This window comes from Sturnira hondurensis, unplaced genomic scaffold, assembly GCF_014824575.4.
Source record: "Sturnira hondurensis isolate 20B ecotype Veracruz unplaced genomic scaffold, ASM1482457v3 Scaffold0001221, whole genome shotgun sequence".
Taxonomy (NCBI): Eukaryota; Metazoa; Chordata; class Mammalia; order Chiroptera; family Phyllostomidae; genus Sturnira; species Sturnira hondurensis.
Window position 1 is genome coordinate 1,667,811 of NW_028073852.1, and position 136,531 is coordinate 1,804,341.

Genomic DNA, 136,531 nt, shown 5'->3' on the forward strand with positions numbered 1-136,531 from the left:
CTCCGGGTCGCACAGGCAAAGGCTCGCAGCAGCCATCCTGAGTCACGCACCCGGTGGTCCCCATGAGCGCACGGGCTGACGCTCTGGGGACTGCTTCACACAAGAGCAGTGACGCGCGTGAAAGCAGAGCGTGACAGAAGACCCGAAGCCTGAGGAGGTGGCAGTGACTGTGGGTGCGGACCGCGTGCAGCCTGGCGCCTGGCACTCTGAGCCACCTGTGGTGAGTGGGGGGTAGCACGTGAAGTTGATGTGTAGGTGTAACCCTTAAAGGAACCAACGAAAAAATGGAACAGCCAACACTGGAGACAAATAGGGACGCGCAAATTCTGAGTTGGGAAGGGCTGGAGGTCCTGGCCAGGTGGCCCAGTGGGTTGGAGCACCGTCCTGATGCTGAGGTTGGGCGTTCCATCCCCGGTCAGGGCACGTGCAGAAAGCAACCAATGAGTGCAGCAATGAGTGGGACAGCAAGTCGATGTTCCTCTCTCTAAAATCAATAAATAGCCCTGGCTGGTGTGGGTCAGTGGACTGAGTGCTGGCCTGCGAACCAAAGGGTCGCTGGTTCAATTCCCAGTCAGGGCACATGTCTGGTTTTCAGGGTAAGGCCCCAGTACGGGGCATGAGAGGCAACTACAAATGGATGTTTTTCTCCTCTTTCTCCCTTCTTCTCAGTCTAAAAAGAAAGAAAGAAAATCTTAAAAAAATAAAATCAATCAATAAAAAATTGTAAAATGCAGGGCTGTAAACAAAAACGAACCAATGAGAAAGACAAACAGCAAGAGGTCGGTTCCAAAAAAGCACGCCAGTAACCTCACTGCCTACCTTCTGAAGCGAGAAAAAGCAAGCTGTGCTCAGGGCTAGCAGAAGGAGACAAAGATTCCAGGAGAAGTCAATGAAATAATAGGTAAAAATTAAAAAACCCAAAGGTGGTTCTTCCAAGAGATCAACAGTGTTGGCAAATCTTAAGTGACATTGACCAAGAATGAAAAGACTCAAAATAGCCAAAATCGGGAAAGAAAGGGGTTGTCACAGCTGCCCTCTGAGGACACACAGGCTTCCAGCAGGCTCCTAGGAACAGTGGCGCGGCCGCCAGCCGGCCCACCTAGACGGACGGCAGGTCCCCACACGCAGGCCCCGGGACGGGCTCCAGTGTAACTCAGAGCAAGCCCCAGAGCCGCGAGGCTGCGATGAGCACGGGCGGGCAGCGGGGGCTGCCGGCTGTCCGTGAGGCGGGCCCACAGCAACCCATAAACACTAACACGAGAACAGAGTCCTCTGTGTGCTCCCACCTGTGTGAAGGTGCAAGTACGTGTAAGGAGAAAAACCATGGAGGCAGCCCCCCACGGCACCGTGCCAGTCACCAGGAACTTGCAGCAGCCACAGCCCCGGCAGGCAGGCACCCCCAGGAAAGTGTCACCAGAGGGCCGAGGGGGGTTCACACAACAACGGGCCATCGTCAAAATGACGCAACGACCCTCAACATCCACACACCCAGCAGCTTCGAAACAGGGAGTCCAGGGTGCAGAAACGGAAGGAAATCACAGAGAAACAGGCCACCCCGTTGCTTTTGGAGCTGTGTCCTCGTCACACCCACCTGACACCCCTGGTTCTAGCCACGGCCAGGGAGACAGGCAAGGAAAGGGGCAGGGGGCGTCCTTGGCTGGGGCTGGGGCGGGTGGGACGGCGGGGAGAGTCTTGTGCTGACCAAACCTACAACAAGACCCCGGAACAATAATTGGGTTTAGGGAAGGGGGGTGTGAGGTCAACATTTGAAGGTCACTCGTACTCCTCCGTGGGAGCACCGAGCACGGGGAAGGGGAATTTAGAGCCCCATTTACAATGGCATCGAACGTGGGGAGCGCTTGGGGCTCCCCCTGACGGTACGTCACTGTAAGGAATTAAGGGTGTGAATGACGAGAGCCTGTCCCAGTGGACGGAGGAGCCCTTTCTAAGACACTGTCCTACCCATGTCATTGACAGCCTCAACGTGACCCTAGTCAAAATACCAGGAGACTTACTTCTTCTGGTGAAAACTGACAAGCTGTTTCTAAAATTTACATGGACACCCAAAGGACCAAGCACAGCGTCCCCCCCTGGAAAAGGGAACACAGTGGGGCTTTCGCCACCTGCTCTCCATGAACATCACCCAGGACAGCGGGGCGCCGGCCCCCGGGACACCGCGGGGAGTCTGGTAGCTGGCCCGGGGGTGCGGGGAGCAGACGTCAGCTCCGAGGACGAAGCAGAATATTTTTGACAGACGACGCTGAGCGACTGGATGGCCGGACGCCAGAAACCCAGGGGGGCCTCGCCTAGCCCTCACTCACGGCTGAACCTACCCAGGAACGGGAGGCCTGACACTAGAGACCTTCCAGAGAACGACACCGGACAGAAGTCTTCGTGACTTTGGGTTTGGCAAATGTTTGACATAAAACATGTAAGTTGAACTCATAAAAACTAAAACCTTCCACTCTTCAAGTCACTGTTCTGAAAGCGAGGAGGCGTGCGCAGGACCCAGGCCCGAGGAAGGACGCACAGCTCTGGCGTGGGAAGGGGGCAGCCCCCACCCGGCCGCAGCCCGGGGAGACCCCGCCCAACTTGTGACCCCCCCACACACAGTGGTGGCGTAGATTTGCGTTATTTAGGCGGCCGAGTTTTGGGGGACAGTTTTGACAGCGCTACAAATCCAGTGCATTTTATTGTGTAACTCAATAACCAGGAAAACCACCCAAGGGACAAGTGGGCAGGTCTGAACTGACGCTTCGCCCCAAATTCACCCCTGGGGGTCGCAGGTAAGCCCCTGAAGAGGTGTTTCCTGTCATCACATCTTCCCAATGGGGGCTGCAGTGAGACCACGCCCGCTGGAAGGCTGAGGCTGGGGGACGCCCAGGCAGGCTGGGAGGTGGGGGCCTGCAAGTGACCCCACTGGGCAGGAGTGAAAGGCACAACTGACCGCGGAGGAAAGCAGTTTGGCCACTTTTTAAAAAAGATTTTATTTATTTTAGAGAGAGGGCAAGGTAGGGAGAAAGAGGAGAAACATCAGTGTGCGGTTGCCTCTCATTTGTCCCCAACTTGGGACCTGGCCCACAACCCAGGCACGTGCCGACTGGGAATCGAACTGGCGACCCTTTGGTTTGCAGGCCGGTGCTCAGCCCACTAAGCAGCACCAGCCGGGGTGGTTTGGATGCTTTTAAACACCGACCCCCCGCCCCCACCTGCAGGACCGGACGAATCAGCTTGGTGTTTGTGCGACGTGAAATGCGCTCACTTGTTCTGAGCCATGAACACTGTCGAGGCCTCCCTGCCGTGCGAGCCCGACTGAGAACGGTGCTCCTGGTGGCTGCCAGGGCCGGTGGCCTGAGGCGGGCCCACCCGGGGAGGACTACTCGGTGGTAAGAGGACAAGGTGTCACTGCCTTGCCCTCAAGGGGTCCACACAGACCAGCGGCTGTCCAGGGACGAGGGTGCTGGGGCACACCTGGCCCACCGTGTGCCTCTCTGACCCTTGTCACATTAGGGATGGGGGGCTGGGACGGGAAGTGAGGTGGGGACAGACGGGTTGCTTTGAGCCTGCACAGTTCGGCTGTCTCCCACACCGCCGGGAAAGGCCGGGAGGCCGGGGCCTATGGAGGGTGGACTGTCACAGAGGATGGACTGTCCGCCTCCATGTCACAGCCCTCAGGCACACCCTTCCCACCCTGGGTGCCAGAGGGACTTGCAGATGCCCCTTTTATTACCGATAATTGCACTTAAAACGAAAAGGTTTCCCTGGTCCTGGGAATTGTCCCAAGTTCCCCAGAAAGCGGTCTGCAGTGGCTGTCCAGCTCCGCCATCGGTCAGGGAAGCAGTAGAGCCACCCCGGGTGGGACTTTGGGTGAGGCCCCACCCCACGCACCACCTCCCTGCATCACAGGCGGGAGGCTGATCAGGCGCGCATTCCAGCGACAGGCATGGAGAGCAGGTCTCCCGAGAAAACATTCGGAATCCAGGGGACCCTCAGGGCAGGACCCAACCTGCGGGCCGGCAGAATGCTCCCGCCGAGCCCCCAGAGCAGGAGGGAGACCCGGAGGGCGAGTCAGCTCTGCGTGACTCAGGAGAGCACGGGGCCGACCAGTCAGGACCAGCTGATGAGAAACCGCTGCCCCACCGTCAGCAAGACAGGGATGTCCAGGGTCTGGAAACAAGAAAGGACCGCTGGCCACCAAACCAACCATCACCAGCAGAGGTGGGACCCTGAGCGCTGGGCCCTGGGGAGGCTTATGGGGCGGGGGGTTCAGTGGGGCGGGGGGACTCATGCTCTCGGCACTGGCCACCTTAATCAAGCTTTCTAAGGAGTCGCCATCAACGTGGACACAGGCAAAAGCCCCTTCCCAACCCCCACAAGGACCCATCCTCCCCGCCCCTTGTGACGCCACCGTGGGGGACACTGTGCTCCGAGGACCCTCCGTACTCCCCGCCCCGTCTGTGGGTCTGCGGGCTCTTGCCTGGGTGTCGGGGCTGTAGGTGAAGTTGGAGACCGGGGTGCCATTGGAAAGGACCTGCTGGGGGGCCGAGGCCACCCCCAGGACCACCACCCTCCTCAGCAGCAGGTTGGCCCCCTCGCTGTCCACGTGCACCAGCTCGTTCATGACGGTGTTCTGTCCCCGGGCGTGGCAGAGAGAACGGGCTGTCAGCAGACGGCCCAGGCGGGGGCCCCCAGACAGTACTGGGGAGGGACCAGGGGGCCCTGTGACCCTGGTCCAAGAAAGACTCTGGTGTCCTGGCACCCCCATGGGCACAGATGGCCCACTCCTGGGCTGACCCCCCCAGGGGACAGGTGGCCCTCTCGGGACCCCAGGCCTGGCTCCCGACTCACATTCCTGGCCAGGAAGGTGACCTGGGTGTAGGCCCCACGCTCCAGCACCCCCAGGCTCTCCCCGTCGTCCCAGAAGAGCTCCCCTCGGGCCTCCCCGCCCGAGGTCAGGGCCACGGCCAGCGCCATGGGCTGCTTTCGGGACTCCGTGGTTGTGAGGCCAGGGCCCTGGAAACAAGGGACACGTGTCACTGTGCCAGCCTGGCGGCAGCCTCCACACCAACAGGGGACACTGCACAGGGACAGCCTTGTGCCCAGGAAACCAGGGCCGGCAGCACAGCCTGCAGCCGGGGGGCCCGGACTCCGAGGGGGCTGGCCTGTCCAGGGCAGAGCCCTGGAGGGCGTGGGCGGCCCACAGCTGTTGGCAGGCGGGCTGACTCCTGACGTGGGTCGGCCCAGCAGGCCCCGCCCCTCCGCCTGACAGGCCACGGTCAGCCCTGTGGGTCTGGACACAGGGCTCCAGGGTCCGGCTTGGGTACCTGCAGGGGGATGATGTGCCCGGCCCGGAGGTGGAGGTTGATGGTGTCCAGGGGGGCCGGCAGCGTCACCCACTGCCCCTCGCTGTGGATGGCTGATGACAGGTGTCCTGCAGGTGCAGGCGGAAGGCTCCCCAGGGCCTCCAGTGACTCCTGGATGGGGACGGCACGTCACCAAGGGTCCTAGGCAGCGCCAAGCTGCTGTGACCTCAGGGGCACAGACTGGGCCACTTAGTGGGAACAGGGCCTGAGAGGCCCAAATGCTGGGCCCTGGGGTGGGGATGGGTCAGAGGGCGCTGGCAGAGTCAGGTTGTTGGCGGTGGCGGCAGCAGCAGGGAGGCCCCTGGCAAGTCACTGCTCTGGCCTCAGTTTGCTCACCTGGAACATGGGTTCCTGTGAGGACGGGAGGCGGGGGGGAGGGGGAGACGGTGCGAGGGAGCAGGGTGCCCCTCTCACCACCTGACCCTACTCACAGGCCGGGAGGGAGGGACCCCTTTGTCGTCTCAGTCCCAGCCCCTGGGTCAGGGACCCAGGACTCACCGCCTGCAGCCGGTACCAGGTGTCGGCAGGGAAGTAGCCGGTCACTTCGACCTTTCCGGGCTCGAGCACAGGCGTGACCAGCAGGGCCCCTCCCCACAGGAGCTGGCGGTCCACGGTCCAGGTGCGGGGGTCCTCAGGAAACCTTCACACAGGGCGGGCGGGGTGCGGAGGCCCGAGGTCAGTGTGCTCGCCAGGCGAGGCCTGAGCTGGAGGCAGGGCTGCTTCCTGGCCGACTGGCCCACGTCGGGGCCGGGAAGGAGCCTTCCGCTTGGCATGGGACACGCCAAGGCGGGGCGCCACCCGCATCCCCCGTCTGCAAACTGTTCTCACGGCTGCTCGGACCTAGGGTGCGCGATGCTTTGTCACTTCCGCGGTGACGTCCTCTCCAATTAGTCTGCCTCTACGGTCTGTGTTCGCAGCCGTTTTACGGCTTCTTTACATTCAGGGAAACGCAGTTCTTCTGAATCCACCCCCCCTCCCCCTCCTCCCACACGTGCTGCTCAGGAAGCGACTCCTGCTGGGGACACCCGTGCCTGTCTCCGGGGCCTTTGCTGCAGCTGTGCCCGTCAGTACCTCCTCAGTGGGCCCACCTGGAGCTCAGGGCTGCGCGCGGCGAGGAGAGCAACCTGAAGGTTCCCATGGCTGACTAACGGCCCTGCCCTGGGAACCTGGGAGGGAGGCCGTGCTGCGCCTCTCACAGGCGACAGAGTGCTGCTTCAGGGCTCCTTCCCTCGACCGCCCCAAGCAGACTCGATGACAGTAGCTCTTTTGATTTGAGACGCCATTCCACGTACGTTCTCCGCTCAGCGCTTTGCCTCTGGCGTTCCTGGACTTAGCGCGCCCCCAGCCCTGAACTGCAGCCTAATGGGACAGGGGGTACAGAGGGCACCCCAGCAGGCAGAGCCCAGGTTCTGGCCTCAACTCTCTCCTGCAACCTGCTCTCACTCAGTTCCCAGGACGCCCTGCAGCAGGACAAGCCGGCCCTGTGTCCCTGGGCCGGGTGTCACCTCCCTCCCCCAGGGCATCTGTGGGCCACCACCCCGACCTGGGGTACTCACTCCAGAAACAGTGGCCGGGCCACAGTGTCGCCCCTGGTGTGGGCGCCGTGGAACAGCGTGTAGAGGTGGGGCAGCAGCGTGTAGCGCAGCGTGAGCGCCTTCCTCATGGCCCGCTGCGCCGGCTCGCTGAACCTGTACGGCTCCTGGGGCTGCGTGGAGGCGGAAGGGAGGAGGGAGCACGGGCCCGTGGGACTCCAGGCACCTCCCCCCACCGGTTCCACACCTCTGGGCCGGGTAGCCCCTCCCCCCGTGTGTGGGCCCCCCAACAGGACCCCCACCGCCTGCCTACCAGGCTTTGCAGATCGTTGTGGTTGCGCATGAAGGGGTAGAAGGCCCCCAGTTGGGTCCAGCGCACACACAGCTCCTCCGAGGTGCTGCCGCGGAAGCCGCAGACGTCGGCCCCCACCAGGGGCACCCCCAGCAGGTTGAACAGCAGGATCTCTGCAGGGTGGAGTCCGACGGGGCCAGTTCGGGGCGCTGCGCTGAGCGCTGGCCGGCAGGGCAGCCCCCAGCTGGCCTGGCACACAGTCGGACCGGAGCGGGCAGGACGACAACCTGTGCCTGCCCCTCGGCTGCTCCCTAACTCCCGGCTGGGGGCCGGCCGAGCAAGCCAGCCTGTTCCCATTGGCTGGTGTCGCCCCTAAAAGACGACATTCCGGCCCTAGCCCTGCTGTGGTCTTATTTGGAAACAGGGCCCTTAAAGACGGGGTCAGTTAAGGTGAGGCCCTGAGGCCCTAAACCACTGTGATCTGCAACCTTACAAGGACCCAAGGACACATGAGGAGGGAGCCATGTGGTGACAGAGGCCCGGAGGTCAGAGCCACACAGCTGTAGGAAGAGGCAGGCGGGACTCCGCCTGGGACCCCCAGGCCGCCCTGCTGCAGTATGAATCCAGCCTCCAGGACTGGGCGGGGCATCTGCTGTTTCAGCCCCAGAGTGTGGCCCTTGCCCGGGGCAGAGGTGCAGGGCCTGCGGTCTCCTGCAGCTCAGGATGTGGTGGCCAAAGGGACACAGTGGGAGGAGGGAATGTGACAGCCTGCTGGGGCACGGTGGGGTTGAGGACACAGGGAAAGGGTGCGCTGCCAGTCCGCGCCCCCCCTCCCCCCCGGAATCAGGCGGTGCTGCTGCCACTGCGCGTCCCTGAGCCTTCTGAGCCCCACATCCAGCACTCAGCTCCAGACACACCCCCAAGGGGGCCCATGTCCCCACCCAACAGGCTCTCACCTGGCACAGACAGGGACAGCTGCTCCCAGCTGCTCTCCACGTCCCCCGTCCAGTGGCCGGCATGCTGGCCGTGGCCGGCGAAGGTTGAGCGGGAAATGACGAAGGGGCGCATCCCCCGAGCTTTCACCAGGGCCCTGGGCAGGGTGGGAACAGAGAGCTGTGCGGAGGGCGGAGGTCACGGTGCCCAGCCACGCAGCGGGCACGGAGCTGGGAGGGAGAGGGAGGCGCGGCCCCTGCCAATGTCTGACCCTGGGGCAGCCTGGGGTCCCTCCCTGCCTCCCGTCCCGCACCCCCCGCCGACGCCCCACGCATGGGCCTCACCGGCTGGAGGCCTGGGCCTCCATCAGGCCGTACAGGTTGTGCAGGTTGTAGTGAGTGGACAGCGACTGGCGGCCGGAGGCACAGATGGTGGCTGCCCGGAGCGTCCCGCCAACCACCCCTGGGGGCGAGGGGCACTGTTTCCAGGGAGCCCGCGCCCGGCAGGCTGGTGCCCCCAGAGCCTGGGAGCGTGCTCGAACTTGGGGCACATCCCTGCACAAACCCCACCTTCCCAAGGACGGGAACGGGGTGGACACAGAGGCTGCCCCTGAGGACCCCTTGGGGCCGTCACACCCCGATGACGGGGCCGGGGGCGGCCGGCAGGGGGCACACCTGGCACGTAGGGTGGGTTCTCCAGGTCGTTGTCCGGGCAGCCGTCCACGGAGCCCTTCACGAAGTTGGATGGCTCATTCATGTCCTGCACGAGAGGCCCCGGAGGTGGGCATCTACCCAGAACAGAGGGCGGGGCCGGCCCCACGGCTTAGGGACCCCCAGGGCGGGACCACACTCACAATCCACATGCCGTCGAAGGGCACCTGGGCGTGGAACTCAGCCACCATGTCCTGCCACCAGTCAAGGGTCTCGGGGTTGGTGAAGTCGGGGAAGGCGGTGGGCCCTGGCCACACCTGGATGACAGACCAGAGGGGTGAAGCCCAGGGTCCCCCCGTGGAAGGACTCAGGTGGAACTTCTTGTCAGGAGCCACCATTCCCCCAGGTGGGACCTCGTCCTGCTCCGCCCCCCGGACAGCACCCTCTTGCTGAATGGTGTCCTGTTCCATTGGAATGGAGAGGGTGTGGGAAGTCCTGGCCACACCCTCTCCCGAACCCCCTCGCTCTACCTGCCCGATCAGCGGCTGCCCGGTCTCATTGGTGATGAAAACCCCCCTTCGCAGACCCTCGTCATAGGGCCGGTAGCTCCCAGCGGGGCCAGAGCTGCTGATGGCGGGGTCCTGGGGGTCAGAGAGACCAGTGGGAGAAGGAAGTGCCCAGAGCTGTGGCCCCAGTCACTAGGAAGAGGGGACATGCTCTCGGTGGACCGTTAGCAGGGTGCCACGGCAGGATGGAGCCGTCCGTGCGCCCACCGAGTGTGGACATGCCCCTGGCTGCCTGAGGCGGAGCATGGGCTCTGGGCATGGTGCGTCTTTGTGCCGGGCCTCTGCGTCCTGCCACCTTCCCCCGAGACAGCTGACTGGGGAGGCGGGGCCAGGAGACTCGAACCCTGCACACAGCTCCGCCTGCCTCTCTGATGCTGGTGGAGTCCACTGAGCACCCCCCCAAGCAGCCTGCACCTTGACCCTGACCCGTAGGAGCCTGAGCAGCAGGCAGATGTTCCCAGGGACCCTGAGTGGGACGTCATGGGCAGCAGGGCGGCACCACCGAGAGCTGGAGCCACCAGCCCGGGCAGCTCTTACTCCCGAGCCACATCTTCAAGGGCAGGACACTCACCACAATCATCACGTACCGCCGGCCGCCCTGGTGGAACTCCTGCACCATGGCTGGGAAGTCCCCGAAGCTGTCCTTGCTAAAGGTGAAGTCCCTCCTGGCGTCCATGTAGTCCAGGTCGTTCCACTGGACGTCCTGCAGGGCGGCGGCTGCATAGGGCGCTGGGGGCCTGGGGAGCGGCCCGGCAGCCGTGCCTCCCTGCCCCCGCCCCACCCACCGCCCCGTGGGCCCCCGCCCCCTGCACTCACCAGCGGGAAGCCAGCTCTGGTCATGTTCTCCACCACCTGGCGGGTGACAGCGGTGGAGGAGTAGCCCCAGCGGCAGAGGTGGAAGCCCAGGGCCCAGTAGGGTGGCATGAACGGGTGGCCTGTGTGACAGACGAGGTGGCTGGGTGAGCAAATGGGGTTGGGGTGAGAGGGAGCGCACAGGGCCAGGGGCGGGCCCACCTGCGACATCCAGGTACTGCCGCACCACGCTCTCGGGCTCCGGGCCCAGGAAGACGTACATGTCCAGGATCCCACCTGTTGACCTCCAGCTGAGGGCCGGGCTCGGCTGCAGGACCACGTCTGCGAGGGACAGCCCTGGGCTCAGCGACATATACCCATCCGCCCCCGGGGCCCTCACGGGTGGCCAGGCCAGACCCCCTCTGGAGAGGGGCCCCTGCTGCCCATGACCCTCCCACAGGCTGCCCCAGACCAGTCTGCCTCGGGCACAGGGGCCCCCGAGGACCTGTGGGACCACCCTGAGCGGCTGCACCTCAGCACTCCCCTTTCCGGCCTCGGCCTGCCCCCCGGAGCCCACACCCTGCTGGACACATTCCTTAGGAGAGCACATGAGGCCTGGCCCCGCCCAGGGAAACCCTTGGCCTGGGCACTCAGAACCAGCGGGGTTGGGGCGTGGGGGCGTGGCTGCTCGCTCACCCATGGCGTTGCTGTTCAGGAGGAAGACCCCATGAGCCAGCCCGCCGGTCTCCAGCACCAGGTAGAAAGGGTGGGACCCGTACAGGTTCGCATTGGGCTGGGGTGCAGAGGACAAGGCTCTTGGCTCCCTTGCCCTGCAGCTCCCCCAGCCCCGGCCCCACCCTGGGCCCCCTTACAGTGGGCGCAAGGTCCCGGTTCCAGAGCGTGATCTTGGTCCAGTTGGTGCTGAGCATGAGGGGGCCGAGGTGCTCGGCCAGGCCGGTGATGTGCGGGGACGGCAGCGAGGTGGACAGCTGCAGGAACTGGTCAGCGAAGAACAGGGGCGCCACCGCCGTGTCCAGCCTGCCGGGAGGGACCGGATGGCATCACCACAGAGGCCAGACGAACCCAACACAGACCCTCCCGGAGGGACCCCAGGCCCTGGTGTCCCCTGAGGACGCCAGTGTGGCCTGCCCAGCTGTAGCTGGGATGGCCTCGAGATAGCAGCAGCCATGTGAGGCCCCACAACCCAGGCACCTGACGCGGTGCGGTGAGCACCTAGGGTATACCCGAGATGGGGTGCTGCCCTGCCGAGCCCACACTGTCCCAGGTGAGCCCCCAGGTGAGGACTGCCCCAGGAGCCCCAGCTGCGGGCCGGTGCTGCCCCAGACCTTCCCTGACCTGGGAGTGGTGGCCCTGAACTCCAGCAGGGAGGCCTGAGCGGGAGGGGCGGGCCTGGACAAGGCCAGGGGCAAGGCTGCCCCACCCCCTAACCCCCCACTCGGGGTGTGAGCACTCACAGAACCCGGCCGTCCAGCTTCCGCCGCACCACCACCCCGAAGGGCTCCTCGGAGAACTCCACGCTGTACAGCGTGGACGGCGCCCGGCTGCGGACACGCGGGGTCTCCATGGGTACCTCATAGCGCCTGCTGGCGGGGTCTTTGATCTAGACAAGGGCAGTGGCGTCACAAGGCTGTTGCTGGGCCGGCAGCTGTCTCTGCACCTGCCCACTCCATCCTTCACCGCCCCCCCCCCAGAAGCAGGAGCCTGCTTCCTCACCTCCAGAGCCGGCGGCACCCCTGCTGCGGGGCAGGTCAAGTGCAGGGTGCCCTGGAACCCACGGTTCAGAGGCAAGTTTCTTTAGGGTAAGTGTGTCTCAGAGGTTGCATGGGACTATCACCAAAATCATGAACTCAGTCCCTGACTATCTGGCTTGTTCACCACACATCCTATATTTCCGCCCGCCGAACCTGGCGACGCCATTCGGCCCATCACAGGCGAATGGGAGAGCAGGGGGCCCCAGCTCTCATCCAGTACGCAGTGACGGTACAGTGAACGGTGGTGTTTTAGGCGCCATTGAGACAACAGCGTCCTCTGAACAGGGCCTGGGCCCTCCGCTGTGCCAGCACATGTGTTTGGGCGGCAGTGCCTCTGCTGGGCGCCAGGCTGCGTGCCAGGGGCTGAGATGCGGCCCACCCCCGGCCTGGAACGTCCCCGTGCCCCCCACTGTCCTGGCGGCCACTGCTCCCTGAGGGTGGGTGCTGTGTCTGCTCACGCCAGGACCCCCTGTGGTGGTGGAACACACTCTGCGCAGTGACCAGTCCCCCGTGGACCTCCGTTCCGTCCCCACATGGGCCCCGCCCCCGCCCTGCCCGGCCTGCCCACCGTGAAGTGGAGACGGCTCTCGGTCTCCAGCAGCACATCCAGCCGCAAGCTCAGGATGTCCTTGGGGAAGAAGGTCGGGGTGGTGCGGGCCAGGCTGGCCGTGTAGCCTGTGTCCGTGGTGGTCAGGTTCCCCAGCCTGTAGCTCGGGTAGCTGGGGGGGAAGAAGCACCAGGGCGGCCCCATCTGGGAGCCCTGGGGCTGCCCCACAGGCACGTAGCAGCAGCCCCGGGCCTCGCACTGCTCCTGGGTGATGGCCTTGTCAGGGGCACAGTCGAAGCGGCTGTTGAGGGGCACACTGCACTGTGGGGGTGCTGCTTCCAGGCGGGGGTGGGGCCCTGGGCCGCTGGCTCCCTGCTGCTGAGCTCCATGATTCTCCTTGGGTTCTGGAGAGAAGCCACGCGGCTCTTGGGGTGTCACCGCCAAATCGTGGAGCAGGACACGTCCCAGGAGGATGGCAGTGGCCAAAGAGAGGAGGGCGCAGGCCCCCAGCAGGGGGCGGGAGCAGGGTGGCCGCCTCCGGTCCATGGTCTCGGCAGTGCCTGTGGGGACTGGTGCCCCTGGCCTGTGAGGAGAGGAACCAGGCTCAACAGGGGAGGGAGGAGCAGCCGGGCCTCGGGGTCCTCCGAGAAGCTTCCAGACTGACCCCAGCATGTGGCGGCCAGAGGTCCGGCCTGCCGAGGGGGCGGGGCAGGACGGGCCAGCGCTGTTCAGACAGATGTAGGAGAGGCGGGAAAGGGGAGAAAAGTCCCAAACAGGGTTGCAGGACACTGGGGACTGTGACAAAGGAAGGTCTGTAAACATGGCTTGCTGGCACGAGAAGACCCGCACGGCAGAAACAGTGGAACGAACCGGTCCCCACAGCAGACAGCAGCCTGCTCCTGCATCAGCTCCAAGGTTATTAAGTTGTGACTAATGGGGTGTCCTTAAGGGCGCCCGCCACCCCCCTCTGCCCACCTCCCGCTGACCTGCACAGAGTTACCGCCTGGACAGAAGTCTCTGGCACTGCAGCTGAGTGCAACACCCAGGGATGGCCCGGGCCCGGGAGAAAGGCCCGGCCCCCGGAGCCCCTGCCAGCCAGAGGTCAGGCTCAGGGGACCCCGGCTTGGCTGGGGGAGCCTGTCACAGCAGGTGCACCAGAACCTCACTCTTTTTGCTCATCTGTGTGTTCTAAACATTTTGTAAGAACCAGTGCTGGTCCAGCTCCTCCGAAGAGCAGAGACATCAGTGTGGGACCAAACGGTCAGGGACTCTGGGAGGGGAGTCCCTTCTGTCTATCTGAGAAAATGGGCAATTGCTGGGGAGGCTGGGGGTCATCGCACCCCATGCAGGACCGACCCCACAGGAGGGTGGGACGGTGGCTCGGCCAGAGTGTCCCGGCCTGAGTGTCCCGGACTGCCGTGCAGGCTGAGCAAAGTTGGGCAGGGCCACTGGGTCCGGGGGGTCCTGGGGCTCCGGGACATGGCTAGCTCTATTGTCATGGGCCAGAAGTCACCTGTCTCAGGACAGCGGTGGGTTTCAAAGTGCAGCTGCCCAGCGGGCATCATCCCTTCCCTTCTGTTCTGACACCCCACACAGACGGCAGTCCTACACGCCTGGTGGTCACTGCACTCCTGACCAACCAGCTGGAAATTCAAGGGTCACAACCCCCAACCTCCTCAGGCTCACTACCGGCTAGGACAAGTCGCAGAGTCCGGGTGTGCTATAAAGGGTACAACTCAGGAACCCCCAGATGGCGAGGTATGGGGGAGGGGTGCGGAGCCAGAAGAGGGGCTGCCACCCTCCCCCCATCAAACCAGGCTCCCCAGCCTGCAAGCTCTCTGAACCCCAAGTAGTTCGGGGTTTTGTTCTGCAGGCCCGATTGGTTCATCACTGGCCCTCTCAGCTCCCTAGAAGTTGGGGGTGAAAGTTCCCACCCTGAGCCCAGCTTGTCTTTCTGGGGACCAGCCCCAAACTACCCATCATCTCATTAGCATATAAGACACCCATCACTCCCAAGATACCAGGGGTTCGGGAGAGTGGGACAAAGACTAAATATTTACTTTTTTCTATCACAAGGAATCCCAGCCCCACCTGACCCTTCCAGACACATCTGAGAGCTGAGATCAAGACAACTCAGAAACTAGGGGACTCAGGGTGTCAGCAGGGTCCTCAGTCAGGGGCTCTTGGGCAACGCCCTCCCTCCCCACCCAGAGTTCAGAAGCTACAGTGCGGAGCCCAGGCGAGACTAGCGCCACAGCCCTCCCGCGGCTTCCATCGTACAGCTGGGGAAGAGTCCCAGCCAGCCCTGTGTGTGTGTGTGTGTGGGGGGGGGGTGCTGGGGCGGGCGATGTAGAGAAAAAGGGGAAGAATCGAAGGTCAGGTGGTCCAGCGGCGCTGCTCTCCAGAGAAGAGAGAAGTGGCCCAGACTGTTCCCCGGCCAGGGTGGCGGTGTAGATCAGCCGGTTCAAAGCCCAGTTCCACCACTGGAGGGGCAAGCAAGGGTCCGCCCGTGCCTGTTTCCTCCCCGTGAAATGGGCCAGTGCAATTTTCCTGGCCTGGCACCGCGGGACTGAATGAGGACCGCGCGGCTTCCGGGGTCCCAGTCGTTACTGTGGCCCCCGCCACCCGTGGACCCTAGCACGGCGTGCCCAGCTTATCCAATGGGAAATCGCTGATGACCCGTCCATCGATCCATCGACCCCTCCCCCTTACGGGCCTCACGACTGCCCCGACCCGACAAGGAGGGTGCAGCGGACCGCCCTGACCCCGCGCTGGGACCGCGCTCAGCCCCGGGCCCGTTACCCGCGGCCCGCTCACCTCCGCGCACGCGCGCCCGGTCCGGGACACTCACCTCCGCGCACGCGCGCTCAGCTCCAGGCGCCGCACTCCTTTGCGCACGCGTGCCGGGTCCACCGCGGCGACGGGGTGGGGCGGTCAGGTGTGGGCGGGTGCTGGCCAAGGCCCGGGCAGCGAATCACGTGTCCAGACTCTGCGCAGGCGCTCTGGATGTGGATGCGCTCCTTTGGCCGTGCGCCCCCTAGTGGAGGGGTGAGCCGGGCCGCCTGGGCTCTCCTCGCCCTCCTACTGTGCACCGGGAATGTGGGAGGGGTGAGCAGCGCGCCCCTGGCTCCGCATGGCAGCTCTTGACAGCAGCGCTCCGATGCATTTCGGGTCGGGGGAGGGGCGACACCCACCCGCGAGCACGCCCTCGCGGCTGTCAGGTTTCCTGGGAGCTGGTCAGGTGGCCCAGGGGCTCCCCTCCTGCCAGTCTGGCCTGAGAGGCGGGCACAGGTGCTGGGCACCGAAATGGCAGAGAGAGAACTGTTGGAAACAACTTTAATTACGCAACTTGAACTTAGTAACGTACTCAGCAAAGGAAAACGTTACTCATAAAGTCGACTATGGTGAAAACGTTAGATGACATTCACCAGGAGTTTTTCATACAGTGAGGAAATGCTTCTGTTTAGAGGAGCCAGCTTCTCAGAGGGAAACTCCAAGCTGAACCCAGTGTGACCTCATCCCGCGGAGCGGTCACCAGCAAGGCGCCGGCATGCACCTGGGGAGACTTACGGGGGACCCAGCTTCTTCATGGTTTTGTCTGTATTGTTTTAGAATAAACACATCCTCGTCCATATTCAAAAACTTTTTTATTTTCTTGGTGAAAGTTGAAAGTGAAATTATTTTGTAGAATGTGTTCACTTTACACAACAGAGAAGCCACAGGCACCAACAGTTAGCTGCTCAGGAACTGGGTGTGGGACAGGGACACTCGGGTGACGCTGAAGGCAGACCGGGCACGGGTCCCAGTGTGTACCCACTGTGCTCGGGCTCATTGCAGTCACCAGGTCTCCGTAAATAGCTTCGGGGCAGTCACTGCCCTTCAACTTTGTCCCCTGAGCTGAGAATGGGGATTTAACCCAGGCTGGGAGCGGGGGACAGGAGAAGGGACCCGAGTTCTCTGGGAGATGGGAGCGGGCAAGCTGCAGATGACAAGGTGGGTTTTGCGGTGCACCCTAGGGCCCGAGGGCCCCACACTCCAGCTTTCCGGGGGGGGGCCCTCTCTGCTCACCCACTGGACAGAGCAGGCGCCCGCCCAGGTGAAGAGGAAGCCCAGCGCCCTTGTGGGTGCCCCACATGCAGAGGCAGGAGCCCCCCAGACCCAGGGCCCACTCGGGGGAGCACGTGCAGCCTGGGGACAGGGTGTTCGCCCGCAAGCGCTGCCTTTGCGAAGAGAAGACTGGACTAGGTGCAGGTGCGACTGGGAACATTGGGATTGGACTTGGTTTAAACTGGTGGGTGTCTGGAAACAATTCCTGAAGTGCTGGCCTATGTGTTTCTTGTAGTTGGTGTCATTCTCTGAGGGCAGACACGGCTTTCATGACACAAACAGATCCTACACCCCTGGTGACACACGAAATCACTGCCTCTCCCCTGGGGGCCAGCCTGGGAGGCGCAGGCCAGGCTGCCTCCTAGAGGGAGGGCCTGGGGGCGTCCAGCTTGCTGGCCACCGCCTGTCTGAGCTGGAGCAGGGCCTTCCGGAACTGGGGGTGCTCCTCCTGCACCAGGTCGAGGACGGTGCCGATGGCGGCCAGCCGGTTGTCCAGGCGCCTGCGCTCCTCCAGCAGTGACTGCTTGGAGCGGAACAGAAACACATACCTGCCTTCCCTCACGGCCTGCAGGTGCTTGAGGCGTGTCTGCAGCGCCACGAGCTCGGAGAGTTTCTGGGATGGGACAAGAGACCCCGTGTCAGGCTGGGAAAGTTGAGAGAGGACACCCACCAGCCCCCCCCCCCAACAAACCCAGATTCGAAAAAGTGACACAGAGCAGAGCCACACAGGACAAGGCTGGGGTAGAGCCTTCCTCCATCGTCTGAGGGGCAGGTGACTGGCCATGTGGCAGGTCTGCGGCCGGACACTTCCCTCTGCCATCTCCCCGTCCCGGCTTACCGGCCCCAAAGTCCCCAGTCCTGCCTGGCCCTCTTCCGCCCACCCTGCCCAGTCTCACGGACAATCCCGCTGGGACGACTCTGAAATCTGTGTGCACTCAGAGTGCCGCCCACTGGCCCCACAGTGGGTGGTGGCCCTGTACTGCACCTGCCACCCTCCGTTCCTCCCTCAACCTTAGAGCCCATGGCCCTGCTGACTCGCCCCCCCCCCCCAAGCCTGGCACCCGCCCAGAGAGAAAATGCCAAAGTCACCATCGTGGTCCCCCGAAGGGGCCTCGCCTCCCTGCCGTCCAGCCTTCGGCCCCTGGTGGCTCGGGCAACCTCAGGCTCCAGCTTGGCCCACTGTTCCCTCTGCCTGGGGTGGCCGGCTCCCCACCTCCTTCGGCCTGACTCCAATGTCCTGTCCTCTGAGCCCCCTGCCAAAAAGTGCGATTCCACCCCACTCTGTTTCTGTTTATTTTTCTCCACTGCATTCGCCACCTCTGACACCTGATGGCTTTTCTCTGTTTACCGCCTGTCCTCCTGCCCGCAGAATGCGACCTTGGGGAGAACGGTTGCTGTCTGCTCTGTCCCGCTCGGCAGCCCTGGCTCCCAGGGCTGTGCCTGGACCATGGCCAGAGCCTGATGTGTGGGGGACAGATGGAGGGTCACCGAGCACTTGGCAGTGCCATCACCAGGCGGACTCAGCTGGTCAGCAGGAGGCCCGGCCTGCTGCTCTGCGGGGAGACCTCGCAGCCTGTGCTTTTGTGGCCCTGGGCGGGGGGGTGGGTGGGCCTGAGGCCTGTCTACCTGTCGCTTGAGGGTGGCTAGCTGCTCCAGGTTGGCTTCGAGCTCCTCGATCTGCGTCTGCATGGCAGACAGCTGTGTCTGCTTCTCCACCAGAGAGGCGCTCATGCGCTTTTGGGTTTCTTCCAGCTCCAGGACATTGTTGCTGCACACTTCAGTGGCCTAGGGGACAGATGGGGTCCTCCTGGGGCCCTGTGTCCTGGCTGGCCACCAGGCAGAGGGGAGCTGGGCCCTGGTGAGCCTTCCCTGCACCACGTGGGAAGACCCCATAGAGGGCAAAGACAGCCCGGCCCCTCGGGGTCTGAGACCCAGGCGGCATGGGGGGTGAGCTCCCGCTAAGCCCACACTGCAGACCACTCATGCCAACCGGAGGGAGGGGGACAGGTGGACGCCAGCCTGTGGACGGGCCGTCCTCGGCAGGCTCCCTACTTTGTGAAGGTCCCTGATCTTCCGCTGCAGCTCTGCCTGCTTGTGGTGGAAGTCTGTCCGGGTGAGCAGCTTCTTGTCCCTCTTGCTCTGCCCCTCGGCCTGGGTGGTGATGGTCTCCCGGCGGGTGACGGCCAGCTCCATGTCTCGGATCATCCTTTCCTGTCGCTTCAGCAGCTGCCCGTGCTTGACCTGCGCACACGAGGTTGAAGGGGGCAGGTGGGAGGCTGGCCGCCGCCCCACACCCGCCGGGACCAGCAAGGAGATGCCCCCAGAGGACAAGGGGTCTGGAGGCCCGGTCCGCTGGACAGCGTCATGCTACGGTCCGCGTGGAGAACGAAAGGGGGACAGGGCGACACCGAGAGCCGGTCGGAGCCCGGGGAGGTCAGGCCACACGAGGACCGCACGCAGCTCAGGGCTGGACCAGAAGGAGGACGTTAGCCCGACCCCAGCGGAGCCTGGTTGGTCTGTAGTTTGGGTCATCGGACCGTTCCAGGGAACCTTGTCCGTTGGGACAGACACCCCGTGGTTGGTGGGACCTGAGGCTGGGGACGGGCCAATGAAGGGTCCCGAGGGAGCTTCCCAGAGTGGCAGAAGGGTCTCGATCTCGGTGACGGTCACGCGCCCACACATGAGCATCAAGCCTTGTTGTGCATTTAAAACAAGCACATGTCCGTGTGTGTCCGTGTGTGTCCGTGTGTACGCCAGGCCTCGGCACAGTCGGCTTAGAACCAAAAACCGGCGAACAGGCGAGAGCTCCTGAGTTCAGAACGGTGGGGCAGCCCTGGCCCACCCCAGTGTGACGTGGACCACAGAGCAACGAGCCTCATGGTCATCCAAGGGAGCAGAGCGCGTGGGAGAGGTCAAGGCCCACGTGGGAGCTGCTGCGGTCACTGGGTCACTGTGGCGGGCGAATCAGTGGGAGAAGCCCCGGTTATTGACCCGTGCTGCTGGAAAGACCCCCACCCCCCACCCCACTGCTCGGAAAGGGGGATGGAGCTCGGCCAGAGCAAACTCCCAGTGGGCTTAGGGTCTGAGCCTGTGCCCGCAATGGAAACGAGCTTGCGACGAACTTGTGTAGCTTTGTCCGGCGGGAAACCCGCCGAGGGAGACCCATCTGTCCTCCGCCAGGAGTGCCCACCACTCGCTGACGGGAGGGGACCCCGCGCAAACGGCAAGGACCAACGTGGCAGACACACCCTGGAACAGGTACTGATGACGGGGTTTGTACCCAGAAGGAGTGCTGAGGAGACGCCGGAAACCGCTCAGAAATGAGAAACCAGCCCACTGGGAAAAACTGCCTGGGGAGCCAGCAACGCAAGTGCACGTGACCCTGAGAAACCTCTCTCCTCAAAGCGGACTGGCAAATGTTACAAAGGCCACTCTGTCCGGTGTGGCTCTGTGGGCTGGCGTTGTCCCGCAAACCGAAGGGTCTCCGGTTCGATTCCCGCTCAGGTCACGTGCCTGGGTTTCGGGCCAGGTTCCTGGGGGGGGATCACTCGAGAGGCAGCCCATCACTGAGGTTTCTCTCCCTCTCTCTCCCTCCCTTCTCCTCTCTCTAAAAACAAATAAACAAACCAAACCCCCCCCCAAAAAAAGGTAAGACCCATAAACCAATGAGCACGTTAGGTGGAGCTGCAGAAACCAGGTCAACACTCAGAAGCAGCTGTCTCTGCAAACGGACAACGAGCAACCAGAAGTCAGGAATTTGTTATATTTCATTTACAACAGCAGCAGAAAGCACGAAAAACTTAGGTATAAACCTAATAAAACATGGGTAGGACCCAGATGCCCAAAGTGAAAAGCGCCGGCAAGGGAGACCCTGGTTCTGAGGGAAGGAGCCAGGGACTCCGGGCGTCTCTGCAAGCCGCCCCATCGCACGCAGCGTGCACGCCAATCCACAGCCCGACCCCCAGACCCTCGTGGGAAGACTGCGGGGGGGGGGGACCCGAGGAGCGATCTGGACTAGGAGCAGCGACACTGGCGGAATGGCCTGAGGGCCGGGCTGCAGAAGTCCGTCCAGAGGGAGGCCTGGGCGTTTTGGGCGGGGGTGCGAGGGCGCGCCCTGCGGCAGGCTCAGAGGACCGTCTCTTTGGTGGGGACCGGAACAATGGGACATCCGGATGCAAAACGCCAGCCTCGGTCCCCAGCTCCCACCATGTATGAGAACCGTCCTAAAGGAGGTCGTGGACCTGCGTGGGGAACCTGAAAGTGGGAATCGTCTAGAAGGACACGCAAGAGGACGTTTCTGTGACCCTGGGCGGAGCGCACGACCGACCACCGCGGCTCAGGAACGGGCAGACCCCGGAAGTGGACTTGGGCAGCGCGCGGGGCCTCAGAACCAGATGGCGACGGAGAAAAGCCAGACGCAGGGGCTTCGCGCCGTGGGGGCCTTTTACGTGACATTCTGGAAAAGTCACAACCACAGGGACGGGGACACACGGACGGTTATCGGGGCCAGGGAGCAGGGCGAGCGGACTACAAGCGGCCTGAGGGAATCTGAGCAGGGGGGAAACAGCTGCGCATCTTCGTCAAATCTCACGGCACTGTAGCCGCAAAGGGTGGCCATTTGCTCAATTAAATACCCCAATTAAAGATATCAGTGGAGCCCTGGCCGGCGTGGCTCAGGGATTGCGTGCAGGCCTGACAGCCAAAGCGTCGCCAGTTCGAGTCCCAGTCAGGGCCCATGCCTGGGCTGGGGGCCAGGTGCCCAGTAGGAGGTATGTGAGAAGCAACTGCGCACTGATGTTTTTCTCCCTCTCTTTCTCCTTCCCTTCCCCTCTCTCTAAAAATAAATACATAAAATCTTTCAAAAAAATTAAAACGTTAGTCGACTGAAGACACCCTCGACTATGGAGGCTGAAGGGACACAGGGATTCTCAAGTACGTTTTGGGAAACATAATCTGTCAGACTAGTCAGTCAGAAAGTTACTCGTTCTTTGACCCCGGAACCCCACTTTCGGGGCGCTGGGCCCAGAAAGCGAACAAAGGAAAACCAGGCCCCTTGTCTGCAGTTTCAAGTCCTGAGGTTTCAGCTACTCGTGCTCAACTGGGCGCCGACACCGTTACACGGAAAATTCGTGAAAGAAACAGTTCATCGGCTTTAAACGGGCCTGTTCCGAACAGCCTGATGACATCTCCAGCCTGCCACTCCGTCCCGTCAGGTGGGGACGCCCCTTTATCCCGTGTCCACGCCGGGGACGCTCCCCACCCGCCCGCCCGCCTGGCAGTCACTTCAACAGCTGCCTGGGTCACCAGATCAACCGTGGAGTCCCAGTGCTGGTGCTCTAGCTGCCCCCGTGCCGCCTAATCCCCAGGGCCCCCACCTGCGACAGCAGTGACGCTGGCGATGGAGGTGCCTGGAGAAAAGCTGGAGGGTGCGTTCCCGGAGTGAAAGGCTCGGGCGTCTGGGGAAAGCACAGCACAGAGGCGGGTGGGTGCTGGGCCGGCATGGCCCGGACACAGGGGCGACTGGAAGGACATTGTCGTGACGTTGTTTGTAGTGACGGAGCAGCGAACTGGAACAATCCGGCCTTCCACCGGCCCGGGATTGTCGCAACAAGTTACGTGTGGGCAGTACATTCTGCACCGGTTAATGAGCGGGTGGTGCCCACACGGATCTTTAACAGGAGTTGTTGACGTTCAGGTACAGACACCCTTTTTGTTAAGGAGAAAGCAAACAGCAGTAGGAGGAGGGCGGCGGCAGCCCGTCTGTGCGTCCGTCCGAGCGTCCGTCCGAGCGTCCGTCCGAGCTGTGCTGGAGCGTCAGACCTGCTACGGCCACAGATGCGGCTTCTGCGGTTTGAGAAGCCAATTAAGTGGGGTGTTTTTGTTCTTTTTCTGAGGCATCCAGAGCATCTGGTCAGAGCCCCTCCGAGCTCCCCGGCCAGAGGGCTGATTATTCAAAACAGCTGGCGAGGCCGAGGCCCCATCTACCTCCCTGAGCTGCTCCTAGCTGTGTCCTTCAAGCCCCGGACCCTGGGCTCAGTGACAGCTTGTGACGTCATCGCTGGCATGACCTTAACGTCACGAAACCCAGCAAAAGGGGATTGGGTAGAGCGACCCTGTGGGCGTGCCCCCGGGGGCACGGAGGGCGTGCTCTTTGAACCCCTGTGTCAAGCGGGACTCTTTCTGGTCCAATGTGGGGTGCACCCCCTGGTGGGCTGTGAGGCCCGGGGCCACACCCGTGTTTCAGACACCCTAGCCCATGGCTGGCCCCCAGGAAGGACGAGACGGCGGCTCGCGACATGCGCGCGTTGGCTGTGTGAGTCCGTGTTGCTCTGTCATCAGTTGGGTGTGGGGAGGACAGACGCCGAGGTGAGGCGGCGCCCCCAGGCCCCCCCACCGCCCCACCCACCTGCATCCTGTGGATCTCGGCCTTCATGGCGCGGACCTCCGTCTGGCCCGTCTCCGAACTCACCGAGGCGCGCATCTCTTTGGCCAGCTGGATCTTCTTCTCCCAGACCATGATCTGGTGTCTTGGGAAGGAGACGAGGTCACGTGAGGGCCCGAGGGTCTCCGGAGCTTTCTTTCCTCCTGCAGCTGCCTGAGCTCCGGCTCTGAGGCCTCCCCCCGCCCCCCAGGAGCCCCGCTGCGGGGCTGGAGGTCAGGCCTGGGGGGAGGTGGGCGCAGCGCTGCGTCCCAGGGCCGGCTGGGCAGGAGGGCCCATGTCTGTGATTGCGTGCAGTCACTTTGGGAGACTCTCCCCTTAACCCTAACCCTAACCCTCGAGGGGCCGTTGGCACATTTCTCTACCCAGGCACAGCGAAGGGTGTGCCTGGTAAATAAGAACCAAGTTCCCCCTTTCTGGCCCCGATGTCCTCTCTCCAGTTCCTGCCGGCCCACCCAAGCCAGGCTGAGGGGCCGTGCCTCCCTGGGGACCAGAGAGGGGCCAGAGCTGTGGAGGCTTCCCTGCCTGAAGATGGGGGCCGCGTTTATCGCCCTGCTGCTCCCTGCCCTCCTCCTCCTCTCCTTTCCCTGCCCCTGGAGCCACTGTCCCAGGCATGGTGCTACCGGTGGCATCTCCAGTCTACACCACCCGAGGCGGGGTGGGGGGCAGGTGGGGCTCCCAGGCTGGCCTAGGCAGGGGCAGAGGACGGGGAGGGGGAGGGGGCCGAGGGGGCTGAGCCCGGCAAGAGGGGTCTGGGCCCAGATTAGCTGCCAGCTGGCCTCTCCGGCCTGAACGCGGCGGCCCAGCCGCCACAGCCGCGGTGCGCCTGACCGTGAGTGGTGCCGTGAGTGGAAAACACACAGCTGGCTTCCCAGGGTGGGCACAGGACAGAGTGTGAAATCCAAGCCCCAGTGGGCACACAGCCAGCCCCCTGCTCACGGGGCGTCCATGGCTGTGCGTGAGCCACGACCCGAGAGTCTGGGGCTTCCAGAGACCGTATGACTCCAAAAGCCGAGGGTAGGTGCTGCCCAACGCTTCCCACAAAAGCTTTGCCAGCCTGGAAATAGACAAACCTGTGGCCTACAGAGACAGAGAAACACAGAGAGACAGAGACAGAGAGACAGACAGACACAGAGACAGACACACAGAGAGACAGACAGAGAGAGTGGAACGGACAACTTCAGGAGGGGCCAAGGACAGCGAACCCAATGACAGAAGTTGACAGAAGAGGCAGCAGAAGCCCTGGGCAGGCTACTGAAATGTCAGCACGGGTTGCTTTATCTTCCGGCATCACAGAAACAATGTAATTTTTTAAAAAAACTTCATCTCCATGAAACCTGCTCTATTGTCAGCAATACCAGTCCTGGCCAGCTGTGTCTGGGGTCATCCGGCCCGGGGAGGGGGTTCTGTGGGCCCTGCAGGGGTGGGGCGGGCGGGCCGGGCACCGGCCTGGCACTCACTCAGCCTCCACCAGGCTGTTGAGGGTGGACGCCTTCTCCTCCGTCAGCTGGTCCAGCCGCTCCTGCATCTCGATGGTCTCCCGCTCCGAGGCCTGCGGGGGGCAGGGGGAACAGCTGTGCAGTGGACGCGGGGGCGCACACCTGGGTGCCCACAGCCGGGACCTTGGGGGCGGCGGGGACGGACCCTGAGCGCCTGCACGAACTCGCTCTCGGCCACCAGGTGGTCCTGCTGCAGGTCGGCCGCGCTGCTCCGGTTCTTGCTCAGCAGCACGTTGAGCTTCCGCAGGTCGTTGTCCAGGTCCTTCAGGTGCCGCTCGATGTCCTTCTGCTCCTTCTTCTCCTGGTCGATCTTGTCTGCGGCAAACAGCGGGGACCAGGGAGCAGCAGGCGGGGGGCAGGTCCCGAGGACTGGTGAGCAGGCCCGTGTCTCCCCACGGCTCGCCTCCCACCCCACTGTCCTCTGGGCACCCCCTCCCCAATCTCAGACACCAGAGGGGGCCAAAGGGACCAGGACGCCTCAGCAGGTGGGTCCTCAGGTGGATGGCACCCAGGAGGGACGCCTGCCCACCCGGACACCATGGCACGTGGCAGACCCCCAGGATTTAGACACAGCCTGGGGTGAGACAAGGACTGGGGGGCCAGTGGGACAGTTTTCTAAGCTCAGCCACAGAGGAGGAAAGATTTTCTTCCCGAAGCCCCAAGCTGGGGGCCTGAGGTCCCGCCGTCCCCCTGGGCAGGAGACCAGCCCGGGGACGGCACCCCTCCAGGGACTGTCTCTGGCAGCGCCCCGAAGGCCCGCACTCAACGAAGTCAGTGTGTTTCCCCAATCGCGCGCGCGCCACCACCCCTGCAAACCGCCTGCCACTTAGGGCGCCACGGGCTGGGCCACGGCCACGCTCTCAACCCAAGCCGTGAGCGCCACCGGTCTGCTTCCGAGGCTTTGTAGAAACCGGCGGTGCCCGCTGGGCGGTGCCCCCTGCCCCGGACAGGACCTTCTCCCGGCCGAGGAGACACCAGGCGCCGCGCGCAAGGCCCTCACTCTCAATGCGGAGCTTCTTCTGCTCCAGGATGTGGACCTCCTTCCGCAACAGGTGCAGGGAGTCCAGCTGCTGCTCGCGCTCCTGCGTGGCCTTGACCATGTCCTGCTGCAGCCGCAGCCAGCTGGCCTGGGCCTGCGTGACCTCTGTGCCCTGCTCGTCCAGCTGCCTGTGCAGCCGCTTCATCTCCAGCTCCAGGGGTCCCAGCTCTTCCCCCTGAGGGGAAATTCGCCGAAAGGCGAAGTGAGCCTCCGTGCTGGCCGAGGCCTGCTTTCTGGGTGGGCTGGACCCCAGGCACCCTGCGCCCCTACCAGGGCCCCGTCCACTGGCTCCTGACCCGCTGCGGGAGACACTGCTGGCGGGGTCCCACTGTGCCACAGCCTCGTGGGGCCAGGGGCAGTGTGGGCGGGGCCTTGCTCAGCCGAGGGGACTTGGCAAATTGCCTTTTCCCAGCAGACTGTCCCACTCAGGACTTCCTTCCCTGGGAACCCACTGGTTCCAAGGGAACCAGTGGAGAGAGCGCTTGGGGGCTCGGGGCCGACCTGAGAGCTCACCCCTCGCCCTTCGCTGGGGCTCGAGGCCCAAGTTGGGGTCCTCGGGTCAGAGCACCTGGGAAACCTACGGGACTTCCCGCCTCAAGCCTAGACGGGACAGAGCCACACCTGTCCACTCAGGGGCAAGCGGCCTGGACCCCCGACACCTGAAAGAGTCACTCTCTGGCCCCGGACAGGGAAGGCCGCCGACTCTGACTTAGAGCCGGCCACACCGGGGCTGTCCCCCCACGGGAAGGGTGGAGAAGGAGGGGCGTATTCCCCACGGGTTCCTTTCTAACCGTGAGATGTTCCTGAAACGGCTAGGTGCGCCCAGCAGCCCCCCGGGGCGCCGGCCCCCAGCCCTACCCCCAGCTCGGAGACCATCTGCTCCAGCTCCTTGCTGAGAGTGTTGATCAGGCCTTGCTTCCGCTCGATCAGGATCGTGCGCCGGCCGATCTCGCTCTGGCTGTTGCTGATGAGGTCGTTCACTCTCTTCACCTCCCCGTCCAGCTCAGCCAGCGCCGCCCGGTGCGCCTGCAGCCTGCAGGCGGTGTTCGTGCTGTCCAGCGTGGCCTGGGCGATGTCGCCATCGATTTTGGAAAGATGTGTCACCTGCATGAGCAGGAAACACGTCTGAGCGCGGGGTCTCCCCGGAGGCTCCTCACGCCGTCGCCATTGTCATCGTTGTTCTTCACTAGGACGGCAGGAATCGCTGATCTCCTGGCCCCTGACGTCCACTCACAGCAAAGAAAGTAACGTTATTGCTTCTTCTTAAAGGGACAGTAACACTCATGGCACGGAAGGGTGCAAACGCAGGTGAGGAAATTGCCTCTGGCCCTGCCGAGGGGTGGACCACGCCACCGCCTGGAACCTGTCCGTCCTTCCCGTCCTTCTGCATACAGCAGGGTCATGCTCTGCACAGAGGTTTCTAAGCCCCTTTTTTCTGACCTCACAGATTAAAAAAATGTATTGGTTTTAGAGAGAGTGAGGCCAAGAGAGAGACACACTGGTGTGTGAGAGAAACATCTGTCGGTTACCTCCTGTCTGCGCCCCTACCAAGGACTGAACCTGCAATGTGCGCATCGGCCCTGACGGGGAATCGAACCCACAGCCCCTGGTGTGCAGGATGACGCTCCAACCAACGGAGCCGCCTGACCAGGGCATGAGCCACTCTCTGATTCGATAAGTCTCGCCTTGGATTCTCGCCCCATCATTTTGGACGGCCGTGCCAGGCCCTGGCTGTGGTGTTCGTTAACGGAGTCTGGGGTGGGAGTCACGGCCGGGGCGGGCACGCCTCCATCCCCTCGCCAGTGTTGGGGAGGGCCCCGCTCCCACTGTCGGTGGTCAGCCTGCTTGGATGGAGGAAACCAAGGGGCCTGGCCTCTGGGGACCAGCAGGCCGTCACCCATGTGCCCTCTCTAAATAACGCCGTGGCAGACACTCGGCTTCTCATTTGTGGTCATGGGGCAAATGTCCCTTCCTTTTACCAAAGAGCTGGACACAGTCCTGCAACACAGGGCCCTACGGTGGGGTCCTGTCCAGCACCCAGCTGACCCGGGGATGCTCGTTGCCTCGGGTTAAAGGGCGGGGCTGCGGCCAAGGAAGAGGGGCCCGAGGGCATCACAGGCCCAGCCCACCTGCCTCCTCCGTGGGCTCTCAGAAGACAGGTGCACTTGGGTCCCCACCTGTGACACGGGGTTTATCACAAAGGCGTTTGTGCGAGTCAGGCACGGAGGCTGCTCACGTGGGAATGGGTCCTTTTCCATAGCAGTGGCTCGGCCCTGACCCTGCCAGGCAGCCTCTTGGCCTTTGCTGCCCACACGGGGTCTCAGCTCCCTTCCAGTCCCCCCCAGGATCTCCTCAACTCCCAGCCCCTCCCCTCCTGGCCACCTGGGCTCCTCCCCCAAGCCCTGAAGAGTTCTGTCCACAGGCACTGTCTGACCGGCCACCATGGGTGACTGTCCAAGACACTCAACATTTCTTGGGTTCAGAGCCAGGCCCTGCCTGCCTGGAGCAGAAGCTGCTAGCATCTGCAGTCACCAGCGCCCTGCAGGGCCACCCCTGGGCCCTCCTGTCCTCTGAGCTTGGCCTACGCCACCCGTCCCTTCCTTTGCCAAGCTCATCTGAGATCACCAGGCCACCCTGGGGTCTTCACAGGGCCTACCTCCCCGCCCTGCCCTGGCACTTAGCACTCAGCCACCAGCCAGAACTCCCCGGGCACGCTTCTCCACTCCCAGGCCATTCTCCCTGCTGAGTCACCCCAGCCTCCGGGACATCAGTACAGCTCTTGAATGCACTGCCCAGACCCCACCACTGACCCGTGCCCACGTTCCCTCCGGACCCCCAGCCCCAGGTAATTCAGTCCACCCACAGCCTCGGCCCCAGACTCGCTCCACCAGGCCCGCCACCAGCCCCCAGGGGTTTCTGAGCAGGCTCTTTACCGCCCTCTTCTGGACATTGATGGTAGTACATGTATGAGCTTCGTGGGCAGCTGGAGGACAGGGTAAGGCTGGGGGGTCTGGGGACTGGCTTCAGAGGTGCCGCAGCCAGGCCAGACAGGCGGCTTCACATCCACCACACTCTTCAGCCCCTGCAGTGCACCCCAGGGCCCCCACATTTGCTCCCAGCTGCTGGTCTGGCCCCAATTCCCAGAGAATGGCCTGGCAGGACTCCCACCAGGACGTCCCAAGGAGATCCAGCTTTTCACAGGCTTGGTTCCAGTCCCATGTCCCCCGTCCTTGGCACAGCCAGAACAGCTGCCCCCCTCCCAGGTGTCTGGGGGTGGTGAAGAGGCTACAGGCAGCCACCAGGTAGCCAGGGGCCCAGCCCCTTCGCCACAGGACAGGCAAGCCCCACCAGCTGGGCTGCGGGCTGCCACAACAGTGACCTCCAGGGGGCGCTGCCTCAGGCCTCCCCAGACATCGTGCTCCAATTCTGTGAATGGTTAGAGCGGACCCTCTGACACCTGTGGGGGTCTCCTGCCCAGGAGGAGAGTGCCAATGAGGCCCAGGGTCCCGCAAGGGCCGAGTGCCGAATGCCTGGGGCCTCCACCTAGGCTCTGCTACCTGCCACCCCGCGAAAGGCCGGGGCTGGAGGCACATGGGCGGAACCTTCCGGAGGGGCCAAAAAGCACAGGTGTGTGCTCCTGGTTCACACTATGGCCGCTCTGCAGACCCATGGAGGGGACCCGCCTGTCCCCCTGAGACCCAGCTGGGTTGCCCTGCCGCGCCCCCACCAGGACCCTGTCTGTGGGGGGATGAGGTCCGCAGAGGCGGGGCCTCGGACAGGGTCACAGCACGGGAACAGGTGAAGGAGAAACAATTCGCTCAAAGAACTGCTTTTCCAAGAACACGGGGACCTGGGACCACAGTGCAGAGTGAGGCAAGGCCCCGCGGGATGGAGAGAGAGACAGCCCACGGCAGGGGTGGGGGGTCCCCCAGGCCAGCAAGGCCGCACCCCTGTCAGGAACCCCAGGTCGACCTCGAGGAGGCAGAGGCTCGGAGGTTCTGAGGTCCATTTAACACGCTCCTGTCCTCGGACCGGGGTGCAGGCCACAGAGCTGCCTCCTCGGATGGTGGACAAGGGCTCGGAGGGAGCCGGCCCCTGCCCAGTGTCTCAGTGTCCGGCGCCTAGCGACAGCCCGCCGCGTCTCCCAGGGCGCCGTGCTGAGACGCAGCGGTGTGGACGCGAAAGCGTGGTTTTCAAAGGACAGGTATGGAGAATGCCACGAGAAAGACGGCCGATGACGTGAAATAAAAGAGCACAGACGGAGAGAAAAGTTCGAGCCTGCACTTTCTCTGCGTTTCTGTGCGCGTTTCAGGAGCACGAGTGAAAGTGGATTGGAGTGGACGTGACGGGCGCACGCGGGAGCCCTGCGTGCGCGTCCGTGTTCACGAATGGCCACAAGTGTGTGCGTGTGCGGGTGTGTGCACGCGCGTGTCCGTGTGTCTTTGCATGCGCGTATCTGGTTGCAGGTGGACGAGCGTGTGTATTTAGAGACACCCCAGAGGGAAACCTGCTGACATTCTAGAAGGACGCTCCTGGGAGAGCTGTCTCCTTTTCCTCCTGCTGCCTTACTGCCTTTCCAGGTTTGCTCCAATAAAAACGCTCTTCGCGGCGACAGAAAGTGGAACGCGAGGCGACACGCCGAGGCCCCGCCCCCCACGCAGTCTGCGCCGCGTGCGCCCCTTGGGTTGCCGGGGGGGTCGCCATCCGTCAGGGCGGCAGGGGCGGGACACCTACCAGGTTGGTCTTCTCCTTCTGCAGCTTCAGGATGAGCTGGTGGAAGTACTTGGTCATCTTGTTGGAGGTCACCTGCTCCTGCAGCTTCTCCAGGATGCAGGTGTCCAGCTTCCTGCGTAGGTCCAGCTCCTGCCGGATGGCCTGGCGGGCCGCCTGCAGCTCGCCCATGGCCGCCGCGTGCTCCGCCTGGGCCCGGCCCAACGCGTCCTCCGTGTCCTGCAGCACCAGCCGGTAGGTGTTGACCTGGCCCTGCAGCGCCTCCTGCCTGGTCAGGCACTGCGCGGTCAGCTTCTGCGTCAGGGCCGCCCCCGTCTGCGCCCGGTACAGGAGGCCCGCCAGCCGCTCGTTCTTCTCCTCTTCCCGCACGATGGACTTCTTGTAGGCTTCCACCTCGCTGTCCAGGGACTTCAGCTGGTGCCCGCACTCGCTGCCCAAACGAGAGCAAAGCCAGAGTGTAGGTCAGGCCAGGACCTGGGGCTCGTGGCCGTCCCCACCCAGGGGGGGGCGGGGGAGGGTTTGCCTGGCAGCTGGGCCTCGACTGCTGCTTGCCCACACCGCGGTAGAACTGCGACCCACTTCGAACCCGCACCTAAAATGAGTTTAGGATTGCGTAGCGGGGGAGGGAGGGGAGGAAGCTGGCACGCAGAGGCCCGTCTCCTGTCGTCATGTCACACCTGCCATCCTGCCAGGCAAGTGCTGCGGCAGTTTGCTTTCCAAGGTTTTATTTCTTTATTTATTTCTAGAGAGAGGGGGAGGGAGGGAGAAAGAGAGGGAGAGAAACATCAATGAGTGGTTGCCTCTCCAGCGCCCCCTACTGGGGACCTGGCCCGCAACCCAGGCCTGTGCCCTCACTGGGAATGGAACTTGGGGACCCTTTGCTCTGTCAGCCAGCGCTCAGTCCACTCAGCCACACCAGCCAGGGCTGTCCCAGTTTTAAAGATGTGAACACTGAAGGGACAGCGGCTCACCCCACCCCTCGGTGGCCGTCACCTCAAATTCTACAGCTCCCCCCTCAGCAGCTGGCCGTGGAAATATCTGGGACTAATGTCGAGTTAAGGAGGACAGGTCCCACGTGGCAGAATTTGGCTCTTGGCCGGGGAGGCTTTTTCCCTTCCCACCTGCCTCGCTCCACGGCCCTTGAGGGTCCAACACCAACAGTGTCACTGTCACAAAAGGGGAGAGACAGCAGCATTTTAAAATCCTGCACCTGGTTTTTCAAATGTCCTGTGATGTGATCACTTATCCTTGATAAAAATAATTTTTTAAAAACACACTTTAAAAACATTTCCTTGAGCCCTGGCTGGTGTGGCTCAGTGGACCAGGCACTGGCCTGGGAACCGGAAGGTGGCAGGTTCGATTCCCGGTCAGGGTACAGGCCTGGGTTGCAGGTCAGGTCCCCAGTAGGGGACACATGAGAGGCCACCACACACTGATGTTTCTCCCCGACTCTTTCTCCTTCCCTTCTCCTCTCTCTAAAAATAAATAAATAAAATATTTTAAAAAAGAAAAGAAAAACTTCCTTGATTGTTAGCTACCGACAGAAAACCGTTGAAACAAGAACTGGTGGGTGCAGGACCGTGTCCCGCGCACCAGGCCATCTGAGGATGAAGAGGAGACCTGACTCTGAGCCCAGGTGGGACTCGGCACACCACTGGAGCAGTCCCAGTCCCGTCGCTGTGGCCCTGTGTCGGGGGACACGTTTCCAGTGGGTGCTCTCTCCAGGAACAGCCGGGAGACAAGGCTGGGCGGGGCGTGGGTGGGAGTGGGGGACACTTCAGGGTGGGTCCTGGAGCCACCAAGGATTGGACAACAGGTGGGGGGCACAGAGGAGCCACCTGCAGGCTGTAGTCTGTTCCCTGGTTGGTGACTCTTTCTCGGGTCTCCGTCTTCTGGCAGGCTCTGGGCCGGCGCCAGCAGTGGGGACCAAGTGGGAGCCACCCAGGTGAGTGGCCCACTGCCAGGGTGTCACGTCTGGGTCCCCATCGCCTGGCTGGCTTGGGGAATTAAGGCAGCACTGTGCCCAGAGCCCCCTGTCTCCAACACCTGGCCCCAAAACAGGCCCATCCTGGCTAGAAGTAACAGAGCAGGGGCCTCTTCCTCCCCCAGGGCGGGGAGATTAAACAGGATTCTGGCTGGAACGCAGCCCCGCACTGAACAATCGGGCGGGATGGGGTTTCCGCACACAGGTGGCTAGGCCTCGAATCAAAGGGACACCTTATCTCCTGCAGATAAACACCTCTTTCTCTTCCTCCTCCTGTCTCCTTAATCCTCCAGGAAATCTGAGCAGGAAAGCCCGCTGCTCAGGGGCCAGGGGAAGTTGAAAGGACTCAAGAAATGCTGAAATCTTGGTGACAATGACAGAGCTTTCAGGGCGGAAGTGGGGCTGCAGGTGTCTCCTTTGTCCCGGGGGGCCTGCTCACCTGGGAGCAGGTGGGCCCAGCACGGCTCGATGACAGCTGGGCCCCTCGCCGTGGGCCCCCAGGGGGTGCCTCCAGAGGCCCCGTGCGCGCCGTACCTGAGCGCCTCCCGAGCAGTCTGGTACGCGTCTTCCCGACACTTCATGCCCAGCAGGCAGGCGCTCCACTGCTGCAGGATCCGCCTCTTCTCCACGCCGATGGCGGCGATCTCCGCGCAGGCCTGCGGCCGGGAGGGGACGCTGTGCCCACGCGCCAGGCTCGAAGCCCGGAGCCGCCAGCACCCTCTGCCTTCCTGTCACCCGGCCCCCTTTTCTTTCAGTCCAGCAAGAGGACAAACACGAAATGAGATTTGGCCACCCCGGCTCCTTGGACCCCTGCCCGAGCCATTCCTCGGGGCCAGGCCCGTGGGCTCAACGCCGGGGAAAGAGGAGGGGCCAAGCTGGGTGGACAGCCGCTGCCGGCCAGACCCCAGACTGGGGGTGGGCCTCGGAGCCCAGGCCCAGGCTGGGCTGGGAAGACCTTGGCTGAAGCCGTTCTTCAGGTCGTTTCAACACCCACCTCAGTTTCTCAAAAATTTGTGGCCCTGGCTGGGTAGCTCAGTGGGTCGGAGCATCGTCCCGATGCACCAGGGTTGTGGGTTCAATCCCCGGCCAGGGCACACACAAGAACCAACCAATGAACGCACCGAGAAATAGAACAACCAAAATCGAAGTTTGTCTCTCTCTCTCTCTTCCCCCCACCCTCCGGCTCTCTCTCTCTAAAATGGAGAAATAAAAAAGTTTTTAAAAAGTGTGTTGATTCTACACAGTAAGCAAAATGACACCGCCTATGAGCCCCCGTGGAGTTTACCACCTCGGATGCCCAGCGCTGTCTCCCCCGTGTGCGTCCTTGTGTGTGACCATGTTCTCTGTGTTGGCTCGTGATTCCGTGTTAGCCACCAGCATATGGTGAGTGGGTTTCCACGCCAGCCAATGTTTGCTGTCGACCTAGAACGACCTGGGGGCTGGGGGAGCTGACCCCTGGCACAGGTGACGTCTGTCACCCTGCCTTGTTGGTGACACCCCAGCCCACCGACCCCGAGGCTGCGTTCTCGTGGGACAGCTGTTCCCTCCCAGCGTCTGCTTCCCGGGTCACGCTGAGGAAGCCCTCTCCGGCACAGGAGTTTAGAAACAGTTTTCTTTTCTTTTCCCTGCTACATTTTCCCCCATTTAAATTCTTGATCCCATCTGGAATTTATTTTAGTGTCTGGTATGAGGAAAAAGTCTAATTCCCCCCCCCCCCAAATGATTAACCACATGGCCTGACACCGGGGGTGTGTAACCCGCTCCTTCTCCATAATTTCCGACCCACGGCATTTTCAGAGACCCGGGATGCTGGCCCCAGGGCGATGCTGGGGTCCTGGTGTGCCCAGCACTGTCCAGCTGTGGCAAGTCCCAGGTCTCAAGAAGCCCCACCACGGGGCTGACACTGGGCCAGTTGGTCACCCTTTGCGAACCTTCCCTTCCAAAGCAAGTCTTGGCTGGTCTTCTGAAGTTATTTTCCAGATAAACTACAGAATTGCTTTGTTAGACAAAAGCCGTGTTTTCTGGGATTCTGACAGGAACACATCTGGACTAAGTTTATCTCCAGGCTGGGAGGGAGGCAGCGGTCTGCCCCCCCCAGGCCTTTCCCTGCCTCAGTGACAGTGGCCTGTCCCTCCCTGTGTCCCTGCAGCTTCAGTCTCTAGTGTGGGCCCCGGAATTGGGTCTGCTCCCCCTCCAAGCGGAGCAGAGATGGGGGCTCTGCCCAGGCCTGAGCTTGTTGGGCAGGCTCCCGCCCACCCCGAGGAGCGGCACCGTGGCCCGGGCGCCGGTGGAGGGGCCACCCGGCGGGCACAGCATAAAGCGCCAGTTCCCGGGAGGAACAGCTGCACAGCCTCGTTCAGCCGGTACCTGCGCTGTCCCCGCAGGGCCAGCCTGATGCTCTGAGATGCTGATGAGGACTCAGAGCTCGGTCGCTCGTTCAACAGGCGCCTGGGCCGCGGGTGCTTCTGCGGCGGGGCGTGCAGGGGTCGCTCTCACCTCGCTCACGGCCTTCCGGAGCAGCTGGGTGTCCTCGGCCTGGGTGATGTGCTGCGCCTCGAACAGGGCCACTTGCTCTTCCAGCTGGTGGGCCCGGGCAGTGAGCCGGTCCACATGCAGGTCCTGGGGAACGAGACCACGCGCAGGCCTTTCAGGGCCCGACCCGGACCCGAGGGGCTGACCCCAAGACTAGGCCCGGCCTCGCCGGGTGGCGTGGTTCCCGAGAGGGGCACCGCGGGGTGCCCCCTGAGGAGCTGGAGGGCCGGGGCCTGCAGTACCTGCTGCTTCTTTTCCAGCTCGGCCCGCGCCCGCTCCACTTGCGACTTCTTCACCACTTGCCTCATCACGAGGATGTCGCCCTGCACGTCCCGGTCCACGTTCTGCATGTAGAAGACGTTCAGAGCCAGCTGCTCCATCTCGGCGTGCAGGGCCGCCACTGCGGAGACAGCGGCGTTAGGGCCCCTGCCCTGCTCCTCCCCCACCGCCGGTGCCTCTGCCGGGACGTCCCACGGCTCTGCGGAGAGTGCGCAGGGCAGGCAGATATTTCAGTGGCTCCCGCCACTTCAACCCCAGTGTCACTCCTGTGAATGAATCGATTCAGGCGTGACCCTCGTGTGGCAGAAAGGAAACCTTCAGGCGGGCCTGGCCAAAGCAGGCGAGCCTTTTTAAAGCGAGTCTTTGCCCCTGAACACTCGTGTCTCTTGAATTCCTGGGAATGTTTTTCTGAGGTCCTTGGCCAATGCCCCAAATCTTCTGGGATTCTTCTCTTAGGAATACTACGTTCCCAGATCTGCCAACCTTCTGTCTTTCTCAAAACAACCATCGCTTGGGGTGTTTGCCCTGAACTTTGGGGGGAATTCCCCTCGAACCAGCTTTTCTGTTTCTGTGTTCAGTTTTCACAGCACTGATCTGAATACTTAACGCCTTCTCTTGGCTGACGATCATTTTTAAATTCCAAGCATCCTTTTCTCAGGCACTTCGGTCTCATTTGACAGATGAGGTGCCCAGAGCACCGGCCAGGGCCCTGCTCCGTTTCGGGGGCCGGGTCTGCCCGGGCGGTGGCTGCTGTCTGACAAGCCGGCCTCCCCTCCGGTGTGCTGGCCGCCCCAATGACTCACACTCTGACAGGAAGGTTTCGGTGACTGCTGGGCTCCACCTCCCTCCCAGGTGAGGCCAGCAGCCATGGACCTTGTTCAGTGGCAAAGCTCCCTGTTGACCAAAGGGATGCAGTGGTCACGCTGGTGGGCAGGGCCGGGGAGGGAGGACCGATGCGGTTAGCCGGGACCGGTGCTGGGTTGGCACAGCCTCTGCTTCTGCTGCCTGGCCGCCTCCGGAAAGGGCACAAAGTCGGCGGAGATGCTTAGATCTTTCCAGAAGCCCACCCACACTTGGAGCCCCCGCGGAGGGGCACTGGGGAGCCCTCCGGGAGGTGTGCATCCTGGAGGGCCGACACAGCTGGTTCCTGCTTTAGCGCAAAAGTCGTGTTCTTCCCTTCCGGGCATTTTCGGCCACGGCGGGGGCGAGCGGTGCTGGATGAGTGAGCCCCGCCGGCCGCGCTCGGGCCCCCGGGGCTTCCTTCCGGCCACCGCTGGGACCGATGCGCCATTCATTCCTCTTCCCAGTTCTTTTAGGTCCTTTCCTCCGTTACGATAGAAACACTGTTGCTAAAGCTGGAATGTTTAAATGTAGAAAGGCACCAAGACTAACACTGTGCAGCGGGTGGAAGAAGTCGCTGTTCCCAGTGACCCTGCACGGCCCCTGCGCCGAGCAGGGGGCCGTCACTGCAGCAGTGACCGGGCGTGCGAGGGGCCCTAGGCCTGCTGTCTCATCCACTCTGAAGCTGCCCGGCTTCCCTACCTCAGTGGCTGCCTCTGCGCCCACGGGCCAGCGGCCGGTTCAGTCCCTTGCGCCCCATGGGCTCCACCTACCCACCGGCACCTGCCCACGCCGTGGCCCCACGCTTCCCGGCCTTCTGCGCACGCCCACCTTGGAGCTCAGCGGCCCAACCGCCTCTCCGGCTTTTCACTGTGCGCGCCCGGATGTGCAGGCTCCCCAGGGGGCAGCTTCCTGAGTGGGTGCCGATTCAGACATTCACGCAACCCCTTTCCAAAACGCTGGGCGCTCTCAGGGGCGCGACGGCACCTGGGGTCACACCGGGAGGGGGGCAACCCTCAGGGACGTGATAGGCTCGGCGCTTACACTTCCTGTGCTCCTCGTTGGTGGCCTCGCAGGCCCTGGCGTAGCGCGCACGCGCCTGCTTCAGCTCCTCCTCCTGCTGCTGGCGGGCGCAGGCCAGGATGGAGTGGCGGTCGTGGCTCTTTTCCAGCTGCATCTGCAGGCGAGCCAGGTGCTGCTGGACCCCGTAGAGGTCCACTCCCAGCTCCTGCCGCTGGGCTCGGCTCCGCTTGGTGGCCATGCCCTGCGGTGGAGAGAGGGACGGGGTCAGGGGCACGTGGGCGCTGGGCGGCGGCAGGCGGGGTGGCGTGCACGCACCAGATCTCGAACCTCCAGCGTCAGCTTCTCTATCTGGCGGTGGAGGTGACTCTTCAGGGCGGCCTGGAACCTCAGCATCAGGGGCTGGAACACGACCAGAGCAGCTGGGTCAGTCTCCCAGCCCCTCCCCGCCGCGGCCTCTGGTGTCCACCCTGGGGTGCGGGGGTGGGGCAGGAGGGACCTCAGCACGAGGTGCTTGCTACGCCTGGCCCGGATTCTTCCTCCGGACGCCAGAGGTCCCCTCACAGGCACTACAGACCTGAGTGTGTGTTTTGGCAAAAGGATAGGGCAGACTGGGCCGGGGTCCTGGGGTGGCGCAGGGTCGGAGGGGGTGCTGGTACCTATGAACTCTCCGCTCCTTTCAGGGGGCAGCCCCTCCCTCCTGCAGATGGGTTCTTCCACTCAGGCTTGGTCTTCCCTGCCTGCCCAGGATGCCCCCGCTGCGGGGAATGACAGTCCCTGAGTGCCAGCGGTGCGGCGGCTGAGAAAGGCCACTTTGGGGTGTATGGGCCTGAGAGGGGGATGTGCTCTCCAAAGCAGCAGGCCAGGACCCCGCGGGATAACTGTTCCGTGACGCGGGGGCCCAGCGTTGGGGTGATGGGGGAGGCCCGAGCATCTCTAAGTCGCTCCTCACCGACGCCAAACTTGGCAAGGTCTCCTTACGTGGTTGGGGTCCAAGACCACCAGCGGGGACGTGTCTTCTTCCCCAGCGGCCTCTTCACTCCCCTCGGACTCCATCCGCTGCACACGCCCTTCCCCGGAGGAGCTGAGCTGCTGGGTCCTGTCCAGGAAGGAGGTCGGGGACCCTTCCCCGGGGCGGGCATCGGGCTCCTCTGGAGGGGACAGCAAGCGACATGGAGGAGGTGACAGAGTCAGCTGTAAGACAGAGCTGATTCCCGTCCTCGGGTGTGTGAGGGGACTTCGCCAAAAGGGGCCCAGTGGCCGGGATTGAGAGTTCTGTTTGCAGTGTCTTCCTCTCCTGAAGCTGTTCACCGCAGTGTGACGTGCTCCGTAGAGAGGGTCACATAAATAGGGGACAGGAAGCTGGCTTCTCACCGATGGGGCCCCGGGCCCCGAAGGGGCTGGGAGGTGGCTGCTGCTGAGGGCAGGGGCCATGGTACCTGGCTCGAGTCCGAGGGTCCCCTCCGGGGGCAGGGGCAGAGACGGCTCGTCCAGGGATGAGGCGCTGCTCCACTGGCTCAGCCTCAGGGGGTGCCGGGCCCTCGGCACGGGGCCCTCCCGCCGGAGCTCCTCACCGGATGTTCTCTAGAACGAGAACAGGCAGTCCTGCGTCTGGGCGTGCTCAGTCGGACCGGGGACGGACCGGGGTCAACTCGCCACGGCGCCCACAGTTTGACAGGACTGTTAAAGGAAGGGGAAACCGTGTGGAGACAAAGGTTGCTGGGCTTGCCCTGACCGGTGTGGCTCAGTTGGTTGGAGCACCATCCTGCAAAACGAAAGGCTGCTGGTTCGATTCCCCATCACGGTACATGCCCGTGTTGCGGGTTGTTTCTGGTTGGGGTGCATAGGAGAGGCAACTGATGGGTGTTTTCATCCCTTCCCTTCTCTCTAAAAATAAATAAATAGAATCTTTTTTAAAAAGAGTATTTGGCTTTTGCAAATGGTCAGAATGGCCCTTATCTACCCAGCCCCGGCAGCCCCAACCTGGGATCCAGGCATGCTCTCTCTGGCTGCCTCCATCTGTGAGCTCGGAGGGACAGGGTGCTGGGCGAGGCTCCTTCCCAGCAGAGCCCCGGGCACGGCGGCGGCTCTGAGCATCAGGAAGCCTCGGCCCCGCCCTGCTCTCCCAAAAGGGCTCTTTCTCTTCTCTCAAACCATTCACATCGGGAACACTTTGATGACAAAATGTTTTCCCTCGATAAAACCTCCTGGCTCCATTCCAGCTTTACAAGGGACTCGCGATCCTATCGTTGGCAATAAGCCTTGCTGATGATCACCTGGTGAATGCAGCACCGACCAGGACTCTGCACAGCCACCCTGGGGAGCAGACACCTGTCGCCGAAGTGGCCCCACGGGAGCGAAAGACCTCGCCTGTGTTCACACCGCCAGCCCAGGGCACGCTCCAGAGCGGCTGTTCAAGCCCCAGCACCTGCACTTTGTAGCTGTACTTCCTCAGATGACGCTGGAAAGGACGCCTGAGGCACCCAGAGGCTCAGTGACATCCGTGGGGACCCAGAGTGAAATGTCCACCTCTGGGGTGTCCAGAAAGGGTCCCTGTCCCCAAACGAGGCATCTCTGCACACCGCTGGACACAGTGGCTTATACTTCTGCAACTTTTTTTTTTTTAGAGAGAGGAAGGGAGGGAGAAAGAGAGAAACATCCGTGTATGGGTGCCTCTCCAGCGCCCCCTACTGGGAACCTGGCCTACAACCCAGGCATGTGCCCTGACTGGGAATCGAACCCTTTGGTTCCTAGGCTGGTGCTCAATCCACTGAGCCACACCAGCCAGGGCCACAATTCCTCCCTCCTCTAGGGAACTGGGACCAGCAGGGAGAGAAGACATAGGGCTCCCTCTTAGGGGCTGTTTCTGCTTTTCTGGTTGGTCACATTTGAAAACCGTTTCCCAGTGAATTTTCGAGAAACTAGCACCAAGGATGGACACTGGGTTTACGGCTCCACAGGCCACCCTACACTTCAAATCTCCTGGCTGTCTTAGAAGTGAAGACGCTTTGCTTTGCAGTCCAATTCTTAGAAGTGGTCTCCATCGTGTATGTGCTGTTTATAATAACAAAGCTTAATGAGGGCCCACCAAATATCCAGTCACGACTTTCTTCAAAGGTGTGAACTCGGGTTTCACGGGGCAGGGAGCTGCCACTGCTTCGTGGTTCCGGAGGGCAGCCGGGGAGCAGGGTGCCCGTCGGCCATCGCAGCTGCGCGGCACAGGGCAGGGCGGGCCCTGCGCTCCCCCCTCTCCACCTGTGCATGAGGATGGTACCGTGCCCACTCCACGGGGCTGCTGTCAGCCTCACCGAGACAGCACACGCCAAGGACACAGCAGTGTCCGCCGAGGTCGGTGTCAGAGGTGGGGTGCACCTCTCCCCACCCCTCCCCGCCCCTTGCTCCCCTCTCAGGGCTCACCCCACAGGGGATCCCGCCTGAAGCGGGTAAGGATGAGGGGTGCAGAGGTTATCCTTTGGGGTGCGGGCACCACCGGGACCCCTCTGCCTCTCAGACACGACTGCAGCGCTCCTTGGCCACACCTGACAGGTGGTCCCCACACTGGAGGGCACCGGTGAAGGGCACCCGCCCCCGGGTCACGGAGCATCTCGCTGGACTGGTGGCTCGGAGAGCACAAACTCGGACACCTCCCCATGGGGGGCGCCCACCCCTGGTGTCTAGACGCCTGCCAGGCCATTTCTAACAGGGGTCCCAATGGGGATCTGAAGTGCACCCCGAGTTCCCCACACGGGGTAACAAACCGCACGGGCAGCAACGGGCGGCAGCTACTCACTGGAGTGCTGGGAGCACCCCCGCCTTCTCTGGGCTGTGATGGCCGGAGGGGCTCCTGGTCCTCAAGACTGGCTACCCCCTGCGCCCTTTCAGGCGGGGACATGTAATCGTATTCCTCTGTGGCCACGTCCCCGGGACTGCTGTCTGAAGAGCTGACTCTGCCCTCAGGGGACACGGCCTCCCCTTCAGTCTCCATCTCCTCTTCCATCTCCACTTCCTCCGCGGTTTCCACTTCCTCAGCGGTTGCCACTTCCTCTTCGGGTGTGACTTCCCCTTCGGGTGTGCCTTCTCCACCAGGCGTGACTTCCCCTTTGGGTGTGACTTCACCAGGTGTGACTCCTCCACCAGGCGTGACTTCCCCATCGCGTTCGACTTCCCCTTCGGGTGCAACCTCGCCGATGGCTGTGACCTCCCTCTCTGGGGGTTCTATAGCGTCAACAGCATCTTCCTTTTCCCGGTCACCGTCCTTCTCTGCCATGGGCGCCTACAGCCGCGTGACAGGGAAAAAATCAGGAAACAAAGTTACATGGGGTCTGGTGAGGTTTGGTTCTTTCTTTGTTTTTATTTCATTATATCTTACTGATTATGCTGTTCTATTTGTCGTCCCCCCCCCCAGGTTTTACAGCAGAGTAATCACACTTGGAAGAAGCCCCGCCCACACACTCTGCCTGTGCTCCCAGGCAATTTCTCCCTCATCTTTGCTGCTCTCTTGTCCCTGCCGCTCTCTTCTGTTGGTAACCAGTCTGCACCTAAACGCCTCCAGTTCCCGGTAAACACTCGCCCAGAACAACTCGCCCCGCGGGGAACTTTACCCTGTCGCCTCCAGTGTCCTGGTCCTCTGCTCCGGGAGTCGGGTCTCCCTCCAGGTGGGACCTGGTGGCAGAAAGACCGTGGAATCGCTTCACGCACTAGTGGACTCTTTGCCCTGGCCTTCCTCACCTCCCGGACGTCTGCATGTCCAGGGGGTGACTTGGGGGTGACCCTGTTTGTCACCAGCCCCACGACACTGGACGGTGCCAGGCAGGTGGTGGGAGGGCAACCCAAGGCGGCTCCGTGTGGTGAAAGCAAGCCAAACGCAACTATTGAAACATTACGCGCGAGGAGGTCGCGCCAGGAAAGCCACCTGGAATGCACGTGTGTCCGCGAGGAAACAGGCGGAAGACAACGGAGGGGGCGCGGCGGCGAAAGGGCAACTGCTCGGAACTCTGGGTTGGGTGGGTCCAGAATATCCTGACTTACAGGCTTAAAACTATTTTTCCTAATTCACGAGCTCATTATCTTTTTAAAGTCAAACTAAAGCAGAAATGGGTGGCAGGGTGATAAAAGTCCCCCGAGACTTGTCCTCTCCTTCTCAGGTACCGGGCGGCCCCAGTGAGGGACGTGAGCGCACGCCCTCCGCTAGGTCCTCCCGGGAGATCACACACTCCCCGGCCGAGGCCCCACCCCCGCCCCCGCGCGGGCCGTCCGGACTCTTCATTTACTCGGACTCGGACAGCCTTCGCGGCGGTGCTCCTGCACCAGGCCCACTTTCTTTCTTTGACTTTTTTTTTAACGGAACGATGCAGCCACGTCTCAGGTTAAGGGCCAATTCTTTGAAGGAGCGTCTATGCTTCCAAACGAAGCCTAAGAGACCCGCCTGGTGGCAGGACCTTCCCGGACGCCCTGCGCTCCGGTCGCTCGCCCCCCCACCCGGGGACCCCCCCTAACCTGGGAGCCCAGGGAGGGGACGGGGTGGCCCTTCCAAGGGGGAAGGGAGGCTGGGCTGGGCTCCCGCTCCCGGCGGCCCCCGGAGGGCCGCCCACCCCGAAGAGCCGCCTGCGCGCGGCTCCGGCTCAGTAGCAGAGGCTGCCCCTCAACTCCGTAGCGTGGGGTTGCTATGGTTACTGCTCGGCGTCCGGGTTTTCGCGAGTGGAGCCTCTGCGGCCAGGGGAGAAAGAGCGGGTGCGGGAGAGGACAAAGGGCGGTGAGGAGGGAGAAGGGCGCGCAGGGGGCGAGAGGGGCGGGATGGCCGGGCGGGGTGGCGGGCCCGGCGCAGCGAGCGGAGATGGACGGGACAACGGGGGGAAGAGAGGGGCCAGAGGGAAGGGCCGCGCCGGGGGCTGCGGGGCGCTATGGAAAGGGGGGGCCGTGGACTGCTCCGAGAACCCAGACTCTGGGCCCCGCTTACCCGCCGGCCCCGGCGCCCGGCTCCGCCATCTCCCGTTACCAGGCGACGCAGTCAACATCCGGCCCGCGGAGACCCCGCGCGCGCCGCAGGCGGCCGGGGCGCGCGGCCCCGGGGCGGTTTCCGCGCGCTGGAGACACCGGCTCCCTGATGAGTGGACGTGTCCAAGCGTCAGCGTGGGCCCTGCTTCGCTGCTCGCAGTCCGAGAGCTACCCCCGGGGCTGGGATTCCGTCAAGCGATAACCGCGTCAACGTGCGTCCAGCCCCGAAACCCCGATGCCCAGGGCACCGCGCGGGGGAGCTCAGCGCCCCAGGGTGGCAGGTGGAGGTGGAGACGCCCCGGAGCCGGCTGCACCTTCGGTGGGCCGGGGACCGCAGCCTGGTGCCTGCCCACCCTTCTCCAGACCTGGGCGTCTCAGCGCCCTCTCCGAAGTGCTCCTGCGAGGGGTCCTCGGAGAACAGGGGGTACCCAGAGGCCTGCTGCCGGGTGTCGCCCTCTCCCTTACCCCCCCCCCCCATAGAAAACAAATAAAAACACTCAGACGGCCGGACCGCGAGGGCAAGAACGCACGTGTGATGTCCCAGGGACTCCGCCTTCACTCTGGGGGGCTCCGGGTTGGCGTAGGGGGCGGAGTCCCGCGCCTGAGACTTGGGCAGGCGGCGAGGCCTGCAATCCTGGGGCCTGGGGCTTGGGGCTGGGGGGCTCAGGCAACCGGGGCCGTGTCGGATTCCGCCCCAGATCTGGCTGGGGTCCGTCCGGCGAGGGCCCGGTTGGGCCGAGGGCGGGGACCGGGCTGCGCCGTAGGCGGGCCGGGGGCCGGGCCTTGCCGCGCGTCCCCGCCCCGCCGCGCCTCACTGGCGGCGGCAGCAGTGGTGGCGGTGGCGGCGGCGGCTCCGGGAGCCGGCGCGAATCCGGCCCCCGCTGTGGGATCCGGGTGGGTATTGGGGCCCGGCCCAGGGCCACGGGGGCGGGGTCCCAAGGGCCCGCGGGGGACGGGGTGGCGCCACCCCGGCGGGGGCCGGGTGGGCGCGCGGAGCGCGTGGGCCTGCAGCCGCGGGCCCGGGAGGGACCAGGATCTGGCCACAGCCTGGAGAGCGCAGGGCTGGAGCGGGGACCGGGCGGCGCGCAGGCGCTCGCATCGCGCGAGGCGCTTTCTGGTGGCCCCCTCCGTGGCGATGGGGGCGTCCGGGCAGAGTGGGCCTAATTTGGGGACACTCGGTTCCCGCCTGCTTGGAGCGGTGGACCGGAGAACTTGCGGTCTTTGTCTGGCTGGATGGTCCGAGCACGCGAGAGAGAAGTTGCGGGGGCCGCTGTTTGCCGACGAAGGCCCCCCCCCGAAGTGTGCTGCCCACCCCGCAGCGCGCACGCTCCCGGCATTCCCGGCCCCGGTGGGGCGGTCTGGCCACCAACCTCAAGTCAGGAAACGCACTCCTCTTAGGCCCAGGCTCTTCCCCCCTTGTTCTTTACTCAAAAAAAAGGCAAGAAAAAAAAATAAAAACAAGGAGAAAGCGAAAAACAAGCAATTTAAGATTGCCAAATGGGACCTCGAGACCTGGCCACAGCCAGGGAGGGGTCTGGAAATCCTGTTGTCCCCACACTGGGAAGTTAGCGTCCTGCGCCGAGTTCGGTCCAGTTCAGGTTCTGTTCAGAAACAGAGGAGGCCCGGCCTGCTCTCCTTCCTGGGGCAGCGTTTGTGTGGTAGGAGGCGGGGGCGCGCCCGGTGGCTGGTCCCTGGGGCTTTCTTCACCTCCGGGAGGCACTGAGCTCCTGCGTGGACAGGACGGGGGGGCTGGTTCTCAAGGCCACCCCCCCCCCCCGGGCGCGTTATTAGAGGGCCGGACAGAAGGCCCGGATTGGAGAATTCCACGTCAAGGCTGTCACCCTCGAGCAGGGAGGTTTTGAAAAATCTGCTGGTTTCAGGACAGTCCTTCTCCCTGGCGACCTGGAGGCTGAGTGCAAAGCCCTGCAAAGCTCCCGCAGAGGAAGGGTTCGTTCGTGGGCGGGAGGCCTTCTCTCTGTCCCTGTAAAGTGTGCCCACGGCGCGCGTGGGCCGAGAGCCGTCCCTGTGTTCTCTCCAGCACGCACGGCCTTCCGGGGTCTGTGGGGGGCAGAGCCTCCAGGGAGCTTTCGTCCGTGGAGTGTTGGACCCCCTGGACGGTGATGGTGGTGGCGTGAGCGGCTTCTGATACTCAGGCGTGAGTTCACTTAACCCGTGAAACAAACCCGTGACCTTGGGATGGATGCTGTCCCCTCTTTACAGATGGGGACCCGAGGCTTAGAGAGGTGACCGCCCCAAGCTCATGCAGCTGGGACTGGGGGCCATGGGCACAGGACAGCCCAGTTCCAAAAGCAACCCCACCACTTCACACCGCCTCCCCTCTGTGATGGGTCCCCATGGCTCACACCTGCACTCTCCCGGTCCCCTTGTACAGACCAGACAGCCTGGTTCACTCTGCCAGGCGACTCATTAAAAAGCAAGGGAGCGGGGTCTAATCCCGCATCACCATTAGTGGCCAGGCATTTGAGGAGACAGCCAGGGGGTTGCACAACCTGTGTCCCCAGGCTGGCCGCTCTGCCTGGGTTCTGGGCAGCTTGGGGCAGGGGTCACAGGGAGGCCTCCAGAGCCCGCCACTGGTTCAATGCCAGCCCCAGTGCCTCCAGGCCTCAGTGTCCCCGTCTGTAAGACGGAAATAATACCACCAACCGCACAGGCCTTCTTCGGTGCTTATCTAGAGTGTCTAGTGCCTGACAAGCGCTAAGGGCTTGTTACTATTTATTATTATTATTATTAATAACGACCATGGGCAGAAATATTTTGGTTTTGTTGTGTGGTGCTTTGTATGTGTCAGGTGGAAAATCGTCATAAGCAGAAGCAAGATTTGCCGTTTAGGTGTGTTTATGCTCATTTTCGTAATTGGGCAGGGAAGCGGGGGGTGGGGGGGGGTGGGGCTGGGTCCCTGCTGGCTGCTCCAGGGAACGGGGCCACCAGGTTGCCTGGCAACACAAACCTGAAGGAGAGATTCCGCCTTGTCTCCGCCGCACGCCCCCCCCCCCCGCCCCAGCTGAGAGACCCAGATTTCTTCACAAGCTTGAATCCTCTTCGGTGAGATGAGTTACTTAGTTTTAGTGGAGTGTTAGGAGGGTGGCGGCTTGAGGGGAAACAATCACAGCGGCAGAGATGGGCTCGGTGGGTGTGCCTAGTGTCGTTCGTCGCTCTGTCGCATGTCCTACGCTGTCCTGTCGTCCAGCGGGCCCTTAGTGTCACCGCGGCCCTCGGATAACACTGTGGCATGCGATGCTGTTTCATCGGGACGCTGAGTGGATGTTCTCGGAGCCCACCACTCGTGTCCACATCAATTAGCTTCCGGTGAGAAGAGTCTCTCCACTGGCCACTCCGCTGTGAGTCGCCGAAGCTGGCTGTAACGTTTAGTGGGGGCTCCCTGAGTCCCGAGTCTGGACGAGCCCAGCGCACAGGAAAGAAGGTGCTCGTCCGCCCCGCCCTCCTCCCCCCACATTTGGGGAAATGGGGTAGGACATCTTTTCCTGTTCCCTTCGGTGGCGGTTTCTTAACGCGACTGGCCACCTGCGTGTCCTTCGGTCACCGGGTCCTGCACCTCTAATCAGTCTGCTCCGAAGAGCTGCCTGATGGCCGGTGTCTGATCTAAATGGAGCCGTCCTCGAGGGAGGAGAGAGGCCGGGCTGCCGGAAGGCCGGGTTCAGCATCCGACCACAGGGGCTCACACGGCCAGGGAAAGGGAGGGGGAGACCCCAAATCCGCCTTCCCCTTCACGCGGCCGCCCTCCTCCGGCTGCGCCGCCTGCACGCTGGTCCGCACCGAGTGCCCCTGAGCTCAGTGGCCCGATGATGGGTCGTCACACCCGGGCATCTGGAATCCGGGCACAGGGCGTGGTTAGGTGTCATCTGATGCCCCTGCCTTTCCATTTCTGTCACTAAAATGCTTTCCTAGGCAACATCCAGCGTGCTGCTTTCTGGGGGGCTGTCCTGCCCCCCCACCCCCGTCAGGTTTCCATTTTTCTGTGCGCTAGCTCCTCCTTTGCCTCGGACGGCGAGAACCTCTCTGCGACAGAGAAGCCAGGCTCGGGGTCCGCTTTGCGGTCGGGTGTTGGTTTCCTGGCTGGTTCTCCTTGCCTGTGGGGCTGAGTCCTGCCTTGGGCCCGGTGCTGACTCTTCTTTAAGGCTGGTTCCGGCTCCCAGGCCCTACTTTCTTGGCTCTTTGGGGGGAAATAGTATTCCAGGCGAAGCGACACCCACGTCCGGTCTGCAGGTCTCCCCTCGCCGCCCTTTCTTTAACTGTCTTGTCCGGTTTCTGCCTCTTGCAGGCCCCTTGCCCACGTCAGTGCGGCCAAAGCTCTGCGCTAGGGTTCAGGCCATCGACTCTGTTGCTTCGTTTAAACGCAGGTTGTCTCGCCCTCCGTTCCCCGAGGAGGCCGGTCCCACCCTGGCCCACGGCGGCCCTGCCTTTTCCACCTGACCCCACAGCAGCCTGTCCACAGTCACCCCAACTCCTGACATCAAACACAGCTGAGAGGAGGGGCCGTCTCAGCCCACGGGTGTAGAGGAGACCCAAAGGCCCCCAGCCGCTCGCTCCCAGACGGGGTTCCAGAACCGGGCTGGCTGTGGGGTTTCCATCACCGCACCCTGGAACACGAGGCCGGGGCTCCCTAGAGAGGGCAGTGCCCATGCTCGTGGGCCTGCTCCTGGGAAGGGGGCTGGGCCCCACCAGGGCGTCAGGAAGGAAAAGGTCGTGTTGGTGTGTGTCCTTGTCCCTGGTCTCCGTCGCTTGGGCTTTGGGGCCAGAGCGGACGAACCGGTTTCTGCCGGCCCTGTGCCTGGAGCTCAGTGGAACAGTCTGGCAGGGACAAGCCCGGGGTCACCCCCTGCAGACTGTGTCCCGTGACACGTCTGGTTCCATGCGTGTCCGGTGCCCCACCCCGCTGCCTTCCTGCCTCTGTGGCGAGCAGCTGCCATGACGTGTGCGGGCTGTGTTCCCTCAGTGCGTGGGGACGGCTGGCCCCGTGACGTGCCAGGGCCACGTCCGCACCGCTGACCACTGCATTGAAGCACTTGAGCCCGAGGCGGCCCGAGGCAGGGGCAGCACAGGGCAGTGAATGGAGAAGCTGGGGCTCCAGGCGCTTCCAGGCGGGCATGTCTGTGGCGTTTTCAGGCAGGCTCGGGTCTCCCATGCACCCCAGCCCCCAGCACTGGGCCAGCCCCTCTCCAGTTGCTCAGAGGGCTCCGATGGCCAATGTGGGGGGTGACCGAAGGGCTAACCTTGCTGAGGTGGCATTGGCTCTTGACAGTGACCTTGGTGTGTTGTGGGCTGCGGAAAAATTGCCCCCAGAGTTGTCTGCGTCCTTACCCTGGGAACCTGGGACTGTGTTAGGGCACATGGCAAAGGGCTGAGGTTGCCAATCAGCTGACCTGGGGCTGGGGGCGCGTCCTAGAGTCCCCAGAGCTGGTGTCACCACCACACAGTGTCCGTGAGGGGACCAGGGGTCCCGAGTCAATGTTGCAGTGACGTGGTGTGAGCTGGGCTGGGCTGTTGTTGATGGCGCTGAGGGGGGAGGTGTGTGGGCGATTCTGGAAGCCGGACGGGGACGCAGATGTCCCCTGGGAGCCACGGGAAGGAACCAGCTCCGGTGACACCCCCCCACCGGGTTTCAGCACGGTGGGACCCAGTTGGAGGTGAGGCCCCCAGAACAGCGACACGGTAATGTCTGTGTTGAGTTCCTGGGGATTGGTCGTGGCGGCCGCAGGAGGCTGCTCGGTGTGGACGGAAGCGCCTTCCGGAAGCAGCGACACGGGACTGGTGTCTTTTCTGAAGGGTGTCGTTTTGAAATCCAGGCTTTCTTCGTCTCTGGCTTTTCAGGGACTTTGTCTCCCCAGCCAGCAGGGCTCTCTTTCCTCCGGTGTAAATCAGCAAATCCTGGGGAGCGGGTTTTGGGCAACCAGCGTCTGAACCTCGTGGCTGAGTCACCAACGCCTCAGCTGCCTCTGGCCCACGTCAGTGGTCGCGGGGCCCGAGACGTGGCGGGTCACGTGGTTCACAGCAGGCCCTACGCTCTTGCTCTTCCTGTCCTGAACAGGGCTTCGAAGGACGCAATCTGCTCCCCTCCCCAGCGCCTCCCTTCCCCTCCCCCCCCCCGGGGCTTCTGCAGCTCCTGCCCTCTTCCCTCCCCAGGCAGCGGCCCACCTCCAGGCCTCTCTCCCCCCAGACTGAGACCCGCGCCTTCCGCTGTCTGACTGACTTACCTGCACATGGCCGAAAATCCGTGCTTCCGAAAGTCGCTCTGGTTCTTGAGGGCCAGAAGGGGAAAGAGTGTGCCGGTAGCCGGGGAGTTTCTGCAGAGCTTCCGTTTTAGTGCGAGAGGAAGCCAGGCCACCCCTTCCTTCCCGACTCTGCAACAGCCCGTTTCGAAAAACTACAGCCGCTTCCAGCAGCACAAAGGTGAACTTGTGACCCCACTGCCGGCGGATGGTTCAAAACCAGCACGGGCATTTCCACTGCGCAGCTTTTAAGTCGTCACCTGTCTGTCTCGTGCGCCCACGCTGGTGCCCAGACTCTGTGCCGGCTGCCCGCTTGGCATCGTCGTCCTTTCCACCAACAAAAACAGCCCTGGGACTTGATCGAGGACGGCATGCTGGCCGACGCCTCGTCAAAGGGACTTTCAGGGCCGGCTCGGACTCAGGAGCTTATTGCCTCAAATCGGCACCGCTGTGGGATGTGACCGCGTTAAAGTTAAATGCTAAGAAACCATTTGGGGGGTGAGTTTCTATCCTGGTGGGAGACCGAGAGGGGGGCCCTGTGTCTGCCTTCAGACTGGCGGAGCAGGTGCATTACGCTGGCACCAAAGGCCTCGAGCGTCTCGGCTGCTGTTTTTGATTTCAGTGAAGTCTGCGTGCTTACGGGAGGGGGGAGGAGCCTCTCTCCGCTCCCTCTCGGCCATTGGCCGCTTCTGCGTCTTAGGGTCTCAGCTGATGGCATTTGAAGACTGTGCAGATGGGCCCTGCCCGCAACTCTGTTCGTGTGACAGGAGGACAGGCCTCTTGGGTCACAGGGATCTCGCTCCTGCCCAGAAACAGGGATCCGCCCCTGACTAGACAAGCCCAGGGCAGACCAGCGGAGCCGGGCTGCAGGAGCCGGAGGCCAGGGGGTCCTCCCGGGGCCTTGCTGCAGGCAGTTTCTGGCCTCACTTGCAACCCCTCGTCCTGGGTGGTGCTGGGATGCAGCTGGGACTTCCTGCTGCTCCCAGTGACAGGGACCACTGGGCAGGGACAGATTCTGCAGCCCGGATCCACCCAGCAGCTGCCCCCAATCCTGTTTAACATCCGGCTGGTGACAAACAGGGCAGGAAGTGTCTCCTGAGCAGCCTGATAGCAGCCTGGCCCCAGGAGGAGGGGGTGGGGGGAACTACCTCCCATCCCAGCCCCGCCCCCACCTGCCTTCCTCTTGGGGGGTGGTGGTGGGGGGTCCCAGCCTTGGCTGGGGATGGAGTCTCGACCTTCAGCTGACAGCTGTCCCAGGGCTGGGCCCTGCCAGGCCTCTGAGAGGCTCCAGGGTCCCTGGGGGGTGTCCTGAGCTGGGGATGAGCTGGGGCCTCAGGCTCCCCTGGGAGGAGCACTCTGAGACTGTGTTCTGTGTCTCTTCTCCAACAGTGTTGGGGGGCGCGCTCAGATTTAGCCTCAGCGGCCGGAAGGTCGAGCTGCCAAGGTTAGGACGCTGCCACTTGCACTGTGGGAACTGAGTGGAACTTCACACCCAGCACGGAGTCCACACCACTTCTTGAGGGCCCCCAGTGCCCCCACCATGGCCTGGACACGAAGCGGTGGTTGTGGGCCGGGGGTGGTGGGAAGAGCGCTCACGGTGGAGGCAGGTCGTTGCGGCCCCACGAGGTCAAGTGGACGAGAGGCTGTTGTCCCTTCTGGCCCTGGTGTCTGTGAGAAAGCCTGGCAGGACGGCTGAGCGTGAGCGCCCTGGACCATGGGCCTGGCTTCTGCATCATCTGAAGCCAGCTCTTTAAATTTAAAAAATCTTTAATCTTCACCGGAGGACATGTTTATTGATTTGAGAGAGGAAGGGGGAGAGGGAGAGAAAAACATCGATCAATTGTATGCGGGGATGAAATCCACAGCCCAGGCAGGTGCCCAGACCTGGAATCGAACCTGCCATCTTTTGGTGTGGGGGACCACACTCCAACCAACTGAGCCACCGGCCAGGGCAGGAAGCCATCTCCTTGAACAGTGTGGAAATAAGGTGGGGAGGGGATTCCAGAGGAAATGGTTTTGGGGGTGCGTCCGGGTTCAGGGAGGTGCATCTGCAGAGCTCCCTCAGGGTGCATCCTAATGAGGAGCCTGGGGCTGGTGGGTGCCCCCCGAAACTGCCAGTGGGCTCCTGCTCCCCGCCTCCGTGGGATCAGAGGCCCCTGTGAGTGTCCGAGGCCAGGGGCGTGCCTGGGCAGAAGGGTTAGACGGCCTCGCTTCCTACTTCTCGATGAAACACGCCTGCGACAAGCTGTTCTCATCGGAGTGTGTCGGCAGTGTGAACTCACACGGTGACATGTGTGTCTGTCACGTGTGCAGTGTGGGAGAAGTGGAGAGGGTGTGCCCAGAGCTCGGGCCAGCCCACGCCGGTCTCTGGGTCACAAGTGAGAGCCCCCGTCTTTCAAAATTTCCGTTAAGTATTTCGTAACAAGCCTCCAGTGTTACCGGCCTGTGACGGATGTCCCCATGTCTGTCCACCAGACAGCAGGGCAGAGGTACAGCCAGCCACGAGTCCTGCGGCGGGGGGGGGGGGGGGGGGGGGGGTGTCAGCGCTGCACTCAGCAGGGGTCGCCTTCTGCGGAAAACATGACCTTTGCATCAGGGTTTTGGAAGTATCGAAAGTACTTCATCACCAATTGAAATGATAAGAAATTATCATTTTCTTGGCTTGGGAAGGATGATATAACATATAAAAGCAATAAAAAACAAATCATTAGGGAAAAGTTAGCGTCATTTTCACTCCACAGAAGTTTGAGGTGTATCCGACAGAGGACAGGATGAGCAGGCCACCAGGGAGCCAGGAAAGCGCCGGCGGGCCGCCCCCAGGAGCGCAGAGGAGCGAGGCCCGTGCTGTGCTTGTTGGTGTCAGCCGGCGGTGTCAGCTGGCGGTGCCCACCGACACACGGGTCCCGGGGGAATTCGAGCGTCCGATTCACACAGGGCTGTGTGCTCGTGGGAGTCCATCGTCAGATAGACTGGCAAAGATTCAAGCCATTGGATTTTGCCATTTCGGTGCCCGGACTGGCAAAGATTCAAGCCTCTGGCGATGCTGGCACCTTGTGAAAACCCTGTGGGTACTGCGTCAGGGGCCCGTTGCCCACCTGAGACAATGGCTCAGAATTCCGGACGGGGCCCCGAGGGAAGGGCAGGGTGCAGGAGGAGGTTTGCCTGTTAATATGTGGAGGTTGTTCGGTGAACAGCCACTGTTCGGGGACCGAATGGCGAGCCGGTTGAAGGACGGTGTGTCCCCATCTCCCACATCCCGCTGTGAGGACGGAGGGTCTGCATTTTGAATTTTTACCTTGCAGCTAACACAGGGTGTTTGTTTTCTGTGGCTGCCAGAGCCCAGTGCTTTGGACGGGCAGCTTAGATAACAGATGTATTGTCTGGGGGCCGCAAGTCCAAGGTCGCAGTGCGGGCAGGGCCGGTTCCCACTGAGGCTTCTAGCCGGGACCTGCTGCTCAGCCTGCAGGCGTCCGACTCTGTATCTTGTGTGTAGATGTCTGTCTCCGAATTTCCTCTTTTGAAAGGAGGCCAGTCTCGTGGGATGAGGACCCACCTCAGACCCTAACTCTAACTCGATCCCCTCCAGGAAGACTGGTCCCCAATAAGGTCACACTCAGGTCCTGGGGGTTAGCACTTCCACACGGGAATTTGGGGGGCAGGACACACTTCGACCTCTGACACCTGGGTATGATCTCACCTGAGGGTACAGTTATTGATTTGAGAGAGAAACATTGATCAGCTGCCTCCTGTATGCACCCCGACAGGGGATCGCACCCGCAGCCTCGGTTTGTGCCCTGACCAGGAATCGAACCTGCAGCCATGTGGTGGGCAGGAAGGCGCTCCACATGACAGAGCCACCGGCCAGGGCTGGTCGACACGTTTCTGAGATGAGCAAAAGCAGGCGCGACATAATCCCAGTGAGTGGTGTCTTTCGTTGTTTGTTTTTTAAGAAAGGCACAGAAGGCCGCAGAAAACACACAGGTATTTTCAGACTGTGGGATTGCAGGGTATGCGGTCTTTTTTTATACTTCTGAGCACATCTCATAATTTTTTGGAAAAAGCCTTTAAAAAGTAGGTCAAGGAACCTCTACTTCTAAAGAGACCAGAGGCGGGGGCCCAGCCTCAGCTGGGACGGCAGAGGCTCCCAAACGAACAAGCACATTTAAAAAATAGACACACCCTGTCCGAAGAGCAGTATCTGTGGCCACCGTTTCGTGGACGTGCCCCGACCCCTCCACAGGCGCACTGTCACCCAGGACCCACCCCGCCAGGGGCTGCAGTGCCCGGGGTGGGAGGCGTCTGGACTGCATGCACCGGAGGCTTTGCTGTCACGCGACAGATGTCTCGGTCCCAGGGTTTTCTATCACCGAGGGACCTCAGGTGCCCCGAGCCTGTCGCCTGATGTGCCAAACTGCGCGTTTGGGGGGGTGATTCCCAGAGCCACAGCGAGGGTGGCCTCTGACGCTGTGTGGGAACCGCCCTACCGCAGCGGCTGTGTCCAGGAACCGCCCTCACACCTTCCGGCACATCCTTCTCATTACCCTCGGTGGTGGCAAAGCATCTCCGCTGAAGGACGTGCAGTTGGGGGAACCAGCGGAGACGTGTTTGCAGCCCGCGGAGGTTAAACTTGCAAGGCCGTGGGAGGCTGCCAGGGGGTGGGCCCCGCCACCCCGGCCTCGCCCGCCACGGGCCACGGGCCACGGGCCACGGGTCACGGAGCAGGTAGAGCATGGCTGCTCCGAACTGAGGTGTCTTACACCCCAAACTTCAGAGACTTGAAGGATGTGAAATAGCTCATCAGACATTTTTTAAAATACTTTATTTATTTCTAGAGAGGGGAATCGAGGGAGATGGGGGGGAGAAACATGGGTCTCACGCCTCCAGCTGGGGGCCTGGCTTGCAACCCGGGCACGTGCCCCTGACCAGGAATCGAACTGGTGACATGTCTTTGGGTGGCAGACAGGCGCTCCATCCACTGAGCCGCACCAGCTGGGGCCGGAAGTTGTTAGGAACTGCCGACATGACTCTCTGGGGTACAAGGGGTCAAGCACAAACAGTATCCGTGCCCCTGGTTTCTTTTTGGTTTTTACAAGTGTGGCCGGCAGGACACGGGAAGCTGCTCGCATGGCCCGCGTGGCACTTGTGCGGGGCAGCGCCGACCTGGAAAGGGGGGTTCGGCCTGGAAAAGGGGGTGCGTGGCTCCTTAGCCCGCCTTGCAATTCTGGACGAATGCTTGGACTTTAAAACTATGCCCGACAATGGGATTATCACCAGCATGAGGACGTAGCTGTTCTAGACAATTCATTGGAAAGGGGGCGATTTTTAAAAAGTTTCAGCAGGTGGCTGGCTGCCCTCTGTGTCGGCCCTGCTGGAGGTGGTCAGGGTGTGGGACCGTGCCGGCTCACACGGTGCCGGGTGGGCCGGGGCCACGGCAGGGTGGTGTGGCGGATGGCCGCCGGGCTCAGGGTGGTGACCTCACTGCGAGGTGTGTGGGCGTCGAACCCCTGCATCCTCCGCCTCACACTCCCGGGCCGGCGGGGGCCAAGCCTACTTGAATGGAATAGAGGAGGAAACCGGAGGAGGGAGGGCCGGCCTCGGCCTGGCGAGGTTATGTGGAGCCAGCCCAAGTGCCCAGGAAGTGGTTAAGCCAGGGGCCAGCTGCTTTGTCCCCAGGGGACATATTTGGCTGTCCCGCTGCTGTTAGCCGGTGGCATCTAGTGGGTGGAGGCCAGGGAAGCTGCTCGATACTCTACAAGGCCCAGGATGCCCCGTCCCTAAGGGGGACCCAGTCCACAGCGTCCACAGGGCCTGGGCTGAGACCCTGCTCTGGGGCCTGTGCCGGAGGGGCCCGCTCACAGCCGACCAGAGCCCGTTTGGGGCCGATGGGTGTGGGGCAGGACACAGCCCCAGGGACACCAGCCAAGTCCGTGACCTTGGGCCTGACGCATCTCCCCTGTCCCCCTTCCCAGGCAGGTGAGGACCAGCCCCACCTGGGCCCCCGCGTGTGGAGGATGGGAACATCCCCCCGGCAATGTCCCTGGGCCGCCTCCTCCGCCGGGCCTCCTCCAAAGCCTCGGACCTCCTGACCCTCACCCCGGGTGGTGGCGGCGGGCCCCCCTCCGTCCTGGATGGCGAGATCATCTACTCCAAGAACAATGTCTGCGTGCACCCGCCGGAGGGGCTGCAGGGGCTGGGGGAGCACCACCCAGGTGAGCCCAGGGGAGGGGAGGGCAGGGCCTGGGGGGCAGAGACTGGGGACACAGGTCTGAGGGAGGGAGGGCCCAGGTTCCCAGGCCTGGACAAGGAAGGGACTGGGGTCCCAAGCAGGAGAGGGGGGTACCGAGGACACAGGCCCGAGGTGAGCTCTCTAACCACCAAGCCCCAGCTTCAGAGGCCCTGGCCTCATCCCCCTTTGCCTCGCCTTGACCCTGAGGCCCCCTGACCAGTGGCGCGACCAACTCTCTGGGGGCTTCTGAAGGTGCTACATGTTCTGGGTATAAAACAGGAGGAGGAGCGAGGCCCTGGGAGAGTTTGGGGTTTAGGCCCTGCTGTGGGGGAAGGTGGGGGACAGAGGGCCACCGAGGTCTGGGGCCCGATCCCCTGTCCCAAAGCCTTGTGGTCCGTATGTGGCAACCCTTGGCCTCCCAGCTGCGCCCCTCGTGCACGGCTGGGTGACCGCCCCAAGCTCTTCTAGAATGGGAGCCACGCGTGGGGCCAGAGCCCTGAGGGATGTGGGGGCCCCAGTCCTGCCCCAGACGACTGTTCAGAACAGAGACCAGGAGGCCAGGGGGCCTGTGCCATAGGCCCGGGAATCAGGACATCCCCAAATGGCAGGCACAGGCACTGCCACGGGATGCCACCGTCCCCCCAGACTGAGTGGTCAGGAGCTCAGGACGCCCACCCGCTGGCTGCAGGCTTCAGAAACCACCCCGTGTCAGCCACCCGGGGTGTGGCATGGGAAGACGAGTGCTTCTCCCGAAAGGCTGCGTTACAGAGAAAAGGTGCCGAGAGGGCCGCTGCGACCGGAAGGGACCCGCACGCCGGGCACCTGTCCCACACTCATTCTTGGGGAAAGGAGTCTGCAGCCTGTGTCCCCCCTAACGATGCTGTGATGCTGGGAGCCTGTTCCCGGGCGCTGACCGACCCTGGGCAGTGGACAGGGCGGGGCTGCTGCGTTCCGAAAAGCCCCCCGCCAGGCCGAGGCTCCTGCCAGTGCTCGGTGTGGGTGCTCAGCCGAGGCAACTGCTCCCACGCTTCCCCAGCCCAGCCGTCCCAGCCGGCTTCACTTGGGGCCGGGCAGTGTCTGAAGCCCCCTGTGTGCGTGGTCCTCCCTGACCCCTGTCCTCTCCCCCACAGGCTACCTCTGCTTGTACATGGAGAAGGATGAGCTGCTGGGGGCCACCCTCATCCTCGCATGGGTCCCCAACTCTCGGATCCAGAGGCAGGACGAGGAGGCACTGCGCTACATCACCCCCGAGAGCTCCCCCGTGCGCAGGGCGCCCCGTTCGCGGGGCCGGCGCACCCACAGCTCGGGCGCCCCCCACCAGGCCTCCCCCACGGAGCCAAGGCCCGCCCTGATCCCCAGAGACGAGGACATCCTGGGGGTGGCCCAGAGCCTCCAGGACGCTGTGCACGTCAGCCCTTCGCCCGAAGACGGGGAGAAGCTGACCCAGGGCCTGGGGACGGACGACCCGCTGCCCCCCGGGACCTTGTCCAGGGTCCATTCCCAGGACGGCACAGAGGAGGGGCGGGAGCCGCGGCCCGAGGCCGGCGAGGAGGAGGGCTCCCTGGAGCTGTCAGCCGAGGGTGTGAGCAGGGACAGCTCCTTCGACTCGGACTCTGATGCCTTCTCCTCCCCCTTTTGCCTGTCGCCCGTCAGCGCCGCCCTGGCGGAGAGCAGCAGTTCCGTGTTCCTGGAGAGCGAGGGCAGGTGAGTTCCTGCTTCGGGTCCTGGGCTCCTGGACCCGGCATGTTGGGGACCGTCACGGGTGTCACCGGCTCTGCTCGCTGAGTGCTGAGGACGGCCTGCGTCCCATCCCACCCCTGCTGCAGGTGCCAGCTGTCCCCAAGGCAGGGCCGTGGCAGCGGGGTCCTGTCACTCTGTGCCACCCGAGGGTATCGTGTCTGCTGTGGGCCTGATGGGGGGGGGGGTGGCTGTCCCAGGGTCCTCAGCGCCTCCCAGAGCTGGCTGTGCTTGGGCAGGTGAACAGCAAGCTGATGCTACCCCAGCTCAGCCAGGGCCACCTCTGGCCTCTGCAGCCTTCCCCATGGCCCGGCTGTGGTCCTCACTGTCCTTAGATTCTGAGGCAAGCGGTGGTGACGGTGACAGTAAGCACTGGTGTAGAGCCGTCGGGAGGGTAGAGATGGTCCGAGTGTGGTGTGGGCCCCAGGTGTGTGCTCATGGCCACCTCAAACCCTGTGTGGCCGGCCCCGACATCGCCCCCTGTGGGCAACAGATGGAAGTAAGGCCCGGGGAGGTCACCCAGCCAAAACACCGGCCAGGCAGGAATCACGCCCCGCAGGGTGTGTGCCAGCCGAGGTGCCCATGAGGTCCCCGGGGACCCCTGTGAGCCCAGCAGCCAAGGGGCAGGGTGTAGGGATGTGGAATGCTTTGCCAGCTTCCGCGGGAAGGAATTAGAGGTGGATTCTTTTTGATGTCAAACCCTCAATAAATGGCTGTCCGACCACACCCAAGGGTGAACTGATAGCACTCGTTCCCGTACTGGAGCGCCCACAGAAAAGGGGTGGTCGGCAGTCCGGATGCTGGGCACCTGACAAGGTCCCTGGAGCTGCCTGGCGCTTCCCACCTGAGAACCAGGCTGCAAACCACAAGCCAGCCCCGCGGGCCCCAGGGCTCCCCCTGGTGGTGCCACATTGCCAGCACAGCGATACCCGTGGGTGCCCAGCACCCCCAGGGTCCTGGCCGAGGCACAGGCTCCCACCCTCTTGTCTTCACCAAACCCCACAGAGGTGGTGGGCCTGGCTGCCAGACCGGTGGCCGAGGACTTAGTGGCAGAACCAGAACCAGCGCCTGGCCTGCTCCGCTCCCTTCAGCAGCCCGCACGCCTGAGGGGCTTGGATTTGGGCGTGAGGGACCTGGTGGGCGTGAGGCCGGGCAAGCTCCTTACCTTCTTGGAGCCTGTTTCCTCGTTTGTAAGATGGAGTGGCAATCTCTGTGTTGTGGACGCACCGGGAGAATCCGCCCCCGGGCCCCGCTTCCTCTCGTCCCTGGTGGTTCTCCACCTCAGCCGCCCGAGAGCCCCCAGGGACCCTCTGTGCGGTCTGGTGCCCGGGCAGTTCCGTCCACAGTGGTTCTCACGGGGGCTGCTCTGCCCCCAGGGTACATGTGGCAGTGTCAGTGGACATTTTGGTCACCCCTGAGGGTGGCTTCTTACTGGAGGCTAGGGCTGTGCAACCCCCACCCCCGAGCTGAGGACACCCCCAGGGCAGAGTGGTCTGGCCGGTTTCCTGGTGCCCAGGCGCAGACCCTTCCTGGACGGAAACGCAGGCAGCACAGACTGGCTAACGGTTTCGAACTGCAGTTCACAGCAGTTGGTGCACTCACAGCGCTACCCCCTCTAGCTAGTTCCAGAACTTTCTCCTCACCCCAAAAGGGCCCCTCCCGCCTCCCTCCGTGGCCCCTGGACACCGCCTGTGCGCTTCTGCCCCCGGGGCCTCTGGCTCTGGATGCTGTTACACGTGGGGTCACACAGTATGCGGCCTTTGCGTCTGATTCCTTCTATTCGGCGCCACACCCTCAAGGGCCGTCCACCACGCAGCGTGGGCCAGGGCTCCATTTCTCTGGCTGGCTAGTGTTCCAGGAGGTTCTGGCCGGCAGCTGGGTTGGAGAGTCCGGCTCTGCGCTGCAGGCTGACTCCTGAGCTGCCGCTGGGCGCGCTTCTTCCCCTAGCTCCTAGTCCCTGCTGCAGCGATGCTTTGGGATCCCAACTTTCCCCTAGCAGCCTGCCTCAGGGGTCGCCTGTCTGCACCCAGCTGTGCGGCAGCTTGGGTTCGTCTCGGGTCTCAGGTCCCGGGCCCCGGGCGTGCTCACGCTCCGAGGCTGCCAGGCACAGGCCCCCTCCCGTGCAGCCCGGGAGCCCCACGCAGCTGCTCTTCCCGCCAGGTCTGCACGCAGGTCCCGACCCCGCCCCTGCACGTGGCTAAAGCCTCCCGAACGCGCAGACTCGGGCTCCACAAGGGGCAGGGCCTGGAACCTGCATTTTCTCCATGGAGATTTTCAGCGCGAGCCAGATCTGGTCCTCACGGCCCACGGTGGTCCCATTTCCTTCTCTGCTGCCTCTCACCCACTTCACCGCCCACGGGGTGATGGGACTGGGGATCCCGGACTCAGGGGCTGGTGATGCGGGGCACCGCAGGGCAGACATTCCCAGCCCCCACTCTTCACGGGGCCACCCTGGGCAGCTTCAAACACTGATGCCCAGACTGAACCCAGACCAGTGGAGCCAGGACCGCGGCGGTGGGACCCAGGGAAGGGCAGTGACTGAGCTCTCCAGGGGCTCGCAGTGCGCAGGCCGGGTGGAGAGCCCCCACTATGAGGGGCGCCAGCTGGAGGGAGGCACGCCCTCTCTTCTGGCAGAGAGGGTGTCTGGGCTGAGGTCCCGGAGTGCAGGCCTCTGGCTGGGCCGGTACCCCCTTCAGGGGCATTGGCCTTGAGGATGTGCGTGCGCCCAAAACTGCTCCAGGGAACCCCGTCTCCTAGTTGAACTGGGAATTGGGTCCCCGGGTAGGGGATGAAGTCAGGCTAGCTCATGGGATCCCTCTAGTGGCAGCGCTGGAGAACTACACGTGGAGGCTGGGCATGTGGCTAGGAATGGGTTGCGGGGCAGGCGGGCCGAGTGTTCGAAGAGGAACCTGTCTGTCCCTGCGCCACCTGTGGGGTGTAGCCCGCAGGGCCTGGTCTCCAGATGGCGCGGCTACCGTGATGGCCAGACATCCTCCACCCGATGTGGAGGCTCAGAGCCTTCTGGGGACGCCCCTCCTCCCATTGGGGTCCGAGTTCTGCCAGCAGGGTTAGCTTCTGCCGTGGCTCCTAACCCCCAGCCTCTGGGGCCAGAGGTCAAGGCTGTGGGTTGGGGGTGCGCGTGAGCACCAGGCAAGACTAGTGGCCGGCTGGTCATTCGTGTCTGTCCTGAGAGGCGCCTGGTCCGGTCTCACGGGCCGGCTGGGTGAGGCGGTAACAGAACAGGACCCCCTGGTTCTCCGAGCCGAGCCCCCGGCAGCGCCCCCACGTGCACTGTGCTCCGACCCACTGAGTCAAAGGGTCTCTCTCGCAAGGCGTCCTGAGAAGATAGAGGGTGCGGGCGTCCAACGCGCTTGCAGGAAGACGTTCGCGGTGTCCGTTCCAACCAAGGGAGGAAAAGATCTCCGCGTCCACCGCAGAGGAGGAGACGCGGGCACGACCACCCACCTCTCAGACCGAGGCTTTCGCCGGGGCCCTGTGCCCTGAGCCTCACGCTCCCTTCCATCTGGGTGTGCACGGGCACCCGCCTTCCTGGGGAGGGGCCACGGGCTGACTTCCCAAGGAGCCTGTGACCCCCCGCCCCGAAGGTTCGTAACCTCGGCGGTGCTGCCAGTGGAAGAGTGTGTGGTGTTTACAGACTGTGTGGCCGCAGAGAAGTTCATCTGGATCGAAAACAGAGCAGGGAGCGAATTACACAAACGGTCTGATTGAAACCTGCGGAGAGGCCCAGGGTGCGGGCCAGGCTGTCCCCGCAGCCCCGCCCAGCACAGCTTGGCGCCCGGTGGTGATAGCCCAGGTCCTGGCCTTCCTGTGTGGCCGCCGGCTTCCTGCCGCCGGGAGCCCTAACCAGTGTGACCCAGACACCGAACTGCAAATTTTACAGAATATTGGTGGAGACAGGTGTAAACAGTACAGGGGACCACCGTGTTGGATAGCACAGGCTGAGAGGACGATAGGCCAATAGGTTAGGATTGTGTGATTTTGAGTAATTTTTTTCTTTTCTCAATTTCAGAAATGTTATGCTGTCATTACACGAATCCACATTTTTTAACCCAAATAGCCAATGTTAATCCCTGCACAATGCACTCTGCCCCCCCCGCCCCCGCCCCAGCTGGTTTGCATACTTGTTAATGAGATACCTCCGGGGGGGGGGGGGCAACGTGAGATCCTTCCAAGGAAACTGGTGCTGATGACCCGCCACCCTCCATCCCCAGAGCATGTCCTCCTTGTCCCCACTCCCAGGGGAAACGTGAGCTTCGTTTCCTTTCTCATAGGATCTTCTCATCGCTCTGGCCTCCCTCTGGCCGCGCTTTCTCCTGGCGGTGAAGGGTGGTGGCGTGCAGGTTACAGAGGCCACCTCCCACGCAGGGGCCTCTGTGGCTTCCTTGGGGCAGGGCCCAGCCCAATCCAGTGCCCGTCCCCGAGAGCCAGGTGCAGCTGCAGGGGCCCACGGCCTACCTGCCTCGGGTCCTGCTCAGATGCCCACCTGCCTACCCAGTCTCCCCTTTCAGCCCTTCCCATGGGCCCCCGGAGTTCCAGCCTTACCCCCTCTGCTGGGGAGGCCCCAACCAGCCTTCGGGGACCCCTCCCAGGACTGCTATTTGCATCTGAACTCCGTGCAGAGCTCCTGCTGCCCCCTGTGCGCCTCCCCCGGGCACCTTTTAAAATTCTGTCCTGCATGGTTGCCCATCGGTGAGACTAACCGCCGTCACTCTGTAGGGAGGGACTCTGTCCAGGGTGGTGCCCCCAGGCCACAGGTGCCATCCAGGCCTGGGAATGTGGCTGTCATGACCGAGAGACAGGATTTCAAATTTCATTCATCTTCAATGAATTTAAATTTTAACAGCCACACGTAGGAGAAGCCTTCTGTGGGGAGGGTGGACAGTGCAGGCCCGATGGACCGGGCCTGGGAGGCAGGTGGTGGTGTCGTTACGCCCAGCACAGAGCAGGCTTCGAAGGGAAGGGAAAGGACCAGCGAACAGGTGCCCCCAAGCCCAAGGTGGCACGTCTCTAGGGCTGGCGGAGGGCTCAGGTTACCGTGCAGCCCCAGGCAGGAGCCAGTGTGGAGGGACAGGGACAGTCCCTGCCGCAGGGTCCAGCTGGCCCCACTCCGGGCATGTGAGGTGGAGGGAAGGGTGTCTGAGCACTTTTTCTCGTAGCAGGCCGGTCTCTGTGACCCCGGGTGTCCGTCCCCAAGGCTGAGTAATCAGGACATGTCGTCCTCACGGTGTGACAGCCCTGCCCTTCCTGCGGGTGGGAACAGAAATGAGATGCCCTGGGAGGAGGGAAACCCTGGCCGCTTAGAAGGATTCAGAACCCGTGAGCTCCGTGCACCAGGCACGAGCAGCTGAAAGTGTCATTGCCGGGCAGCTGCCCCAAGGGACCCCCGGGGGGCGTCAGCCAGGTCACCCAGAGCCCGTAGGGGCGGTGCCGGCGGGACACTGCCCGACGCCCAGTCGATTCCGGTGTCTGCTCCTTTTCTGTGCAGCCACCTCAGGGTGGCGGGCGGGGAGTGGATCCATGCTCCAGAGGTGGGGCTCGGGGTGCAGGGGCGGCGGCTGCCACCCCGGGGGAGGGGGTGATTGTCTGTGTGACCAGCTGAGAGCAGGTCGCTGAGGCCTGAGCAGGTCCCGGAGAGACAGGCGGTGGAGTGGCCAGAAACTGGTGAGCGATGGGGTGCCTGGAGTAGGGGTGGGGTGCGTCTCTCACCCTCCCGGTTTCCCGAAGGTGCCTCAGAGCGTCAGAGTCTCCGAGGCCAGCCGCCCCCGCCCTCCTGGGCTCCCAGCGGCAGCCTGCCAGCCTGGGAGCTGGCAGCTTCCAAAGGTCTGTTGTTTGGGTTTGTTTGTATGTCTGCACCCGAGAGCCGAGACTTATTTCTGTGCCGCAGCTCGCCTCCGACGCCCCGCAATCTGCTCCGAGCCGCCTGCAGACGCACGCAGCTCGTGCGTGTCTCTGTAGCGCTAGGCAGGATCCCCTCGCGGCATTTCTCCCTCCCTGCCAGACCCCCCAAACCCCGTCACGGCGGCAGTCACCAGCTGGTCCTCGGAGTGGCCGGAATCAGGGGTCCTGAGGAAAGGTGGCCAGCTGGTCCGAGCCCTGTGGACTGGCCCGCAGCCTCGGACAGGTTGTTCTTGCCCAGGAGTCTCCCGGCCAGGCTCGGAAGCCAGGTGGTGGGCAGAGCCAGGCTGGCCCTCCGCTGCCCTCTGTCGGCGCTGGGAGCTCGTTAGCAGGCGGCTGTGGCCCCCGGCTCCAGGAGTCCAGAGAGGCTGCTGGAGAATCCGGGCCGGGTCTCACAGTGCCCGGTCCTTTGGTGTAAGGTCTCGGGGTGGCTGCTGGGCTCATGGGCGCTGTCTGGGGCGGGGAAGGGGCTGGGCTGTGGGCCCCGCAGGCCCGGGAGCCTGGCTCCGTGGCCAGATGCTCCTGTGTGAGCCTGAGCCCCACCCGTGGCCCGAAGGGCCTGACCTTGGCAAGGTGCTCACCCTCCTGAGCCTGCGTTTCTTCGCCTGTGAAATGGGATTGTTGTCAGGGTTCAGTGAGGACACGCTAGGAGGAAATGGTGCAGAACCGGTGGCTCCGTGTTGGTTCACGCTGTGCAAACCCACAGAACCCACGGTACCGTGTACCCCACCGTGTACCCAGGTGTGCGCCGCAGACCTCGGTCACCGGCAGTGGTGTGTTGATGCTGGCTCATCAGTTTTCACAAACGCACTAGGGCGTGTGGGTGGGGGCTCTCTAGGGACTCTCTGTACCTTCCGCTCAAGTTTTCTGTGAACCTGAAACTGCTCTAAAAAATACAGTCGTAAGAAAGGTAGCCTTAGCTTCTGAGCTGTGGGGTGACAGAGGCCGGGACCCTGCCTGCCCCGATCCGAGCCTGCACCGTGCACAGGAAGGCCCCGTGGGCCTTGCCTCCTGGCCACGCCTGTGCAAACTCCGTCTCTAAATAACGAGGGAGCCACAGGAAGTTGCCAGAGACGCGCAGGGAGGTTCTGGGCACCTTCCTGCCACCGCTGCCACTGAGCGTCCTGTGTGAAAGCCGCAGGGCTCGCCCCTTCCGCCGGCTTCCATTGGTCCGTATGGCTGGCACCTGCCCAGTCAAGCAAGGTGGGTCAGAAGTGTTTGGAAACAAAATTGCTTATGTTGTTGCTGGGCCTGGGCCCACTCTGCACGAAGTAGTACGTTTTGTTCTGTTCTCGTTGCCCAAACAACGCGATACAGCGTGTACTGACATGGTATTTACGTTAGTAAAAGGTAGTACAAGCTATCTAGAGCTGATTTAAAGAACCCAGGAGGGGCCCTGGCTGGGTCGCTCGGTTGGAGCATCATCTTGCTGTAGCAAGATTGCAGGTTCGAGCCTCAGGCAGGCCACATTCAGAAACCAACCAACCCACCAACCACTGAGTGGGTAAATAAGTGGGAGAACAAATGGGCGTTTCTCTCTCTCTCAAAACAATGGATAAAAAAAACTTTTACAAACCAACAGGAGGATGTGTGGAGGTTGTCTGCTGATACTGTTCCATGGGTTTGGTATCTGGGGGGTCCCCAGACTGACCCCAGCATGAACCCCGGCGCGCTCGTGCCCACTGGGGCCTCGTCGGATCATTGTCACCGTCCAGCTCCTGCCCGGTCCGTCACCACACGGACAGGCTCCCACAGGCTCCTGCTTAGTCACATGGAAGTCCTTGTCCCGTCCCTCACTCCTGGCACCCCTCCTGCGTTCTCCGTCTGTGTAGGAATTTTCTAGAAATGGCCTTGGACACTGGGTAACCTTTGAGACTGGCTCTTCCCGGTGTGCACACACCAGTGTGTTGGGCCACCCGGCCGCCCACGGGGGTCACAGGTCCCCTCCAGGCCGGGGCTTATGGACGAGGCCGCCAGGGACATTCCTGCGCAGGTTTTTGTGGGAACATGGCTTTGTTCCCACAAAACCATGGGTGGGTTGCGCGGCGTGGCGTGGGGTCGTGCAGGTGGCGATTGCGTCCTTAGTGAGAAAAGAAACGGCCAGCCTGTTTTCCGGAGCAGCCCCGCCTCCTCCTGTCCCCAGCACTGCAGAGCGGCCCGTCCTCTCCTGGCGTCGCCAGCGTTGGGCGGGGTTACTTTTTTTTCTCTTGGCGTGTTCGCTGGTCGCCCGCTCATGCCCTTTGGCGAGACGTCCCTGAGTCTCTCACCCATTTCCCGACGGGCTTTCCTTTGGGGCTGATGCATTTTCGAGGGTTCTTCCCGTGTTCCGGACGCTGCTCGTGTGGCACATCAGCGGTTTTCCAGGTGTTTCTCCTGGGCTGTAGCTCCTCACAGGGTCCCCCGCAGGTGGGGAGGTTTTGATCTCAGTGGCGTCCGCGTCTCAGTTTCTCCTCGTGTGGATCTGGCTTTTGGTGTCAAGTGTTGGGAACTCCTGGCCCAGCCCTGGACCCCAAAGATGGCCTCCCGCGTTTTCTCCTGGAAGTTTGCCCAGACACGTCCAGCCGCTCTGCCCGGCACCCTGTTTGGAGAAACTGCCCTCCTTTGAAGAGTGTCTGTATCTTTGACGAAAGTCATTTTGGCATACCTGTGTGGGTCTAGGAGCCACACTTCACTTATTTATTTTTGGAGAGAGGGGAAGGGAGGGGGAGGAGAGAAACACGGATCAGTTGCCTCCCGCCCGCCCCCAACCAGGAACCGGCCCACAACCCAGGCCCATGCTCTGACTGGGAATCGAACTGGCGACCTTTCACTTTGCCGGGTGCTGCCCAACCCACTCAGCCATCCCGGTCAGGCAGCCACATTTTTAAATGCTAAAAAAAAATGGAGGCATGCAAAATTAACTTTAATAATCCCATATTCCTGAAATATCACCGTTCCACCATGCGGTCAACATTTAAAAAGTTGTTGATGAGAGGGCTTTATGTTCTGGTTTGAACTAAGTCTCGGGGCACTTTCCCGAGGACTCAGTGCCGGGTACCGGTGTCGGGCCCACGGGCGGTGTGGTCCCCGGCTCAGCCGGCTCACATCTGTGCAGGTCGGTGTCCGGCTTTTTCCTGACATTCTCTCTCACCCTTTTCTCTTGGTCCCCCCTCTTCCTTCATCCTCAATGGGTGGCGGGTGGCGGGCAGGAGGATGCAGGGAGAGAGTTCTGTTGTGCTGACCCCTCCCTGGCTCTGAACCTGAACTTCCGACGTCACCGGCCAAGGGTGACAAAGAAGCGAGGTACCAAGGGGACGCCTGGCAGGTCTTCCTGAAACCGAGCTGCTGGTTGTGGGTGGAGCTCCAAGGCCCCCGGCGCCTTGCAGCAGGACACGGTGCAGCGGTCAGCCCTCTGCAACGGCCAGAGGGACGTCCGCCTTTCCCAGAGGCACGCTCCCTGGGGACAGTGCACCGTCTGTGGGGGAGGGGTGGGAGGGCTGGTCCAGGACCGGCAGAGGAGGCTGTTGTCACTGGCAAACCACGACGACGCCTCTGGGGACCCGTGACGCAACCCTCGCTGACTGTTGCAGGGGCCGAGGGACGGTCTCCGGCTGTGCCGCCCCAATGGCACTGAGCCCCGGGGAGCAGGCAGCCCCCACTCCGGGGGCCCCCACTCTTGCATCAGCGGCCCTGGCAGAGGGCCACGTGGCCGCCCTTCCGAGAGCCCAGAGCGTGAGGTCACAGGCAGTGAGACGGGGCAAACGCCCTGCCTTGGGAGACCCCCACCTGGCTGTTGCAATGCAACCCAAAACCTGATGAAATCGCCCCGGGGTGGGGGTGCAGCTGACCTCTGTCTTTGATGCAGCCGTTCCCCGTTCCCCATCTGTCTTAGTGTCCCTTCCCAGCTGAGCAGGGAGCACGGGCACTTCCGCCTGGGTTTTTCCTTGGGTCCAACGGGCCCACAACGGGCAGGGGCACAGGGCTCCCGGCGGCCCCTCCCCCGACACAAGAGCAGCTTCCTGGCTTCAGGGGGCCTGGTTCCCAGGACGATCCAGAGTGGGTGAAGATTGTCCACATGGGTTGACCGCACGGGTCATTCTTGACCTTCGCCCTTTGACAGCCAGGCTTCTGGGAGCAGGCTCGGACTCTGGGGCCAGCAGGTGGCCCGGAGCAAGTCCCTGGCCTTTCTGACAGCAGGTGGTGACACGGAGCGTCCCTGAGTGTGGGGCCTCGGGGCGTGGGCCCTGGTCACTTTTCCCACCTCTGCTGGCTTCTGGTCCCCTCAAGTCGTCCCCTCGTTGCCCCACTTTCCTTCTGTGAGGGGGGCCAGGGACCGTCCAGAGGAGTGGCCCCTGAGAGAGCCCGGCAGCCTAAGACCCATGGCTTGTCGCCGGGCACCGTCCTCGACCCGGCTCAGCCTGAGCCCCCAGGAAAGGAGACATCGAGGCTTCGATGGATGTCCGCCCCCCGTGACAGTGTGTTTGCCGGCTTCCAAAACGGGGCGCAGGCCCTCTCGACAAGGTGGCCCTTTCCTGAGGGGCTTGGGGGCAGAAAGGGCTACAGGAGGGCGGCCCCTGCCAGGGCTGGGGTCACAGGGGGTAAGGGGTGGGAGTGGACTTGCTCTGAAAGGAGGCAGCATGGCTCTCGTGGGCCCTGGGGAAGGAGACCCAGCCCCGTGGGGGTGGGGGGGGGACGGGGACGAGGACCTGGGAGGGAGATGTGTCCCTCACGCAGGAGCCCGGGGCGGCTGGTCAGGGCAGCTCTGTGCAGGGCGAAGGCATCAGGATCTGTCTGCTTCTGTAAATATTTAAACACGGGGACGGTTATTTTTGGTGGCTGCGGTCTCTCCTCGAGCCTGGCAGGCTGCCGGGCAGGGTGTCGGGTGACAGATGGCTCACTTCACGCGGCGGCGCTCCGCGTGGCCACCATTCCTGCAGCCACAGCGCGATGGGGGTGGGCCACAGTCCCCCCTTTCGGGACAGCGCGGTCAGACAGAGGCTTCTGGGCTGTCACCTTCAGGGCAACACCAACGTGACAAGCGTGGGCCTCGCATCTCAGCCCCCCGTCAGAAATCTGACGGGAGTTGAGAGTGACAGCTTCCAAACCGCACGCCGTGGAGCGCGGGGCCAGAGCCGGCGGCGCCCCAGGGAGGTCTCCGCGCCGCGGCAGCCCCACCTGGTGTGAAAGGACGCATTGTGTGTCCCCAGCACAGGAAGCCAGCAGAGAGGCGTCTCTGTCAGGTCCACCGGCAGGGGTGCGGTGGTGTGCGCCTCACGGGCAGGCGTGGCGCTGGACCGCCGTGGTGGGTGCAGGGCTCTGGGGGCCGCCGGGGCCCCCCTCTCTGGGGAGTGACAGCCACCCTCCTCGAGGGCCGGAGTCCCGTGTCTGGGCACCACGGTGCGGCCATGCCCCCCACGAAGGACTCGGCTGCAGCCCCGCCGCTGAGCTCCATTTCCTGGAGGTGGCATTTGGCGAGGAGGGAGCCCCATGTGCCCAGCAGATGGCAGGCTTCCCCCAGATCAGCCTGGGTGTTCACGGGCCTGCGCTGGCCACGGCACCTCCTGCCATCTCTCCTCTGGGGGTCCCCCAGTTGCTAAGGGCCAAGGGTGACCCAAAGAAGGAAGTCCCCTGGTCCTGCGTGGCCCACCTGCTCCCTCCCCTCCCGCTCCCTGCTGCCAAGCAGATTGCAGACTGGCCAGCGCTCCGCGTGGGGCCACCTCTCAAGGCCGGCCGGCCACGTGCTGTGGGTCTGGGGGCAGGCTCAGACGCCAGCCAGGCTCTCCAGGCTGCAGGGCCCCCGGCCTCTCCGTCCCTGTGTCCCATCACTCTTGTTAGCTGACCACCACCTCCTCTCCAGGGTTCCGGTGGAGAGTGGCCAGCACGCACAACCCCAGCCACCTCGTCCCAGCCACGGCCTCCCAGAAACCCGACAGGTCCTCTCTAGGCTCCGCCTCTGGCCTCCAAGCAGAGGTGCCCTGCAGGCGAGAGACCCAGGATGGGGTGGGGTCGGCCTGGGTGGCTCGGGCCAGCACGGCAGCCTGGTTCCTGCCCTTGCCACACCCCGACGTGGACATGCTGCCCCCTTGCACCACCCAGCTGAGTCTCCACGGCGGCTTTGTCTAGAATGCCCTTTGCCGCATCCCCTACTTTCATCAAAGATCATCATTATTGTCACTATATGGCGAATCCGTGGTCGGCGGAGATGTGTTAGAGGGAAGGAGCGGCCGCCCAGTAGGACCGAAGGTGGGGATGGAAATGACAGGTGCACACTGTGGCCGCAGCAGCCGAGGGAGGGGGCGCCGTGTGTCAGTGGGTGGGTGACAGACAGACGACACGCACCCTCGCCCGGTCCTGAGAAGGGAGCCGTCCCGACAGCCGCTACACCCTGCGGGGGCCCACAGAACACGGCGCTCGGGCCACCCCGTGTGACCCCACTGATGCGAGGTCCCTGGAGCCATCGAGTCACAGAAAGTGGGGAGGGGACGAGCATTTGGCAGGGACCGAGTTTCAGGCGGACGATGACAGAGTTCTGCAGAGGCTGTGGTGACAGCTGTCCAGCAGTGTGAATGGGCTCGGTGCCACCGCGCTTTTAAAAGGGCTGAAGTGATCAGTGTTCACTGTTTTTGCCACGACACGAAAGAGAGAGAGGAGGAAGAGGAGGTGGAGGCGCCAGGGCAGCCGGGACTGTGAGAAGCCGCCTGGGGTTCCCTTCCGGCCTGGACACCCGATCGTTAGGTCCTGGAAGTCTGGGCACGCCGTCCCCACTCCAGCCCCGTGCCCCGGGGAAGCTCGCCCGTGCGGCCCCTGCCCTCCACCCGAGCTGCGAGGAAAGGCGCGTGCGGCTGGCTGTGGTGCCCCGGCCAGGGCTGACCGTGTCCTCTCACTGGCTGGGGCACGGGGCCTCCCTGTAAGATGGATGGGCCCCTGCTCTCCCATCGGAATCGGAGCCAGGCCCTGAAATCTCCTTCTTCGGAGAGACCCTGACGTGGAGGGAGCCCTCAGGGCCCCGTCGAGGTCGGAGCCCGGGCCTCTGCAGAGAAATAGGCTCTCCGTTGTCTTCTGGGAGTTGGGACATGCGGCTGCACCCCTCCAGGTGAGGGTGCTGGGCCTGTCACTGAGGGCAGGGCACCCCCGAGCCCCTGGCCAGCCCAGGAGGGTGGGGATGGACCAGGGCACCTTGACCCACCATCTGCCGCCAGCCCTGGGGTCAGGAAGGGGTGTCAGGGAGGGGCTGGCTGGGTGCACCCCTGCCTTGCCAACACAGAGGGACCCCTCTGCACCCCCAGAAATCTTTGTCAGTGACATTGTGGGATGAGATTGGCCAGGGCCAGTGTCTCCTTGTAGCAAGCATACCCACTGGCTTTTCTGTGTTAATGAAGGTTCTAGAGCCTTCCCGGGGTGCGGCAGGGCAAGCGAAGGCCACCTGGCTTGTAAGACCTGGACGAGTGGCCTGTTTCCTCATTCCCTCCCATCCCCCCGCCGGCCCACCCCCCAGCCACCCTGTGTGGCTGAGCTCAGGGCCCCAAAACACTCTCCGTGGTGCCTTGGAGCAGAGCAGAGGGGCTGGGGTACATGTGGGGGCTGATGTCAGGCCAGAGCCCCACTGCCCTGGGGCTGCCCATGCGCGGTCTCGAGAGCGGGGACCCAGAGGCAGAGTCCAGGGGCCCAGAAGGAGCTCACGCTCACATGACCTTTGAGTTTGGAGGGTGCTGGGGCATAGATCAGCCCGAAAATGGCTCTGAAAGCCCTGCGACCCTGAGGTCACAGGGTCGCCCAGAGAAGACTTCAGGCCACCTGGGGCCCACCCCCGGGGTCATCGGTCTGTTCCCCGGGATGGCCCAGCCGGAGCCCAGTCCCTGGTGACTCAGCACCTGCCACCGCAGGGCCATCGGGGCCTGTGGGGACTTGTCCGTGCCCCGGTGAGGCAAGCAGCCCCGCCCACGCAGGCGAAGCGAAGCCGGAGGAACAGTTCTGAACTCTGCCGAGGCCCTCGCCGGCACCCGGGGTGGGTGGGGGCGGTGCAGCCGGGCAGCCCTTCCTAGGGCTCCCTTGAGGCCAGCGAAGGCCGAGCTCCCTGCGGCCACAGCCGGGCAACGTGTGCATCCCGCACCTCTCTGTCACTCAGATGAGGCTCGAAGATCAGGCTTGAGGCCGAGGCGGCGTCCGTCCGGCTCCATCTGTTCACAAAACCTTGGTGGCCTGTCACAGGTGACGCAGCGGCGCCCCCATGGAAGGCACCAAAGCCCGCTTCTCCTTGGGCTCGAAGCGGTTTTTTATCGGGAAAGCAGGGCCCCTCACAAGGGTCTGTGTGGCCCCCCACACTTGGGGTGCCTGTGGGGCCACCCAGCATCCTGTCTGTGGGCCGGGCTTGCTCCCTCATCGCTCACCCTGAGCAGGGACCCCGAGTGGCCGGTCTCGTGCTGGACAATGAGAAACGTCCCCACTCCCCACCGGTATTTCTTTTTTCTGACTTAAAAAATGTCCCTTAGGGAAACCTGTTTCTCTCTCACGGAGTGAAAGCCTTTTCCTGGGCGGGGTGGGGGGGGCTGAGAGCGCTGGGTCCCTGGGGCGGGGAGGCGGGCAGTGCGGATGTGGGCCGCGCGTCCAGCCCGGCCAGGCCCCGAGAGACATGGCTGTGTGGGACAGGCCAGGACAGACCTCACGGTGCCCCATCGGAACGGAGCTTCTATTCTGAGAGGCTGTAGCTGACAAAGCAAGTGGGGGAGGGGGGCAGGGGGCGCCGCTGAGGTTTGCTCGGGGCTGACTGAGGAGAGGACCCACGTCCTACTCCCAGAACCTTCCAGAAAAACGCCCCTCACTCCCAGAATTAGCGATTTGCGCTTTCCCCGCTCTGTGGCACGTTTGATTTGTTGAGCTGCTGATGTGTGCTGACCGAATTCTCTGGAACCTGACAATTTAAAGGCACCAGGAGGAGCCCGGTGGGCTGAGCAGGGTGCAGACGGGCTGAGTGGGTGTGACTTCTGGCCGCTGGGCAGACCCGTGGCCGGCAGCTCCGTCTGGGCAGCCCACCGCACCCCCGGGGTCCGTGCCTGATGGAGCCGAGCACGTGGGGTCTTAGCACACAACTGTCCCCAGTGGGCCAGGAGGAAGCATTTTCGGTTCGGGCAAAGAGGCCACAGCCGTCGCCGAAGCTGGGGGTGTGGCCCCTGGGCAAGAGGGACTTCTGGAGGTGGCGCTGTTTTGTGTTGTGACTTTGGAGAGAACATGAAAGGCTGGACAGATGCCCGCTTGCCGAAGAGCTGGGCTGGCAGCCAGGCCGGCGCCTCCGGGTGGGTGTTAGGGCAAACACGCAGAGCAAGTACACACAGTGGTCTGTGCGCATGCACAGGACGCCCCCTCCACCCAGTCCCAGTGCCAGGGCTGGGACCCCAGGGGACAGGCTTGTCCTTTCACAACTGAACACGGGCCTGGACAGACAGAGGTGGAGGGCCACACACATGAGCACATGTCAAACGACACGTGCAACACACATGTGCATCCGTGCACACAGTCACACGCCATCATGTCAGAAAGCACACACATGCGTGTGTGAGCATACCACACACCACAACATGCACATACATGCATACCCCTCACACAAACACCACGGCATGCAACATGCATGCACACACATTCACACACATGCCACGTGCACACACACACGAGTCAGGTGAGGGTTAGCGCCCTCGCCCTCCCCCCCGAGTGTCTAACTTCCCCTTTGCAGCTGTTCCATGTAAGTCGCCGTCGGAGCTGTCAGGCTGCCTGACCCCTGCAGNGTGGAGGGCCACACACATGAGCACATGTCAAACGACACATGCAACACACATGTGCATCCGTGCACACAGTCACACACCATCATGTCAGAAAGCACACACACATGCGTGTGTGAGCATACCACACACCACAACATGCACATACATGCATACCCTCACATAAACACCACGGCATGCAACATGCATGCACACACATTCACACACATGCCACGTGCACACACACACGAGTCAGGTGAGGGTTAGCGCCCTCGCCCTCCCCCCCGAGTGTCTAACTTCCCCTTTGCAGCTGTTCCATGTAAGTCGCCGTCGGAGCTGTCAGGCTGCCTGACCCCTGCAGGTGAACGCCGTTCCCCTCTGATCACACGCAGGCATGTCTTCTAAGACCCTCGGGGGGTCCCGAGCCCACTCGCCTCCCACGCTCTCTGGGAAGGACAGGCCCTGCCTGCCTGCAGCCCGCCACTGTGGAAGGGGCCCCTGCTCTCTCTACTCAAGACCCCCTTGCTCTCACCGGATGCCCTTTGCCCAAGAACCAGCAGCACCCAGGGCTCTCCGAGAGGGGTGAGGCTGCAGTCACAAAGCCGGGAGCGGCCTTGCTTCCTGGGGCCCCTCCCCACGCCCCAGCCTCCTTCTCCGAGAGAGTAACCAATCCTCAATCCTCCTCACCAGGCGCCTGTTTATTCTGTTTTAAAAATAGCCATCTTCAAAGAAGCACTCCCCCCGCCAAAAGCTGTGCGGGGGCACTTCCCCCTGGGGGCCGGGTCGGGGCCACGGCCGGCCACACATTGCCCCTGCTACCTGCTCCTGGCTGCAGGTCCCAGTCTGCCTGGGCAGTGAGGCTGGCCGCCGCCCTGGCCGACGCTGGTCCTGGCCTTCTGTTGCCCGTGACGGAGGACCCTGGGCCCCACCTCCTGTTCGGGGCCCCGCACGGACACAGGATACATCCCAGATGGCTCTGCTCCCAGGCTGCTGCAGGCAGGGCGCTGGGGAACTCAGCGGCAGGGACCATAGGGTGAGAGGGGACAGCTGGCCTCCCGTCCAGCTCCTTCCAGAGGCCAGGACAAATGCAGCCCAAGCTGAGGCTGGACGGCCCAGGCCTCGCCCCTGCCCAGCCTGCTCAGGAAGGGCCTCAGACCTGGGTCTGGCTGCAGGCTTCTCCCTCAACCAGCCCTTCCTGTTGACCTAATGGTGACGTCCCCACTGAAGACACAGGACGCAGGGCTCAGTGGGGCCTCCTGCTGGGCCCGGGTTGTCAGGCCTTTCCTGGCAAGTGGGAGACCCAGCAGGGGCCTGGTGCCCTAGATTAAATAAACCCACTCATGCGCCGCGATGGCTCCACCCTTGAACGAGGAGCCAGGAGCTGGGCGTCTCAGAGCCGGGTGGACACACCCCTCCCTGTTCTTCCTTCAAGGCCCTCGGTCGCCACCCTGGGCCTCTGCTTTCTGAGGTGGCTTTTGTGCCCTCCCACCTGTCTTTTCTGATGAGGGCCCTGTGGGGCAGACTTCCCTGGGACGCCCTTCAGGCAGGGGCGGAGTGCCTGAAAGCGGGGTCTGTGAAACCGCCATGGTGAGGTCAAACCCCGGAGCTCGGGGTGGACGCCCGGGCCCAGAGTGGCCTCGCTCTCGGAGGACGGTCTGAGATGTCCTTGCCTCTACAAAGGAAACCTGCGACACGGAGCTGGTGCCCCGTGAGTCCGAGAAATGCGAGGTCCGGGCCAGGACGCAGACGGAGTGACGGCACTGGCCACAGTGGGGGGATGGAGACCCACGACCCGCCTCCCGAGCCTGGGGCCGCGCTGGCTCCGCAGGTACTCACCAGTGGCTTGCGTTTCCCGGTTACCTCTTCGCCTGACGGACAGCAGGCACCAGGGCCATCAGCACAGCCTCGGGGCCCCGTCGGAACATTTCAAAGGGGAAACCAGCCATTCCAGGCAGCGAAGACCTTCATGGGGAAACATTCTTTTCTGTAACCTTTTTGCTTTCCTTTTACATTAAGCTTCACCGAGCACGTTCGGCAGCGGCTGGTGCAGGGAGGGGCTCCTAACTTGGTCCCCCTTGACCTCTCGGGCCTTGATTGGCAGTTTCTTGTGGAAGTTGTGCCTTTGAGTTAGGGGAGCAGGACCAATGCCCGAGGACAGCTGTGTGTCCCCAAGGGCCCGAGCAGAAGGGGGAAACTGTGCAATTAGAGAGGGCTTCACACAGAAAGTTAATTAGCTACTGAAGAGCGTTTAGCACCGTTTAGGGCAGGAGAGGCACGTCTGAGAGCTGACAGGGTCAATGCGCAGCAGCTGCTGATGGGGGGCCGTCCTGGTGGCCACGTGGCCCCTCCCGTCTGACTCAGCACTGCGGCCTCGGGGTGTGGGGTGGACGTTCCCCGGTGGGGTCAGGGGAGGGACCCGAGCACGGCCCACAAGAGGGACTGGCCCATGTCCCCAGGAGCTGTCCCCTCTGAGAGTGGGGGCCAGCCACTCCAGGACCGGTGCATGGAGTCCCCGAGGTGTGACTGGCCTCAGAGTGTCCTGTCCGCCCTGCCTCCCACGCACTCCCCGTGTTCCCGTCTTAGAAATCAGTTAGACTTGTCTTCATACATGTCTGCAGTGGGATGAAGAGTGTCCCCAAAGCCACGCCTCCCCAGAACCTCAGAGTGGGATCTCACTGGGAAGGGTCTCTGCAGATGTGACTGAGGATGACGATAAGGTCACCCTGGAGGAGGACGGTCACCCTGGAGGAGGGCGGGCCCCCAATCCAGCGAGTGGCCCTACGAGGGACAGAAAAGGATGAATGGCATGGAGAAGGCCACCCGACAAGGAGGCTGATCCCAGCGTGACAGAGTGACCTGTCTGCAAGCTCAGGAACGCCCAGGGTGCTGGCGGCCACCAGATGCTGGAAGGGGCAGGAAGGGCCCTCCCCTGGACCTTCAGAGGAGCACGGCCCCGTGGACACCGTGGTTTTGGACTCCGGGCCTCCAGAGCCGTGACAGAATAAATTCTGTGCTTTTAAGCCCCTGGTTTGTGGCGATTTGTCACAGCAGCCTCAAGCCACAGGGGTGGGCGGCCCCGTGTGGGTTCAGGGGGGAGCAGGAGGAAGCTGGGGGCCCCGGGAAGGCGAGGCGGGGCCTAGGGACGGACCCTGCTTTCCTGCCTTGTGACGAAGGACTGGGGTGTGGCCGCCGGGCCTCCTGGTTTCGTTTCCCGTTGGAAACTGGTTTGCTCAGGTAACGTTTTGTTTATAGAAGGCAGGGTTTTGCTTCCCCTGGTTTGTGTTTGTTTGTTTTTGCCTGTGATGTTTTTAACGATGGACAGGTTGTTTTCCTTTTTAATGATCAAAGCAACAGCTACTCACCAGGAAAATTTTGGAAAGTAGAGAAAAGACGAGAGACGAAGGGGGTGACCCGAGACCGGGGCCCGACACCCAACTGGCCGTCATGAACCCCAGGGCCCGTTTCTGACACCTCGGTTCTGTGACAGAGTTGTAGACATGCTGTTCCGTTTCTTGATTTTCTTAAAAACACAATTTTAGATTTTTTACCTTGGATGTATGCAGAAACGCATGTCAGACGTACAAGCCCCTCAGCATGACAGCAACACGGGGCCCAGTGCATGGCTTGGCTTTGCGGCTGGGGGCTGACCGGGCCACGGCACCCCCTCCCCTGCAGCCCCCGCACCCCCCACCCCGGCTCGGCCCCGGGATCCGGTCTCCGGAAGACGTTGCTCTGTGGAATGCCGAGTGCATCACTTCCTGACTCTGCTCCCAGGTTGCCCACACATGTGCGCCCTTCCCGACAGCCCGCCCGTCAGTTTTGTGCGGCTGTGAGCATCAGAAGCACGTCACCCTCCTTTGCCACCCTCTGTGACGCAGCCACTGGTGTCTAGGGCTCTGGGGCCTGCTTCTCCGGACGGCCACGCAGCGCCCCGCGGGGCAACGCCTCTGTGGGCCGCCCATGTCTTGTCTCTCGCCCTCAGGTTCGTTCTCGGGGTCTTTGTTCGTGAGCAGGGCCGCTGTGATGGTCCTTCGGTGCGGACCCCTCGGGGGGCGCGTCAGGGTGGGTGGGAGCCCAGCTGCAGGACACACGCCGACTGTTTTCCATGGGCGTCGGGCCAGCTTCCACTCCCACCTCCGGAGCGCGTGGGCCCCGTCCTATCTCCCATCCTCACCCAGCCATAAATCCTTCCCAAGCTGGTGTGTCTGCGGAGTGGCCATCAGTGTTAAGGCCGGCACGACACAGATCTCATGCGGACAAACTCACAGATGTGCACAAAGGCACAAACACGGGTGTGCCGAAGTTCGAGGCACAAATGCGTGCGTGCACAGAGGTCCATGCACACCCTCGAGTACATGCGGCAGCCCTTAAAATGAGGGGTGGCCAACCGGACATATGGACCAGACAGAGGCCTGGACACGGTCCCCAAGCAGACCCAGCCGCGACACACCAGTGCATGCGCTGCTGTGTGGGACTTCTGCGCTGACGCTGGGGCATGACCAGGGGGCTGGACAGTTGTATAAACTTGCATGGGCTGGACAGTTGTATAAACCTGCCTTGTATAAACGTGGCTGAGCATGTGGGTGTGTGACGGGCGAATCCCAACTGCAGTGAGCTGGTGGGGAGGGCAGAGACCCCACAGTTCACTCCGCCTTGGGCTGGAGGGGCTGCCCCGTCCCCACCCCACCCCCCAATCCCTGACACAGCAGCTAGAGACCCACGTCCATTTGCATTTCTCCCCCAACTCTGTGACTGTGTTGATTCGCTCTGCTTCTCCTGCCAACAGTCTGCGTCCTCAGCCCATTAACCTCCTGGGGTCTCTGATTTCTTAGAGGAGCAACGAAAGAGAGAAAGGTGCGAGCCCCCCTCGGAGGGCCCCCAGAGCCCCTCCAGTGCCCCGCCCCCTCTGGGGCCATGTTCAAGGACCCCCCCCCCCCCCGAGGCAGAAGATGCGCCCTCCCCCGGGATCTGCCACTCTTGGGGCTCCAGAGTCTCCATCCCTGGGGCCGCCCCGAGGCCGCACAGCCGCCTGGCCGTCTGGGGGTCCCGGAGCTCCAGCGCGGCTGGTGGGCAGAAGAGCCTTTCCAAGCCCATCCTCCCCAGGCTGGTGACTGGCCATCGTGCTACGGCAATGTCCTCACTAAGCCCAGGGTGTGAGTCCCGTGTCACTCACGGCTCCCCCGCCAGCCTGCAGGGACGGAGGGTGACAGGCAAGCACAGGTTCAGCCAGTCCCAGGAGGGCACTCTGGATGTCCTGGATGACAGGTTCGGAGTGGCCGTTCGGACCAGCCTGTCTGCCGCAGGGGCTCCCGAGGCAGTTCACGGACCCGACTGGCCGAGCACGGGACTGTGCCCCGGAGCGCCACCACACCCAGAGCTCAGAGTCCGCAGGGTCCTGGCTTCCAGCCCCGCCCTTCCTCCCTCCACCCTGCTTCTCTGCCGTCCCCTCACTCCCTCACTCCCCCGAGTCCTCGTTAGGACCATGCGTCAAGTGGTGCTCTATCTCTAAGGTGCTTCTGTGACCATAGCTTCTCCTCTGGACAGACCTCTGGTCCCTCGGCCCCCTGCCCGCCCCTGGGAGCCTCTTCTCATTTTCTCGTCCCTCGGGGAAGGGACGTTCCAGCCTGTCCGTGGGAGTTCGTGGGCCCCGTGGGTAGTCAGAGCCCTCGCTAGGAGGCTGAGAGAGAAACCGAATTTGGGCAGCGAGCCCGAAAAGCAGTTGATGAAATTTAATAGGTGCCTGAGGGGAACACCTAAATTTAGTCAAATTATTATTAGCATTCATCCCATTTTTTGAATTGCCTCGGGGAACGTCACCGGGAAAATTGGGAAACCACCAGCCCGGGTGGTGACAATTCTGTTTCTGCAGAACCAAGGGACATGTCAGGGACCCCAGGGGTCCCGGCAACCACGCGCCTGCCACCAGTGATGGCCACACAGGAGCCGGAGGGGGCCAGGAGGGGCTGGCACCCACAGCAGGGTCAGGCAGACCTGAGGGTGTCCTGTGTTTAGTGGTAAGAAACTCGCAGGGAACCACAGGGGATCTGGGCCTTGTCCGCCGGTCGGTGCCGGTCGGTGCCGGTCCCCACCGGTCCCCGCCGAGCCAGCTCCTAGTTGCTTTAGTTACCTAGCTTGGCCTCACCCTTTGCTGGTCCTGTGGACACGGTGGGCTTTCTGATGGCTGTGGGGTTCCCGAAAGCGTGTGTGGAGGAGGAGGACAGAGGCCCTTCCTGTTCCTGGTAGCCCCATGGGACGGGGGCCCATCAGACACTGGGGTGACCATTCGGTGCTGATGGTCCACGCCAGTGTTCCTGCAGAAAAAACACGCAGGGGCAGCATGGCGCCTTTTCCGTGCACAGGCTACCCGGCCCCTGTGAGGCCGAGCTGCCTCCCGCCAAACAGCCCGGAGGTGGCAGTGCGTCGTGCGGGCCCTGGGAAGCACACGGGTGGCTCTCGCCCGGGCGTTCCTCTCGGCCCTGCCCGCACGCCTCTTCCTTCCCGGGTTGGGGCTGCCGCTTCCCGATCCCAGGGCTGACGTGACTGGCTGAAGCACTGGGTTGGGGCTGACCCTGGGGACCCCCAGGTTCGTAATCTCAGCCAGGCGTTGCGGGCAGGTGTGAACCCACCGCCACACCCCAGGCCAGGGAGTTGCCAGGGCAGCTCACGGGGGCCTGGCCTCTGTCCCGGACCCGCTCTGGCCAGAACGAGCGCTGCACCTCATTCTTTCTTTTGGTCACACGACACCTCCCAGGTTCACCTGAGAACGGCTGAGCACGCGCAGCTAGTGAGCACCTTGCTTTAGAAACAGCCTTTCATGTCCACGTGGAATTCCTGCAAAATCTGGGGGGAGGGGCAGCGCAGCCCTGGCTCCTCTGGGTCCCGGGTCCCGAGGGCTCCCTTCACTGGGGTCTTCTCGACGGCGAGGCAGTTCAAGGACGCGGTCAGCAGGGAATGGAGCCCAGCGGTGGGCCCGCGGCAGCCCGGATCAGCAGCAGCGTGGTCTCCAGGCTGCTGGTGCTATTAATTATTTTGCTTTATTTATTAGATGTGCGCGGCGTCCCTTCGCCTCCAAGCATATTTGCAAATGCCCTCAGGGAAAAAGAGAAACAAATGATCCTTGCCATCAGAGTCTCCAGGCCGTAATGAATGGCGCCGTGTGATCACGTTAAGGGGGGGAAGGCCCGTGGCCGCCGGGGGCAGCCAGAACCTACCTGCTCCGCTGCTGTAAATGCGTGTGACGGGGAAGCTCGGAGACTCGAGAATGCAGTCGGGTTGCTTATGTAAAATTGTTCTTCGTTTTACTCAGACATCCGACGACGTCGTTCTCTTTGACTCAGAAAAAAAAAGACAATAAAAACAGCACCCAGGTGATGCGGCGCCCTGTCTGCCTGCGGGCCGAGCATTCTCGCCCGCCCAGCGCCCTCCTCACGCAGCGGAGAAGCCAGGGCTGGCCTGGTTATCTTTTCCTAAATTGCGTGGGTAATAAACCTGAGTAATGTGCCTGCTCGCTCCCTCCCCTGATTTACACCCTCCGTGATTAGCGTGAGCTCACGTGGCATCAGGGACGTGTGGCAGAGCCGATCGCCGGGTGGGGCGCTGTCCCCCCATCCGCGCAGCGCCCAGCTGCGGGCTCGGAGAGGTGTGATTGATTTATGTCCTGCTCCACCTGCCCACCGGCCCGCCTGCACCCGCGGCTGAGGACACCTCTGAGCTCTACAACCGCAGGTTTCAGGGGCCGGAATGACGGAATCTTGGGGGCCTCTGGCCTGACCACTGCATTCGAGGTCTCGGAAAGCGTGTAACACGCACCCTGTTGGTGAAAGGGGCACCATGGCCCAGGTTTAGTGCCCTGGCCGGGCTCACTGAGTGCGCCCCGGGGGCTCAGAGGCCAGCCCACCCGGACGTCGCCCTGTGGTCTGCGGGAAGCAGGCTGCGTCCAGCCCAGCGGGCGGGTTGACCCATGCCTGTGAGGTTCACTCCGGCGGCCACGCCTGCAGTTTTCCTCGGACCTGTCAGCCTAGTGGCATTTCAGAAATGGCTGGAATTTGAGGGCCAGATGAGGTCTTGGAAGTGGAGTCCGGCCACCATCACCTTCATTGCACAGACAAAAGTTAAGGGCCGAAGTGAGACTCCCCTGTCACCCACCCGAGTCCCTGTACGGCGAGAGTACAGAGATGTCTGCGGCACCGTCCCTGGGAAGGCGGGCCCATCAGCTGGCAGCACGGACGCTGGGGAAGGGTGAGGGGTGGGGGGTGTGGGAAGGGGGTGCTCACTGTCCATGGGAAGGAGACCCAGAGACCCAGAGGTGGGGCCCACAGCCCCAGTCCATCCCCCTCCTGCTTAACCAAGCCCCAGAGAGGTCCCCCGGACCAGGGTGCAAGGAACAGGGGCTGGGGCAGGGTCTCCCTGAAGTCCCATGTCCCATGTGACCCCACGCTCACCGAGGCCTCAGCGGGTCCCAGAGGTGTGGCTGGGGTCAGGGGCAGCAGTCACTCTGGAGCCTGACATACGAGGAGTGAAGGGGGTAACGGGTGCATTGGAGGGCCCAGGACGTCCCTCCAGGGACTGACTCTCCAGCAGCCAAGGGTGATTACCGGGTTGAACAGGTCCGTCCTGCTCTGCCAGGTCCCTGCACACGTCCCCTCCCCTCGGCGCCCCCTTGCGCAGATGGAGACTGAGGCCCAGCCGAGGTGGGGAGCCCGCCGGAGCCGCACCAGCCGGGGGAGGGGCCCAGCCCCAGGTGCCCTGGGCTGAGGGTGCAGACACCCCCATCCGTGCTGATTCGGTCACTTGTGTTTCAGGTGTTTAAACACACAAGTGTGTGTCACTGTGACCTGTCTTCCCGTGGCCTTTTCTCTTCCCATATTTATACAACATAGCTCAATGCATGGTAATTGTGACACACCAATGCACACGGGTCGCATCGTGTCTCTGTGCTGCCTTGCGCTCCCATGGTCATTTCCCTCACGCCCGGTGACGTGCTTGTTCGCCAGCTTGTCTGGTGAAGTGTCTTTTCGAATCCTTTGCCCGTTTTTAAATTGTGTTCTTGGTTTTCTTATTGCTGAGACTGGAGTGTCCTTCCCATGTCCCGGACACAGATTCCCTACCAGAGGTGTTTTGCAAACATCTTTTCCCAGTCTGTGGCTGGTCTCTTTGTTTTCTTAACCGTGTCTTTCAGGGAACAGAAGTTTTTCATCTTAACGAAGGCCAAATTACCCAGATGATCAGTGTTTTCCTTTTACGGATCATGCTTTTGGTGTCTCGCCCGAGAAAGCTTCAGTCCGGCAGTGAATTGAAGCCGAGGCGTTCCCGTGCGTGGCGCGGACACACGTCTGTTACCGGGCACACGTGTGGGGAAGGCCGTCTCCCGGGCCCTGCTCCGCACCTGGGTTTCCTCGCTGCCGTGTTTCAAAAACCAGGGTTTTTCTTTTCCTACTTAGTTAATTAATCACTTCTTGTACGGCCTGTGCTTTTTGAGTTGTAGGAAACCTTGGCCTCTTCTAAGGTCAAAAAGCTTTTTACTCTTGGATTCTTTGAGAATTTGCAGCTCCAGTGTCCCATCCAGGCCTGCGACCCAGGTCGTTTTCGTGTATGACATGGGGGGGTGGGGCGGTTACCGTTTCCCCGCACAGAGACCCAGCCGCACTAACGCGGTCGGTGGAAAACCGTCCTTTCTCCGCTGTCCCTTCGTCCACGATCAGGTGTTGGCGTTTGCCTGTTTCTGGACTCTCTGTGCAGTCCCACCAATTTAAATGTCTTACCTTTGTTACCCACACCAAGCAGCCTCGTTCCGGAAGGTTCAGAAGGTCTCGAAATCAAGTACATCCTCCAACGTCCCTCCTTGTTAAAAAATGCTTGCTTTGCTTACTCGAGGAATTTTTCACAGCCGTGTGAATTTTGGAGTCCGCTTGTCAGTTTTTACTCCCTCCCCCCTGTCCTGCTGGATTCTGACGGGGACAGTGTAGAATATATAGACACTTCGGTCAGCCCACCCTCCCACCGGCCCTGGCTGCTGGGCCCCGGGGACGTGGCGCCCTCCCAGTTGGCTTGGGCGTCCTCTCCTGTCTCTCAGCCAGGAATTGCGTGTTTCTATAGAAAGGTCTTGAATGTCACATGTCACACTTATTTCTAAGGATTTCATGTAGGGTTTTTTCCTACTATAATGGCATTTAAAACATTTACCACATTTCCCAGCTGTGCGCCGTTAGCCTTTAAAAACGCCCCTGATGTCGGCACAGGAGCCTTTCACCCTGCAATCTGGCTGTATCCGGGTGTTCGTTCTCGCAGCCGTCTCGTGAGTTCCCTGGGGTTTTCCCCATGAACAGTGACGTCGTGCTCACAGAGGGACAGTTTTACCTCCTCTCTTCCCACCTGCATGCACTTCATTTCCTGCCTTACTCACGCGGCTCATCGGGAGCGGCCGCGGGGACAGCGGCTGTCCTGGCCTCCTCCCGACGCAGAGGGAAGCCGCTCGGCCCCTTCCCACGGAGCCCGTAGGGACTGCAGCGTGCTCGTGGGCGCCCTTTGTCGGTTCGCCCTTCCTCGCTTGACGACCATTGTTCCACCAATGAGCGTGGGATGTTTTTTTCAGGCAGTTCACGCATGTGTTTTTCACGGGCATCTCTGGTTATTTTCCTGGGATCGATGCCTAGAAATGAAAGTAAAGGGTCCACACGTATAATGAGCATTTTAAGCCTTTTTTTAAAAACAAAGTTTATTTATTTTTTAAAGATTTCATGTATTTACTTTTAGAGAGAGGGAAAAGGAAGGAGAAATGGAGAGAAACACCCATGTGTGGTTGCCTCTCACGTGTCCCCCACTGGGGACCTGGCCCACAACCCAGGCATGTGCCCTGACTGGGAATCGAACCGGCGACCCTTTGGTTTGCAGCCCGCACTCAATCCGCTGAGCTACACCAGCCAGAGCTGCACCTTAACCCCTTGGCATCCTGTTTCCAGATCGCCATCCAGCGAAGTCTAACGGGATAAGTCCCGCCCTCGGCACACGAGTACCTGCTTCCCCAAAGCCTTACCCACACAAGACTCTGTGATTTTTAAAATCATTGCCCACTTCCCAGGCGGCCCCCACGTGGTGTGTGGCTTCCATTCCCATTTGTTTCACTTCTCTAGTTATTGGTGTTTAGTCTCCAGGGATTTGTTTTTTTCTTGTCCTTTCCCCTTTTTTCTGTCGGACATCCATTTTCCTCTTTTTGAGTTACATACTTTTTTCGCATTAAAGACATTAATCCTTGTCATCTATAGGTGCTTTCACTTTTGTTTCCTGTTAACAGACTTGACTCTTTTGGAGCAGTCTCGGGTTTCTGGCAGGACGGAGCAGAGGGCGTGGAGCTCCCACGCCCTCCGGCCCCCACACCTGCACAGCCTCCCCCGCCTGATGGTGCATCTGCGGCAGTGAACGCACCTTCATGGACACGGCCCGGTGGCCCGGAGCGTCCGGTCGGCACTGGGCTCCTGCCGGTGCCGTGCGTGCTGTGGGCGTGGGCAAATGCAGGGTGACGTGGACCCGTCACCACAGGGGAGTCTCGGGGCCCTACTCACCCTCCAGGCTGCAGCTGCTCGCCCCGCCCCCCACGCACCCACGGGCACCGGTCTCTTCCGTCTCCATAGCTTTGCCTTTTCCAGGGCGTCAGGCAGGTGGGCGCCCAGAGTGCGCCCCCTTCCCAGACCAGCTTCCTTCACCTGGGCGTCTGCCTTTACGTTTCTCCCAGGCCTTTTCGGGGCTTGGTGACGCGGTATATTGTCATCTGGCCTCGCTGCTCGCCTACAGAATACAGAAGGGCATCTTGGTTGTTTCCAAGTTCTGACAGTTATGAGGGGCCACCAAAGGGCAACACTGCTTCCATCCCCTCTCCCCAACCCCCACCCACCACGCCGCACGCACCCAGCACCACCTCCAACATCGGCAACGCCCTTCCCAATGCGCCGTGCCCGCTCGCCCTGTGGGGCAGGCCAGGGGTTCCGGAACCCGAATCCAGGGTGCAGACTCCCCCGATCGGACTCGTGACTGAAAGGCCCCTGTTCGGGGCTGTGGCCGGGAGGGCTGGCCCCTGGTCCCTGGTCTCTGGGGAGACACAGAGAGGGGGAGTGACAGAGTGACAGCGGAAGTCTGCTTAAGCCCAGTCCGGCTCCGCAGGGGAGATCATGGGCATGAGCGAATCGATTGATAACTTAACCGAGGACAGTGTTTGGGGCTCCCCACTGGAGTTCCGTCCACTTGTCGTTCTGCTGACTCAGAAGTCTCGGAACAAGGAGAAACAAGTCCAAATTGATGAGTTTGGTTATTTGAAAATGTTAAAATCTGGCCCCCAAGTCTCTTTGACCTTGAGAACTACAACTCGGTCATTTTGGAGGTGTCTTCTGCGCCGCCCCCCGCCCGGCTTTCCCTGAAAGCAGACACTTCGTGGGTGTGTGTATCAGCTCTCTATTGCTGCGTAACGAGCGGCTTGAATGCTGCAGCTCACAGCAATAACCTTTTACTTGCCTGCGCATCTCCTGGCTGGGCGTGGCTAAGTCGGGCTTTTGCTTGGGCTCCTGGCGTGGCTGGGGGCAGGGCGTCTGAGATGGCCTCTGGCCAGGCTATGGGGGCCCTTGTGCCGAATGGCAGCTGGGTCTCTCTCCCGTGGTCTCTAGGCCGCCCTGGGGCTCACAGAGCGTCCCTCACACCACAGCCACTGCACGGACCACCCAGGTTCGGCAGCGCACAGGCCGACCACACTCTGGACAGGCCGAGTTGCAAGGACTCTGTGGCCAGTTCTGGTCCCCACCCCTGGGCCCAGCTCTGGGCCGGTGGCTGCGCCGGTTCCGAGGGAGAGGGAGCTGGCCTGCTCCGTCTCCTGCACTAGTGTGGGCTTGTTCTTCTGTTTCTGTTGTTGCATTTTGGCAACCCTCAGAAAAGGGCAAAAACCGAGAAACGCGACACTTTTTAAATTTTGCATCTTCTAGCTTTAGCTACAAAGCATTTTTCTTGCAGCGGGTCAGGAGTTATTAGCTGCATAAACCATCCTTTTAGCTTTCGTGGGCCACACATAATAATTTTATGAACAAACCAAATTGCATGAAGCACACACGAATACTTCTAACACCAAATCGCTCCACATGTGGAAAAAGATTTAAAAAATTGAAACTGCATGTATTTCCAGTTTCCTGAGGTTTTATTTCCTCATAATTTTTTTCTCTAACTCCAGGATTCTCCTAAGTTTTCATTCTCATCCCGGGCATGGGTCTCGAATGCCTGCCTGTGCCAGGAGCCCGGGGCACGGGCACCACCAAGACATGGCCCTGACCACGCGGCAGCTGGTCTTGAGGGACACACGTGTCATCCTAGATGGCCCAGCTGGCCAAGCAGTCACCCGCCATGACAGGTCCTGGGCGCGGACAACGGAGGCGCCATCAGCTTCACTCTGGGGTGAACGTGCAGAAACCAGGCTGCAGGTCCCAAACACAGTGTCTTGAATTAATTCATCAATCAATTAATTCATGCAAATAGTTTCCCCGCTAAGGAGCTGGAAAGGGCTTAAGCAGCCTTCTGCCTGGAGGCGAGTTGCTGCAGGGAGGTGTGTGGGGCCGTCTCTCTGTGTCTCCCTCTCTCAGTCTCTCCTGGGCTCCTTCCCCGCCGGGGACCAGGGACCAGTCCCCCTGGCCATGGCCACGGCCACAGAGCAGGGGTTTTCGCCCAGGCCTGTCAGAGGGAGTCTCCGCCCTGGATCCGGTTTCTGGAACCCCTGACCTGCCCCACAGGGTTGAGCGGGACACAGCGTGTTGGGAAGGGCAGGCCGGAGTTGGAGGTGGTGCTGGGTGCGTGCGGCATGGTGGGGGGTGGGGGTTGGGGGCAGAGGCTGGAAATAATGCCACCCTTTGAGGGCCCCTCTCCAGCTGGGTTTGGAGGCGAGCCCAGGACGGGCCGGCCGGCGGGAAACAGGCTGAGCACAGACTCCCCCGGCCACTGGGGCCTCACTGCTCAGTAAGCAGATTATGAAACTCCTTGTTAAGCGGCCTGGTGGGGGCTGTCCTCAGACCCGCGACTTGCCTCGTTTTGCAAAGTGATCTCATAGTGAAGCCCGGTCAGGGTCCTCTCGGGAAGGCGGGCGAGTCCCTCGGCCTTTTTGGGTCGAGTTTCCCTGCAGCCACCGTGGTTCACCTAATCTGCTGACCTTCCCGCTCGACTCCCTGTTTTCACCCCAGTCTCTTTCCTTGGACAGCCCGGGTGCCCGCAGGGTGCGGCTGGGCCCACTCCTTGAGGCAGGGCAGGAAGAAGAGCCGCCTGGGCCCGCACACCGGGCCCTGTGTTGTTCCGGAAGCTGCTGGGATCCTAGACAGGCGGCCTTTGTCCTCCGGGACGTCCCCGAGTTGTAAGGGATGGCATTCAGACAACCCGGCGTAGCTTCATTCGGTGACGCGGTGCTGACTGGGGGCAGAGGGTCCTGGGGTCTGTCACCTCCATCACTCCTGCTCTGGGCTGAGGCAGGACGGCAAAGCACAGAGGTGGCGGCCCTGTCTCCTCAGACACTGGGCTGCTGTCCCCGGTGGGAGCGTGCCTTCGCTGTGACCGAGGTTCACGGAATCCCACGAGACCACCTTCATTCAGCCTGGGGTGTGACTGAATCCGCAGGATAAGGCACACTTCATCCAGGGCTCTAAACCATTCACCCATCTTCTCGTTAACGCAGAATAAATGGGGTTGTGTTGCTGAACTTCAAACTTAGGTACCATAAAATATGCTGGTGAGGGCATGGGCCCCAAAGCTTGGGTTCAAACCCCAGCTCCGCCACCTGCTGGCTGTGTGACCTCGGGGAAGTTCCTCAGCCTCTCTGGGCCTCAGTTCCTCTTTCGTGCAGTGGAGGGGCTAATACTACCCATTTCCTGGGGTTATTGTGAGGACGGCCACAGCACGTGAGGAGTGGATGCCCCAGCCCCAGGCCCATACTGAGTGTTTAAAAATGTTCACTGTTCGCATGAATACTATTAATAACCCAAATGTTTTTTAACTGAACCAGCGTTTTCTCAGGGACATAGGGGGCCAGTTTGCACCCCAACAGAAGCCCCGTGCTGTCTAAGGTGGTTGGGAAAAGGCCCCAAGGGCTGGGGGCCAGCACCGGCCATCCACAGACCTCTAGTCTATGCAAAATCCAGTTATTATCCTCAGTTTGCAAAGGAGAAAACAGAGGTTCAGAGAGTCTTGGTAACTTGCCTAAGGCCACACAGCAAAGACTGGTCGGTATGACCTTGTCACCAGGCGGAACCGGATTTGCCCACAGGTGAACACCACTGGGTGTGACTCCTGGGCGTGCGTTCCTTTCCCCGCCATTCAGTCTCGGTGTCCGGCCGTGTCCACGAGCACCTGAGCCTGGTGGGCGTGTTTAAATGGCTCCGCCACGCCCTCCCTGTCCTTCCCCCTGGGCTTCGAGGACAGAGAGGCGAGTGGCCATCCCACAACCTGCTCCCCCAGCTCCCCCTCCAGCGTGGACGCCCACCTGCAGTTCCCGGACAGCACTGGCCTCCTGCAGGCGCCGCGCTGGGATGAGCCGCAGCGGACGCACGCCCTGGAGCAGATCTGCGGCGTGTTCCGCGTGGACCTGGGGCACATGCGCTCCCTGCGCCTTTTCTTCAGGTGAGAGCCGGCGGTCTGCTGCAGGTGGGCCCCTAAGCAGCGCTGGCGTCATGATGTCATCCGCAGTGGGACCCATGAAGGCGGCCCCGCAGGAAGTGGGTCTGGGTGGCTCCCAAACTCATCCTTCCGCCGTCAGGGTGGTGACCGCCAGCTTTTGTTTGGGGCCCTGGTGTGAGGGGTCGGGGAACAAGCCCAGCTGGTAGCTTCAGGCTGCCCCCACTGCCCACCTAGCTGCTCTGAGCTTTCTGGAAGGAGGTGCCCTTTCTTCTGCGATGGGCGGGCCCTCCCTGTGACTGCCCCGCCCAGTAGCAACCTCGGGTCCCTCCTGGGAGGCACAAGGTGGCACCAACCACAGACCCTCAGAAGAAGCAGGAGTGTCACCCCAGAGGGTCTGCAGACCTAGAGCCACACTCCCGCCTCTAGGGGCAGGGCTGCCAGGGTCAGCTGGTGGCCCTGGTAGCTGGCAGTGGTTTCCCAGGAGGGCCCCCAGAGGGCCGCCCAGGCCTGCTGGAGGAAGCCCAGGAGGAGGCTGGCTGACTGCCGCCCACCTGGCTTCAAAGTCTGATTCCGAGGACAGAACCCACCCTGCCCCACCCCCACCCCCAAAGAGAAGGGACGGCACCGAGGCCTCTTTGGCCGGTCTCCTGGGGAGCTAACCAGGACAGCCCTGCTCCCCTGCCCTCCCAGGAGGGAGCAAGCTTTTTTGCCTTCCTCAGCAAAAAGGGGTGCTGGCGTCTGCTGGGCCGCAACTCGGTCCCCCTCTCAGCCAGCAGCCAAACTCCACAGGGACTTCCTGTTTCCTGCCTCCGAGGTCAGTGATAGTGGGCTCTGATTATACTTGGAAATAAAAGCCCGTGTTTACACTTCCATCCCTTCTCCTCCCCCTGCGACGGCCACGCAGTGATGAGGCCTGCACCAGCGGCCAGCTGGTGGTCGCCAGCCGGGAGAGTCAGTACAAGGTGCTCCACTTCCACCGGGGCGGCCTGGACAAGCTGGCGGACGTGTTCCAGCAATGGAAGTACTGTGCCGAGACCCGCCTCCGAGACCAGGTAGCCGCCGCACGGGCAGGTCCAGGGAGACCCGCCGAGCCCCCTCCGGCCTCCATCGGGGTCCACGACACCCCGCACCTCCCTGCTCTCGCCCGAGGTCTGTGGGCTGCGAGCCAGGGTGCCAGTGGCTGATGGGGCCGCAGCTCCGGATTGGAAACCAGTGCCCAGGCCTGCCTGTCACGCCAGCGCTCTGCACTCGGAAAGTCCTGTTTTGACAAGGCTTCCCGCCATATTTTGCTCAGTCTCCATGCAAATGTAATAAGCGCTCTTTAATTATCTGTTTAAGATGCTGTATGTGCTTATTAGAAATGGGGCCGACTGGAAAACCCCCCTTCCTTCCCACCGAGCCTCCTGCTGGCTTCCCTTATTACAGTAGCCTGGCTTTTCCCTACACCGAACAACCTTTGATTTCTGAATTAAATGTCAGCTGCAGTTTTGCCCTGGATTCGTGACTGCCCGTGGAGACAGCCTGACGGGCGGGCTCCCCGCCCGCCGAACAGCGACCCCTTTGTACGCGGCCAATCACATGTAATTTATTGCAGGCCCTTCCGGCAGAGGCAGAGGGAAGTTGGGCCCAAGGAGGCATTAATTCCATTTTGCGGCTGGGGGTCGAGGGAGAGTTGGGGGAGGGGGCAGGCGGTGGGTGGGAGCCAGCCAGGGGGCCAGGCGAGGGCCGGGGGAGCAACGTGTGTGAGATGAAGGTATTTTCATTTTAATTGCGTGTGATCACGGCTGCCACCCAGGGCGGTGTATGCAGGGGAGGGGCCCCTCTCCCTTCAGGAGAGAGGGAGCGGCTTTCCCAGCCCCGCCCCCCCCAAGAGCATCGCGGGCCTGGACCCCTGTGGTTGCACACTCATCTATCCCTTGTCCTGCTGTCCAGCAGGTCGCCGACGAGAAGACGTGTATGAAGTTCTCCATCCGACGTCCCAAACTGCCCTCCTCCGAGACGCACCCCGAGGAGAGCATGTACCGCAGGCTGGACGTCTCCGCCTGGTTGCGGCACCTGAACGAGCTGGGCCAGGTGGAGGAAGAGTACAAGCTGCGCAAGGTGAGGCCGCCCGCAGGGTGGAGCCGGGCCCGGGGGCGGGGCCCTCTCTGGGGGCGGGGCCGGGCCACCTCCGGGGGCGGGGCCGCCCGGGGCGGGGCGGGCGGGGCCGGTCCCCTCCAGTCGGCGGCAATCCCAGCCGCCCTCGTGGGGTGCGGGCGTCCAGCCTCCGCCTGTCTGGAAGAGCGCGCGGTGAAATGCAGCCCGTCCAAACCCGCGGATTAGGCCGTGACGTGAGAACCACACGTTCCCGAGCGCCACCCCGGGGGGGCATTGACATTGAAATGAGCCTGGCTGTGTCCTGTATGGGAATGGAGGGCCCGCACTTTCCCCTTCCAAACAAGTGCAAATTGCGGCTGCTGAATCAAGGCATCAGTTGTCAGAAGGCGCAGCCAAGCCACCAAAGCACAGCCCTCCCGGGATCTGGGGGCGCTCTGAGCGGCCCTCTGCCGGCCCCTCCCAAACCGCGGCCGCTTCCTCCAGGCCATTTTCTTCGGCGGCATTGATGTGTCAATCCGGGGGGAGGTCTGGCCCTTCCTGCTGCGGTATTACAGCCACGAGTCCACGTCGGAGGAGAGGGAGGCGCTGCGGGCGCAGAAGCGGAAGGAATATGCCGAGATCCAGCAGAAAAGGTAGCCGCTCGAACGCGGGGGAGGGACACTCGGAAAGGCAATGTGAGGGGCAAGTCAGCACCGATGTGTCCTGCGGCCCATCCCCACCGTCTCTTTCGAGAATGTTCTCCCCAGACCGTGATTGCCCTCATTATCCCAGGCTCCTTTTAGCTCTCATGTCTCAGTTTTAGCATTCTTTTCAGCAGGCTTTACTAGACGCTGGGGTGGCGAGGGGTCAGGGGCAGCTCAGGGGCCCAGCGGGAGCCAGGATGGCTGAGGTCCATCTGGGCCTGGTAGGTCCCTGGGCTGCGGTCATGTCTCCTCCCGGGGCTGCGCTTGTGCTGGGCACCGCCTTGGGGACTCCCGCCACCCTGGAGTCAGAGGGGAGACTAGACGGAGGGTCCCCAGTTCCCATCCATGGTAGGAGTGGGGAGGAAGGAAGTGCACCTGCCACTCGCTGACCCCGGTGGGCGCCCGGTGGGACGGCGCAGGCTCTCCATGGCCCCCGAGGAGCACAGGGCGTTCTGGCGGAACGTGCAGTTCACCGTGGACAAGGATGTGGTGCGGACGGATCGCAGCAACCAGTTCTTCCGCGGCGAAGGCAATCCGAACGTGGAGTGCATGAGGTGCCTGCCATACCCCTGGGGCCTCGGCCTCCGGTGACCCTCTGGGGCGGGGATGAGCATCTGAAGCTCCTGAGCTGCGCAGGGCGGGGTTCACACAATCACCCCAGAAGCAGAGAATCACTAGCTGCTTTAGGCAGTTCCACTCAGCCTCTGTGGCCATAGTGTCCCGGGGAAGCCCGCAGGTCTCTCCCAAGGGTGTCAGCAAAGCCACCATCCCCTGGGCATCCACCCAGGCCTTGCTTGGCTCATAAGAACCAGGGCCGAGCCTGCCTGAGTGTCTCCCAGTGGGCAGTCCCCCAGGTGATAAAGCCAAACTGAGCAGGGCTGGCATCTTGGACATTCTGCTGCTGACAGATAGTTGCTCAAAATTAGCCCATAAAAATGTGCCTGCCGACCCCTGCTTTGTCACAGGCAATCGACCGTTAAGGAAATCAGTCGCACACCCTCCCGGCCCCCCTCCCCACTCCAGGCCTCATGAGTGGCTAATTGCAGGCCATTACCCTTCCCAAGGCTGGGAGACGGTGCCCCTGGGGTCGAGGCGAAGGACAAGGGTTCGGGCAGCCCGGGGTCTCCAGCCCGGAGTTCTGCCGGCCCCGGGCGACATGCCACGGTCAGGACAGCAAGGGTGGGCATGTCATGGCCACCCTCGCTGACCACCTGCTCTCTGGGCTGTGCCGCCAGGAGGATCCTGTTGAACTACGCAGTGTACAACCCAGCCATCGGCTACTCCCAAGGCATGTCGGACCTGGTGGCACCCATCCTGGCCGAGGTCCTGGATGAGTCGGACACCTTCTGGTGCTTTGTGGGCTTGATGCAGAACACCATCTTCGTCAGCTCTCCTCGGGATGAGGACATGGAGAAGCAGCTGGTGAGGCTGCCTTTTGGACGTGGGTGGGGAGTCTCGGTGGCTGCGTGTGCCGTGACTGCTGTGGGTCAGCGGGAAAGCGGGGGCAGGTGCTGTGGATGAGGTGTGGGGGCTTAGCCCAGGCCTCTGGGGAAGGGCCGCATGCTGCTCCCTGGTCTTAGGGTGCCTGTTTTCATCGCCACCCCACAATCCCAGCAGGCTCAGAGACTGGGTAGCGTGGGGCCCTCCCTGGTGGCTCTCACCTACTACATACGGCGGCCCATGCCAGGGTCCCCAGGGCTCCCGAAGCCACACTGAGGCCCACCAGACAGTGGTCACACACTCCCTCCCAAGGGCGTCGGCCTTCCCTGCAGGGCCCGGGGCAGCCCCCTTTGCTCCACAGCCTCCTGTGACCCACACAGGCCAGGCAGCACTGAATACCGGGGCCGAGGGGCAGGCAAAGTTGGAATAAGCATCCGGGGGCTCCAGGTCCCGGCCAGCGGGCAGTGGGCAGTGGGCAGTGGCCCCAACTCCCCAGTAGTGGACAGGGAGTGGACAGGGAGGGGAGGAGGCTGGGTGCTGGAGCCGGTGGGGGGGTACAGCTGGGGAATAAGGCCGGTGGGCAGATCGACTCCACTGCGCAGGGGTCAGGCCCTGGACACTGCCGAGACTTGGCTGCCCCGTGCGTCCTGGGCAGTGGCCCTGCGTGGCCAGGTCACGTTGGGCCACAGGTGTCACGAGCAGCAGGGCCCCGGTGCCGAGGCAGGGAGCTCGTTGGGGGCCCCCGGGCTCTGTGGCTGGGAGAGGAGAGCACAGCAGAGGGGTCAGGCCAAGGTGGCCAGGAAAGGGGGGTGTGGATGGGATGGGGAGGGCACCTGGTTAGGGGCTCGGGGGCGTCCGTGAGGAGGGGTCAGCCACGTTTGTGGGCTTGACCCTGCTGTGGGCCACGAGTTGTAGAATGAGGCCTGTGGGGATGGACCCGCAGGATCAGTTCCCACGAGGGGCCTGCATGCCCCACTCCTGTCTCTGGCGAGTGGGACAAAGGGCTGCTTGTGTGGGAGGAGCCAGGGAGTCACTGAGACTGAGCCCCAGGCTGTGATGCCCGGCGGGGCGGGGCGGGGGGCTGCCAGCTCAGTGGGCTCCCCTTGGCTTCTGCCTGATGTCAGGTTTTCGTGGTACCTGGGGAGCCAATTACCAGGTCTGACGCCACTGGCCTCCGATGAACTCACAAAGCATGTGGCCCTGTGACGTGTCACGCACTGGAGACTGATTTTCCAGTGGTGCTGGCGAGGTCGTCGGCTGCAGCCAGGCACTGCTGCAAACAGCCGAGGTCTCATCCCACGTCACTGGGTGGGGACCTTTAGTGTGGGATGGCGCGCCCTGGGGTTCAGGGCCGCCCCTCCCTGCTCCGTGTCAGCCCCGGGAAATGGTGGGACTTGGAGGTCTGAGTGGAAGGTGGATGGGCCCTGGGTTCCCAGGAAGGAGGGGATGTCAAAATCACCCCCCCGAGGGTGAATGCGGCCTGGGGGTCCTCCCAGCACGGAGCTCTGGTCAGCCCACCGCCCACAGCAGGGCCCCCTGCTCGATCTCCAATCTGGGATAAACCGGCAAAGACGGGTGTGGGTCGGGGTCCAGCGGGGAACGCAGTGAGCAGGTGCAGCGTGGCCTGGCACATAGGTGGTGCTCCAGGGTGGGGCGGCCGGAGGAGGGCCCCGGGGCGGGGGCGGGGGCTGAGGGCCGAGGGCTGACCGGACCTGCTTCACCGCAGCTGTACCTGCGGGAGCTGCTGCGGCTGATGCACCCGCGCTTCTACCAGCACCTGGTCTCGCTGGGCGAGGACGGTCTTCAGATGCTGTTCTGCCACCGCTGGCTGCTGCTCTGCTTCAAGCGCGAGTTCCCCGAGGCCGAGGCCCTGCGGGTCTGGGAGGCCTGCTGGGCCCACTACCAGGTGAGGCGAGGCACGGCGGGGCGGCCAGGACCACGCCCCGGAGCAGGCCTCACTCCCCCTCACCCCGCCTTCCTGGGGGCCAGGGCCCACATAACCATGCACCTCCTCCGGGGTCCCCCTCCTCAGAAACCCCCCGACCCCTCCACCAGCCCCAGGCTGGCCCCTCACCCTGCCACCACCTGCTGTCCCACGGGCGTGCCAGTTTCAGACCTGCAGCTCGCCCCCCAAGGAGTTGAAACCAATGCAAACCACCCACCGGCTGCCCTCGTTACCGCCTTCTGGTGCCAGGCTCGTCTCTGTCACATCCAGTCAGCATGAAGGACATTTCTGGGGCCAGACAGGCCCACCCCTGCAGCCCAGGATGCTGGTGTCCACGGGCGGGAGCAGGTGCCCACCCACCTTCTCCCCTCAGGACCACTCAGAGAAACCCCACAGGGCAAAACCCCACTTCCCTGCCAGAGTGCCCAGGGCCAGCCTGCCCCCGCCCACCCCCCCCCCACCCCCCGCCAGTCATGCTGATTTCCCCAGCCTTCTCCGGCACTCAGTGTCTCCCCGGCAAATCCCCCGGGGCCCAGTGCTGCGGACCCTGTCACACAGCTTTAACGCCCCAAGGAGCGACAAGCTGACGATGCCAAAGGATAGGCAAGTCTCTTTGAATCGTGAGCCTTTAAAACGAAACGGGTTTGACGCATCGCGAGGGGGCCAGGACCCTTTCTGCGCAACCCGTCCCCACTGCGGCGGCCCTCGCGGCTTCGACTCCCCGACCCACGGGGACAGGTGGGGTGCCCACTCCCTCCACCCGCACGTTTGGGGGACATCCACCGGTCAGGACAGGCACCGGCCGGGGCGGTCCCTGATCACGCCTGCCTCGAGAGGCCTCAGGGCATGTTTCTCCGACAGCAACGTGGCCGCCCGCGTTGCACCATTGTTTAGGCCGATGGTACAGGCTGAGCTTCGCCCGAGAGGTGGGGCCATTTTTCACAGAGACCCCGTCACCATCATCTGGTACAAATTCCCAGGGGAGGCCCCTGGGGACATCTCTCCCGACCTGATGTCCACAAATCAAGGTCACATCATTGTCAGGCTTCGGACAAAATTTAGCCACATTTGGTTCCTCTCGTTGACCAAATTAGGGTGGTAGGGGTACACTAATTCATCAGGAGTGAGCTCTGGGTTGGGGGTCACCATCGGCAGTGCCTTTAACGTTTTAGGTGGTGACCCCGGAGGGAGAGAAGCTCTGTTCTAAGCGTTTGCTGCTCGCTCGCTGGCCTCCGGGGACGGCCCATCCCAGGCCATGTCCCAGGGCCTGCAGCTAGTCCTGCACTGCTGTCCAGCTGGGTTTAGGGCATGCGGTGCCCTCTCCGCCCCACGATCCTCTCTGAGAGGGACTGGACACCCCCCTTCCTGGAGCCCTGTGCCGTCTCCCCCACCTGCTGGAGTTCACAAGCCACAAGAGGCTCAGGCTGAGCCCCAACAAGCCCAGGCGGGTGGTTCCGGGCTGGGGGGGGGGCTAGCCACCCGGGGGTGCTCTCTCCAGGGCTCTCGGGGCTTTGGCTGCGGTAACGACAGCCCGCACTCTGGCTCCACCTGGCTGGGTGGTGGACGCCGGGAGACTAAACACGGGCTTCCCGGTTCTCCTTGTCCTTCCTCTGCTCCCGGAAACGCATTGGAATCAAAGTGCACATGCCCACAGAGCGTCCGGACAGCGGAGCAGGCAGGATGCTCCAGGGTCAAGATCAAGTGCAGGCTTCCTGCGGCGGGCTGGGCATTGCCGCTCCACCCGGACCAGCAGGGGCCTGCCGGGCTCGCTCAGTTAGGACCTTCTTCCCCCTTTCTCAGCAACAAACCTGAGAGTTACCTCTGGGGTGGGGGTTGGGACGGTCAGCCTGGGTATTTGGTGGGTGGCCGCCAGAGGCCCCTTCTTTCTGGCTTGTTGCCCCAGCTGCTGGAGTGTGCGGTCACCCAGCGTTTGCACGTGCTGTGACTGAAGACTCTCACCAACAGCCGTTAAAACAAGCCCCAGCAGGCCTTCAGATGAAGGGCTTTCTGTGCTCCCCAAACAGCAAGCCCCCAAAGGGGTCTCCAGGAGAGTCCCAGAAACCCGTGGGAGGCCAGAGCCAATGTCATCCCCTTGGGTGTCACAGCAGCCTGTCAGTGCTGACTGTCATGGGTACTGACATTGGCCCTTGCAGGTGGGGAAACTGAGGACCGGCGAGATCCTGTGGCTTGCCCAGGGGCCCCATCACCCACCCCGACAGCCTCACCTGCACCCCCACACTCAGCCCCCACCTGCAGGCCAGGGCCCACAGCCGGATCAGGAACCTGACCTGAACCCCACCCTCTGCACCCCTCAGACGGACTACTTCCACCTTTTCATCTGCGTGGCCATCGTGGCCGTCTACGGGGATGACGTCATCGAGCAGCAGCTGGCCACCGACCAGATGCTCCTGCACTTTGGGAACTTGGCAATGCACATGAATGGGGAGCTGGTGCTCAGGAAGGTGAGGGACTGGCCCCGCCCCCTCACTAATACAGCCCCGCCTCCCCTCAGGCCCCACCTAGACTGCTGGCCCCAGCTTCTGGGAGCTCCCCACCAGGGCCCAGCCATCAGCACCATCACCCACGTGGCCGTGCCCCAAGAGCCTCACTTCCCAAGGGACTGAACAGATGACCGGGGCAGTTAGACAAGTTCCCCACCGAGGGGTGCCTCACTCACAGCCCGGAGCCAGGGAGGCCGAGGCAGGCTCGGGGGAGCCTGGCACACCAGCGGCCCACAGATGGGAACCATCGCTGTCCCCCCGCCTCTCCTCACTGCCTGTCCCCTCTCTCTGCAGGCGAGGAGTTTGCTCTATCAGTTCCGTCTCTTGCCCCGCGTCCCCTGCAGCCTGCACGACCTGTGTAAGCTCTGCGGGACCGGCATGTGGGACAGCGGCTACATGCCCGCCGTGGAGTGCACGGGCCACCACCCGGGGTCGGAGAGCTGTCCCTATGGGGGCACAGTGGAGACGCCTTCGCCCAAGCCCCCTGGAGAATGCAAGAAAGGCCCGAAGACTCCTCGGGAAGGCTTTGGTTTCCGCAGATAGGTCAGGCCCCTTGCACTGGCGAGGGTTGAGGGGACCTCACCATGGTCCCAAGCATGTGGGAGGGGGTGGGGATGGGCGTGGATGGGACAGGGATGGTCGAAATGTAAGGGAAACACCTTCGGGCACCATGAAGGGGACCTTTTCATACTAACGACGAAAAGCAGAGTCTGGAAGTGAGAGAACGAAGCCCTGACAGCCACCCAGAGAGAAGTCGGCTCCCGAGAAACGGTGGGACCGGAACACACAGCCCCTCCACCTGGAGACGCGGCAGGCTGGCACCTCGTGGCGCCCTCCTCTGATGCATCCCAGTGAGGCCCAGGGTGCGCCCCAGCGCTGTTCACAGATGCAGGGCACCGCCTGGCAGTGGGGACGGCAGAGACAGGAAAAGCGGGTCCGGTCCACCCACCACCGCCCGCGTTTGCAGCAGCACAGGAGGGGGGTCCCCTCCAGGCCCAGACCCAACATGGCAAGCTGGACACACCTCTTGGCCAGGCCTGGCTCCCTGCACCAGCCAGCGCTTCCCACAGCTTCCCCAGCCGAAGCGGCAGCCCTGAGGAGACACCTGCCTCCAGGAACAAATGCCCCACTGGTTTCCAGATAGAGAGGGGTGGTTCGAGAAGCTGGGGGCTTTCACACTGTCCAGGTAGACATTGGACACCCTGCCTTGTGAAGGAAGCCACCTGCCCATGACATGTTGGAAACTCTGGCTTCCTCCCGAGGTGAGGAACGTCTCCATGAGGTTCTTTGATGTTAAGGTCAACTGTGGCAAATGTGGGGCGGGGTGGCTGCTGGGTGGGTGAGGGGGGTGTGTACGGGCGTGTGTGCAAAACCTTTGAGAGAATCACTGTGTTGGGGGAAGTGGTGGTAGTGTGTTCACAGACTGGCCAGGACAAAGGCACTTGAAGATAGCAGGTGGTGGGATCCAGGGAAGAAGCCTGCAGTCCGGGCCCCTCTGCTCCCTGGTCGGAGGCAGGCTCTCCCAACCTGCCGTCCCTCCTCCGCGAGGTTCGGACGTGGGCAGACCAGGGCAGGCAGAACTCCTGACCACCTGCACAGAACACGGACTGCTGGGAGCGAGGACGTCTGAATCCTCCAGCCACTTTTGGGGAGGAGGTGCCGGGAAGTGAGGTCACAGGGCCACAGCCCCACCTGAGAGCTTCTTCCTAGCCAGCATTTCGGCAGGAAGGAGGAAGTGAGCAGACTCCCCCAACTGTAACCTGAGCCCAGGTCCTCCCGCAGGCAAGGGGACTGTCCTTCCAAGTTCCTGGTCCCTTTGCCCAAGAGCCTTTTGGAGAGACCACCCTGGGTCTCCAACCGTGCCCAGATCTTGGGGTGCTGACCGTGCTGGTCCAGCCGCAGGGGTCCTGGCTGGGTGGGGGTGGACTTCGTCCAAGTCCACCATGAATCAGGGTCCGTGCCGATCGGCAGTCTTCTCCCGGGAGCAAATCAGGGCGTCAGCTCCCCAGGGCCACAGTGACTGCATAGCAGCCCCAGCCCCTGGGGGCCTCACACTGCACCCACTTGTCTGCCACGAGAGTCTGGCCAGCTGGGCTGGGCCGTTCGGGTCTGGGTCAGCTTGCTGTGAAGCCCCAGAGGGGTGCCTGCCAGAGTCAAGGTCACTCTCGGCTCTGCCCCGTGTCCCTGCACCTGTCCTGCAGGCCAGCGTGGGCCAGGGCAAAGATGCGGGCAGAAATGTCCAGGTGCCTTTCCAAGCCCTGGCGGAAGCCACACCTGCCGCCATCCCGCTGGCCAAAGCAAGTCACGAGGGGGGCAGTGGACCGTCTGTCTCCATAGTGAGAGGGGCGGTGTGATGACCCAGCAGGCCTGGGAATTCGGGGAGGGCGGAGGACCTGGGCGGTCGATACAGCCCTACCACTGCCAGGAGGGCCTGGTCCAAATAACAGTTGGGGCCTGCCTTCTGCTCTGGGGGCAGGTCTTCCCCTGGAGAGGAAGAGGCTGCCCTCCGCCCCTGCCCCGCACCCTGGGCCGCAGTGGCAGAGTCTTGCATTGCTCTGCAATACCTTGTGCCTTTGGGCTGCTGGGTGGGGGGCGGGGATTGTGCAGGGATCCCCTCGTTTGGAGAGTCCTGGAACAAAGCTTTTATCCCAAATGTAGCCCCTCACCCCACAGCTCCCCAAGATCCTCTACCAAGTGCCACCCCTACCCTCAGTGGGCCCTGGGAGGTCGCCTCTCAGAACAGGCAGGAGTTTGGAAGCCCTGGCTGTGTGGGCCGGGGAAGGCCTGCCCACCGGGCTCCCTTCATCTGGAAGCAATTAGAGGAAACCAGCCGAAAGCCCGAGGCAGCTGCCGCCCAGCACCGTCCCCAGCCGCACACGCATTGGGGTGATAATTCAGTCATTAGCCGTCCGGCCTTCCCACCACCAGCACGCGCAGGCGGCGTAATCAGCCCGCGCCGAGGCTCTCCAAGATGCTGCTTATTTAACCCATTTTTTAAAATGACACTTAATGCTGTTGGCTGGCGTGCGTGTGCGCGCATGCCTAAGTTCCCTGTGCTGGTGTCCGTGCCATCACCGCGAGCGTCCCCAGGCCTCCTGGGTGCCTCTGACGCGTGCCTGCTGGGTCGGAAGGGGACCCGTGGTGGGGGCCCAGGGAGGGGAGGAGGAAGTTGGGCCCAGCGGGGTGGAGGGCACGCAGGTGGTTGGGTTGGGGTCTTGTTGGCGCTCTGCGATCTGGGCTGGGAAGGGGACCTTGTGTACGCACTGGGGTTCCGGACCCAAGTCCAGCCAGAAAGAACTGGAGCTCACAGCTACCAGAGTCGTTCCCGAGGCCATCGGGGAGGGTGGGTGGGGTAGGGACGGGCCAGCCCACGCCTGCAGAAGGAGGGCCAGCAGCCCGGAAGGGGCAGCCCTGTGCTGGGCTGAGTGGCCACGTGTCTGGGGGTGGAGGTGTTTGAACCCAAGACCCCAACCACATGTCCTCAGGGTTTTCCGTTAGAGCCCTGCCTGGAGCGCCTCGGCGACCGGCAGCTGCATGGGACACAGGGCCTTCCCCGAGCTGCATGGCAGTGGCTGGCAGAGGTGACCCAGCCCCACCCTTTGACGGTCAGACGTAGGGAAAGGGGCAAAGACTGGAACCTGGTGAGGCAGGACGGGGGTGCCCTGGTCCTCCCCTCAGTTTTTGGAGGGCCCCCTGGGCTCTCTTGTCGATTCCGGTTTGGCAGGAATAACTGGGAGGGGCAGCCCCGTGGGTGATGGGAATCTGCTCCCAGCTGTGCTCGTGGGAAACCTCCACCCTCTGCCCCACCTCTCCTCCCCCTGCAGGGAGGCTGGAGGCGGTCACAGGGCACCTGGCTTTGGGGTGCAGCCTGGGCCGGAGGCCAGCCCAGAATGGCCTATGGGCTGTGCCAGGGCTGCAGGGACGCTAGGGAGCCCACTGGTCTGGCCCGAGGCTGGCCACTCCCCCGGAGACCCCGGAACCAGGCCGCCCAGGAGCAGTGAGCCCTGTGTGTCTGATCCAACCAGCAAGGCGTCCCCGGTGGTGGTGAGAGTGTCTGTCCCTGCTCAGAGGGACACGCCGGAACTAGCAGCTCCTTTCCCCCAAAGTTGCAAAGCCGCAGGGCAGCCCCCTATACGGGACAGGCAGCACAGCTTTTCAGGATGGCACTCACCCAGGGATCGGCAGCCCAGTTTTGGTCCTGTCCCCAACCGTTCCTGTGTGTGCTCTGCCGCCACGGAGCCTCAGTTTCTTTGCCTGTGGAGGGGGCGGTGACCCCCACCTCAGCAGACAGCCCTGGGGACTCTGGGTGAAAGCTGTCCTGAGGAGGCTTACCTAGCCCCTGGGACATCACCTGCCACTCAGGGAAGAGACCACTGACCTTGGCCTTCAGCGCCCTTGATCGAGAAAGGTGTCCTGCTCAGGACTCCAGCCCTCCCTTCCATGAGGTGCCTGTCTGCCTCTTTTCTGTGCCATTCACTCTGCCCACCACTCCCGGCCACGAAGAAGAATCAACCATGAACCCTGACCTCAGCGCCTCGCCAGGTGTGTGTGGCAACCATGAACCCTGACCTCAGCGCCTCGCCAGGTGTGTGTGGCAACCATGAACTCTGACCTCAGCGCCTCGCCAGGTGTGTGTGGCAACCATGAACCCTGACCTCAGCGCTGCGCCAGGTGTGTGTGGTGCGAACGTGGCCCGAGGGGCTCCTGAGTCTTGCCAGTTGTGTGAGGACCACCTGAGCCGGGCTCTGGTTCCCTGGGCCTCTGGGAGTGGGGCAGGGAGAGGCGGGGCCTACAAACCGCCAGCAGGCAGCTGGCCACCGAAGCTTCTCCTAAGAAGGAAAGGCTCTAAGCAAGATCACATCACCTGGCCATCTCCTCCGGCGTCTTGGCTTAAAGAGGATAAGCCCGTGCTGTCCGAGGGGCAGTTTCGTGACATTTCCACCACCACCAAGACATTACCTGTGTCTGTGGTGAGTGATTCCTTCTCTGTGTTTCATTGGTTTTTTAAACGCGATCACCTGCCAGGCAGTTCCTGCCCCAGCCCCTGGCCAAATACCGTGACCTCTGCTGGCCACAGCCCGGCGATGCTTCCAGCTCTCACTGGTCCCACCGCAAAGGAAATAAAGTGTTGAAGCAGACGTGTGTTCTAGGGGCGTCCGGGGGACCTCCTGGCGGGTCTGTCGGGTTAGAACCCAGCAGGTTCTGGTGCTGGGCAGAAAGGACCCCCTGGGAGAGCCAGGGCTGTTCCTGGGTGGGCGGGGGACTGGGGAGCCAGCAGGGCTGGCCAGTGGCAGGTGGAAGCCTGGCCCATTGGGCCCCTACGCCCTTGCCTTGGAGGGCCAGGGGGAGGGACCGGCCACCGGGAGCCACACAGTGCTGTAGTGAGGCTCTGCCCTTAGGAAGAGCGGGGTCCTGCCTCCATGAGCCCTGTGAGGGAGGCAAACATGGGGTGGGGGTGCTGGCCTTGTGTGGAGGGGGGTGGAGCCCCAGCAGCCTGCTGCAGGGGTTGTCCCAGCATTTCGGGGAGAGCAGCAAGGGCGCCAGTGGGTCCTGGATCTGCGGGGGCACCCTCTGCACGGGGACGGGGAGCCCATGCAGCCTCCCAAGTGTCCACACCCCTGGGGATCTCAGTTTCCAGGTCGCCCTCCCGGCATCCGGCCTTGGCTATGCCGTCCGAGAGCCTCATCACCCACTGTGCACAGCAAGGGTGGAGGCTGGATGGGGAGGTGCGGGGGGCAGGATGGACCGTGGCCCAGGTGACACATCAGTTACCCCGACTGCCTGGTGGCCCCACTTAGCAAAGCCTGGGTCTGTCCTCCTGGGACAGGGTAGCTGCTTACCCAGGCTGCCCAGCCACGGAGCCCCAGCCCTGACCTGGGATCGGAAGCCCTGACGACGGCCAGGCACACTTGGAGACGGAGCCTGGTGCTCGGGGATGACGGGCACTGCGAGCCCTGTGAGCAGCGGGTGAACGGGCGCCCAAAGGCAGCCCTGCAGGAGGACGAGCCCCATCCCGACCCACCCCCACCCCCGCCTCCCTAAAAGGCCTTTCTGGGAGGCAGCTGGCTCCCCGGGTGTGGCCCCGGCCAGGATGTTTGTCTTTGCTCCGGTTCTCCGTAAACAACCATGGTACACTCGGCCATCAGCAGAGCCAGACTTCAGGGTGGGGCCCGGAAGGGCCTGCCCTCTGCCGGGCTGGGGGCCTGGGAACTGCTGGTCCTCGGGCTTGTCGACGGCCGGCCGTCTGCACCGCTCACTGTCCGGGCCCCATCAGGGACGTGCCGGAGGCCTTGTCCGCCTGGTGGAGTGAGTGCCCGGTGCACAGCTGACCCCCCCCATCACACATGCATGCACACAGGCCCTGGACAAGCTGGCTTTGAGCCTCAGCAGGGCAGCCGATACCATCCTGCCCTGGGCCCCTCCGAGGGGCACTAAGGCCAGACAGAGCACAGGGGTCCCTGGGGCTCCAGGACAGGCCTCGTGCACCCCACACACCCTCCAGGGTCCCCGGGAGAGGCCATTTGGCCGTCCACGCCCCTGGGGCCCCCAAGGCAAAGCTTGGCCGCCCGGGTCTGAGGGGCCTTTGGTGCCAGCCCTGCTCCGCAGGCGTGACCGTGTGGCTCTTCCTCTGGGGACCAGCGAGCCTGGAGCACTGCCTTTCCTTTCGACCTGGTGGAGTCTTAGCCCTTCCTGGTGTCTCCCCGTCTCCACCCTCCCAGCTATGGGCGTGCAGTGAGCGGGGTGGGGTGGGTCCCCCGGTGGCTCTGCTCCAGGCCCACTGTCGCCTCTGAGGCTCCTGTCCAGACCCAAGGGCACTGACCCCGGCACACCAGCACGTGGGCCCTGTCCTGTCCCCAGGAGGAAGCCTGCGGACCAGCACACCCCCCCCCACCTCCAGCCCACCCATCCCCTCCCCGTGGGTGGGGCTCAGAACAGACCCTACTGCAGGCTGGCTGCAGGCCCCACCCACCCCTCTCAGCCTCCAGAGCAGAAAGGAGCCGAGGGGCTTGGTGAGGCCAGGGAAACGCCTGGAAGAAACTTGCAGGAGAACAGAGCACAGCCTTCTGTCTGAGTCGCCGTGCAGGGCGGGGGGGGGTGGGGGGGGTGACTCGCAGCTGAGGGGGACTGGCGAGAGCCTGCTCTGCTTCACGCCCCTCCTTCCAGGACATCGGGGTGGGCCGGGGGGCCGGCCTGCGACCAGCGGACACCTGCCGGTGGCCTCGTGGACCACACGCAGGTCCGAGCGTTGGGACTCTTTGGAAGTCCTCCTAAGCCACTCCCTCCCCCACCCTCTCTGCAGGTCACCAGAGCCACCGGATCTCAGGCTCTTTCCTGGGGTGGACGGACGCTGTGTGATTTAGCTGGAGCCGTGTGCACGGGTACCGCTCCATCTCCGTGACAGGCCAGAGGCCCTGGTCTTCCAGCAGCCGTTCAAACGCAGGAGGCCACTTTGTATCCTGAGTCACCCGAGAGACTAGCTGGGCCTTCCGAACCCATGCGTGTGGGTGTTGAAATCAGGCTTCGACCTGGGCCCAGTGCCGGGCTGGGCCGAGCCGCAGAGGCAGGTTCAAACCCCTTCAGCCAACAGGGGTCATGCGCAGTCACATGGCATGGGAAGGCTCCACCGAGGACCAGACGCCAAGCTCACTGATCGGGTTCAGTGACTCCTGGTCACGAGTAAACACACTAGAAAAAGACACCGAGGGTCCAGTGGCTACAAGTTAGTGACGAGTGAGACCCATGGTCTGGCCGTTGGTAAATCTAACAGCAGAATGTCAGTCCTGGGGTGGAAGATCAGAGCATTGGACTGAACTCACTGGGGGACAGTGGCCAGTGTCTGCTGGACACCAGCTCTAGGGGGACGGGCAGAGGGTTCTGAGAGGGACACCCAAAGTGATGGAAAGGGTAGTGACCGTCATTCAGGGTTCAGGAATTGGGGAAGACAGCGCCGATTGGTTACTCCCCCGGCGCTGCCCAGGGGCTCGGCATCAGGGGCCTCTGAGGCTGCTGCCCGAGTCCCAGTCTTGTCTGGCCCACCCGCGGGGCCCCCAGGCTCTCAGTGTGGACCTCCCCCCTTGGCGGAGAAGCCTGTGCCCTGGGGCCCCTCCCTCCATCCAAGGAGACGGGATGGGAAGTCCCGGCCCTCGGTCTTGCTCCCTGGAAGCCTGCTTCCTGAGTTGGGGGGGCGGGTCTCAGCTCCGTTCTGCTTCAGGAAACCCGGTGGCCTGGAAAACAACCAGCGAGACAAAAACCACCGAGGAGCTTCCATGGTGCGTGGGTGGGTGGGTCCCAGGTGTCTCGCCCACCTCCTACCCTCGCAGTCCACTTCAGAAAAAAAGTACCTGTGACTCTGAGACCTCTGGGCAGATGCCATGGGGGTGGGGGTCCGTTCCACTTCCAGGTACGGCTGTCTGTCTGTCTCCAGAGCCTGGGCATTCCCTCAGTTTTCTGATAAACTCCCAGGTTCTGTCAAATGATTAATTTAGGTGGGAGTTCCCCCAGGCTTGGTCTCGCCGCCCCACCTGACATGTGACTGCCCAGCCGATGGTGAAAGTGAACTCTCAGGGCTCAGGGTCGGCCAGCCAGAACCAGACATGTGGGGTCAGGGAGGGGTCGGGCACACAGGGCACAGGGGAGAGGGGCACAGTTGGCTTCGCAGGGCATGGGGGGATCGGACAACGAACCTCAAGGCGTTTCTCCGGGTGCTCATGGGTCGGGCAGCACAACAGGGCTGGGGGTCGGCCTCTCACTCGCTCCTGCAGCCCCCACCCCACCCCCCCTGCGCCTCCCCTGCCCCGAGCAGTGGCCAAAGATTCGGCAGGTCCGAGAGTCTCACGGACGGGATGACCCTGGGGCCTGAGCAGGGCCCTCACCAGGGCTAGAGCACAGCCTCCAGGGCGGCCCCCAGTGGGCCCGGCTGCCCTGGCCTGGCCCTTGCACAAACCCCTGCCCTCGTCACAGCTGAAACCGACCCAGAGACCACTGGACTGGCTGCTGGGCCCCTGGACTCTGGTTAGTGACAGCTTCAGTCAGAGGGGACACCCCCCCCAAATTGTCCCAGTGATGGTCCCAGGCTCCTGTGGCTTCTGACCCCAGCCATGGTGGGCAGGGGGGCTCAAGGCTGCCAATCCTCAGCCAGCACTAGGACCCCACAGGATTTGCTCTCTGCTGCCCCTGCCCCCCCCCCCCCCAGCCAAAGCAAGTTCAAAGCCTGGTTGAAGCCTGGGCCACTCACCTGGAACTGTCCTCCTGGGAGGGGGGGAGGCAGGATGTGCCCACAGCCCGTCCCTGGCATCCCCCCCCACCCATCCCTGCCCTGGCTCACAGCCCCCCCCCCCAGCCCACGGCCTCCCGGAGCTGCCTCCCCAGCCTGCTCAGGGCCCTGAAGGGGGGCTTCGTTGCTATTTCTTCACCCTGGGGGTTTTTCCCAAGTTGGGGCATTTCCCATGCCTGGCACACTCCTTACAGGCACTCTCTGTGTGGGCTCCTGCCCCAGCGAGGGGGCAGAAAGGAGCACCCTCAGGAGACAGGCAGGACCAGAGAGGGGCTGGGGGCCTTCCAGGGGGAGGGGGAGGGGGAAGGGGCAGCCCCTCTGCCGACCCACCAGCCAAATGTATCAGGTGCACTCCAGATAAACGTTAATAGCCCGGCTTCGGGAGGGTCTAATTAGGAGGGCTCTGTGCAAGCTGGCAGCTTTGCCCGGCACTCATTCTGGGGAGCCCACAGGGCCGGGGGAGGGGAGCTCCCAGAGCCCCTCGAGGCCCGGAAGGAAGAGGGAAGTGGCCCCGTGGCCACAGCCGCCCCCTGCCGGACAGTTCTGCTCGCTGGCCCTCACCCCACCTGGCCCGGACCCCCCAACCCAGGCAGCTCTCAGGATGTGACCAGGCCTCTGGCTCCCCAGGCCTCTGAGGCCCCTGCCCACCCCACCCCGGCCCCACTCCTCCAGGCTCTACCCTGGGAGCCAGCCTGAGGCCGCTGGGCCCTGCCACCCACACCCATCCCAGTGCCTTCACCCCCTCAGCTTTCTGAGCCTCCCCCCACCCGTCTGTCTGTCTATGTACAGCTGATGCACTGTCCTTATAAACCCTGATCATGCACACCAGCCCTTGTCCGCAGAGTCGAAGGAAGGGGTCTCAGGCCCCAGAAGAGCCCCAGGCTCCCTGGGGGGGTGGGGAGGCCTGCCGGTGCCACCAACAGACCTGCCGGCCCTGCAGTGTCTGTCCGCCTGGCCGGTCCCTGTCGCAGGCTCTCAGGGCTCATTTTCTCTTGAAATCAAGATTGATGTGGGTCCCTCGTGTGAGTTAATGGGGTTCTCCGCCTTCTCCGGCTCGGCTTGGTCCAGCGGCGCAGGAGGAGCTGGGCCCGGGTAGCAGGGGGAGCCCAAGCACAGCACAGGGCCCCCCACCCCTGGCTCCACGCCTGGCAGCCCAGCCCCCGCCCTCACCAGGGCCCTGGCCCCCACCTTTGACTGCCAGCCAGCCAGCCAGCCAGCCAGGGCGGCCCACCCGGCTCCTGGGCCTGAACAGCATCAGCACCGGCTCTTTCTTCTGTGTTTGGGGTGAACAGCCTGAGATGTGCAGCCCCTCAGGACGGTCTGCAGGAGGAACCCCTAGGAGGGGGGTGGGGTGCCGCTGACCATCCCCTGACTGGGCAGGAGTCTCCTTGGGGAGCCTGGGGTAGTTCCTCTGGTCCCACTCCAGACTGCCACGTCCTGCCCTCTGGAATACCCCCTGTGATGGAGAGCTCACCACCTGCCAGCAGGAACCACTCTCTGTCCAGGAGTCCCAGGACATTGGCAGAGACTGTTGGGCCAGAGGGCGGGGCTGGGGGGCGGCCCGCACTGGCACTGGGCCCACTTCCTGTCCATCCCGGCACTCGGGACTCACAGCGGCCGGACAGGGCAGTGTGGGCTTCACCCTGCTTCCTGAAGGAGGCGGTGGAGAGGTTGAGGAATGACCCAAAGTAACCCAGCGGGCAGGCGAGGCGGTAGAGCCAGGACCCACGCCCAGGTCTTTCTGATTCTCCTTTCCTTGTGCCGGGGCAGTTCCCTGCCCCACCCCCCAGGGCTTGGGCCATCCTTCCCCACAGGAGGAGAGCTTTGAGCCCTGTCCAGCCCGCACCCTGAGTCCCAGTTTACCTGGCTCTGAACAGGAGCCTCCCTCAGGCCCACCCGGGCGTGAGGGGCTTGCTGCGTGGCCTCCAGCTGCAGCCTGCCCTCTCTGGACCTCGGTGTGTGGGGTGTGATGCCTATAGCCTGAGGACAGGAGCCCTGCTCCCCAGCAGGGAGCAGCCAGGGACACTGGCCACCCAGACCCAGGGTCCCAGGGGTTGCACCGGAAGCAGGCTGGCAAGAAACCACGGAGTCTCCTGCCCACCAGGGTGAGAGCCCTCGGGGTAGAGGGGCACCCTGCATTGGTTGCCTCCCTGGACTTGGTCCTGGGGGTGGGAGGAGGGGCCATTCACTGAAGGGACCCACCAGGGAGGGAGGGCAGCCCCCGAGGAAAGGAAGAGCGAGGTCAGGTCTCGCTGGAGTCCCCCAGGTCTCAGGGGCAGATGTTGGGAGCCCTCCGCACACCCTCGTGGGTCCAGCCTGGCCTCGCCACGGGGGTGCGGTGGGGATGCGTGGAGTCGGGGAGTCAGCTCTGGGCTCTGTCCCAGGCCCCCCCTGCTAACGCCCACGTGCACCAAGCACCTCTCTGTGTACCAAGCACCCAACGCAGATACTCCAGGTGGTCTCAGGTAAGAAGTGGGCTGGGGGAGGGGCCACAGACTCAGCCAGAGGGGATGCAGGAAGCTTGGTTCCCTGGCTGCTGTGGCTCAGTGGATTAGTACCCAGCTTAGTACCCGGCTGTGAACCAAAGGGTCACCAGTTCGGTTCCCAGTCAGGGCACGTGCCTGGGTTGCAGGCCGGGTCCCCAGTGGAGTCCGCATGAGAGGCAACCCACACTGATGTTTCTCCCCCTCTCTTTCTCCCTCCCTTCCTCTCTCTCTAGAAATAAAAATTTTAAAAAATTGTCAAAGCCATGGGGCCATGATCAGGGACTAGGCGCCAGTGGCAGTGACAGGAGGACGTGGCTTCTGGGCCCTGGGAGCCATCCCACCGCCCGCCTGGCTCAGCTGCCAGCAGTCCCCATTCCCAGCCACCTGCACGCCCGGCGGCACGCCCGGCGGCACGCCCGCCTTGAAGCGGTCCCATACCCCAGGTGCCGGGTGTCAGTCCAGGGTCGGGACACAGAACGGTTTCGCCCTGCTGAGCCCTGACCCTGACGGGGCAGGACGATCTCCCAGGACTGAAAACTGGGGATGCCTGGATCCCTCTCAGATATGGGGGATGGGGAGAGTGGGGTGGGCCCCCATCTGAAGGTCCCCGGAGGCTCCTAGAGGACGCCCCAGCCCTGCCCTCTAAGGGGCTGCTCCCCAGTGGAGCCGGGCGCCCCCCCACTGCCCCTTTCCTCCCTCCACCCCCCCACTGACCTCCAAGGCCGCAGGGTGCCTGTTAAGGGGATGCAGGGAGGAGCCGGCGGGGGGGCTCTTCACCACACCCCCACCCCTGCTTTTATATTCCGGAAACCCCAGAGGAAGACCTATCCTGCCTCTTCAAGCCTGCATAGTGGCGGATGCTGACTGGCTCATTTTCCAGAGAGCTGAGCTGGGGGGGCCACGGGCTGTCCCCTACACCTCCCGAGAGATGAGGAGCCAGGGATGTCCTCAGCAGTCCCCCCACCCCCGCCAGACCTGCCCTGCCTGCCTGGCACCTTCCACGATCCCTGGGGCCAGGGCTGCAGTGTCCCCGGGTCAGCACACCCTGGAGGGTGTCGGGCTGCTCCTACCTTCACTCAGCTGGGCCCAGCTGTCACCAAGCGTCCCCAACAGGAGTGGCCTGTCCCCTCACCCCCCATGACCCCCACAGCACCTCACAGCTTCAGGCCCTGGTTCCCTGGTCCCCAGTACAGACACAGGGTGTCCCCTGCAGCCCATGGCCGTGCCAACCAGTCATCAGCCAGTCATTTCTAGGTAACAAGGGACTCCCCATGGCAGGGCCCGGGGCAGGGGGAGGCCCGTGCTTGAATCCCAAATCTCTCTTTCCACGGAGGGGACTTGAACCACATCCATCCTGTGACCTCTCCGAACTCGAGTGCCAGCCACTAGGTCAGTCTGTACCCCCAGAACTTGTCCCCCACCCTTGCCCACCGCACCCGGGACCTCCCACCCGGGCCCCCCCTGGCAGCACGTGGCCTGCAGCGGCCCCACACTGTTTGCTGGGCGGCCCGTTCACACACAGGGGCCCCTCCCTGCCGCTCCGCAAATATCACCAGAAGGAAGGCCCGTCACCACCGACACAGACCCCGTCAGAGTACACAAACCACCAAAGCAGCTCGGACAAGTGCCGATGTACCGGTAAGACGAGAGCGGTGTCCAGAGGCCAGGTCCACGGGTCTCCGAGGGGAGGGGCGTGGGGAGAGCGAGTTTTCTGCTCACAGCTGAGCCTGAGAACGTTCTTGCTACCTTCTGGAATCTTCTGTGTACCGTGGCTCCTGGGGTTCTGCCCCAGACCTCTCTCGCACTGTGTGACTGTGGGTGAGTAGCTTGGCTTCTCTGAGCCTCTATTTGCTCGCCTGTCAAAGGCGACAGTAGCATCGCTAATGCCTGTTTCTGGACGCAATGAAAAGTGAGAAAGAACACAAAGCATGTGCCCGGGACGGGCCTCCTGGGCAGCAAGGCTCTACCTGCCTTCCCACGTCCCCAGCTCTGCCACCAGCGGCAGCCCAGTCACACACGGCCCCCACCAGGGCCTGGCCAAGGGCACAGTGACTGCCCCACAGCAGTGTGAGCAGCAAAGACCAGGGGACAGAGGAGGTCCCCCCTCACTCGGGAAGCTCTCGGGTCCTTGGGAGAGAGCCAGAGAGGCCTGACCAAGGCCTCCGCCCTGGGGGAGGGGCTGGGAGACACCACGCAGACCGAGCTGCTGGCCAGGAGCCACCCTGCAGGGGGAGGGGCACTGGGGCCCTGCGCCGAGAGGCTGGAGATCTGAGGGGTGATGTCATGACTGACCGGCTGTGCCACCCTGTCCCTGCAGGGGCCCCACCTGCGGTGACTCACCACAGGTCCCTGAGCCTGTGGCTGTGGCCCAAGGACCCAGCTGCCGCCAACCGCCGCCCCCCCCCCCGCCTGTGCGTGCCAGAGAAGGGCCCACAGTGCAACGACAATGCCCCCAAATTCAGAAGAAGGGGGCCCTGTGTTTCTGGGCCCCTGGCTGGCCTACATAGTGAGAGGCGCTGCCCCCCCGCCCCCGAACGAGGCAAAGACCTGGCCAACCCGGCTCTATTATTCTTCCTCCTGGCCACAGTCCTCAGTGGAAGGGCAGTGCCCAGCCCCACTTTCTGGGTTAGGCACAGAGAGATGAGGCAACCTGCCCAAGGTCACACAGCCACTTGGTGGCCACCGGGCCCCGGAGCCCCGACTCTGATCATGTCTGTCTTGGCTGCGAACACTGGCGAGGGGGATGGCGCAAGGCCAGTGTCCCCAGGAAAGACCAGCCCAAGTCAGGTCCCACCAGAGGGCCCTGAGCAGCGAGCCAGGGTGGGGGTGGGGGGCCACGTGGTCCCTGTCAGCTGGCCTGGGCCCTGCTGACACCATCAGCCAAGTCCCAAGGGAGAGAACACGGGAATCAACAACAGGAAATGACCCAGGAAGCTCAAGGCTGGTGTTTGTCCTCCCCAGGAACTGCACATCTGAAGGGACAGTCCTAGGGGACGGAGGAGAGGCAGCGTGGCAGGGTGATAAGGGAGGAACCCGCGGCTCCAGTTCAGACCCGGCTCGCTGCCCCCATCTGCCTGCCTCAGCCCCCTTGCTGGTCCAAGTGGGAGGCGTGAACACCTCCCATGTAGGTGGAGGGTCAGTGAGGTGCTGGGGACAAAGGACGCCTGTCACTCAGGGCCTGGTGCCTGGCAGGTCCCCCCACTGCCCAAGCTGCTCAGGAGAATTTGGACAGCACCCTCCCCCCACCACTTCTGGCCAGGTGACTGGAGGGAAGCTGCAGGGCCAGTGAGTCAGCCCCACCCCTGGGAGCCAAGGAGCAGGCAGATGGGGACACACAAGTCTGTCAGGGACACACAGGTCTGTCCCCCAGGCGTCGGTAGGTTGAGGGCCTGGAGGCCACTCACAGGGGCTGCTCCGGAGCGCTCTTCTGGGCTATCTCTCGGCCTTGAACTTTCTATTCTGTTTTGCAACTGGCTCAGAAAGCGGCATTTCTAGACGCCTTTCTTATCACCCGGACACTTCTAACACAACAATAGCCGATTGTGCGGCCCTCCCCGTGCGGGCGCCGCTGGATTCCTGGAGCCCCCACCCCCACACCCCTGCACACACACCTTTTTTTGTGGTTGTAGCCTTAGAATTATAATGATCCCATTGTGACTGGGATGTTCAGGTGACAGTGTGACCCTTGGGTTTAGAAGCTTGAGAGGGGGGTGGGGGCTGGGGAGAAGGGGACGTGGGAGGAGAGAGGGGGACACAGAGGTGGGCAGGGAGAGGATCGAGGGAGCCGTCCAGGGCTCAAGGACAGGACTGTGCCCCTCGCTGGACGTAGCGTCACCAGGGCCGGCTGGACCTTAAAGGACATAGTTATTGTCAACACCAGCATTTCCCCCTAAGAAATAAAATAGGAGCCCTGTCTGGTGTGGCTCAGTGGACTGAGCGCTGGCCTGCCAACGGAAGTGTCGCCGGTTCGATTCCCAGTCGGGGCACACACCTGGGTCTGGGACCAGTTCCCCAGTAGGGGGCGTGTGAGAGGCAACCCGGCACACATTGATGTTTCTCTCCCTCTCTTTCTCTCTCCCTTTTCTTCTCTCTAACAATAAGTAAATAAAATATTCTTTAAAAAATAAAATGAAAAAGAAACAAAATAGGTCTATAATTTTGTCTTTTTTTAAAAAACAATTTTATTTATTTATTTTTAGAGAGAGGAGAACGGAGGGAGAAGAAGAGGGACAGGGCCCCGCCTGGAGCTCTGGGTGTCAGCTGCCACACTGTCGCCGGTGCCCAGGGGACTTCCTGCCCCACCCAGGCTCCTGAGAAAACCCCAGGGGGCATTTCTTAGAACGTCTGGCAGTGGCTGCCTCTCCAGACAGACTTGGCAGGAGCCCTGGCAGCCGGAACGGGGGAGCAGATCCAGCTCCGAGGCCTGGAAGCCAAGCGACCTGGCAGAGAGACACAGCACCCGACACTTCGCGGGGGCCTCCCGCCGCCCTGCGCCGTGTGGGCTCCGTCTGCGAAGGGGTCCTTGCCGGCCTGACTGCCCCTCTGCTGGCCGCTCGGGGCTACCGGGGGCCCCAGGACTCGGCGTTCCGCACGGCGCCTAGGACAGGACACAGGTTGCACGCCAGCGCCACCTCCGCTATCAGAAACAAACACACCGTGTTTTGCCATGTATGATGCACACCCGCGTTCTGGCCCAAACTTTCAGGGGGAAAAATCTTCTGTCTTAGTTTTTTAATTCTATTATTTATTTATTTGTTTGTTTGTTTACATTTGGAGACTTGTGCTTTGTATTACAAAGAAATTTTAGCATTCATTTTTGAACGTATGGTGGTACAAGAAATTTTAGGTGACAGACAACTGCGGAACACAGGAACAGATACAAGGTATTTCAGGTACTGCCCATGGACAATAAACACCCTTATTCTTCCCTCAAAAATTTGGGCAGGAAGGTGCACATCGTACACGGCAAAACACTGCCCTCAGGGACGTGGGGGTGCTGCCTGCCCGGCCTCTCCCCCGCACACCATGGCAGTGGGCTGGGGGTGGGGGAGGTTCCTGCCGGTTCCCAGTCCGTTTCCTGGCAAGGGATGGATCCGGTATACCAGCCCCGCACTTTACTTCCACTCCGAGACCCCTTCTCACCTGGGGACAGAAGCTTCCCGAGGCCTCGGGGACACAGCGTGGCCCTCAGAGAAGAGAACTAGCAGGGCGTCAGTCCCCCAAGACAGGGCCACCAGGGCTTTGCGCTCCTGCTGGGCACAGCCTTGGCCATGGCCTGGGTGCAGGAGGGGGGCAGCCTGCTGGGAAGAGCCCGCTGGTGGGGGTGAGCGGGTCTGTCCCGCAGAATGGACAGGTGTGCTCTCTGCGGACTGGGCAGGACATCTAGAACTCCACAGTGACTCACTGCCCAGGATGCGATCCAGGGCAGAACTTCCCTGTAGGTCTTGGTGGAGGCGGCCGGCTGGGGAGCAGCGAGTGTCCCGGTGCAGTGCAGGGCAGCCTGGCGGGGGCGCTGGCGAGCAGGTCCGGGTCTACCAGATGACCCCAGAAGGCCAGAGGCTCTGAGAGCTTGGGGTTCGGATGGTGCGGTGCAGGCAGGGAGCTCTCAGGATCCGAGAGAAGCAGGTTCGGGCCCTGCCTGGCAGGCGGGTCGTGGCCCCGGGCCCCGAGTGCGGTGGGCAGAGTGATAAACCGCCCTGCAGAGAGAAGGCCTGGCTGGGGAAATAAATAGAGGCCTCTTACCCACGGCTCAGAGCCCAGTGCAGGCTGGGCCCCCAGGCACTGACGAGCCGTGGGGGCTGGGCCGGCGGGGTCAGCTGGGAAGGCTTCCCCCCAGGGGCAACTCACTGCTGGGGGGGGGCGGGCATCTTGGAATCACCGGCCGCTGTCAGCCCCGCCCCCGGAGAGCCACCCAGGCCACCTGCGCTGGGGCAGCCGGAACTGGCAGTCACCCAGCCTCCTGCCACGCAGGCGACGGAAAAACCTAAGCCGTGTTTTCTTTTGTTTTAAATAACTTTCTGATGTGAAGTTCAGGTAACATGACATTGTAACCATTTTGAGTGGCACGATTTGGTGCGTCTGCCATGCCGTGCGGCCGCCACCTCCGTCGAGTTCCGGAACATTCCCTTCACTCACCCTGGGAGGAAACCGGCACCCACGGAGCAGTTCGTCCCCCTGCCCTGGACCCCGAGGCAGGCAGTCACCAGGCCGCCCCCTGTAGCTGTGGGTTGGCCCACTCTGCATATGTCCTGTCTGAAGGCATTTTTAAAAGAGCAAGCAGTGGGGAGCTGGGCCCCGCTGCGTGTCTCCAGCTGTGTGGGCTCCAGCTCTCCGGCCTGTTTCCCCATCTGTGGAATGGGTGCACGAATGAGTCACAAGAGGGCTGTGGTGGGGACAGTCGCTCATGCGGAGCTGCTGTCTTCACAGGCGTCCCGTGCCAGGGCGGTGTCACTGGACTCGGCCCGAGGGGGCTGTGGACCCGGCTCTCTGCTGGCACAGCCCGTGGCAGGTCACCTAACTGACTGGAGTCCTCGGCTGCTTCTCCCTGCTTCCCTGATGTGGGGCCTCAGTTTCCCCAGCCGGAGCGCACAGCTCACAGTGTTGGAGGGGGTGGGAACGACGGGGGATCGCTCGGGGAGGAGTGTCCTGCATCCAGCCCGGGCTGCCGTGGGGAGCAGGGGGCACCTGAGAGGAAAGGCCCAAACGGGGTGACAGCGGGTGGGTGCCAAGGCCACAGAGACGGAGGCCTCGAGGGCCGGAGAGCCGACCAGCAGGGCCCCGGCTCCTGGGCCCGTCCCTTCGAGGCCAAGCCCTTGAACAAGTGGCTGGACGTTCCCTGCCCTGGCCCGGTGGCAGGCCATCCATCACCTCAGCGGTGGCTGCCCAGGAGCCCGGGAGTGGCCATAAACGCCCGCCCCCCCCCACCCCCGGCAAGGGGCTCGGGTTTTATGTTCTAAGAACACCGTGGGGCATCTCACACACACCACTAATGACGGGCATCACGAGGCAATGAAAGTGACGGCCGGCGGGAGGGGGCCGGCGGGGCCGGGGGCGGGGCGCCCGTCCCCAGCTCCCCCGCCGGTGGCGGCAGGAGCTCTCCCAGAATTGATTAGTCTTGGACGTGCTGACCTTTTTGTTCTTGAAAAATTGCTTTTGAGCAGCTGAGGCAATAAAAGTAAATTGATTCGGAGAGAAGGGGGATGAAATTGGCGGAAGGCGGGGGCAGCAGATAAACGTGACGTCAGCACACTGCCACCCGCCCCGCCCCCAACCCCGGGCTGCAGGTGGGCAGGGCCCAGGCAGCCGGGCAGCAGGTGGCGGCTGGGCAAGCGGTGGCCGGCACCCACTCTGGGGCGTCGCCAAACATTCCAGCTGAGAAAGGAAACCAAGAGCGAAAAACGGAAGGACTGAGACCAAACACGGAGGGGCACAGTCAGGAGGGAAGGAAGCCCACGGGAGGAAAACACCTGGCGGGGGGTGGGGGTCGGGGAGGAGGGGGTCGGGCTGGACAGGGGGAGACCTGGGGACCCCAGAAAGGAGAGACCGGCACTGGCAGTCACGCCGCTGCACCCCACCCCAGCTCACCCTCTCATTTAATTCCCTCGAAGCCTTAGTGCATTCCCATTTTATGGACTGAGGAAGCAGAGGCCCAAGGAGACCAGGTCACTTGTTGAAGGTCACCCCGCTGGGAGGTGGTCCAGCCCAAAGGAGTCCCTCTGAGGCCGGAAGGGGGGACCCCAGAGGGTGGACCTCCCCTGTGCAGAGGGGTCACCGGGGCCAAACAAGCCCCACAGACATGACGTCGGGGAGGAGTTGTCCGCCAGTGTCCAGAGGAGACAGCAGGTGGGTCGGGGCTGCCGAGGTGGGTGGCACCTGGCCAGGGTTCCTCACAGGGTGCCAGGGACCTGCCAGTGGTCAGGGGAGTGGGAGCCGAGGTTCAGGTGCCCACAATGTCGGCTAACTGGACAAGCCGCCTCCTGGGAGAGTGGTCCCGCCCCGTTGCCCCCTGCAGCAGCGAGAACACCCTACCCAGGGCCGCACCAGGCACAGCTGTCACCTTGTTTGGGGATTGTACCCTGGACTGGGGAGGGGGGTTGAGGTGTGGAGCCCTGGGACTTTTGAGTTGGAGTGTGTGCCCTCACGTGGTGGCTGAACACCGAATCAGGAAGTATGGGGGGAGCTGATGTCGCCCTAAAATCAGGCACCCCTAGGGGACAACCCCAGCCCTGCCTAAGCTCTGGGGAGGGTCCTGGTGGCCCCAGTGGGCCCCAGAGGGACCGGTCCTGAGCTGGATTTCATTTGAGACGTCCTGGGTACCACCCCTGAAACAACCCTTCCCACCTGCTGGCCTCCGGAAACCTCCAGAACCTGGGGCTCACCGGGCGTTCACACCTGCAGCCCCTTGCTCCCCCCCAGCCCTGGGGAGCAGGCTGGAGGCCTTGCTGCCTCTCTTTCTGGGGGAGAGAAGGGGCTTTCCAGGGTCCCAGAAATCCGGGGAGAGGCAGGCCCAGTGGTTCCCCCAGGCAAGGCCAAGACAGGGCCTGCAGGGAGCCTGGGGAGCCCCCTTCTCCTTCCCCTCCCCCGACCATGCTCAGAGTGCAGCAGGCCTGGGGGGGGTGTTGCCAGGGCGACAGCGCAGTTGCCTGTGGCGATGCTCCACTGGTGCCCTCTGGGTGCAGGGACCCAGGGGGCAGGACCTGGTGCCTCGGAGGCTGGGCACAGGGTGGCAGCTCCTGGTATCCTCTGGGCCCTGGGGCAGCCCCTCGCCCCCATTACACAGTCAGGAGCAGAAGAACAGCAAGAGACCCCCACCCTGCAGTCCCCACCTGGGCTCTTGCCCTCCCCACTCCCACTGACACTGAGTGGACAGAAGCCTTCCCAGCTGCCGTCCTCCCTGGCTGTTGGCCGGCGGGGGTCCCACTAGGACGGAAAGGGGCATTTTTTCCCTCAGGAGACGGATTATTTCCTAACAGGGAAACTGAGGCTCGGCGTGGCACCCACTAACTAGCGGTCGGCAGAGCTGGGATTCGAGGCTGCCTCGCACCCTGACCCCTTCCTACCTTAGGTGGGTGGGGGACGCTGGGCGGCCCTCGCCTCTCTGGCTGTCTTCTTCCGGCCGTGACAAGAGGAGGTTCATGGATCCGGCAGCAGGCCTGGGGCTGCGGCAGGGCCAGGGCCTGGAAGCCACGGCTGGGCCGCCAGGGACAAGGCCCAGCTCAGAGCCTGGCCTGCAGAGGTGGCTGGGAGGGAGGGGCGGGTGGGGTTCCTGGGACTGACCGTAGGCCAGGTGCCCCTCGGGTGCTTCCCCCAGGTCCCGGCAGTTTCACTTCCCCTGGGACCAGGGACAGCTGCGGAGGGCGGGCCGGGGCTCCGCTTCTCCAGCCTCCAAGGTGGCGAGCTCTCGAAACGGGGAAGCCACCCAGCCATCTGCTGAAGCTTCGAGCAGGGCCCCATTGGGGCCCTCAGCCCCCTGCCCCTGAGGACCCGGCTAGGGGGGCTGCGGGAGGCTGCCATGGGGGTGTCCCACAGGCCTGCAGGCCTGCTGTGGCCACGAGTGCAGGAGGGGCCGCCGAGCCGGAGTCTGCACTCACTCACTCACTGGGGATTCATTCCCCAGCTCCCAGTCAGCTCCAGGCGGACTGCGGCAATAAAATCTGAATTCCTCCAGGGCCTGACGGCATTCAGAGTCAGCTCGGCATCATCTGGCCCGCAAAGCGCCCCTGCCATCCAAATCCAGCTCCGGACTACGAAGGGCCCCTCTGGGGGTCCGGGGCCACCTCCCATCTGGTGATGGGCCCACACAGGCGTCTGTCTCCCTCCCAGGCGCCCCAGCAAGGCCGAACAGGGGCCTTTCTCTGGGGGGGCCCTTGACTCATCCCCATGGTGACCCATGAGTCGTCCCCTCACAGGGTGTCCTGGCTGGGCTGGACCCTGGGCACCTGACAGAGATTGAGGTGTAAGCCACCCTGTGGGACAGGCAAGGGCGGGCACGGAGGCCCCTTTGGGGAAGTGGGGTCTTCTGACGTGGGCTGAGGCAGAAGGGGTTTCTGAGGCAGAGTTAGCAAGGTCCTCGCGAGGAGGCTGGCGGGGCGAGTGGGGAGAAGCGCTAGGGGCGCCCCGGGAAGGCAGGCAGCCCTCGGGCCTGGCCCGGGCTCTGTGGCGGGGTACTACCGCTGCTGCTTCGCCGGCCGCCTGCACCACGCGCGCACACAAGCCCCGCCCCCTGGCCCTGGACACAGGGAGGCGGACGCACCTCCTGACCAGCTCCGCCACAGCAAAGGCAGAACGCAAAGGCGAGGATGACATGCCAGGGGAGTTGACGGGCACCTTCACAGAGGAGCTGGCATGCAGCCCCAGAAGACGACGGGTGTGGAGGGTGTGTGTGAGTGTGTGCCCTGTCCACAGGCAGCACTTGGGTGTGCACACTCACACATACACACTCGTGTTGCCATGTGAGCAAATGCCCTTCCATGGTGGGCCGTGGTCTGGTGGGCACTTTGGGGGGCAGGGACTCTGCAGGGACCCTGAGCAGTGTTGGCTGCCGAGGCGGGGACTCCATGCCCTGATCTGCAGAAGTCGGCACAGGAGGCCAGAGGCCCCACTTAGAGTCCCAGGAAGCCCGCACTTTGGCGGGGAGGCTGCCGTGGCCTCAGTGAGCAGCTGCGGCTCAGCATATTTTGGAAGCCGCCTTTCAGAATCAAGGCCACGCGAGCACCCTACTCCTGCCTCCGGTCAGGCCCCATCCTGGTCAGGGTCTGACGACACCGTCCCTTCCCCTTCCCCGCGGATGGCTCAGCTTCCCCCTCTGAGCTGCCTCCTCCTTCCACAAACCTTGGCCCTCATCTGAGGATGAGGGATCCCGGCTGGCGATGTCCTCCCTGGGCGCCCGCCGGGTTCTGGAGCAGGAGCCCCAGAGCCACCTGCCTGCTAAGGAGGTGGCAGCCCGAGCCGTGTGCGGCCAGTCCCCACTCTGGGCGGACACTGACGGCCCTGGGGTGTCCTCATGAGCCACGGAAGCTGCCCTGTTCTCCTCCGGGGCCATGCGCTCCTCGGCTGTGGGGCCTCACCTGCACCCCATACAGGAACCTCACCCCCATGGTCCCACCTGAGATCTGCAATGGGGGCGTGGCGGGGGCCTCCCGAGCAGAGCACCAACACCCATTTCATGCGGGACGTCCAACACTACTGAGGTCCGCAAGACGCTGGCGTGGTTCCGCTCCCAGGAATCAGAGCGGGCGGACCTGCGGAGGGGGGGACAGGAGGGGCAGCCCGGGTTGCAGGGGGCCGCAGCCCCTGCCCGCGGGTGCAGGATTTCCTGGGGCAGCGAGACTGCTCTCAAGTGAGGCGAGGGTGTTGGTCGCACCGCTCTGTAAATTTACTGAAACCATGGAATTCTGTGCATTCCATGGGAGAATTTATGGCGTTAGTTACATCTGCATAAAGCTGTTCCAGACTTTCATTGTCCTGGGGACACGTTCCTGGTGGCGTTGGCCACTATTCACATATGACTCCATCCTTCTTTAAAAGTGCCCACACTGGCACATGCGTAGAGGAGGCTGGAAGGAGCCACAGGAACGCTCACAGGGGCTTCATCTGGGTGCAGGGCTCAGAGAGGTTTTATTTTTCATGCGCCAACAACCAGGGGGCAGGATCCATCTAGAGCTGGGGTGCTGGGGAGGCCCCACAGCCGAGCCCCTGGACCAGCCGGCCTGTGCCGCCCGAGGGGGCCCTGACTCACCGCAGAGGCAGCCAAAGGTCAGCCCCTCCCTGGGGAGAGAGCGCTTCGCTTCCAAGCAGGCAGGCGGGCGGGGGTGTGGCCGGCAGGCTGGCCCGAGCCCCAGTCTGGCTGTGAGTGTGGGCTGGTGGCTGGTTCCCCTCGGGGCCAAGGGGGGCAGGAGAGGCCAGGGAGGAGTCCAGTGATCATTACCCCATGGGCATGAGGGCACCAGTCTTCATTCCTGAGGACAGAGGTCAGTGCCACACCCAGGCCTGCCTGGTGGCCGTGTCCGCCTTAGAGCCGGCAGGGTTGCTCATGACCCTCGGGCCGTGGGGCTGGTGGGGGAGGGAGTCGCTGGGGCCAGCATTAGCGAGGTACTGTGGCGGGGTACACTGGCCTGGCTGGCACTCTGGGCCCCCAGCAAGCCCTCGGCCCCGAACGCATTTTGGGCAGCCGTACACCAGGGCTCTCTACATAATGGTGGACAAGTGGGTGATGGATGAGGTGGGAGTGTGGTCTGCACGCCGCCTCCCAGCTGCTGGGAGTTGCACTGGGCCTTGTCAAGGGAAGTACCCAGCACGCAGGGTGCCGCCAGAGCCCAGGGGCCGGCAGGCTGGGCAAGGAGGCCTTCCGGGGCCTGGGGACTTGGTAAAGCCACCGGGCAGCAGGGGAGGGTCCAGCCCCAGAGCAGAGAGCAGCTCTGTCTGGGGCGGGGCGTGGGGAGTAGGGGTTGCTGCAATTGCAGAAGGCAGCCGGGGCGGGCCTGGGTTGGGAGAGAGGCCTGGGTGGGGCATGGGGCAGGCCTCATGCTCAGGGACTGGAGGTCGGGCCAGCCTGGCTGCCCTGGAAGCCCCCCGCCCCTCTAGCAAGGGAGTCAGGGTCCAGAGCGGGCCCCAGTCAGTCCTGCTAACGACGGGGTGCAAAGCTGGCGTCTAGGTCCGCTCAGCACCGGGCAGCTGGCTCAGGAGCTCTGCCTCAGGTCCGACCGGCTCAGGGGACAGGGACGTGACCACGAACCAGGAGTCACAATCAGCTGCCGGTCCACCACCCCCAGGCCGGGCTGGCGGCACCCGGGCGGGAGGGGCTGCCTGAGTCCAGGGGTGGCAGGCGGTCACAGGGGTGCCAGCGTCCCACTGAAGAAGGCGCCCAGCAGGCAGGTGGGTCACCTTGGCCCCAGGAGGCCACTGCAGGTGGTGATAGATGCCACAAACTGGTTCACATCTCAGCTCTGCCCCCAAGCTATGTGACCTCAGGCGAGGGCGCTCACCGCTCTGGGCCCAGGCCTCCGTCGCGGAGGGTGGGAACCTGGGCCTCGGAGCCTGGGCAGCGCTCGGCGTGGCGGGAAGCTGTGCACAGAGCCGGGCTTGTTGACTGGGCCGTGCCGGGGGCGGCTCTCGCCGTCCTGCCGCTGAGAATGGATGCCGACGCCACCACTGCCGCTGCTGACTGGTCTCACAGCTCCCACCCTAAGACAAGATCCGTCCCCGGGGCCACCACTCAGCCCTCCAGCCCCCTCTGTCACCCCACACACTGAGTCCTGGTGACAGGGTGTTTTAAGCTATTTCTCATGGATCTCCGATGGGGTGTGGCCCAGCACACTGGTGTGCTGAGAAAGGCCTCAGCCACAGGCTCAGCCCCCCAGGGGGAGGGCATCTGGTGGCCAGTGGGGCAGGCAGCAGGGCCCAGCCAGCACCGCCCACCTGTGAAGCCCTGAGGGTTACTCCCCTCGGAGCTTCCGGGGGCCCGCACATCTTCCTCGGTACCACCTTTGCCTGCAGCCTTCCGACTCCTCCTCGGGGGTGACCCCGAAAGCCCCCCACCCTCCATGTCTCACTCAGGGTCACTCTCCAGGGATCCCCTCTGCACACCGGTGACTGGGGCATGAGGGAGCGGACTCAGAGGGACCCACGGGGAAAGCCGCATGGGGATGGAGGCAGGGACCGCGGTGACACCGGCACAGCTGAGGGAGGCCCCATCTGCCCGCAACCTGCAGAGGCCCAGGTTCTCCCCGAGCAGCCCTGGATCTCCGACGTCCCGCCCTGAACTGATGGGGCAAATCTAGCCGTGGCCTGAAGCGCCCGGGGTGTGGCGATCCGCTTCGGCAGCCGCGGGACATACATGCCACAGCACAGGCCACGGGGTCTGAAGGCATCAGGACCGCTGTCTGTCAGGCACCCACCGCTTTCCCCCAGACACCCCTGCCCTGGGGAGGACAAGGGGGTGAGGGTGGCGTGTGCCTGCTACTGGTGGCTGTCTCCTGGGCCGCTCCAGCACCGTCAGCAGGAGAAATGACACGGCATCTGTGTTCTAGAAATGACTTCCTTGCAGCTGCTTGTCAGCGTCTGTTGGAAAGGTGACCCGCTGTCCCAGTTTAGCTCCGACAGCCCTACACCCCAAGCAGCCCCAGGCCTCAGCAAGGTGGTGCAGCGTGTCAGCCTGCTGGCCGGAGCCCCACGCGCATGAGGCTGGGACCCAGGGAGCCGGTCCTGAGACTGTCCGGCGGGGGAGGGGGAGGACAGGTGGAGTGGAGGCTGGAGGGGGCCCTTCTCGGGGAAGGCGTGTTTCCTTTTGGATGCACAGGGGTGACATCCCGGCAGGTCATCTTAGCACCTGCCCTGCAGCCGACCCTGCCAGACACTCCTGGTCGGGCCGGCAGCGGAACCAGAGCCACGGGCCAGGACGCTGAGGGGCCGTCTGCCAACCCCATGGGCAAAGGCTCTGGAGGGTCCAGGGCGATGCTGACGGAGGAGATGGGCGCAGAGGCCGCTGGGACCAACGCCGGCAGACACATCAGGGCACCGCACCCTGTACCACAGGGCTTGTTGGCTGGTGTGCAGACAGGGTGAGAGAAGGCCACAGCGGCGGAGTGGGATGGTTAGAGGGACAGAGTGACCGAATTGTGGAGAAGCCCGGAAACACAACCTCGGCCAGGGGATCGAGGCCAGCCTCCCAATGGCGGGTCCTATCACTGGGCTGTGACTGATGGGGCGCTCTGCCTCATGGTCGTCCTCCCCGGACCCTCGTCCCAGTTCAATCCCAAGGAAAACACCAGACGTCCCGAGAGAGGGGCTTTCCGCTAACACCGAGCAGGGCCCCACGGGGCGCTGAGGCCACCAAGCTGGGGGAGGCAGGGGCTCACGGCCAAGGGAGACAGGAGAAATAAGGCGGTCGGCTCCGGGGACCAAAGAGGGACATCAGGGAAAAACGAAGGCAGTCTGAGTGACACAGGGGCTTTAGTTAATAACAGCGTGCCCCCCTTTGTCGGCCTCTGTGATGCATGTGCCCCGCGGAGCACAGGGCGGGCGGGGTGGGGCATCTGGGAACTCTCCGCTATCTTCGAAACTTTTCTGTAAGTCTGAAACCGTTTTAAGGTTTGTTCTGGGGAAAGCAACGCAGCAACATTCACAGGATGCAGAGAGGTTACAGAAGAACAAATCCCGGTGGGCAAACCCTGGGTCTCGGTGGTGATTGCAGAAAAGCAGAGACTCCCAGGAAAGTCTGTGAGGGCGGAGCCGCCGGGGACGCGGATGCAGAGGAAGGCGGAACTGGGGACGTGGGACGGACGCTGCAACTGAAAATGAAACACAATAACGAGGCAGGGAAAACAGCGAGGGGATGTTTTCGCTGCTCCTATCAGCCGAGATGACTCAGACCACCAACACCAGATGGTGGTGGAGGTGTTCTGAGTGACGCCCGCCCGGCGTGGTGGGCGGCGGACAAACTGGAGATTTGTCGCTATCCCTCCTGGAGCGCGACCCTCTCTCCCCCCTGAAACAGCCCACCCAGCGCCCTGCAGGCGTCCGGGAGCCCCTGCCTGGAGGGACCCGCGCTCTGCTTCACGCTCTGCCATAACCACCTCAAAATCCTCAGTCATGTTTTAGAGAGTTTATGTATTTGCTTTTAGAGAGAGGAGAAGGGAGGGACAGAAGCATCAGTGTGCGAGAGACACATCGGTTGGTTGCCTCTCGCACACCCTGCTGGGGATCTGACCGGCAACCCAGGCTTGCGCCCTGACTGGGAATTGAACTGGGCAACTTGCAGCGCTCAGTGCACTGAGCCACAGCAACCAGGGCCAAATCCTCAGTAATTTTATCCTCGAACTCGGACAACTGAGTGTGCCTCGGAGCAGAAACTCGTGGTCCACGGCCCCTCTGAGTGGGGCACTTGAATTGCCCGTGAGCCCCTCGTCCTGGCGGCCCACGTGTGTGGGAGTTCAGTGATTCGCCCAGTGAGCGCAGGTGAGCGGACTATCCCACAATTAAGGACCCCGGGACCAGAGCCTGCTTCAGATGCAGAGAGAACATGAACGACCGAGAAAGCCGATCGTACCCGTGCTGCACTGGCCAGCCGCTCACGCAGAAGCGGTGGCCCTGGAGAGGGAAAGCCCACGGGCCCTTCCTTCCAGCCCCTGCCTCGCACCAGGCGGCAGGCGGGGGACAGTGGCACATACAGACCAGAGGGAAACAAAATCCGCTGAGCGGGTTTGCACAGTGTCTCCACTTTGCCAGCGAAAACTAAGTCCAGGGGCCTAAGCGAGCCACGGAACAGGGGCTGCACCCGGCCGGGGACCCTGTGCACGGCCCACGCTCTCACCTCTGCCGTTCAGGCGGCTGTCGGGACGCAGGGCGCAAAATAACACCACTGAGCTCATCATTTAAATTTAAATGTGTCTTTGTGTGGAGTGGCATTAAATGGCGAAGAAACGCACCATGGCAAGTAGAGCGACCACGGAAGGAAGGACGGAAAAAGCTTTACGTTTGGGGGCCCGACGGCACTGTGGCCGGTTAGAACGCGGGCCCATGGTGGGGTGAGGGCTCCACCCTGTCCTGGCCTAGGTCTGGCTCACCGTTGGCCTCCTGGCCACGAGGGCCGACCAGCACTCACCCCTGGTCCCTGATCGTGTCCTTGGCATTGACATGCCCTGTGGTTGCCTCCACCCCCATGTCCGTTAGTCCACCGGTCCAAGAAGTAGGAGCTGTTGTACCTGGGGAGGGGAGTGGAAGCTTCTAGAACCACATGCACTCCTGTGCTCGTCAGAAGGACAGCTTCCCAAAGAGGTCCCCGTCCTCACCGCCCCGCAGGCCGTGCCCGTGTCAGGTCCCATGGCGAAGGGAAATGGGGCTGCAGGTGGGGTTCGGGTAGCCGACCAGTTGAACCTGTGAACATGCGCAGTGCTTGGCCCCACGGCCTCTGCCCCGTCCTCTGGTGCCGCCTGCAGCTCAGGCCCCGTCCCACCCCGTCACGGCTGCAGGACGGCCACTGCCCCTCGGGCCTCAAGCCCGTGCTCTCAGCAGAAAAGAAGAAGAAGGAGGAAGAGGAGGAGGAGGAGAAGAAGAGAAAAAGAAGGGAAGGAGCAATACCATAGCAGAAAAGCAAAACCTTCTCCAGAACGCTCCAGAAATATCCGTTCACACCTCAGAACACCTAGTGTGAGCTGCAGAGGAACCCAGAGAGGTGAGCGCTGCATTGGCGAGACTTGCAGCACTGGGGGCCGCAGAGGGGCACGGGGCCCCTCGGTCACACCCCAGGTGGGGCATGAGGTCCCAGGACGCCAGCTGAGCGGTGGGCCTCACCAACCACCCCCCAGCCTGGAGCAGGAGGGAGACCTCAGAGGGTCTTCGTCCAAACAGGGGCAGCCAGCGGCTTTACCAGCTGCGGACGTGACAGAGGTGGACCGTGCCAGCCCCGGAGAGACCACTCGGAGGCCCAAGCAGCACACCAAAGCCACAGTCCCCCTCTGCTCCTCGGCTGTTGCCCGTATTTGTCTGGCCGGTTACGATCACGGAACCATGTTGACCTTCGGCTTCTAGCACCAACCCACACAAAAAGCAAGGCCCGGAACCGGTCACGGAGCGGACCAGTGACCTCCACAGCCTTGGTGGTGCCGGAGAAGCAGAGCCGTGGAGGGTGGGCGTTGGGGGAGTTCAAACACCCTCACCTCCCAGAGGGTCGGACGCCCAGACTTGCTGGCAACACCGCCTTCCAGGCGCCCTGGCCGGTAGCCCGAGGAGTAGCCCAGGCGCCCTCTCTCTCCCACTGCCCACCTCCATCAACACGTCTTGTCGGCTCTGTGGACCGGGACCCGGCCACTCCTCAGTCCCCTCCACAGTCCACGGCCACCACGTCTCTCGCCTCGAACGCCGCGGGGGCCTCCCAGCCAGTGCCCCACGCGATCCTCGGGGCAGACATTGGAAACGGAATGTTGGCACACCAAACCCAGTGATGCATTAAAAGAGCCATGTGCCATGACCGAGGGGGGTCTGCCCCAGGAGCGAAGGCTGGTTTGATGCGAAAATCAGTCAACACAGTTCACCATTTTCACAAACGAAAGGGAAAAACTGTGTGATGATCTCAAAAGTAGGGGCAGAGGAAAAGCACTTGGCCGGTGGACGACCGCAGGCTTCCCCCACGTCGGGAAGTGGGCGGCAGCACTGACTCTCACCGCACTGGGCTGTGCTGTGCAGGACGGGGGGCGGGGGGGGGGGCTCTAGTCAGCGAGAGGAGGCGGAGGAGAGGAAAAGCTGCAGCTGGAAGGGAAAAACAAGCCTGTGTCTGTTTGTAGACGGCACCAACGGTCTGCGTAGGGAATCTACTGGAATCCGCAAAAATCGCTGGTAGAGTGTACAAGTCCGTCTGGCGAGGTTGCAGGATAAACATCAGCATATAAAATCTACTGTATTCCACGCAACTGCAACAATCAGGAAGGTAAACAGCCAAAGACCATTTACAATAGCACTGAGGATACGAGATGCTGAAGGCCCCGCCCAGCAAAAGGCTCGGCTCTGGCGTGGAGTCGCACGCCGACCGAGTCGCTGCCCAGGGAGCCCGCCACGCTCGGAGCAAATGCAGGGAGCCCCCCTTCTGTCCGTCTCGTGGACAGAATGTCGTTTCCTCTGTCCACGAGAAACCATGGGGTCATCCTATCCAGTCCTTAAATAACGTTGTTGCGTTTTATTAGAACTGACATGTTTTAAATTCAGTGGACCATTTAACTCACCTTTTCTACAAATACATGTTTACATCCTTTATCTATTTACGTTGAGTTACCTATTTCTTGTCCCATCGAATGAGCTTTTTGCATATTGAGAAATTAAATGTGTGCATACAACCGTGTACACATACACACACTGCCTTACCTATGTACACAAATGCAAACATGCATGTAAGCATCACATGCTTATGCACACACACCTTGCACACATGTGCACTGGGCACCCCCCACATACAATGTCCCATGCACACACCCATGCATTGCACACACGTGTGTCACATGCATCGCACATACCATGCAGTGAAGGGCGTGTTCTGGGCGCACTCCAGCAGGAAGTTGGGGCCTGGACGGGTCAGGGGCGTGGCCCCAGGGCAGTAGAGGGCAGGCTGGTGGGCGGTGGGTGCGGCACCCAAACACTGGGGAGGGCCATGTGGGCCACCTGGCTGCTGTGTCAGCCTCCCCCCTTCCTGGCACCCAACGGGGGAGGCCGCTGGGTCTCGTCCTCGGCGCCCCACGCCCAGCACCTCTGTCCACCACACCTCGCTTCCCCCCTCCCCCTCCTCCCTGCAAACCGAACAGCCTGACGGCCAGGTGAGGAAACGGAGCAAGGGGTGGAGCTCTGCACCCCCACCCCCGCTTTTGTCCCTTTAAGGAGACTCGATGCACTCCCATCCCTGCGCCGTCTCTTTGGGGTGATTTGGCTGAGCAGTTTTTGACGTGTTGCACCGGAAATGGCTCTTTTCCCTCCTGCTCACGAGACTTCCATCTTAAGACTTTAATTGTGGGAGGCTCTGGGGTTGGCAGGAGCTCCTCTCAGCAGGTGTGGTGGTGTCAGCTCCGGCCGAGGCGGGGCCGGTGGGCAGAGCTGTGCGGGGAGACTTGGAGGGGACAGGCTGCTGGAAAGGACCTGCCGGGGGAGGGGCCGGAGTGGCGGGCGGGCGGGCGGGCGGGCGCGGGCACCCTTGAGAGCCAGCCTTTGCCCCACCTCCAACCCCTGCTGTGTCTTTAGACCAGCCAGTCCGTCTGAACAACTTTAAAGAGACCAGAATGAGAGGGAGGTGCCTCCACCCCCGTCCAGGGGGGAAGATGTTGACACTCTTGACAGGTGACGAGATGTGAGTGTGTGGTGGTGTCCAGAGCAGCCACTAGCAAAACCACAGACACTCACAGACACACCAGAGTCGCCACAGATAAGCCAGGTTGGAACCCGGGGTGCAGGCCAGCCACAGGAAGGCCAGAGGAGGCAGAGGCAGCAAGCAAAGGGGAAAATCGATACCAAGAGAGAGGCCAGTCCTAATACGTGGATAATCCACCTTAAGTGTAAATTATTGAAATGAGCCAATTAAAAGGTAGAGAGGGACAGAGCCTGTGTGCTTTGAATGAGCCCCTGATGTGGCTGTTTACAAGAGACTCACTTCACATTCAACCGTCACGTTTCGCTGAAGAGGCTCTGTGAACGACGAGTAAACACCGTGGAAAGCTGTTCACTGTCATCGCTTGTCAGGCCAGGGAGATGCCGGCGCCACTGCACGCCGACCAGAAGGGCCGCAGTGACGCAGCGCCCGCCCAGCTGCCGGGAGGGTGCGGCTCGCCGGGGCCCTCCCGCTGTGCTGCCCGCCTCGCGCGCTGCTGCGGCGGGTCCTCTGAGAAGCAGGCCGGCAGTTTCTTATAAAACTAAACATGCAATTACCCCATGACTCAGCAGCTGCACCCTTAGCACGTCTCCCAGAAAGAGACGCCTAGGTTCACACGGAAACCAGAACGCGACCGTGCACGCGGCCTTCTCCCGAGAAGCCCCACACGGGAGACACCCGGGGGGCCTCCAGCGGGCAGGGGCTTGAACGGTACGTCCGCGCCATGGCCTCCTACTCAGCAAGGTAAAAGAACGGGTAAGAAACACAAGACAAAAAAGCAGAAAATAAAAAAGAGAGAGCTATTGACATGCACAACATCTCGCCTTCATCTCCAGAAAATTATTTTGAGTGAAAAAGGCCAGTCCTCAAAGGTCGCCTGGCATGCAATTCTGTTCCTATAACATTGTTGCAATGACAAGGTTGGGGAGACCAGGGGCAGGTGAGGCTCCCTGAGTGGGGGAGGGCGGGGGAGGGGACTGGGGAGGGATTGAGGTGGGCGTGGTTACAGAAGAGCCCTGGAGACCCCGGAGGTGAGGGCCCATGGGAACCCGCCCCTGTGACAGCCGCCCAGGACGCTGCACGCACACAGCCCAGCAAGTCCAAGCCAAGCTAGCGGGCAGGCCGGTGTGCGGGTCCCACACCGCGACTCTGCTGTGCGGTTGCGCTGCTCCCACTGGGGGCCCCGGGGAAGAGTGTGCTCGGGTCTCTCGGTAGGATTTCTTACACCTGCAAGTGAGTCTACAATATCACAACATGAAAAGGTCAGTTAAAAAACAGAGGGATGAAAAATAACTGAACCCAGGCAAGGCTCCTGCGTGGGGCGCAGGCCTCCTGTTCCGCCCTGGGCCCGCCACCTCCACCCGTCCCACCCCAGGACCCGGGGCCTGGGCTCTGCCACTCCGGTTCCCTTGGGACTTCACTTCATGCAAGATCGTGGCTTACCCAGGGTCTCCTGGATTCTTCCAGAAGACAGAGAAGGGTCCACAGGCAGCAGCAGTGAGGGGGCGGCGGGGGCAGGGAGCAGGTGACCAGCACAAGGATTCGGCGGGAGTCGCCATGGGCAACCAGAGCCCAGCCCTGGGGGGCCGTGGAGCACGAAGGGAGAAACGTGTCCGTCGGCGGCCTCCCGCTGGCAGAGGGTGACCGAGGGCTGTACCTGTGTTTGCACAGGTGTGGGTGCTGAGCAGGCACCCCCACCTTGGGCAGGAAGGAGAGGGGCCGGCTTTGAAGACCAGGGAAGATGTGGTGTCCACCACTGGCCTCCAAGCCCCAACAGCGGCCAGCAGAAGGGAGACAGGCCCATTCCAGAGCTTTCCGAAGGCCCAGACATCCACCCTGCCCCACCCCCCAGCCAGGACGTAACCCTTCATCCCTTCTACTTGACCTCTCTCACCTGGGACCAGGCACCTCCACGCCATTTAAATAAGCCCTGCAGGGTCCAGCAATTTTCAGAAGCCCTGAGCCCTGAGGTCAGTTAGTGGCTTTTCGACCTCCCTGCGGCCAGGAGGCTGGAGCCCACCATTTGCCGTTCCCTGGCCTCCTGGCTCGGCGGCTGCTAATTCTCTTCGGCCCAAGCAAGGGGAACCCCAGTGGGCAGACCTGGACCCCAGTCCTCTCCTGGCTGAGGAACCCCGGGCTGTTACTTAGCTCAAGCCGCCCCTGCTTTTTCTGCAAAACAGGCTTCACGGGTCTTGCGAGAGCTCAGTGGGTGATGCCTGTAAAACCCCTGGCCCGGCACCTGGGAGGGAGGGGGAGCCATGTGAGCCTGCGCCAGGCCCTGCAGGTGCGAGCAGACACGGCCCCTGCAAGGGCGCCGGGCCCCCCGGGTCTGAAGCCACTGAGCACCCAGAAGGCAGGGCTGCCAGAGGATTCGCAGGGCGGCCCATTTGAATGTCAGCGACATGACAAATCACGGTTCGGTATGAGTGTGCCCTGCATTTGCCTGAGATTCAAATCTCACCGGGCGTTTTGCACTCTCATTTGCACAATCTGGCGTCTTCACGGAGGAGCGTCCCGTACCAGGGGGTGGTGCGGGGCTTTTAAGGCCCCGGGAGGGAGGAGGTCGAGCGGGAAGTGGAGCCCAGATCTGCACAGAAACTGTCACGTTGCTGGTTTTAGGATGGAACGTATGTCCACTCGGAGAAAGAGGGCAGCCCAGCCACGGACACGCCCGAGCCCCCGCCGGACGGCGGCAGGGAGGGGCTCCCGCAGGGTGACTGCAGCGGCCTCCAGGCCCTGGGGTCTGGACGACTTTTACTTCTTATTTCACTTTTTAAAGTTTTCCTACATCTTGCAGTGAACGTGTGTTGCTTGATGTAAAACATATTTTAAACGTATTGTTTATATAAAGAATCTGTTAAAGTGGTATTCACTACATTTTAAAAAGTCAGAAGCCCAGCCCACCAACCGGTGGGCTCTGCCCCGCCCGTGAAGGGGCCACCCCAGGGACTGTCCACCTAGGTCCTGGGGGTCACCCCGAGCTCCCAGCCCCAGCGCGCCCCCTCTCCAGGCTCGGCTTTCTGACCCTTGCCCTTCGCTCGGTCTTCATCATGCTGGGTTTCCTCCCTCACTGTCAGCGGTCATTACTGACGGCCCTCACACCCTCCCTTCTCTGTTTTCTCCTGCAGGCGCCACGGTCAAGGTCATGGGTCAGGCAGGCAGGCTCAGAGAGAGGTGCAGCCACCATCCCAGGAGAAAAGTGGGTCAGCACCGGGCGTGGCCTCCCGCCGTCCTTCGAGGCCTCTGCAGACACGCAGCTCACGGGAGCTCTTCTCTCTGAGTGGCCCGCCGTGTGGGGCAGCCCCGACTTTCCAGAACACGGGCCGTGCAGGGGGCGCGTGGAACAGATTCCTGGGTCTCAGTGAGAAGATGGCGTTTGTAGGTGGGTGCAGGACCAAACCTCACTACGGTGAAATGACTCGGCCCAACCATGGGGAGCTGGGGCCCCAGGACTTGCCGGAAGGTCACGGCAAAAGGGGATGGAGGGCGCCCAGGTCGGCAGGCGTGCCCCCCAGGGACCAGATGGAGAGCGCTGGGACCACGCTGGCTGCCGCTGGCGGGGTGTGAAATCCGGGTTTCACAAAGTCTTCAGGAGGGCTGGACGAACAGGCCCTGCCCTGGCTTCCAGAAACGGCTCCCAGGGCGTCGCTGCTCCAGCCCAGCCAGAGCCCAGCACCGAGATCTCGAAAGATCTCGGGGAGGCTCTGGCACCGGCGCCTTGGGAGCGCCTGGAGCCACCGAGAGTGAGCAGATCACCAGAGCTGCCACTTGTGCGAGGTCCACCCCAGCCTGGAAAGTGGCCCCCAGACTTCCACGGTGGTCACAGCTGAGCGGCAGCAGCGACCCAGATGGCCTCCAACTGTCCTGCATTGCAGCCTCTCCTGCTGGCCACTGCTGGCTGCCTTGGTCACTTCAACTGCACCCGCACAAGCCCACAAGTCACCGGTGACCTCCCCTTGTGGCCAGCGAGGCATCAGGGGCCGTCACTCTCTCGGGATGGTGGGGTGGACCCCCGGTCGGCTGCCAGAGCCCGCTCCTGTCTGTCTGCTCTTGTCCGCCCCGCCCTCCACTGCTAGAGTCAGGCACCCATGCCATCACCCGTGTGTGCGTGGCTGGGCTTGGCCAAGATCCGCGTCGGTGAGCACCACGAAATCCCCGGGAACAGGGAGGCTGCTCTCCCCGAAAGTGCACGTGAGCTGGGCCTCTGTGGGCAGTGCCCGGTGGAGGGCAGCCCGCTGTGGCCTGCCCCCACCCCCGCCCCGAGCTGTCATTGGACCACTCCCATGGCTCTGGGGTCCAGCCCAGCACAGGGCCCTGGGTGAGTGTCCCAAGTCTGCTGGGACAGAGGGCCACTCACTGCCACAGCAGAAGCCACCTCTCACAGCTCTGGGCGTTGGACATCCACCTCCTGGGGTGGCAGGGCCACACTCCCTCTGGCGGTCTCGGGGAGGGTCTTCCTCCCTCCTCTAGGTTCCAGGGGAGCCTGAGGGTCCTCGGACTCCAGCTGCATCGCTCCAGTGTCCCCTGTGGGTCTCACCCGAGTTCGAACTCCCCTCTCCCATGGAGGACACGGCCCTGCTGGACTAGGGCCACCCCCCGCTGGCCCCCGAACTTCGTCGCCTCTGCCACTCCCAGTTGCAGACAAGGGCCCTCAGTGACGTGCTGGGCGGGCGCGACTTTGGGGCGGACACTACTCAATTCAACACCGGGGCTGTCCCAGCAACAAACTGGGGGGACCAGGACGACGAATGAGGAGCCGTGGGGGGTCCCAGAAAACGCGGAGATAGCCAGGGTGCCTGGAGGGTGCGGTGAGGGGCATAAAGAGAAATGCAGAGGGGACGGGGACAGAGAACAAAGCCAGAGGGTCAGGGACGGGAACAGGGACCACCAGGAAGGGGGCGTCCTGGGGGTAGAGTGTGTGGCTGGAGACTGGAGGCCCCTGACACCAGGACCGCCCACCGATGACAGCGTCCTGCCCGGGCCGTGAAGGGGACTGACTCCATCTCAGACACGTTTGGGGTTTTCGTTTTCCTCCCAGGCGTCGGCTGCAGCCCTGCCGGAGTCCCAGCTCCCAGTGCTTCACGTCTCAGTGAGCAGCTGACAGCCACCGGCCCTGGGAGAGGCACATGCGCAGACCCACCCTCAAGGACGCAGCCCCGCAGCCCGGTAATTACCCTCAGCTGCCAGCCAGCAGCCTCCACTTCCACGATCCGCTGGCCTGTGAGCAGGAGGCCGGCCCCCCTGGGGGCTGAGCCAGGCACCTCGGAGGTGTGGCTCTGCCTGCTGACATCAGCAGCTTCCTGCAGTAACCGAAGCCCTGACCAGCGCTGGAGACTCCCGGATCCCTTTCCCAAAGGGACCCGAGCCCCAGCTGCCCCCTGCCAGCCAGTCCGGCCCCTAGGCCCTCAGAAGGCTGAGTGCCCACAGTGTGCAGGGGACACCTTTTCACTGTGACCTTCAGAACCTGCCCGCTGCCCAGCTGAGACTGATCTCAGCTTCTAAGTCAACCTGGGTGGGCCTCCTGGGGGAGGCGACCTGCCGGCACCACTCCAGGTCTGCCCGCACCTGCTTTGGGCCACAGGATGCTCCCTGGCCAAGCCTGATGCCAGGCCTGACCAGGCCAAGCACAGGTGACCCCCAACACTGGGTCCAGCCAGGGTGTGGCCTAGGGCCCCCAGGGCTCCGAGGGATGTCAGCCAGGGCAGTGACATGAAGAACTCACAGGCTGAATTTCAAGGCCATCTGCTTATCCCTTTACCTGGGAACTGCAGGTGATCTCATCGTGCCCCAGTCCCACTGTCCAGCATGGGGCCACCAGCCACACACGGCTTCCCAGTGCCCCAGAGAGGCTGCCCTGGGACCCCCGGACTGAGAACAAGGAAAAGAAAGCACCGGGTCTGGTGCTAGTTTCTGCACTGGTCACGTGTTAAAATCAACAATGTGCAAGCGATGCTGAGCTAATAGAAGATATCATTAAAACAATTGTATCTGTTCCTTTTTACTGGTTAAATGTGGCTCCCGCAAAACCGGCCACCACAGATGAGGCTCAGAGGTTCTGTGTGCTGAGCTCCCGCGGCCGACTCCCCCGGGCCCAGCCAGGGCCGCTGGTGTTGGGTCCCACCTGCTGGGCCACACTGTGCAGGCCCCTGGGCGTCTCTGAGCCTCGTCTGCGAACTGAGTGTCCTGCAGCCCTGCTCGCCATTGAGAGGATGCAGTGGGCAGGGGCGGGGGACTTCCATGCTGAGCTTGTCCCAGGTGTGTCGGCCGCCCCACCAAGGCCTCCCCACTGGTTGTCACCACTGTTAACTCCGCATTCACTCATTCCTTCGAAAAACACAGTCACGTGCAGGCCCAAGTGCCTGCTGAGGGCAGGAGGAGACACGGAGACCTTCACCGTCCCGCAGGGGAGATGAGGCACCAGTGTGCGCAAACACAAGAGAGTTACGTCACCATCCCACCTCCTTGAGGAAGTGTCCACAGGAGAGCTGCAGGTGAGCCCATGACAGAGAGAGGGGACCGGGCAGTGGCCTGCTCAGCAGAACCCCCTAGGGCCCTGGTTCCCCATCTCGAAGGGCCCTGCCTCCCAGCCCCTAGCTTGCCCTTCCGGTTGGGGTGGGGGTGCACCAGACCCACCCTGCGCAGCCGAGTCACCGGGTGCCCAAGGCTGGTGCTGGGCTTGGAGTGGAAAGATCCTCTTCGCAGACCCACAGCAGAAAACAGAGGTGTCCCCGATTCCCTGACTCCCCTTCTAGAGGGGGCCCCACCAGCGCCCATGCTCAGCTCCACCCCCGGCTGCCTGGGCCAAGGTGGGCTCCATCCGGCCTGGCACCGAGGACCTCCTGGGGCCTTACGGGCCCAGGAGAGGAGTCCACCTGAGAAGGACAGGAAGACTCCTACCTGCACCAGGATCCCCCATGGAGGCCAGCAGGGAACAAGGGGCTGCCCCTAGAGCAGCCCCGAGGACCCCAGGAGCTCCGTGGGCCCCAGAGGGGAGGGTCCGGAGCCCGGAGCCTCCGGCTGCACAGCCAGTGACGGCCGCTCCCTGGAGAGTGGCGGGTGCTCGACCCAGGCCTCGCTGCCCCATGGGGCGGGGGAGGGGGGGCGCAGCAAGAACAGCTTCCACGGGCTCCCCAGGAATCTCATCCCAGGCAGGGGTCCTGCCAGGCTTGGGTGCCTGGGTGCCCTGCTGCCCGGACGGTGGCCATAAAAATAGGAAGAAGCAACCAGGCCGGTGAACACGTGCCGTGCCCTCACTCCCGCCAGGCACTGTGCTTCGCCTGGAAACCTCCCTGGCTACCAGCCCCTTCCTCATGCGCTTCCTTTCCAGGGTGGGGACATGAGGCACAGGGCAGTGAGTCAGTTTCTCAAAATCTCCCAAGGGCACAGGGCAGGCGACAAACCCTGGGGTCTGGCTCCAGGGCCTGTATCTCCACGCCCCCTGGAGTTGGCCTCGGAGTCTTCACGTCCATCTCGTTCAGAGGAGAGAGATGCCCTGAGATGCTCCTTCGGGGGACACCAGGCAGAGAAAGGGGCCTCCAGATCGTGCTAGCGCTGCCGGGTCCTCCTCAAGTCCTGGGAACGCGCCCTCTGTCTCCAGAGTCCAGGCCTGGCCCCATTGTCTGGCCGGCCCATGACAGCCCCTCACTCCCCGCTGAAAGCCTTGGAAGGCCTTTCACGGCGCTTAGAACCCAGTTCAAACTCCTCGTCGTGGCCGTGGGGGCAAACTGCCTTCCTGCTCCCGCCAGCTCCAGCCCCGCTCCCCCACTCACACACTCCCACCTCCTGCCTGCTGTCCGGTGCTCAGACACCCCAGCCTATGCTGGCCTCAGGGCCTTTGCACCTGCTGCCCCTCTCCCTGGAGCGAGTTCCTCCCCC

At 62.9% G+C, this 136,531-nt stretch overlaps 3 protein-coding genes across 9 annotated transcripts; 1 reads left to right on the top strand and 2 right to left on the bottom strand.

Moving 5' to 3' along the window:
• Nucleotides 1-3,736: 3,736 nt before the first annotated feature.
• On the bottom strand, nt 3,737-15,357 carry GAA (alpha glucosidase). 2 transcript variants are annotated; one of them, XM_037063945.1, is made up of 20 exons: nt 15,265-15,357; nt 12,469-13,030; nt 11,604-11,749; nt 11,001-11,166; nt 10,825-10,921; nt 10,351-10,470; nt 10,153-10,271; nt 9,908-10,039; nt 9,301-9,411; nt 8,974-9,087; nt 8,795-8,879; nt 8,465-8,582; nt 8,144-8,277; nt 7,209-7,360; nt 6,920-7,068; nt 5,862-6,003; nt 5,325-5,474; nt 4,849-5,013; nt 4,478-4,630; nt 3,737-4,167 (listed from the first exon to the last, which is right to left on the bottom strand). In XM_037063945.1, exons 2-20 carry the CDS (start codon nt 12,991-12,993, stop codon nt 4,108-4,110), a joined length of 2,838 nt encoding a protein of 945 aa, XP_036919840.1. In that variant the 5' UTR covers nt 12,994-13,030; nt 15,265-15,357; the 3' UTR covers nt 3,737-4,107. The 2 variants fall into 2 exon arrangements, with proteins under 2 accessions (XP_036919840.1, XP_036919849.1); XM_037063954.1 differs by having other exon boundaries at nt 15,299-15,339.
• Nucleotides 15,358-16,123: 766 nt separating this feature from the next.
• CCDC40 (coiled-coil domain 40 molecular ruler complex subunit) lies at nt 16,124-43,397 on the bottom strand. 2 transcript variants are annotated; one of them, XM_037064017.1, is made up of 19 exons: nt 42,874-43,397; nt 41,519-41,579; nt 40,708-41,190; nt 38,357-38,501; nt 37,899-38,068; nt 37,236-37,319; nt 36,942-37,161; nt 35,021-35,178; nt 34,743-34,865; nt 32,781-32,902; nt 30,266-30,692; nt 26,390-26,635; nt 25,493-25,706; nt 24,638-24,807; nt 24,454-24,545; nt 22,961-23,081; nt 18,607-18,795; nt 18,181-18,339; nt 16,124-17,167 (listed from the first exon to the last, which is right to left on the bottom strand). In XM_037064017.1, the coding sequence occupies exons 1-19, from the start codon at nt 42,900-42,902 to the stop codon at nt 16,916-16,918; spliced, it is 3,465 nt and encodes a 1,154-aa protein (XP_036919912.1). In that variant the 5' UTR covers nt 42,903-43,397; the 3' UTR covers nt 16,124-16,915. The 2 variants fall into 2 exon arrangements, with proteins under 2 accessions (XP_036919912.1, XP_036919920.1); XM_037064025.1 differs by lacking the exons at nt 41,519-41,579; nt 42,874-43,397 and having other exon boundaries at nt 40,708-40,991; nt 41,080-41,087.
• Nucleotides 43,398-43,722: 325 nt separating this feature from the next.
• Nucleotides 43,723-99,387, top strand: TBC1D16 (TBC1 domain family member 16). 5 transcript variants are annotated; one of them, XR_005069110.1, is made up of 13 exons: nt 43,723-43,805; nt 55,129-55,368; nt 56,516-57,089; nt 88,232-88,393; nt 89,295-89,442; nt 90,323-90,490; nt 90,971-91,119; nt 91,590-91,724; nt 92,406-92,592; nt 94,337-94,516; nt 96,871-97,017; nt 97,351-98,463; nt 98,505-99,387. XR_005069110.1 is itself a non-coding variant. In XM_037064036.1 (12 exons), exons 2-12 carry the CDS (start codon nt 55,191-55,193, stop codon nt 97,597-97,599), a joined length of 2,277 nt encoding a protein of 758 aa, XP_036919931.1. In that variant the 5' UTR covers nt 43,723-43,805; nt 55,129-55,190; the 3' UTR covers nt 97,600-99,387. The 5 variants fall into 5 exon arrangements, 4 of the variants coding, with proteins under 4 accessions (XP_036919931.1, XP_036919960.1, XP_036919952.1 ...); XM_037064036.1 differs by having other exon boundaries at nt 97,351-99,387; XM_037064065.1 differs by having other exon boundaries at nt 94,385-94,516; nt 97,351-99,387.
• The last annotated feature ends 37,144 nt before the right edge of the window (nt 99,388-136,531 follow it).

What these genes read in the sequence shown, in the direction of transcription:
- GAA (XM_037063945.1), bottom strand. Translation starts at nt 12,993, where the DNA reads ATGGACCGGAGGCGGCCACCCTGCTCCCGCCCCCTGCTGGGGGCCTGC. An exon ending in GCAGTACCTGGATGTCGCAG is followed by an intron (nt 10,272 to 10,350) that starts GTGGGCCCGCCC and finishes TCTGTCACACAG; the next exon opens with GCCACCCGTTCATGCCACCC. An exon ending in GAGGCCCAGGCCTCCAGCCG is followed by an intron (nt 8,278 to 8,464) that starts GTGAGGCCCATG and finishes CACCCTGCCCAG; the next exon opens with GGCCCTGGTGAAAGCTCGGG.
- CCDC40 (XM_037064017.1), bottom strand. Translation starts at nt 42,902, where the DNA reads ATGGCGGAGCCGGGCGCCGGGGCCGGCGG. An exon ending in CCGGGCGCCGGGGCCGGCGG is followed by an intron (nt 41,580 to 42,873) that starts GTAAGCGGGGCC and finishes TTCTGCCACCAG; the next exon opens with GTCCCACCTGGAGGGAGACC. An exon ending in AGATCAGGGACCTTCACAAA is followed by an intron (nt 18,340 to 18,606) that starts GTAGGGAGCCTG and finishes TCTGTCCCCTAG; the next exon opens with GCCACTGAAGTGTGCAGCAA.
- TBC1D16 (XM_037064036.1), top strand. Translation starts at nt 55,191, where the DNA reads ATGTCCCTGGGCCGCCTCCTCCGCCGGGCCTCCTCCAAAGCCTCGGAC. An exon ending in TTCCTGGAGAGCGAGGGCAG is followed by an intron (nt 57,090 to 88,231) that starts GTGAGTTCCTGC and finishes CTGCTCCCCCAG; the next exon opens with CTCCCCCTCCAGCGTGGACG. An exon ending in GCCGAGATCCAGCAGAAAAG is followed by an intron (nt 91,120 to 91,589) that starts GTAGCCGCTCGA and finishes GGGACGGCGCAG; the next exon opens with GCTCTCCATGGCCCCCGAGG.